We start from the raw sequence: 114,065 nt of genomic DNA, 5'->3' as shown, positions 1-114,065 counted from the left end.
GTCCACGAGTGCATCGCTCGTGTGGTGACCGCACCAGTGACTGTGCAAAAATAAAGTTACATTCAAGAAACACGCTTGATGTTTCACCAACTTCCTTTTTTTTTTTTTTTTTTTTGGCCCAAAGATAAATCCGAAGGTCCTCGCCAAGGACAGCGGCGGGGCTGCGAACCCTGAGTTCGGGAGGCCGTGCTGATGTGCAAAAATAGGAACAGAGCAAGGTCAGCGTTTTCCCAAAAACAACGTCTGCTTCCCCGTGCCCACCTGGAGCTGCTTGAAACTGCCCGCGCTTTGTCCTCAGAATAACCTTCTGAAAAAAGCGGCGTTTTGGGGCAGCCACGAGGAACGGTTGTTTTTTGGACTGCGGGAAGACAGACACACGGGGAGGCGAGGGGGCACGGGCCGGGAGGATGGAGCCTGACCGTGAACTGCAGATTTTTTCTCTTGGTTGCCACCTGGGATGCAGAAATCGCCCTGCCCGTGGCAAACACAGCACTCGTCTTAAATCCAACGCGCTACGTCAAACCGATGCGTGCGGGGCGCCTGGGTGGCAGCCATCTGTCCTGCTGCAGAGCGTCTGCTTCAGGACGGCCTGGGCTGCTCCCTGGTCCTTTTTCACGTCTCCAGCAGAACCTTGAGGAATGTTGTTCCAAGACGAAGAGTTCAAGCTGCGGCTTTTTTCCTTGGCTTGCCTCCCACAGTTTGTGCGCGTACCCTTCCAGCTCACTGCACAAACACTCCTTCATCTCCAACCGGCGCGGTGCAAGCTCCCCTGGCAGGACCACCCCTGTCCCCCACATTTGGTCCCCGTCTTGGCTATTGTCATGCAAATAAACATCTGTAGGCCCCCTCTCTCCCAAGTAAGCCAATATTTACAAAGGGGCTACACTGCCTGTCTTGGAAGCGAGCCTGAGGCGATGCTCTGGTTATTTTGATCATTAAAACTGATTTTTCCTGACATTCCAGCATCAGCTCCAGACCCTGAACCCTTGGTACAGGGAGCTGCTCATTTTGGATGATACTGCTCCATCCCTAGGGCTGGAGCACGGGCGTCGCTGGCTGCTTCCCACTTCGCTCCGGCCCTTTGGCGCTGGAGGAAGAGCTCCGGGGCGCATGGGAAGCGGCTGAGCCGTGGGTCATTCTCCTCTAAAACCCCACGGAGACCTGGCTGGGGAAGGCACCAGCTGCAGCCCACAGCGAGAGGGGCCACTCGCCTCCCTGCATCCCACCACCCGCTTCGAGGGAAGTTGGGCGCTTTACTTGGTGTGACGGGATTAAAGAAGGATTATTGCTGGTGGGAACAAGCATTTTTCGGGAGCGCAGCTCTCCTGAGGAGGGATGCAGGTGGAATCTCTCTCCATAAATCCTGGGGAATCCAGAGCATGGCTGAGGCTCGTGTCGGAACGGGGGATTTGTGGAGAGCCGGCTCTGTGAGGGAGAGGACGAGGTGCACCTCGCACACCTTGCTGCTGCCTTTTCCCCAGGGAAGCCCTCTCGCAGCCAGGACACAGGCGGTTTTGCCGCCTCAGCTTCAGGCTCCCTGCTCAGCCATGGGGGTTTCCACCCTCTCCAGAGGATGGAAAAACTTTGGAAAAGCCCTTGGAAGCCACTGGATGGAGAACTCCAGCTTATAGCTCATTGCCGCCGACATCAGTGGGATTTATCTGCTACGGTATCGCTCCGGCGCAGAAGTGAAAGCTGGGTGGACAGTCAAAGGCAGGGTGTCTGAACGTAGCAGGGTTAGAAAAAATCCCGAACAACAAGCAAACTCCTAGTTTATCAAAATGCCAGGGGTTGTGCAAACGTGGGGGAGAGACCGGGAGAGAGTGTTTGTACAAGAGCTGTCAACTTCCCAGCCTCCACAGTCTCAGAAGCGTACGCTGCCCTATTGAAATGCTGCCACTGGGAAAAAAAAAAAAAAGAGAGAGAAAAAAAAATAACATTCTTTATTGCCCAGTGCAAATTTGTCAGTGGGAGCTGGCTGGGTGGCTCAGAGGGGTGAGCAGCTCGGCAGGTTGGCTACAGAAAAGCGCCGGGCTGGAGGCTGGTGGGAAACAACGTGCGGATGAAAGGACCTTCAGCCGTAAATCTAGAGGTCAAGTCATTATGACGGGGGAATCAAAAAGCACCGCAAGCCATTTATGAGCACAATAGAGGTCAACCCAGGAGCAAACCATTTTGCTCGGAGCCATGGTGGAAAACATATTGTTGCTTTGAGAGCGACATCCATCCAGGGAGGTGGGAAGCTCTCTTTAAAAATCGCTGTAGCTCGAGCGCTTCAGCATTCATACCGCACTTGGTTCGTTTATTGTGGTTTCAAATGCACACATAACGAGCGTGGGTGCGTGCCTGCCTGTCTCCATTGCGTGTGCGACATTCATTCAACACCTGGCTTGGGAACCTCTCGTTGGAGACAGGAATATTCGAGAGACAGGGAAAACCCCAACAGGCAGAGAGCTGCTGCACGCACACGGCGTTTGCGGTGCGTGCGTAGCGTGTGCGCTGTGCGTGCACCGTGTACAGCGTGTGAACAGCGTGTGCACCGTGTACAGCGTGTAAATAGCGTGTGCACCGTGCACAACGCACGCACAGCGTGCACAACGCAAGCACAGCGCGTTTGCAGCACAGCTCCCAGCTCATCCCAGACCAGCCTGGGGGACACCCACCGCGATGGGACCCCCTGCCCCACCATCCCGTCAGGCACAACCTCATCCCCAGGGATGCCCTCGGCGCAACGCCGAGCCTCCAGCTAGACACGAAATCTCTGGGCGGCCGTTAGCTGCACATCTTTAACCGCCAAACCAGGATGGATCTGTAATCCAAGAGGTTTCGCAGCGAAGGTTACGCGGTAATGAACAGGGCCACCCCCCCTCAACCCCACAGTAATAGTTTAGCTTCTGTGAAGCTTGGCTGAGCGAAGCTGCCCATGATTTCCCCCAAACCTCTGCTTTTTGTGGTCTCCCTCGAGGATGCTCCCGCTGCCCGAACAGCCCCAGCTCCCCACGCTGCCCTCACAAGGGTGGCGCCTGCTCGGAGCATCATTAGCAGGGACCCAGCTTGTGTCCCGCCAGGAATGGGGCACCACCAACCGAGCCAAAATGTGGGTGCGTCAGCATTACCCTCAGCACCTCGGCGAAGCAGCTCCTCGTGCGCTGCCTCGGTAAAAGGTTGATACAGCCCCAGAGGGGACATTACAGCCACGCTAACCACAGCGGTTTCCACCGACCTGTGCGTGCTAAGATGAAATCTGCTGAGCTCAATGGTGACAAATGACAAGGAAGCTGGACCACCGTCCTGGCTGGCCCCTCACAGGCCGCCTCACATCCCATCATGTGCCCTCTCCCGTGCCGAAATCTGGAAATACCCAGCTGGGAGCACTGCTCGGGGGCTGCACTGCTGGATCCCACCACTCACATAGCTTGCACTTGAAGAGGGGAACAAAAAAAAATAATGCCTCAAGCCTCCCGAGCCCGGGGTCTGACACACAGAGACCTCGTGTCTGGCTGGCCGCCACCTCTGAGCTGGCTCCCAGCAGCGCATCCCACACCAGTCAGCTGCTTCCCATTGCAGCCCGGACAATGGAGATGTGGCAGAGAGGATTTAAAGCTCCTCAGCTGCACCTTGTGTTATTGGTGCTCCTGGCCAGGCTCAGGTTTTTGTGATAAATCCCTTGGATAAGAAAATGAAATAATAGCCGTGTTGGTTCTGGATGTTGGCTGAGCCAACAAATCTCAGAAGGGGAGCTGTCAGCAGCACATACAGCTCTGTTTGCCAAGCGCGAACCTGGTCTGGGAGCACTGGGCAAACCCTGGAAAGGTCGAGCTGGTTTATCACAGGAGGAGGATTTGTTCGGAGTGTGCTCCTCGGGGGTGTCAATCTGCTCAAGTCAGTACCCCCGGAACGATGGGCAGCAGGCACGGCTGTCCCCAGACATTTACCCTTCAGCACCATGGCCATTGCAGCTGCTGGTCCCTGAAATGAGATCTGGAATGCCGGGCGCATTCAGGGATGGGGAACCGGGCACTGAGAGCCAAGCACCACTTCCAAAATCCTAGGGGACCCTTGGCTCACTGATGGTCCTCAGCTCCCCAGCGCGCAGAGCCTGGAGCCGTCTGAGGGTATCTAAGCAGGGTTCTCTCTCTGAGATGAGCAGGAAGGCACAGCGGGTAGGGAGGTCTCGGATGGCATCAGTGGTGGGAAGGACGCACAGATGGGGTGGGAGAGAGAGGGGGACCATGGGGATGGCCACGCAGTGCAAGGCGGATGCTCGACCACTGCGGGAGGAGATGGTGGCAGGAGCAGGAGTAACCGAGAGGCTTAGACCCCCAGGCTCAGGGGGTCTCCATATGGAGAAGGGAAGCACAGTACGGAATAATTTAAGAATTTCTGCTCTGGAGGACATGTTTGTGGTAGAAATGTCCCTGGAGCGAATCTCAGGAGTCCCAGGTTCAGGGAGTTTGGCCCATTTACCAAATAAGACCAGCCTCCCGCTGAGCCTCATTGTTCAGGTGTGCAGGGGTGGGGGTCACACACTGAGGTGTCCCCCCAGCCGGTGGCGCAGGAGCTCCTGGTCGGCACCGGTGGCACAGAGAGCAGCGTCCGCACAGGGTCGGTGGGTCTGGTGCCTCTGAAATGCTCCGCACTCGCGGGACCAGGCAGGGTAGAGGCATGGAGAATGGCTTCTTGGAGTCACAGACATTTGCTTGAGACAGACTTTAAAGAAAAAAAAAAAACAAACCCCAAACCAGTTTGTTTTTACGTCCAGCCAACTCTGCAGCAGCAGGACAACTTACCAGCCAGGGGCCAGCCTCTGCGGCACTGTGACTCTGGGGAGGACAAGCTCTGGCCCTGGCTTTTGAAAACCCCTCCAAGGTCTGTCTGTTGAGAATTGTTGGAGCAAGGGCAGATCGGCTCGGGAGGGAGGGAAATCTCTACCCCGCTGGGACGCAGGGTCCGTCCAACACCGGCTGCGTGGGTTCTGAGGGCTCGGTGCCCAGCCGGGCTGGGGTCGGGGCAGCATCGCTGCAGCACCCGGATAACGTCCGCAGCATCTGCTTCTGCCTCTTGGCAAGGTCATTCCCGTGCTTCGGCTCCCCTGGCCACGCAAGTAACTGGGAAGAGGGAGGGGAGAGAAAATGAGAGAAGCTGCAGGATAAGCGCGCTAGAGCAGATTAACCAGCTTCCTCCGTGCTCTCCATCTCGCTGCTGCTATCGATGAGCAAAACCTTTGCCCAGCCCCAGGCTCCCCTTCCCCCCCCAAGCACCACAGCAGGCACATCGGCTTGGCCGAGTAGCCCCCAGCCCCCTGAGAGACCCCAGCACAGAACAGGCAGAGGGTGATGCTGGGGGGGAGCTGGTCCTTGGAGAGGGGAGAAGAAAGGAGGCAGCAAACGTGTCCCCCCCCCGGCAGTCCCGGCGTACCGAGGGGAAGGGGCCGGGGTCCCCAAATCACAGCTTGGTGAGGCACGCGCACGAGCCTGCTCCTCACACCGCCGTCTCCTGCTCCGCGCTGGGCTCTTCTTTCTTCCTCTTCATCTTGCAGAAGCCATGGAGCCCGCAGAAGCAAGCGAAGGTGAACTGGGGCATCACCTGGAGCGGGAGAGGCGTGGGAGCACCCCCGGGAGACCTGGATGGGGACAGGGAGAGGAGTCAGGGCAGCTCCTGCAGATGCACGGGGAAGGCACGGGCAGGACGGAGGGTGCAGGACAGATCCCCAAAATAACAAAACCGGAGCATCGCCCCACACCGGCACATTATCTCCCTTCCCCCTCCTTCCCCGCATCCAAGGCCCCCAGCCACGCGCTCCCCAATTCCCCACCCAGCAAAAGAGAGATTAAAACTCCCCCCACCCAGCCCCTCTCCTCCAAAGCAGCCAACAATCGGGACAGACGCCGGGACAGCTTGCGGCCCCCGCTGCAGATTCGGGGGCCCGGGAGGTGAGGCGCCCTGGGAGCGCCCCGGCGCGGAGGCAGCGCCAGCGGTTACGGCACAATGGAGGCACAGCTGAGAGCGGAGCTCGCCCTCTTTGTGTCCGTTTCCAACGGAGAAAATAATGCCCCGGAGCACAGCCCACGTTATGGCCCAACAGCTGCAAAATGTAATTATGCAAATCAATGCTGTTTTTTTTTTTTTTGAATATTCGCAGAATGCGATCTGAAATGAAACCTTCATTTTCCCCTACTTTAATTTTTAGCTTTCGTACGGTTTGCAGACGACCAGCTCTATCTCTGTCCCAGAAGAGGCGGTGCCGCTGCTCCAAGCGAGCCGTGCCCAAGCCGGGCAGCGTCGCACGGCCCCGCACGGCCCGGCTCGTCCTCATCCTCGCCACTACAACTGTGCCATCCCTCAGAGAGCAGAGGGACCGCAGCACCCACGGCACGGCACTGCCTGCGGCTCCCTGCAGAGCCCGGGCTCGGCGTTTGCTCCTCGGCAGCACCAGCGCAGACAGGGAACATCCCGGGGCCTCAGTTTACCCATCTGGCAAACGGGTGCGATGCTCAAGCTGTCGGAGGACCCAGTGGAAATCTCAGTGTAGGAGGCACTGTCACCTCCCGAGGCTCACGGCCACCAACAGTGGCAAGCAAAAAGTGACCCGCCCCCCCCCCCAACAGCCGGGTGCTGCTGAGAGCCTCCAGCCCACAGCCCCATCAGAGTCTGGAGCAGCCCTAATTCCCAGCAGGGATAGCTGGGAGAAAATTAACCGCGGGGGGAAAAAAGCCAAAGCAGGTGTGCCCCATGGCCCCCCATCTCCACAGGCTCTTCACCAGCAGTGATGTCGCAGGGGGGGTGATGCCACATCCCTGCCTTCCCCCTTTCCAAGGGGCCCAGCTGCGGCACAAAGTGAACGGCAGCAGCGAGAGGCATCCCATTTAATTCACTTCTGCCGCGGCCCCCCCCCCCCTCCCCAGCCATCTGGGTACCTGTCTAGTAGCTTCCAAATTAAATAAGGCTACCTCTGGGGCTCACAAATAACGACAACAGGCTCTTTAATGAGTCTCCGGTTCTGAATGGCTTCTCAGCGTAGCGGCAGGTCTCCGCGTCTCTCTTTGTGCTGCTGCTTTTTGTTACCAGCCTGAGAATGGGATTTTGGAAGGAACGGCTGGTGTAGAGGGGCTGCGTGGGGGCCAACCCCCCCGGGATGGGGGGCCGCTCATCTCCCGGCCCCTGCGCCCTCCCGACACAGTTTCAGCAGGGAAGGGACAATGGGAAGGGAAAAGAAGTCTCTGGGAGTTGGTACCCCAGTTTGGCACGCTGGGTCTGATCTGGCACCACCAAACCCAGATTTGGCAAACACCCTCCTCGCCCGTGCAGGACTCCCACCCAGCGTCGTCCCTATAAACCAGGCAAACGCTGTGCCAGACCCCCCAGGAAAACCGGGCTGAGCACCTCTCCATCCCCATGAGTGCCCGTCCCCATGCCGCCCCACGTCCCCGGCCCATCCGTCCCCCCCCATGGCAGACACAAAACCACCCCAAGAGCCTGGGCGGTCCGGCCGGGACCCCCGCGTCCATTAGGGAGCTATTGATATATTTAGAGGAGCTTGTAACGCCGGGGCTTTTCAGGTTGACCCTCTGCCTCCCATTCAGGCAGCAGACAAAGATGAATGAGCCCCGGAGAATGGAGGCAGCCCAGCTGAGGCTGACGCTCCTGTTCTTCGTGAAAAGGTAGAAAAAGGATCCTGAAGAAGCAAGGAATAATTAAAAAATAAATGAACTGGCTTGGGCAGTGATGACAGAAGCCCTGCCTGATTTGCAAGGGCTGGGCATGCTTCACAGACCCACGCTGCCCTTTCTATTCAAGGGAGAAGATCTTTTGGATAAAACTCTGCCGCAGCAGAGAAAACGCGAGGAGCATTAAAAATGTAAAGCTAGAGAATTCTCTTTAGTCAACTGCATAACCCCAGGCCGTGTTTGTCACTGTCACTGTGATGAATTGGGAGCTGTCTCGAATCAGCATGCTCACTTTAATAATGTCACTTTCCCTGAGCCCTAAAAAATGTCTTTCTGAACCAGCCGGACGGGGTTTATTGCTCAGCCCAGAGATTCCCCATTGCCCTGGGCTTCGCTGGGTGGCGGGGCAGCTCGCACCAGCACGGCCTGCAGCTGAAACGGGACAGCTTTGGGGGGAAGGTCCTGGGCAGGGGTGCGAGAACTGGAGATGCGCCCAGTGACAGCGGCGGCCGCCGGACCCGGGACGGTGACCTCAGGCACCGGGAGCTTTCGTTTCGGTTGGTTTTCCCGCTCTGGCCCAGCTGTTTTATTTCTGAGAAACGCTGTCGAATTAACTTTTAGCTGCTTGGTTGGAAAAAAAAAAAACAACATTAAGTTTTGCATTTTAAACCCTGAATTTCAAAGCTGCCTTTTGCCACCAGCGTGTCGATTTTTTTCCTGGGAAATGGGATCATTTGCAATGGAAATCGGTCCCGTATTTTGCAGGGAAACGAATGCAATTAAACCATTTGTAATGAAATGTAGAAAAGTTCCCAGAAATTTCGCTTCATTTGCCTTTCATGATAGCTAGTCTGTCCACCTCTTCGGCCAAGATTTTCAGGAGTGGCTGATGATTTGGGGATCACCAGCCTGGGTTTCTAAAACCCTCACCCTGGGAAGGGTCCCCGGAGAGGCACCTGCGGACCGTGGGACGTGCGGAGACTTTCTCCCGAAGCACGGCAGCTCCGTACGATGCGGAAGGAGGGAGCCCTGCCAGGGACTTTCAATCCCTTTTAATCATTTTTTTATGCAGGTCCCACATGCCCGGGGCATCCCATCCCTGAGAGGACACAACCCCTCTCCCACACCCCCCATCCTCCTCCTCACAGCCACAGGATCCATCCAATTTCGCTATTTTTCAGCCAAGCTTTCAAAACCATTATTTCCAAGGTTTCTTTTTTTTTCCCCGCCCCCAACAAATTTTGGACATCTGACTGCTTACAACCAGACCTAAGCCAAACCCGACTTCAAAGTGGTTTCTGTAATGAGCAGAGCTGCGTTAGAAACCCGACAACAGAGGCGACGAGGCCGGGATAAAACCAACCTGCAAAGAAGCACCATCCCTTTAAGGAGAGATAATGAACGAAGAAGCTGTTGCTTGGCATGTTTGCAGAGAATCGCTAATTAAAACATCGCTTCTGTAAAGTATGCTGATCCCATTGATTCTTTCCCCCCACACAGTTAATTTGCTGCGAGGAAGGCAAAGTCGCAAGGGTCCTCATTATAAAAATTTCACTGGCTGCAGCTAATGGTTGTAATTAATAGGTGCAATAAATTTCAAATGGGCAGCCAGGGTGTTCATTAGCCGTGGGCTGACTCAGCACCGGTGGCCTCACCAGTTACTAAATAACCCATTTCCAAGCAGACGGGAGGAGGAAGGTGCTCTGTGGCACAACCGACGCATCCGTAATTCCCCGCCGAAAGCAGCGCTGAGTAAATAATTCCCGGCAAATCCCGCATTTTGGTCCCGTTGGTGAATTGTCCGTGCAAACCTCCTCCAGCTCTCGGCCAGCTCGCCGGGGGCAGGATTTTTCCAAAAGTGCTGGTGCATGCCAAATGGCCTGGATTTCATGGGATCACCACTCGAGGAACCAAACCCTGTGATGCACAGGGCGGGTGAGCACCCGATGGTAACATCCCGTAGCCAGGCGCGGACCAAACCCCAGGGAAGCTGCTCGCGCGAAGCACAAAGCACGTGAGTGGGACTGCCATTGGGAATGTGGGCTGCAGCCTGATTTCTAATGCCCTGGTCCTTCTCTGGGCATCCTGCACAAGGGCTGAGCTTTAAAATCTCCCTGGGCTCCTGCTGAGCATCATCCCCTCCATAGGAGGTCACAGCGCCGCAGCCCTGGTGCTGCTGGCGAGGTGCTGGGCATCACGCCGTGTCCCGTTAGGGCCGAATGCCATCACAGCTTTTATTAAAAAACCCAGCTTTTCAGTTCATCATCATCTGTCTGTAATTAAAATATTACTAAAATTGGCCCTTTCTCCCCAAGTTATCTCCTGGGACCAGCATCCACGGGGCCAAGCGGCCCAGCGAGAAGCTGGTGCTGCTTCTGCTGCTCTCCCACCAGCCATGAGGGATGTCCGGGGGCCCACGCGGCCACGCAGGGCTCTGTGTCCGGGCACGCAGCTGCCATTTCCCCTCCCTGCGGGGCAGCATGGGACAAGCCCGTGCCTCACCCACGGGATACGGGAGCTCCGCACCCAGCTCCCGGAGGAAGCTGGGGATGGTGGATGCCTCACTCATAAATGGCAGTTATTATCTGTAATTAGCGGCTTGTCCTGCTTTCCTCCCGGGAGCTCAGGAAGGACCAGGGGCTGCTGGAGGAGGTCTGACTGCTCCAGCATCTTCCTTCGCCAGCCATTTTTGGAGACCGACCCAGGAGCACCCGTGCAGCGGCTTCTCCTCGAGCTCGCTTCTCCGGGCCATGGATTTTAGAAACAGGCATAAGCCTAAGTTCTCTAAGATGCTTTGAAAATCCCAACCTGACCTACTGTTTTATTTAACGCCATGAATGTTTTATAAGCACGGCAGCCACGGGTTTTTGCTTCTCCCGGCCCCGGCCACGGGCGGTAATCGCAGCCGCGCGGGGCGGCGGGCAGAGGCTGTGCTAATTGAGAGGTGACTGGAGCTGCTGCTGGGAGCTGGATGCCAGACAAGCCCGGAGCTCACCTGGCGCTGGCAGCACCTCCTCTGTGCTGTGGACCTTTTCCAGGGGTCTCTGCCAATGCCTTCTGCATGGCAGGGCTTTCATCGAAACGCTTGTCCCGTGCGCGGCTCTCCCCTCACCCCAGTCGGGTGTCCCCCTAAGGATCAGACTGGAAACCGCGAGTCAGATCTCGCCGATTTGACCCCTTGTGCCTTGTCACGGGGTGCTGGAGCTGGACAAACAAGGGCAATAAAGAGATTTGGCAGCAAGTCACCAGCCCTGGCTCCTGACCACCAGACCAAAAAGCCCACTCAGTTCCTCCCATCCCGGCTGCTCTTTGACACGGCACCGCAGAAACGCAGCAGCTCTGGTCCCTTGGTTTCTTCCCGGTTTAATGCCTGCCTTGCTAAAAGGAAAATCAATAGCATAAAGGGGAGTGAGAGCAGGTCTCAGGGGTGGAGCATCTCGCCGGCGTAGTGCAGACAGGCTGCCAATAATCCTGCTCTGAGCCGCTTTGCCCAACAGCCACCGAAATATTAATGGGCTCTGCTGCCGCTCCAGCGTCCCTTGGCCGTCTCTTGAGGATTACTGCTCAGAGACGAGGTCTATGCCCCAGCACCAGCATCCCTGCTCCCCGACAGCTCATTCCCCCGGTGCTCGCAGTGATGCCCGCGGCTCTGCCGGGGGGCTCAGGGCTGTGCCCCGCTTCGGGAGCCGCCACGGCGCGCACCCACTACCCCACCGGGACCATCCAGAGAGGATTCTCCTCATGACGTCCCCAACACAACATTTTGACTTGCAATAAGGCGAATGGCAAAAATGGGACCCTTGGTGTACTTTTGGTTAATTTGCTCTCCTCTCCCCTCCTTGGCGGCTAATGGCACCCTCGCTCCGGGCTCCCCATCCCCAGCCTTGCGTCGGGTCCAGAGCAGCCCCGGGGCGGGAGCAGCGGGGCCAAGCCATGCGTGTCCGCCGCAGGGACGGGCCCTGCTCGCCGTGAATGGCTCGGGGCGGCCATTGTCATGGGTGAATTTTCTGAATGAGCAAATCCTCATTAAAAAATAATTAAAACAGCCTGGTGAGATTGGCTTAATTCCTTTCATTTTGACTGATGGTGTTTAGTTTTGATGATTTATGTGCCACAGTCTTGCCAGCTCTCATGCTTTCATTGTTGGAACCAGGGGATTTCATGATTTTCTTCCTTCCACACCTCCTTGAGTCATGGGATTACAGCTGAATCTCAGCTTTCATTTTTTTCAATGACTATTATTTTTAAAATGCATTCCAGGCTGGTGAAATAAACTTGAAAGCCTGACACCTAATGACTCAAAGCTCAGGAAGTGAGAAAAAAAAAAAAAGAACAGAGAAAACGCTCGCTTCCTGCTTGGTGAGGGTGGTTTGTAACCCCCCGACGGAGGTGGTGGGGTCTGTGGTGGTGGGTCTGTGGTGGGGTCTGTGGTGATGGGTTCTGTGGTGATGGGTTCTGTGATGATGGGTCTGTGGTGGGGTCTGTGGTGATGGGTTATGTGGTGATGGGTCTGTGGTGATGGGTCTGTGGTGATGGGTTCTGTGGTGATGGGTCTGTGGTGATGGGTCTGTGGTGATGGGTTCTGTGGTGATGGGTTTTGTGGTGGGGTCTGTGGAGATGGGTTCTGTGGTGATGGGTCTGTGGTGATGGGTCTGTGGTGGGGTCTGTGGAGATGGGTTCTGTGGTGATGGGTCTGTGGTGATGGGTTATGTGGTGATGGGTCTGTGGTGATGGGTTATGTGGTGATGGGTCTGTGGTGGGGTCTGTGGAGATGGGTTCTGTGGTGATGGGTCTGTGGTGATGGGTTATGTGGTGATGGGTTCTGTGGTGATGGGTTATGTGGTGATGGGTCTGTGGTGGGTTCTGTGATGATGGGTCTGTGGTGGGGTCTGTGGTGATGAGGTCTGTGGTGATGGGGTCTGCCATGATGGGTTCTGCAGCGTTGGGGTCTGCAGCAGCACCCTCCTCTCCTGCCCCGTCCAGCCCAGCTCTGCCAGACTGCCGTGTTTGCAGACATTGCCTTTGCACATTTAAAAAGTGCAAATTAGCCAAGTCCCGCTGTATAATTAAACCCGTCCTTCTCCCGTGTTCCCAGCCACCGCCTCCCTTCCAGCGTCCTCGTGGCATGCGGCTGGCCGTGGCCTTGCGGGCGCTGCAGGGACAGATCCTGCCTGGTGCAAACTGGGCGGCTCCCAGCTCTGTGCAACCCGCTGGGTCTGCAGCATCCCTGGATGGGGCATGGGTGGCGGGGAGATGGGGCTGGAGGTGCCTGGGCTTTTCTCAGCCCCCTGTGAGCTCCTGCTCGAGGGGGCCAACAGCAGACAGGGCTCCTGCCATCACCTGGCAGCCCTTTCGGTGCTGGGTTAGGCAGCGGCTGTGGCCCTTGGAAATGGCCCTTGGTCTCCGCCTGATGCTTTTGTTCAGCGGGGCTGCAGGTGGGGATGCTTTGAACCGTGTGAGAAAAGCTCGCTGCCAAAGAAAAGCCGCTCCCGCCGCCCTCGCAGCCCCCTTCGCCGGCACCCGGCGCCGCCGAGCGCCCTTTCAGCTCTGAATGGGGACGACGGCGCCTGAAAGGCCGTGCCCCCCGCCATCCCCGTCCCCCTTTTGTCTCTCCCTCCGCTCGCCACCCCCTGCCCCATCCGTCTTGCTAAACCTCTAAGGCCCCGCAAGGCTTCAATGCCCCCTTTCACTTGTTATTTGTCACCAAATAAATATGGGCGATTAAAAAGGGCTCAGGAGTCCGTGCAGTTTGCAGAGGTGCCTGGAAGGTGGAGTCCCTCCTCTGTGTAGCCCATGGCTTTTCGCCCTACATGAGTTAGGAAAAGCAATCACATAGGAATAAAAAGCCATAGACCACAGCAGAGGGCTTACCCAGGATAAGCCAGCAGTCTTTGGGGAAAGAAAAGGAAAAAAGGCAAGGAAGGGGAAGAAAAAAAAAAGTAACTCCTCCATCTAAGTTGTCGTCCCTCCCCATACCCAGCTGGAGCACAACCCGCTCCATCCCCGCGCAGGGACCGCAGCCCCCCAGCTCGACCCTACAAATCCAGGGGAAACTCCCACCCAAAACACCCCTACGGCCTCTGCCCCGTGGCGTCGCAGGGTGGTTTATCCTGGGTTACCCCCGGGTTGGGAACCAGAGAGCCAAACCTGCCGTCCCTGTCCCCTCAGCGGTGACCTGCCAGCGCGGTGGGTGACCCCACGAGGAGGACCCAGCGCCCTGCCTTTTCTGCTCCGAATGCTGTGATGAGCGGAGATGGCAGGGACAGCCGTTCCTCGCGGCAGAGGTGATGCTTAAAGGACAACGTGCCGTGGCCTGAATCGATGGCAGCACGCCCGAGGAGCAGGCAGCAAAATGCTTTATTTTCACCCTCCTGGTGTTTTGGCCACCGCTAGACCTGATCTCCGTCAGTAAGATGGTGCTCCCCATCACATCCTTTTGTGCTGCTGTTAATCCTGGTAAACCTTGAGTTGCGAACCAGACAGGGGCTCTGGTTGCAAATTGACACTTGGAGGTTCAGTGTCACTTTCCACCGAGGACCACCTTGCTCTTCGGCAGCCCAGGAGTAAACCTTTACCACGGGGTAAACCCCTTTTGCAGGCAAGGTGGGGAAGATGCTCACCTTGGGCTACAGCTGTACCCTGTTCTGGAGCTATTTTGGAAATCTGACCCTTTGGGCCACCGCGGCACCAGCCCACAGTCGCAGAGAAGGTCAGCCACAACTGAACGCCTTCCCTCGGCCCCGCTGACCCGCCGGACGTGGACCTTACCCTTCAGCAAAAGCCTCTGCACCTCCCCGCACCTGGGGGAGCGACTCCGGTGGCACCCAAACCGCCCAGGTTGTCCCTGGGAAAGCGCTGGCCTCTGCCTTTATTCCCTTCCCCTGCCAGGACGCCAGCTCGTTCAGCAACAGTGACTGCTAATTGCCAGGAGCTGATGAGGTCAGCTCTGCTATTGAGTCTAGGAAACTCCCTTTCTTGTTGCCGGAGCAAGAATCCTTGGGAAATTCAATGTTTCTACAGCTATACAGCAACCAGGCTGGGAAGCAGGAAGGATTTCACACCCTGGGGTTCGTAATAGCAGTGAACATGACTTTGACCTACAAACCAAACTTCTGAAGCACACTGGCGTTTTTCCCAAGGTCTTTCCTCTTTTAACTCCCATATATGAACGGCGAGAAGAAAAAGGCTGCTGTGCGCCCCACCTTCTGACACCAGGACGGTGCCCCCGCGGGCCGCCCAACCGCACCGAGCACTGCGGGAGCATCGTTTGGCCCCCGCGTTGCGCCCTTGGGTGCAGGCGTTGAACCGGGGTGCCGGCAAATACCCCGACGCGTGTCCGTGGGCACTGCGTCCACGCTGGGAGCCCTGCGTGGGTCTCTGCCCCCCAGCTCCAGCACCAACCCATCCCCTCATCCCAGGGGTGCACTGAGGAGACAGCTCCCATTTCGAGGGAGTACATCTGTCGAGCCAGACTTAATGTTTTTTTTTGAGATACGGCCCCATGGCTCTGCTTTGGCACCCAAAACCTTCGCAAGGAGGTTGCACCCAACGCAGGGCAGCTCCAGTGCCAGGTCGTTCTCCCCAGCGTCGGAGCACGAGGGCGCGTGCCCATCCGAGACCCACCAGCCCCACACCGCACCGCGGGGACAGCCCGGAGCTGCCGACCGAGCGCGGCTGACCTCACCTTTGGCAGCGCAGCATCCTCTCCGCGGGAAGAGCACCACGGCAGCGGGCACGGGCCTTGGGATGGCAGCCGCTGTGGCATCGCCTGCGCTGTCCTCTCCTCCCCGCGCCGCCACGGCCCCCGCCAGCAAAACCCGGGTGCGGCAGGGACGCTGAGGGAAGTGAGTGCCCGGTGTTGCTTGGGGTGGCCGCTCCCACTGCCTCCAAGCCCCAGCCGACTATGGGGAGGGGGGGTCTCATTTTCAGACCCCTCCCCAGCACCCCATCGCCACATCCCCGCCGAGTCTTCTCGCTGCACGGTCGCATACTTGAAATGGTTGTGCACCGAGGGGCCGGGAGCGGAGGGAGGGAGAGGAGGGTCAGGTATTTCTCCATCCCCAGCTCCGGAGAGCCGGTAACAAAGGCGCTATTGAACTGCAGCCTCTCTGGTCTGTGAAGCAGAAACCTCTTGTATCTACTTCACTGCCTTTGATCTAACTCCCCCAGTGGGATGGATATTACTCATGTCCTGCTGCTCGGGTACTGCTGCCAGAGCGGGACGGGGGGGGACAAGCCCCCGCTCGTCACCCTGGGTTTGGGAAGCGTCCCGCTAGCACCGGGTAGGGGCACCCAGCGCCCGCCGTCACTGCTGTCCTTCCCTCTGGTCCCTCTGCCTTCTCCATCGGTCCCCCAGCCCCGCCACCCTCCCAGATCCCAAAAATCAGGGGATACGTGTGGGCGCCCAGCGCTCAGCCGAGCGTAGAGGCGGGAGGAGCAGGGCTCTGCGCCTCGCATTCCTCTTCTGTAATTAAAGCCGGTGCGCTGGGTGGAGGGGGAATTTCCCAAAGGGTTTTGCTGGCGTCTGGACAAGGGTCAGACAATGAGAACATTTGACAGGGTGCCCAAATCCGCTGTATCTTGGATACGCTCAGAGCCTCCCCCGTGCTGCTCGTCCCAGGCGCTGGTGCGCAGGAGGTGGGGGCCGTTTGGGCAGGTTGCGGAAGGCGAGGGGGGAGCCTGGGGACTCTCTCACAACCTCCCCGCAGCCTTCGCCTCAGCCAGGCTGCCCCAAAAAAACGCAAAAGCTTGAGCAGCACCGGCTTGCTCTGAAACCGCATCCCCACCGGGATCCCTCAGAAAATCCTGGCTGAAGGCATCAAACGCACCTTAGAGACTGGCACTACTCAGAGCGGTGCTTTAAAAAGTAATTTGTTGCCTTCAGCAAAGCTACCTGCCTGGCTCCCCGGGAAGCCAGGGACACTGGGGGCTCATCCCGGTTTTGCCAGTCCCAGGGAGGGCACTGGGATGCTGTGACAACCTGGCTGGAAGCCATCCCCGCTACCCAAAAGCACTTCAGTGCTTTTGGAAATCTTATTCTTCTGCCTTTCCAGCTGGTTTGCAGAAAACCCTGCACCTGGCACCCAGAGAGGCACGCGTGGGCATCTCCTTCGGAGCAGGCAGGCCCCTGGGGTGCCCATGTGACGGTACCAGAGTGAGAGTACCCAAAATTACAGCGCAAGAGGAAACCTCCAGGGAGCCGAGGGCTCCCAGCACTGCTTCGCCTTCTCCCAGGGCTCATCCGCTCCTTCCCCAGCTCCCTGCCTGGGTCCCAGGTGTGGGGAGAGTGGAGACAAGCACAGAGCCTCGCCAGGGCTGCCTCCATCCCCCCAATGAAAGAATACATCCCCAGCAACTGAAAGGGGAAGGATGGATGGACACATGGATGGATGGATGCATAGATACTGAAGAAGAGAGACCAGCCAAGCTGGGTACACCTAAAAGGTTTTGTTTTCCAGAGATCCATACAAGCTGCAGCCCAAGAAGATGCAACCCCCCTTTCTTTTAGGGGATCATCCACAGTGACCCCCACCCCGGCCCCTCTGTCCCTGGCTACGGGCTGGCTCGTGCCCCACGGCAGGGAGTGCAGGACACAACTTCTGTTTAGTTTTTAAAAACTGACTCTTAGAACTTGGGGGGCAGTTGGAGCCAGAGTTGGGCAGCGATCTGTTTTCAAGTCGTCTTGACAACTGGCTCCAGCACAGGGAGATTAGATCTGCTAATCACATTTATAAGGCGCCCGGGATCATGAGTTGGGTATTTGGAGAATATTTGTCACTGTAACAATGTCATTTCCCAGCCTTCAGCGTGTGTTTCCTTGTCCTCCAAGTCACTATAGTTGGAGTTTTTGGCTTTATAGAAACTTGGGGAAGGGGGGAGGCTCAAATGTATTTGTTGTACTGGTGCGCTGTGCAGCGTGGATGGGGTAACACTGGGGTTATGTATGGATTTCCATCAGCTTTCTCATCACCTGATTTCATATTGATAGCCTGCTTTAACAAAACAGACATAACCCAAATCTTTCCAGAATGCTAGATAAATCCCCCAACTCCTACAGGCACAGAGAGCCAGATCAGCCGAGCGACATCCCAGATCACGCAGCTCATCCTCAGGAAAGCGGCGCGGATGCGCTTCCCCGTCACCCCCCAAAGCCTGGTGACGAGACCACGCTGACTACGACACCCTCATCAAGACGTGCTGGGGAGACGCCTTCAGCAAATCCACGTTTGCAGCAGCAGCAGCGACCGCAGCATCGCGGGCCGGGCACAGCAGCCACTGCTGGGCTGCGGGCGCTGCGGCGTCGCGTTGGGGGGAGACAGGAAGGGAGCCCAGGCTCCCTTTGCGGGACGCTCTGGCAGCCACAGAAAATCCACAGGCCCAGGAGGGGCCAAAACGGTCCTAATTTTGCAGGTGCACATGCAATCACACGCTCCTTCCAAACCACGGAATAGAGCATAAAACTCATCTGATTTGTTTTAAGGAAAGACAATAAACTCTTTTAATTTTTTGGCTACATTTGCACTTCGCTTTATGCTCGCAGGGATGCTCAGCCCACCCCTCTCCAGGACAGCAGACCCTGCTTGTGCGTCCCCTCCCTGGCACCCTGCAGCCCTTGAGCTGTGGTTTCCCCTCCCAGTGGGTACCAGTGCTCCAGGACCTGGCTTCCTCCAACTCAGGGACGGGTGTAGGAAAACCAGGGCTGGCGAGGTGCCGAGGGGGACGGGGTGTGCGGAGCCGGACTGGCTTTTCCATGGGTGCCTGAGGTTGCTTTGGCAAGTGGAAGTGTTCTGGCTGGAACAGGCAAGTTGGAGCCAGGAGGAATATTTTGCAAATCCAGTTAGTTTGTACCGGTCGGCTTTGGGTGCAAAACCAGCTCTGAGAAGCAGTAACCGTTCCTTCCCACTTTTCTGCTTGGAACAGCATGCCCCTTCCAGCTCTCCTTTGCTCTTACCAAAAATATATATCTTAGGTGACTGGAAATTTCATGAAAGGTCCTTCTCCGAGTGAAACAAAATGTTCTCCAACCCTCGGTGGTTTTGTTTCTCAGCTTGCTGAAAAAATTCAGAATAAATTCATTTTGTTTTGACCCCTCGGTGCTTCTGTGCTCTGCAAACCAACAAATCCAACCTCAGCAGAGGGCCAGCACCTGAACCGGGCCACCCTTGGCGGGACACGTCTGGCCCCAGGACCCCAGGATCGTTAATTGTGTGTCTCAAGTCACAGTCCAAACGATCCTGCCGGACCCCAAACCCCTCCGTTCAGCCTCCGCTCAGCCCCGCGGCACTCTGCAAAGCGGTGCTGCTTCCTCCGGCTTTTTTTTCCGAAGTGGAGGGATGAGCAGGGCAGAGAGGGAAGGGACGAGATAATGACCCAGATCTGTTCTTCCAAACTAGCCATCAATTTGCCACGCAGCCTATTAAGAGAGGGCAAAACGCAACTCGGGACTCCAGGTAAGCTGCTCGCTAACAAGATCCTCCCGGGCCTTTTAGCACATTCCTGGTCACAGATATTTCAGCTCCCGCAGCCCCAGCTGTAATTAAGTCTGCGCTGCAAGGCGGGAGACGCTGCAGCAGCCGGGGGGGAATTTGTCGAGATTTTCCGGAGGAGCGTGCAGGGCTGATGAGCAGTGGTCTCTCTGAGGCAGGGGATGAGGCGAGGGCTGCAGCCCGGGCATCCTGCACGAGGCGCAGGGGCTGGTCCCTCGCTCGGAGGGGTGCGAGGGGGGCGAGCGCTGCTCCCCTCAGATCTCCGGCAGCTGGGATTTGGTAATGGAGGGAGCTGAAGGGGATGGTTCAGTGACCAGGAGTGACCAGAGCGGAGGGAACAAAGAGACGGAGGAATTGGAGGGGAAGGTCAGGAAAAAGCCCCGTGGGGGTACAAGGGCACTTTATCCAGAAGTAGAAAGTGAGGGTGGGATAACCATCACCTCCGCACCAGTGTGGCCCCTTCAACTTCCCAGTGGAGCCACTTGTCTGGGCTCAAACCTGCCTCGGGTGACTCCAGTGACTCAGGGACATCGCTCTGGGCACAAGCTTGGGAAGAAAAGAGATCAATCCGTCTCCCACCATCACAAACTGGGGCTGAATCCACTGAGAACGAGTGGTGGACCCACGAAGGTGCCCTTCCCCTCCCCTCCCCTCGCAGACCAGACCCCAGACCCATTTGCATGTGGTTCCACCATCACGTGCACAAGCTCAAACAGCTGCCGTAAAGCCACAGACCCGGTTCCCTCCTGGGACAGGAGCAGAGACAACCGCCATCGCTCAGCTGGAATTCGCACCGCAGCTTCGCACCACCTTTGAAGAAGGTTTCACCACCCACACCCACCCGGGCTCCTCTTCCTCGCTAGCACGTGTGCGAGGCAGAAGGAGAGGGAACAGCGGCATCCGTGCCCACAGGCAGGTTTGTACGGCTTGAGCGGCGGGGTTTGGGGAGCATCACGGCTGCATCCTCCGTGTCAGGTCCAAGGTGATGCAGACGTGAGATATTTGTGTTTCGTCTGCTGCTGGCCCTGTTGTTCGCTGTTGCCAGCGATTTGTCATGTTCTGCTGACAAGCCATCGGGGACTCGTGACACAATGTGACACCTATTAGCATGAGGAGAGATTCTGCTGGAGAAAGTCTCTCTTTTCTACTTTGGAGAGCTTTCCTCAGTCGCTCACCCTGCTGAACGGGGCACCCAGGGTCCCACTGCTCCCTCCTAGGGGACAGCCACACCTGGGGGGGACACAAACCCCACAAGCGCTGTGTGAAGGTGCCCGAAGCCCATACCCAAGCCTGTCCTCTCCGTCCGGAGCTGTCCCAGCCCCGGTCCCACCCAGCCTTGATGCTGAAGGTCTGCCACTGCTCCCCGGGGACACACAGACGTCTGCAAAAACCAGGAGGGGACATCCCTCGGGTCCCTCCGGGCACCCCCAGCCCCGCTCCTTGGAGCAGGGCTTGGGGGGCTCTGCTGCCCTTCCCTCTCCTTGCTATCACTGAAGCTTCCAGCTGAGAAAAATTATCAGTGTCCTCGATGGGCTATCACAGTCCAGACAGGCGAGTGCACACACCCCCGCAAATCACCCCGCAAGCCACTGGGAACCGTTTGGTCTCCCCCGACCCCGCCAGCCCTCAAGACCCCGTCACCAGAGTCCCTTTGGCTTCCGTACCCCAGCACGTCTGGATTAACGGCCGGAATCAAACGGCACCAAAATCCAGGCAATTCCTGTCTCAAGGTAATTAATTTCCCTTCCGCTGGCTGACATCACCGCTCAGGTTAATACATGCACCGCGTCCCTTATCTTTCCTCGGGATTACCTCATCGGAGAGGACCCGGAGAGCCTCCGAATACCAGCAGCGGTGCTGGGGCTGCAAGTTTGCAGCCGGAGGCAGGGTTGCTCAAACGCCGTTCCCCCAGCAATTCCCACCACACCGGCACGCCGTGCTGCTTCCTTACGGGATTCGCTGGTGTTCAGCGAGGCGCGAGCGCTGATCTGCTCTTTGCCCTTCGGTTCACGCTCGTCAGAAAGAAAAATGTGCTTCTGCAGCAGGCAGAGTTTCTCTTTGCCTGCAATCCGGGGCGGACGCGCGGGTTTTATACACGCTCCCAGCAATGCAAAAGTGTTTGCACGCACACAGACGTACCCAGTCCTGCACAAACACCCCGCTTCACATGTGCGGTACCTGAGTGAGACAGGAAACTTATCACACCTGTACGTGAACATATGAAGTGTGCACTTGCGTGAGTGTTCCTGGACGTGAACGTACGTTCACGTCCAGGAACACTCACGCAAGTGCACACTTCATCCTGAAATCCGACAATTAAAGAGCGTACGTGTAATTTAGCTGCTAAGCGCGTTAACATGTGTTGCATGTAATTGTGTGTCAACATAAGCAACGCAAATATATGTGAATATATACCCGCGCATCTTCACAAGCATTTATACTTTGATTAATTCTGACTATTTGATGATTATCTCAGACAAAGGGATTTTTTTTTTTTCAGCTAATCGCATCTATATTGATAGCACTGCAAGCAAATGCCGTGCATTAGCTACAACACAGCGTGGAGAGATGTAAAAAGATATATTCACATACACCGACACGTTTTCAACACACACAATAAACAGATAAAGGGCTTGCACGGCTCTGGGATGCTCACACGCAGGCATCCCCGCAGAGCTCAGGTCCCCGGGGGGAGCTGCCCGGGTGCCGCGCGCCCACGGGCGCCGGCGGACGCAGGTGCCTGCGTGGGGGGCATCCGAACGCCCCTCGGACACCCAGCGCGCACCCACTCCCGCTCACCGCCCCGCGCTCTCACACGCGCAACTCCTCCAGGCAAGACTTCAAACAAAGAAAGAAAGAGGAAAAAAAAAAAAAATGCCGGCTTACTTTTTTTTTTTTTTTTCCCTCCTGGTTTTATTTTTTTCCTCCGCTCTCCTCCCCGCCGCCTCGACCGCAGGACTCCAGCGGGACTGCAATTCCTCGGTGGCGATTACGGAAAGCAACTCAACAAACCGCCGAGCGCAGCGCGCGGGCGAAGAAGAGCTCTGCCAGCGGAGACGAGGGAAGGAACAAAAGCCCAGCGATGGCAGAGCGGTACTGAATAGGTGTCTTCCTAATTGCGAGGGGATCGCGCGGCTGTGCGCGGTGGCGGGGCGGGAGGAGGAGGGTGGAAGGGGCGATGGGAAGAGGCCTCCCTCCCACGCTGGCTGGGGACGGCCGCCCGCAACCCCAGGCTGAGGTTAGTGCATAAATTATCTCCCGTCTCTCGCGCTTTCCCCATTGGGTCGTGGAGCCGCGCACACGGCTGCATCCCCGCTGCTCCGCTCCGCCGACAGCTTCCCGTTCCCCGTCGCGGTGAGCCGGTACCCATGAGGCACGGGCCCCCGTGTGCCCCCCGGCCGGGGGCAAGGATGCTGGCTCTCCCCATCTCGCTTCTCTCCTGTTTTCTCCCTTTTTGCTTTGTCTTTGGCCCCGTCTCCCAGCCAGGCAGACACAAAAGAGCCTCTGACCTGGGAGGAGAAATACCCGTTTCCACAAAAAAAAAAAAAAAACAACAAACCCACCCAAGTGCTCCGGTGTGCGCTTTCAGCAGGCAGGGAAATTAAAAATAGCTGGTATAGCTCGAAATCGGAGGCAGCATTCCTTCCCTAATGAGTGTAATTAGCAGAGTGAGGATGGAAGCGTGTTTCCCCGGCTGTTCCCTGCATCTTCCCGTGTCTCCGATCACCAGCCTGCCTGTGCTCTTCCACAGGCTTTTGGGAAACGGCGATTTTCCACCCCCAGGAGCTGCCGGGGCAGGAGCTGTGCTTGGATGCAGCTATCGACTGGCACTCCAGCTGCCTTAAGCTCTCCCTCCACCTCCATCCCAAAATAGCGGGGTTCAGACAGGATTAAATCCCCAGTCACACATCCCAAGTCATCTGGGGTTTGCAGAAGCAAGGACAAGTCAGATCTGGGACCTTTTTTTTTTCCCCCGCTCCTTGCTATCCCTCTCGCAAATCCCAGGCTGCCAAATGGGTGATTCCGTGGGGATTTAGCCGGGCTCCAGACCCATGGAGCGAACCAGATCCTCCTCCCACAGCAGCACCCAACCCAACGCGAGCACGGCGTCACCTCACCCCGCGCCAGGTCCCCTCGTGCTGGGACGCGGGGCGTTGGGCTGCTCTCCCGAGGGGAGCCGGGAGGTTTCTTGCAGGGCGCAAGGACCCTCTCTGCTCTCTGCCCCATGGGTACCATCCCTCAGCCACCCCGTAAATCCAAATTCTGCCTGGCGTTAGTCCAACCACTGGTTTTGGATGCTTGAGTCCAGGTGAGAGCAGCAAGCACCTGCGATGGGGTGAGGACGCAGCAGGGTCCACCCCGCGCATCCTTCCCCCAACCAGGGAAGGGGCAGCAGACGGAGTCCCATGGGAGGCAAACACACTGGAGATGTGGTGGGCAACTCATCAACTGATGGGCCTAATGACCTGCTCGCCTGGGTGGTCTGCAGGAGCATCCGGACGGGGCGACCCGTTGGATCGGGGCACGGGGCTGCCAGTCCAGTTGTGCCGTGCTGCCGGGCTGCGGCAGCCCAGGAGCGGCCGGGGAGGGCTGCGCCGTCTCTCAGCATCTGCTCGGCTCTGACATCCTGCTCACTTGGGCTTTTTTTTAATTGCCTTGATGTCCCTCATTTGCATAATCCCCATAATGCAGCGCAGCAGGACTTTTGCTCTGAGCTAATAAATAGACGACAAAAATAAATGTGTCATGTAAGATTTGCTTCCATTCCTTTCCTTTGTGAGCGAGCTATCACCAAGAAATGATGCTCGCGGGGTTGATCTCACAGGAACTGTCAGCCCGGCCTGCCGTAAGCGGCGATGTTCGCTTTGCCCGTGGTGCGCGACTTGGCCAGATGTTAGGCAGAAGCTGGGAGCCGGGAGCAGGAGGGAAAGGCGGCGGCGAAACGCGAGGATGTGCTGCGAAAGGCGAGGATGTGCTCCGCACCGCCTGGGGTTTGCTCCTTCGGAAGCTCTTCCCCAAACGTGACCCCAAAAGGGGGCTGCCAAAGGGCTGACAGAAGGGCTGCGGGCCATTAAAACGTTCACTGTTGTCTTCGTAGCGTGGCTGCATCCACAGCCAGGCAGGTACCTGCAGTGCCTTATTTTTAGATGCATTCTCTTCCAAAATTGCGGGGCACTGTGGTTTCCTCTCCTCCCTACCGCTGCCGCCAGCACTCTGCTAGCGGTGGAGTTGCACCATTTATGAAACGAGTTCCCTCAGCTGAGAAAAAGAGCGATCGCTCTGCCGTCAATATCCAAGGGGACTCATGGGGCTGGAAAGGTGCCCCGTGTTTGCTACAGGACGATTTCCCCCTCGGTTTTACAAGAATTTACTTATGGCCTCAGAGAATCTGGCTGGAATGTGCACGGGGCATCGATGGGAACACCAGATTACAGGCTCAGCAGGCTCAAAGTTTTAAAACACAGGCTGCAGTTATCACTGCGGCTCTGCATCCCTGGAAATCTTCGCTCCAGGACTGGGGGTTTTCCCAGGATGGAGCTCAGCTGGAAGCGAGGGAGCTGCTGGGCATCACCGCCCACATAGGGTCAGGCCAGGAGATCCCTTCCGAACGTCAGGTCTGTGGAGCGAGGAGGTTTGGGTCTGATGGAAGATAGCAACGAGACTCCTCGAGTTTCTGAAGCTGTAGCAGGAGATGGTTACTTTGCAGAGGGTGCTGGCAGCTCTGGAGATCCTATCTCGTGCATTACAGCAGTTGATATTTTTTTGCCTTCCCGCAGCCCTGTGATTCTGGAGGATTCTCAGCTCTTATATAAAAACGCTTTAGCATTTCCAACTGTGTTGTTTGTTGAGAAAAGCCTGAAAACACGAATCCTAAAGGGTAAAAGCTAGAAGAGAAATAAAGACTTGATAATATATGAGCTTTCTTTTTTTTTTTTTTTTCTGTTAAAACCCTGATCAATTTTAAATCATTTTTATGACTGTACATAACTGCCTTCTGGCATGCGAATGCTACAGCCTGGTGTTACCGTAAAGATAGATTCACAACTGCTGGTCAGTGGAGGATTCGAAAACACTCAGATCAGGCTGTGGAAGGAGCTCGTCCACCTCAGAGCTGCATCTAATTGACATTTAACAGGTCCTGGGATGAGGCTTTCTGCTCACGCATGGGCTTTCCCAGTGGGGCTGCTCGGCGGAGGTCTCCCCCCGCGTCGGAGGTGGGATGTGTTTGCAGCAAGCTGGGCTGGCAGCCGGGATGCTGGGGGCTGCTGGGCCGCCTCGTCCACGGCAGCAGCCCCGAGGAGGAGACGCACGCGCAGACAGGCGCTCGCAGGGGAAGCAAAGGCAGGGGATGAAGAACAGGAGACAGGGAATGAAAGCACAGGAGGAGGGAGAGGTGAGCTGTGGCTGTGGTGAGCCCCAGCGGGAGAGCTTTCCACCGCAGGTAGCCAAGACCTGCAACAAGTCCTCTCCCAGCTCGTCCCAGTTGTGAGGTCTGCATCCCTGATGGTTTGGACCAGGTTCAGCTGCCTCCCAGCCTGAGCACCACATCCACCTCCCGGTGCCCACTGAGTTGCTGGAACAAGGGAAGGCAGGGAGCCATAAGCATGGAAAGAAGAAATAAACAGCGAGCGAGGTGGAAATTAGATGAGGTACAGCAGCGAGGCATGGAGGACTGCGGCACATCCCTCCAGGATGTAGCGAATAATTTTCCCCTTCCCCAAAGCACCTCGGCGAGGGGACAGGATCATCCGTCTTCATTACATCACCAGAATGGGCTCTGTCAGGTTACACTGTAAAACCAATCAATATCCCCCGTGGCCTCTCTGGCCGCAGCTCCCGCCATGCCGGCAGGCAGCCGCACAGCCGGGGTGGGCACCGGGGCACGCCGACATGCCAGGGCACGCCGACACGCCGGGGCACGCCGACACGCCGGGGCACGCCGACACACCGGGGCATGCTGACACGCCGGGGCACACCGACACACCGGGGCACGCCGACACACCGGGGCATGCTGACACGCCGGGGCACGCCGACACGCCGGGGCACACCGACACACCAGGGTACACCGACATGCTGGGGCACGCCGGCACACCGGGGCACACACCGACACACCGGGGCACGCTGACACGCCGGGGCACGCCGGCACACCGGGTTGTGTGCCACACACCCAGGCACTGCTCCCTGGGCCACTGACTATCTACACAAGCTTGATGATGTTTTTAAACGAGTTCACATTCTTTCCTATCTGGCTCCCCAGGTATTTTATTTGCCCCTTGCTTTCCATCCTGCCCCACCTCATCAGTTGCTGCTGAGAGCAGAGAGAAGATGCTAAGGCTTTCGATTGCCTGTGGTTCAAAAATGATGGAGAGGCGCAGGGGACACGCACATGCGAGCAGAGCCGTCGGAGAGTGAGGTGATGTGCGATGCAGAGGGGTCAGCCGGACTGATGCTGCCTGGACCGGCTTCAGGGATGGGGTGGCGGGTGCCCTTCCCATGGGAATGCCTGGCTGCACCCAGAGCCGGGGCTCAGCGGCATTCCTGCTGTCCGATTGCTCCTGAGGAAGAGCGGGGCAAAGACAGATCCCCAGGATGGGAGACCCTCAGGGCAGAAGAGACCCTGACCACCACACAGCTCTTTGGATTTTACCAGGGGATGCTGAGAGTGAACTGTATCGGCGGTCGCTCTTTTGAGGTAGCTGCCCAGCAGCAGCCATCCCACACCAACTTATACCAGCCTCGCATCCGGCATGGCCCAGTCCGTGCCCACCCTGCTGACCGTTCCCGGGGCAGGAGCGGGGGTCCTGGCTGTTTTCAAAGCAGCTTTCAAAGCGGTGTCTCCCACTGCACGCCCAGGCTCCTGTCACAAGCAAAAGTCTCACACAAGACAAGACTCATTCATCTTACTCCCAGCCCGGCCGCGCGGCTAAAAATAAGCCAATAAAGCAGCAATCACCTTGGAGCAGCAGCAGCTCTATTAAAGCGGAGCGAGCTGCGGCACCTGCGCCCCGGCTCCGTGGCGTGCGCCAGCCAGATCCCCCCCAGCCCCGCTGCCGTGGCGTGACTCGTGTTGCCCTGCATCCCCGCGCTCCTGCCAGGCCACGGCTGGGCTTCTCTGGAGATTTTCCTTGCTGCCCCACGGCACAGCCGCAGTTGCACGTGCCGGCATAGGATGCAGGCGGCTCCGCGCCTCGGGCACCTCTCCTGCCTGCTGGGACGAGGGGAGAAGAGGGGCTTATCGCAGCTGAGCAGCAGCGATTCCTTCCCACCTCGCCCCTGTCCCAGCAGCTCTCATGGCCCAAATTCCACCACGTGCCCCGGCCGTGGGTGACCCATATTGACTGGAGCCGCTCATGTGCCTCTTCCCATGCAGATGCCGGCCAAGGGGCAGATCCATCCCGATCTGACGTGCTGGATGTTTGCATCAGCTTCCATTGCGAACGCTCATTTGTCATGTAGATCTCCTGGCATTTTTTTTAAAGGGTAGATTAATTTAGGGGAGCTCTCAGATCCAATTTCCTCTGGCAACGGCTCTATTAGGCTGTGCATAGCAGAGATACAGGCTCCCGTCCTCCTGCTGCTACTGATGGAATTTGATTCCGCGCTGCCAAATCTGCAGGGCTGCAAACACATTCTCACTCTTGATTAATGTGAGTAATTTCTGCTTGAAAGAAGGTTGAAATGAGCAGCCAAGGGGAAGCGAACGGTGAGGGTTCCCCCCAACTACCCCTCCTCCTTCCCCATCCCTCAGTGCTGTTTGCATTTTACCAGCTCTGGCATGGGCTAGCAGATAAACAGAATCGCTGGCCCCGTTTCAAGAGCAGCAGAAGGTGCGGGAGGCAGGGGGCACCTCGGCGTGGGCAGGGTGCTGCTGTGCTACAGCTCGTGCAACGCGAGGGGCGAGGGACAGGCGAGGGGTCGTCCCCCCAGCCCCGGAGCCGGGGTGAGGAAGGGACCGTGAGGGGTCCAGCCATGAGGGGCAGGTGGGTGGGAACGTAACGGGAAGGGGGTCTCGCCTGGGGGGCAGGCGGATCTGTAGGTGGGGAGAGGGGTCCCCCACGCCTGGCTGCACACACACCAGGGCACAGTGGTCCTGTCCTCAGCCTGGGCTTGGTCACCTCCGCTTTGAGGAGCAATGCAGCCGAGGTGCTGAGCATCTCCCTGGCTTTTCCATCCATGGGTCCCCGTGGGTCCCACCTGCTCCCAACAGCCCAGACACTGCAGGGAGTTCCTTTCCTTGCAGAGCATTCACACCGTCTGCTTTTGCTTCCTTCAGACACATCACTTGGGGCTGATGCGGGGACGTGAGATCCCTGCACGGCTCTCTGTGTGGTTTTGGAGAGGAAAATCAGTTGCCTTACACCGACACGGTGAGTACCCCCTGCCTCAGCATCCCCGCAACGCCTACCACACAACAACCTGCCCCGCAGTCAGGGTCTTTGTAGGACAGCATCGTAGCGCCAGTAATAATGGGAGGTTCCTCGTCCCCTACATCCTCTCCCTCAGGAGAAGCGGTGGCTTTGCATCTCCTTTTCAATTTATTTTTATAAGGAAAGAAGGAGAAAGAGAGTCACATCCTAATCTGGCAAAATGTCAGGGAGTGATTCAGAGAAGAGGCAGAGAGAGGCAGCCCACACAGGAGAGTTGTTTCTGATTTCCAAATGTCAGCATGTCCTTTAATTAAATGCTGATTAACAGGGGACGTGCTCCCTTGTGCTGGAACCAGGGTAACATCGCACTCCGCAGAGAGCCCGGGCGATGCCTCCCGCCCGCTCGCGCCCATGGGATGAGCTGCCTGGAGCGTCGGAGAGCTGGGAGAGGCGGGAGAGCTGGCCCTGCCTGCGCCAGGCAGCCTGGCCCCGTGGTTCGCACCACGCTGAGGGCAGCGAAAGGTTCGGCTGCTGCGCGGCTCAATGACGGTGGGCAAGCCTCTTGCGCCCGGGTCTGCACTGCCTGGCCTCCGAGCTGGGGTTGTGGCCGTGATTTTTTGTCTCCAAGTGGAAGCGGCATTGGATCTAGTTTGGTGAAACTGGATGCAAACACTGGTTGGATGCTCTTACTTTAGCTTGAGCAGCTCTTTTCTTCCTCAGCTTCTGTCTCTTCTCTGTTCACCTAAGCTACACTGCAGAAATGCTGCTGCATTTGGGATCTCCGAAAACAACTTATGCACCTAATAATGTCCCAGAGCATTATGACTGACAATGCTTCTCTTTGTTCTCTCAAGCATGCCTTGACTTTGAACTCAGCAGGAGGGTTATCCTCAAGGCTGGGAGGGCTGGGCTGTGCTCTGGGCGGTGTCTGCCTCAGGGAGGTGGCAAACCCTCTCTGACCCTGGAAGTGCAGAGCAGCACCCTACAGAGAGAGATGGGCTGGGAGGTGGCCAGCTGCTTGGGTCCCAGCTGCCACCCAGCTGCCTCTGCCCAATACTGTTCCCAAGTGCCAGGGCTGATTCTCTCCCATGGTGGCATGTGGGATGGAGCACAAAGTCCAGGTAGCTGGTCCCGGCGTGAGGAGCCTTGCGATGGGACCTCGCGATGTGTGGACCCTCCTGGTGAACTTCGCTGTGTGCCCTGGGATAAAAGAAGTACATCCTGCTCTACACCGCATGCACCCGGCTGACCACAAAAGTGCTCTTGAGCCTACAAAAGCTCTCTAGACTGCACAGAAACCTTTCCCCTGTGCAGCCTCCTTCAGAGACCCGTGTCCCACTGCGTGCACGGAGCCGCTTGCCCCAGCAAAGCCTGCCAAGGAGGTTACCGAGCTGGAGTCGCACACCAGACACAGCCAAACCTGAAGAAACAGTCTATAATTAAAATAATGCTTTTCAGCACCAGGAAAAAAAAAGCTTTTCGCGCTTATCCTCCCATCTCTGCAGCCACGGCTGCTCTGCACATCCCTCCCAGCGCCCGTGGAAAGTCTTCCCTCCCTTTCTGTGTCACCTCCCAGCAGCTGGTGGGGCTGGAGGCTGGGTCCCAGCGGCTCCGAGTGCCACCTTGCCCCGCGGCCCCGCGCGATGTGCAGCTCACAGCAACAAGTGTTCGCTCTCCGGACTCCCGCAGCGATGCTGCCTATTCCCAAGCGCCACCTGACGGCATCGTCTCCAGAAAATAGACAATATTTATACCGGCACAGCCACGGGAAGCAGCTCCGGCACCAGGGAGGGGGGAAATGGAAAACAGGGCCACTGGCTGCGAGCAGCCCTGGTCTCAGCACCCTGCCCCGTGCCCAGGCCTGGGATGCGGCAGACCAAAGCCTGCGTTCAGCGAAGGCACGTGCTGGCTGCTCTTTTCTTCTCAAGAGCACAGAAGTTCTTCCACACTACTCAGGAGGCAGGCAGATGCTGCTAGCCCTGCTCGGGGGATGCCCACCACTCCCCCCCTTTTTAATTCTCCTTGCCATGCCTGAGAAAACAGCCCTGTGTTTGGGAACGTGAGACTGAATTATACAGAAATCCTGGGGGCAGCAAGCCCGGAACACCTCCCACATGGCAAGGGGAGAAAAATCACTTTCTTCTACCACCAGACGAGGGATTTTTGCCACGCCGGTGGCATCCCCATCTCCATCTGCCTCCCTGCAGAGATGCCACCCAGCTGCTTGTTGAGGGTCCTTCAGCTGCAGTAGCCAAGCAGCAGGTCGGACATGCTCCCAGCCTAAAGGAGAGGGTGTCCCCCAACGCCTCCACCAAAGAGGCATCCTTCAGTCAGGCCGCTCTTCCTCCCCTCTCCCCAAACCGGTGCCTGCTCAGGGCAGGCACCTCGGGTGAGATGAACACAGCGCTGGCTCAGGGTCCTCCTTGGGTGTAAAGCGGCGGGAGGGGGGACCCTCACTCTGCCGATGTCCCTGCTTCCCTGGCAGCGCCCGGCTCCCCAGGGTCGGCTCTCACCAGCCGGCATCCCTGCCCCGCGCCTGGCACAAACCAACCTGCCAGTGCCCCTGGTCCAGAGCCCATCAGCCCCGCGGGTACCACCTGCCCTCCCCAGGTCTCGCTCAGCCTCCGCTCCCGATTTTGGCACATCGTGGGAACGCCGAGACACCCAACACGAAGGCACCCGGACGGAGAGACTGCAGTGAAGTGTTTTGCGCTGGGAGGGATGGGGAGAGGACGCGGGGGGAGGTGGTGATGGTGGGAAGGGGGGATGAATCATTTTGAGGGAGCCAGATTTTCATGTTCCCCCTGCTGGAAAATCAAAGTCTGCTCTGAGTTTTGCATCCCAAATGTGATTGCTTTGGGATCCCTGCCTTGGAAGGCACGTACCTCTCTCAGCAGCTGGCCGTGCCGGGATCAGTGTCCATGCTGTCTACCTGTCAGCAGGCTCTTCCTTCTGTTCACGCTGAGCATCATATTTTCTGCGAACGGCGAGGTAGTTAAAAGCTGCAACTTAAGGACTGGAGGGGGGGTGGAGGTGGACGGATTCACTAAGCATGAAAAGCAGCTATTGGCTCTGCCTCCCCGGCTGCTCTGCCGCTGGGCTGGGCTGAACATGTGTCATCCTTCGCCTCGGTTCCCCTTATTTTCCCGTCACTGTCCTTCCCCGCTCGGTGCCGGGAAGGCGGGGGGATTATTGCCGGGTTACGGACCCCGCGGCGGCAGCACGCGTCGCTCCCAGCCCCTCACCGGGCCGCTCGGGCAGATGCAAACGCTGCTCGAGATGCCCCGCTCCCTCCCCGTGCCGTGCGGCATATGGCGCGTGATTTTTAATTTCCTCGGGACGGCGCTTCGTATGGCGACTGGCAGGTTTCTCACCGCGCTTTAGCAGGCCTCTGATTAACCCCCGGGAGATCCTTACGTGCCAACTGTCCGTATGGGCCGAACAAAGCACTTCCCGCTTCCACCGCTCCCTATTTCCTTCTCATTAACGGGGAGCTCTTCGCTTGATCCCCAGCCAGGGCGGCGAGATCACCATCCTGCCGTTAAAGCCGCCTCTCCCGTGTTACGGCAGGTGAGATCTGTTGCTGGGAAGAGAAGCTCAGCTATAATCCTTTTACAAACCCTGCCTGCCTGTCACACGTCAGCCCCGCGCAGGACCGATCTTGCCAAGTGAAGCAGCCGAACGGTTAAATCAGTGGCAGCGCGAGAACCCAGCTTTTCTGCAGGGCTGCCATCTCAGGCTCTCTGCAAACACAGGCAGAGTTTCACTCAGCTCCTGCTGGGAAAGCTTCCTCTGCCACCTCAGCCACTGTCCGTGCAAAATCTGAGATCCTTAATAGCACGAGAAATCAGTCCCCCCCCCGGCTTTGACAACTCCCTGCGTGGCGACAAAGAGCTGCGCTACGTCTTTTGGGTGACAGACACCATTTCCAACGACGTATCGTGCGCTTGCAGACCACCCGCTGGTTTGTCCGCTCCTCTGCATTAATTCCTTATTCCTCACGGGAATAGCTCTCACTCTGCAGACTGCTCAAACCAGGACTGGGTCGGGAGCACACACCTGGTTTTCTCCTTCTGTAGGAAGGTTTCTCACACGTGCAGCGCTGGAATGTCACTGCTTTAACTCCGTCTCGCACCAGCCAGGCCCTGCCGCGTGTGGTCCTCGGTGAGGAGCGCAGGGAGCCCCTCGCCCGGTGGCTTTGCGGGCCATGCGTGATTGCGGAGAAGCAGCTGCCGCCCCAGCGAGGACGTGTGCTTGCGCTTCCCACCTCTAAATCCCGCTCCACCGCCTCGCTGCAGCATCGCCATGGCGCTCTGGTCCTCTCGCTGGCGTTAGAGGGAACAATCGCATTGCGGCTTGCGCATCAGGAGCATGGCGAATGGATTTGCCGTTTTCATGGGCTTTGTTTTTTAACAAAAGCAAAAACTACTAAAAATGTAATCACTTTACGCCGCCGCTGTTACAAAACAAAGCTGAGGCTCGTTCATGCCTAGCAAACACTGAATCATTCAACTTTGCTCAAAGAGAGGATGGTTAGGGCAGCAGATGCATCGGGGAAAGCCGCCTATTTATTTTGTTCTTCAGTAGCGCCCAAGATTGCAAGAGCATCCCATTAGCTGTGCGAGAACTAAAGGCTTTGCTGTTTGTTTGATGCACAGAATGAAGATTTTGGAAGCACCTCTGGACCAGGGACGCTGCTTCCCGGAGTCAAAGACCTCGATGCCCTGGCTTGGAGGCAAATCTCCAAGAACAGGTAAAGCCGCTGGCAAACGGGCGTTTCTGATGCTGCCCGTGAGGGGCAGATCCTGTCACCTGGATGAACAGCGTGGTGAAAAATTGCAGTGTAGTGCAAGAAATCTGACAGTCAGGCGATCGGTAACGGCTGTTTGCTGCTGGCCAGGCGCGGCCGAGCTGAGCGTCCCGAGCTGCAGCAGTTCTACAGCCTTGCAAGCGGCAGGAGAGCTGCCGTTAATGTTGGGAAAGGTGTTTCGGAGTGGTTGCATCCTCTAGAATACCCACCTTGAGCTGGATTTCTATAGCACTTGCTGAGCTCCGCAGAGGGCAGAAATGAGGGGCAGTTGCCCAGCCTTGGGGATATTTCAGATATTTCAGTGCTTTTCCACCTGGTTCCTGTAGCAGCACGTGGGGGGAAGCGCTGCCAGGTTTTTAAGTGTTTTTCCAAAATCCACCCGCTAGCGGGCAGCAGGACGAGAGGCTGTTGATGGGAGAAATGAGGACTGCAAGAGAGGGATCGTTGGGCTCTACAAGATTTAATGAGAAGTGTGACAGTCGAAGAAAAAAAACTGCGGATGTTTCATCCTGATCCTGGACAGCAACCAGCCAAAAAACTCTGAATCTCAACGAGGGATCCCTGTGCAAGCTGATGGTTTTTTCCCAGAGCACTAAAGCCCAGGCACCTCCCGTAGCGGAGCAGAAGCGACTTTGCCCGGCGTTTCAGAGGATGTCGCTGGCAGAAGCGGGATGGGGACCCGCACGGGGCCGTGATCCCTGCTCCCTGCAGCGCTTCCCATGGGCCGGGGAAGATTGCGTGGTGAAACCCCGAATGTTGCGAGGTGCCCAGTGAGGCTTTTCCACTCCTTCCCACTGCACCTGCCCGCGCAGGTGGATTTTGGCGGGGCAGCAGGAGCGGGGATGCTGCCCCCTGGCATAATGGGTTCAGCAGCTCCAGCACCCTAAACTTGAGCTTTTGCAAGCGCTGGTGTGTGTGCACACATGGGCTGGTGGGACAGTGTTTTAACAGCCCGTGGGCTGCTCTAACTCCTCCTCAGGCCTGGAGAAGTCTGTGCCTGTCCCATAGGATGCACCAGTGCTGCATGCATCACTCCAAGGTGCTGGCACCCAGGCTGAGCAGAGGGACTGGGTACCCCAGTTCGGATTGGGTGAAGGTGGTGGAGGACGCGGAGAGGGTGGCATGGCCTTGTTTCTGTCTGAGCTGGGTGGCATGGGTGCAGCCTGGCATTTCCCAGCCAGTCAGTTCTCCAGAGGGCCACGAGGTGGAAGCATTTTCCAAAAACTCCTGCCATGCCCTCCCTCTTGGACAGCCAAGTTGCTGAGGGGTGGCTGTGTCATGGAGAAAAGAGCTGGGAAGGGATGAAATAGGCACACAAGTCACAAAGGATAAAAGCCCCCTCTCCAGGAAAAGGCTCCTGCAGCTCTCCATGATGTTAACTTCCTACTACCCCAGGGAAAACGCCTGGTGTCCTGCACCTCCAAGGCAGAAATGCGGGAGCACGCACTGCACTTGTGTGTCACCTCTGCACCCCAGATGCTGAGCCCAGACATCCCAGAGAGATGACCGGGTTCTTCTTTTTTCCTCCCCTAAACTCCTGGACACCTGCATTTGTGGCAGCTCTGTGCAGCCCACTCCCATCTATCCGCCTCCCCATGCACCCCGTCCCGTTGTGGAGGGTTCCTGCCTGCTGCTGTGCTCTGCCACACGATCCCATTGACGTCAGCCAAGTCCCTTCACCTCTTCTCCGCTTGTGACACCGGAGCCGGACATTTCCTCATCAGCTGCGAGTGTGGAAGGGTTAAATAGCATGAAAACCTGGGAGGAGATCATATATACAGCCAGCTAAATGGGTACCGCACTCCTTCAGCAAATCATCTCAGTCAGGAGGTGCTTGGCTTCCAGATGTTTGGGAGGGGTGCTAGGAGCAGCCCCAGCTCCTTGGCAGGACCCACGTTCCTTGGCTGGCCCCGCTCCACCCGCAGCTCCAGAGCGGAGGAGCAGTTTGGTCCAGCATCCCCATATGTGACAGAACAAATGCGCAGAGTCCAGCTCGGTATGCAAAAATGCCTTGACATTTAGCCTTCCCTCGTGTTTGTTTAATAAGTAAACAGCTAAAAATAAGTTGGTTATACCCAAGGGGCTTTTCAGTAGCACTAAACCAAGAGAGTGAAGGCTGTATGCTGGGTAACAGAACTGGTATTTTCCTTACTCTCAGTTCTACATCAAAGTAGTTTTTGGACTGAATTCCTGACTTGAATCAGCATGAGAACAAGGAGAATCAGCCTCAGCATCTGCAAATGCAGATCTCTTCTGTGGTGCTAATTGATTTAATCTGTGAGATGACAACAAGAGAGCAGCTTTTTCCAGAACAGTCCTGCCTTAAACATCTATTTCACTACCCCCCCCCCTGCAAGAAGCACCCTGCTTAGCCAAAAGTAAGTGGCATCGGTGGCTGCCTACAGGAACGTGGGTGCAGATGGTGGGTCAGTGCCGGACCTCTCCAAGCCACAGCACAGGGAGGGGAGAGCAAAGTACAGCCCGGGGGTTGCTCTGATCTCTGAAAGCCCCCGAGAGCTGCGCTGGCAGCGTGCCCTTATGGGGTCCCGTGTGTAGCATCCCACCCACCGCTCCCAGCCCACTCCATCTGGCAGAGGAGCTGTGGGGCCCTTTGAAGTCCTGCTGCGAGGCGCTCGGATGCTGCCAGGGCGCGGGGAGAGGTGGTGTTTTCGCCTATATTGCAGGGCTTGAAATATCCAAGGGCAGAATCCAGTCCGTGGGCATCCTTCTCTGGTTCAGAGCATCTGGATTGTACGAAGCACCGTGACAGGATGAGCCTGCAGAGTCATTTTTCTGAGCTTCAGGATTTGGAAAGGGTTCCAGTCAAGTTACGTGGTAAACAGGGATAGTGCGCAATGGAGCGAGAAATGACTGCAAAGATTATATTTCCATACAGCTATGAGCGGAGCATCCGCGCTCCCGGGAGCCCCATGGTGATGCTGCGGGTGGGATGCTGAGGTGAGGAGCCCTGGCTCCCAGCCGTGCTGTGTAGGCACCAGGGATTTCACTCCGCTGTGGATGCTCAGCGCTCAGAAAACGACACCAACCGAGGGCAGGATCAGGCTGAGACCCACGGAGCGTGCTGGGCTGTGGCCGCCACGTCCACGGAGCGCTCGGCGTCTGTCAGGATGAATCTTGAGCCTCTTCCAGCCAGAAGAAGCCAGCGGGAAAGTTTCTCTGCAGCCTGTCAGGGAAGATGATTTCAGGCGGTGTTTATAGCAGGTGTGCAGCCTGTGTGCAGGAGAGGAGACTCAACACGCCGTGAGAGCACTTATTGGCTGGGGAATTGCAGCACTAACGAAATAACAGGCGCGTTCGGCTAGGAAGAGGCTTGTGCTGCAGATTCTCCCCAGAGACTGCCTGGCAGGGAGCTGCCTGCCGCCAGCCCACGGGTGGTTTTCTCCCGGGCAGGTGCCTCGGCACCAGTTAAAGCAAGTTCTGGGGCCACACCCTGAGAGCCCTTCCCAGGTGGGGGAGGGCAGCCCATCTCGCCCATCTGCCCTCCCTTGCACAGTGCTGGGTGCTACCCCTGGGGTGCCCAGGGTTCTCCCTGGGGTGCAGGCTGCCCTGCAAGGCTCACCCCCAGGAGTAACTGCCCATCGTAACCTTTGCTGCCGATGCGCCTGTGTTTGCTAGCTGGGAAGGAGGGGGCAAGGTCCTCGCCCGCCCTTCCTGCGCCAGCCCATTTTGTTTTCGCCCAGGGGAGAGGCAGCGCGGAGCAGCGTGCAAACGGAGGCAGAAGACTGGAGCGGTGCTGGACTCAAGTGCGGGTTTCCATAAAGCCTGCTGGGACGAAGCAGGAGCTGACCTGAGGCGTAGGGACGCGCGGGAGCTCCCGCAGCCCCACAGGGCCAAAAGGGAGAGGGAGCGCAGGGCCTCTTGGTGCCACCGCTGCCTTGTCACTGCCCAGGCAGCAGTTCACACCGCGTGCCCGTGGTTTTCGTGGCCGCCCTCCCAGCAGCCCCCAGCACCCAAACAGGAGCCTTTGGGGGATGTTGTCGCTGCGCCACTCTGCGCCAGCAGCTGCCCCCGGATCACAGGAGCTGCCATCCTCCTGACTGGCCGAAGAGGGAAGGACTTGCTCACGGCAAGCAGCAGCGGTGTATAAGATTCTCCTCTTTTCAGCTAACTCTGCTGCCATCTGCTCCCATTTCCTAATTCTAACAGCGGAGGTGGGGGACGTCAGGCTGATGAGCAGGCGGCGTGGGGTGAACATCGGCTCCAGTGGCCTCGACAGACCCGTGTGGGCCAGAGCGGCTCCCAGACGCCGCAGGCTTGGCTGGCACAAGCGCCAGCACGCGCGTGAAGGTGGGACCGCGCCCACTCCAATCCCAGCTAAGCCAAGCATCCTTCTTGGGCGTATCCCTGCCATTGCTGCCCTCCCAGGGATGCTTTGCTCTGTCCCTCACCGTACACATGTCCAGCACTGCGGTTCAAGCCCTTCCTTTGGGTCTCTTTTTAGGAAATGTTCTCGTGTTTATCATCCCTCTAACGCCCGCTGAAGTTTCTGCCTGCATCAATGTTTTGGGAAGGCAAGGCTGGGTTGGATTCCTCATTCGGGCTGAAAATAGCTAACAGACTGTGAGGCAGGCAGCAAATCCTGGCTGAGCATCCTGAGGCTGTCACAGTCAGCAGTGAGGGAGTCCCTTTTTGGTGCCACCCAAGCTGTTCTTGCTGAGTAGTGCCAGCCTGCTGCCATGGCTCCTCCCTTTCCATCCATCCGTCCATCCCTGTGGCCAAAGGCTGGGAAAAGTCCTTATTAATCTCCAGCCAGACCTCCTGCCCTGCCCAGGCCAAAGGATTGCATCCTGCTAATGGAGGTCTTACTGGTTTAGGCTGGAAAACCCCATCTGATGCTCTGGTCTTAATCCCTGGATATTTCTTGGTCTCAGTCCAAGTAGGGACTCCCACTTTCTGCTGGCAGGAAAGCACCAGACACTTTGCTGGTGTTTCTGGTGCGTGCTGGTGAAAAGCAGCAGTGGGTCTGTTAGCTTTGCCCAGGCACGTTCCCCTGCAGTACTTTAACCCCGGTGCTCCTTGCTCCCGAGAGGAAGCTGAGATTTAAGCCCTTGGTGCACTTACTCACCTCTTTCCAGCAGAGAGGACAGACCGTTCAGCCCACGGCTCACCTCGTGAACTGCCTTGGAAAGGGGAAGCTTGTCAGTGAGTCAGTGGGAGAGAGATGGATTGTTCCTTCAAAAAAAAATAACTTATCTCCTCCCCGCGCTTGCTTCACAGCGGGTGATGAGGGACAAGGTCCACTCACAGGAGCAAACCCCTTCAGGAATAGCATCCGGTTACTTTGGAACTGCAGAACTGGGCTCCTCTCTGCAGAGCCGGGATGCTTTAACCCCTGTGAAGCAACTGTTAAACCCCGCTGGAAATCTTCAAGCCGAGCAGTCTTGCTCGGTTTCTCCAGGTCTCATGGCTGGATGAAGGTCAGTGTTGGGGAGCGTCAGCCCTGGTCCTGCGTGCCAGCCTTACCTGTGCATTGAGGCTTCCACGGGGAGCACGGTGCACGCAGCCCTAAGTGAAATGCCAGAGCCAAAGGCCAAACTCACCTCGCAGTGACACCACAGGCAGGGCAACGGATGCTTTTGTGCCAGTGTTACTTGTTGGGGGAGAAGTTGTGGTATCCGTCGTACTCTGTGTCCTTTTCTGGCTTTGCCCATCGTGCCGCTGGAGTTTTGCACACTTAGAGTAGGATAGTGGAGGAAATACTTTATGCATAATTTAAACTTTTTTTTTATATATAATTTGGCAGCATCTGGTTGCTAAGTGCATGAATCTCTGGTGTGGATTGGTGGATCCGTTGTTATGGTGATGCTCCATGGGCAAAATTAAGAGAAGACGCTGCTGGATTCGCCAGTTTGCAATTGGCCTGATGGTTGCCACGGTCAGCCGTGGTTTGGCCAACTGTACGTTGTGGAAGGTGACTTTATTTTGCGTGCGGCATGTTGACATGCAGTGATTTACAGTGAGTTTAGGTTCAGGGTGACTGGTGTGCACAGGGACTCAGTTCTGGTGTGGGACGAGGGTAGCCTGCAGTTCATCTGGGCTCAGTTACGAATGTTGTTGGAGATCTGCAGCGGGACCTTGAGGAACTCCCTCAGCTCCGGGAACAATCACGGCTCTGCGCTAACAAGGATATCTGAACTTGTCTCCACTTCTCCTGCTCCCCAGTTCACCCGCCGGTAAGGCAGGAATAACAATATTCCCTTTGGCTTGGCCATTTACGTTTGCAGAGCCAGAGGAGTTGCAGATGCCCAACTGAGATGTAACTGGGGGGGGTGCTGTCAAATGGGGGTGGCCACCACACCCCTCGTTAGCAGCGTGCACAGTCACAGGCACACGCTGAGCCTTGCCCGGCGGCAGCAGCCGCCCTCCCGACGACAGCAGTGGGTTCGTTTGGCCTCTCCAGCACCCGGGGTGAGCTGATCCTGGCACGCCAGTTAAGCACAGGGCCCATTTTACTGGTTTTCCCTGACTTAGCCACCGGCCTTTAAACGAAAGCGCACCGATGGTTACGGAAACGCAGCGCTGGTCTCCAGGCAATGATTTCCGCATGCCTGCGTGTGCACAAGGGAGAGCCATCCGCGGGCAGGGGAGGCATTGAACACATTTTCTTTCCATGACTCGGTGCCCGCGTTACTATTGAATGTCGGGGGCGGCGGGGAAGGGAACGGCTGCCTGGATGCAGCCACTGTGAAATATTCCCTGCAGACCCACACGCGGCCGCTTGCCTCGGAGCAGCACACATGCGTGCCCATGTGAGTTTAGTAGCGGAGAAAACGTGCCTGCGAGCTGCCGGGGATCCGGAGGGATCTGCGACTCCGACACTGCTGCGTACGGCTGGGGAGTGAGGGCGGAGGAGCTGGAGGAGAAGAGGTGAAACCCCCCTGGAGCCGACCTGCGTTTCCTCAAGAAGTCGTACGCATTCTTGTTGCTGCCCTTTCTCTAACGCTCCAGTCTAAGCTGTCAGGTTTAATACAATTCATGTATTTACTGGGATGGCCAGGGCTCTCATGTGAGAGTGCTGGGTGGCAGATTGGCTCCCTGGACCTCTCTCTAGGGAGACGGTGATGCCTACTGGGTACAGCACTGTTCGGTGGCCCTATCTTAACTGGTTCTTACTGGGCCTGGCCCATCGTTGCTTAGTGCGTCCTGACGTCTTCGCTCCATTCCGCTCCCCGCTAAGCACATCCAAATGACTTCCACTTCGGATTTGACTCCAGCCCCCTCAGCCCGGAGAGGGCACAGGCAGTGGGGCAGGCAGGCAGGGCTGCCCCCCACTCTGGGGAGGGGTATTAAACGGGGGCTAGCAGCGTACAGCAAAAATTACCTGTTCTCACACCTGTCTGCAAAGGACAAGCTGCTCCCTTCTGTATTTTTTGTGCATTTGGAGGCTGCTATCACCTCCACTCAGCTTTTTGCCCTCAAAACATCCTGAACTGCCCTGGTCCTGTCCTAAGGCAAATCTGCCATCCCTCTGGCTGTCCCCACTGCCGCCCTGGGCCCTCTCCCTCCTCTCTCCCAAAGCTGATGCCTGGGACTGGATGCGGTGTCCCCGCCGGGGCCTCACCACGTGAGGGAGAAACGGGAGGATTTAATGAGTCTGGCCAGGAGCCACGCAGGGAGCACGGCTGGGGCAGTTTTACAAGGCAGGCCCTGCCCGGGCTCCAGCTGCGCATCAGTCCCACAGCCCCGTCCTCGGCTTTGCACGGGGACAAGGGGTGCACAGCGGAGCCTCGCACCCCGTGTTTGCCCTTGCATCGGCCGTGGGGCCGAGGCTGCGCTGACCCCTCGGCATCCCGTGGTCCCCTCTCGCGCATCTCTGCAGTGGTGTTTGCTGATAGGGATGGTTCTGGGGAGGAGCAGCCCTCGCAAACCCCTTGGGTCTGTGATTAAAATGCTGCTCAGGATGCTGCTGCCGTCCCTGCTGCTCCTGTAAATCACTCCAGCCCACATGGCTCTTGCAGGCTGTGAGACACAGGCAGCATTTTCCCCTGGCCGAGAGAAGGAACCCGGCTCGGCATCTCTGGCTGGTGTGTTTCTGGGGATGGCTTTTCAGGAGGGGTGAGGAGGGCGCGTGATCTCCTGGTACGGCAGGAACAGGATTGCTTCTACCTGGAGGAAGTCCTAGGACTGTGCCGATGGCATGAACAGCGCAGAACCATCATGCCGCGTGACGGCACGCGAGGCACGGGCGTGCAAGTCCCTGTCAGGCCTGACCTGCGCTTGCCGCAACCTCCTCTCCTTCACACCTCCCTCTTCTCTCCCCTCCCCAGCCAAACGCGCAGCTGTGCTGAGGTGCTGTTTGCAGGGAGGTGACAGCAGATGGGCGAGGGGTGAGGAAGCACAGCCTGTGTTATCTTCAAAAGATGCGATTTACATCAAAAGGGAGAGCAGCTGCGGGCTGCAACCCAGCGCTCCCCTGGCCGCACCAGACCAGGGAATTGCACAACCCCAGGAACTGCACGACTGGAGGAGGAGGAGAAGGATTTGCCGAGCAAAGTCTCCCTCAGCTTGAGCTGAGGTGATCACACAAAGTCCTGTAGCTTCCCAGCCAGACCCATTTTTAAATAAAGTACTCCTGACTACATTTTCACACCTGATTTCCCCTGGAACTCCACGAGGCTATGTGATTTCACTGTCACAATACGAAAGGAAAGAAAAACCAATCCCAGAACTCAAGGTAATTTCAGAAAAAAAAAAACTCACAAAAAGCAAGCATGCCTGCCTTTTGCTCAGCCATTAAGTTGGCAGGTTTGAAAAACGCCCTGCAGGCACTGCCTTGCAAACGCGCTGCTCCGTATTGCAGAGGCATGGGCTGGTGGGTGCCAAGTCCAACACCAGCGACCTCAGCCCGTATTGCCCTTCACAGAGTACACAGGAAGGGACAGTTTGCTTTGGGCTGTTATTGGTGGAACGGACCCAGCCCCATTACACAGTGCAGAGTCTCGTTAGGACCGTGTCAGTCTGACGGGTGGGTTCTCATCCCTTGTGCTGGTGAGCATCCGTTGCTCCTCTCCCATCCGGCCTCCGAACACGCACGTCTAGGAATGCTGGCTGCAGCAGCTGGGTGCTCTCCCTCTCCACACCCTCCTCCCAAAGCCATCCCTGTCAGGCCCTCAGGAATCCCTTCCCTGGCACGCTGATCACTGCAGTTCATGTTTACGGGGAACGTTTCACACCAGTAAGCAGCTCGCGTGATGCAGCCACTGACCTCGTGTCTCTGCCCACTAATCGCTTGTAACGTTCCTGTCCCTCGCACGTCGCCCTGTCTCTGAGAGCTGGTTTCTCTGGCCATCTCCGGTTTGGGGGCTTCCTCTCCTCAATTACCCAGAGCTTTTGCTGGGGATCTCTGCTGCTTTCTGTTTTAAAATAGACTCAGAGTGCCAGGTGGTCTCATAGCTGTGGTATGGAGTGTGCGGCAGCAGTTGTTGTGCCGAGGGCTGAGCTGTGCTGGGAATGGCACAGAAGTGTTCGAGACATCTCCCCCTCCCCGGAGATATCTCCCCTTTAAAGAGAGGGGACGGGGCAGGGTGGAAATCAGAGGCATGCCAGAGCCTGGCTGGACTGCTGGGCTGCAGAAAATGTGCCAGTTTCTGCAGCCAGTGGCATAAAGGGAGCGTGATGGCTAACGTCAGATGGAGGCACCGCTGACTTTGCAGCCCACATGACCAGGTAGTCATTGACCAGGGCTTAGGGGAGGGCAGCCGTTCGCACGAGCTGAGAGCCAGCCTGCACATCGTTCCTCTGGGTCTTATCCCTTGCCGCTCTTCCCCGAGCCCTGCAGAGCAAAGGATGCAAATCCCCACGATGATGGTGAGAAACGAGCTGCTCAGGGCCGCGAGAAGCAAGCTGCTCGCCCCGTTTTGCAGAGGACCAGGTCTGACCCCTGCTGCAAAGTCATCGCGCCCCAACCGGGGCAATGTGCTTCAAGCTTGAGCTCCACGTCTGGTTCTGGAGGGGCAGTTCCAGTTCTGAGCCCGTTGGTTCAGCCCTGTGTGCTCAGGCCAGCCTCAGCTCCCGTGCTCACGAAGGTGATTGGAGAGCTGGTGTCGAATGTTTTACCCCACTCAGAGAGCAGACAAGCATTACTAAGGGCTTGGGCGTTGCCATGGGACAGGCTAAAGTGAACAAACAAAGTGGATCCTGGTAAAACATCCCTTTCCCCCATGGGGGCTCAGCTTTCATGCTTCAGCAATGCCATCTGTGAACCACTTCCCTGTTCCTCGAAGTGTCTCCCAGGAAGTGTGGTGGTTCTAATATAAGAAACGAGAGTCAGCAAGTCCCCCCAAGACTCCCACATTCAGAAGGGAAAAGGGAAAAAGGAGTTCTGTCAGCAGCAGAACTAAGGAAGCCCGAATTTGTGTCTTCTGGACAGTGTTCCTTGTGGAATCTCAGATGTCTGGAAAGGAGAAGATGCTTCCCCGTGATAGGCTTTGTCCCCAGACAGCTTGTGCTCCCTTTCCTCCCCCTCACCACCTCTGCTGCGTCTCTGGGTTCCCGCTCTCCGTACTCTGCGTGGCCGGATTTCGTTCCTTCCCCGCCCAGGTGTCCCGCTGGCATCCCTCCGCCTGCCCCCGCCACGTTAAACCCCCTGCACGTCCCCCAGATTTAGGCATAATACCCACTAATTACAAAAACTCCGCTGACAGACAGGATGGTGTGTGGAGGGAAGGCGAGGATTAATATAGCCGGGGATATAAGAAATTAATTAGTTTCAGACAGACAACGTTGGCACCTCCAGTCAGCCTGATTTATTTCCATGGCCGGTCTATTTTTGGCAAACTGAGAATGTTTGGCTAAATATAAGCGAATAAATAGCTGGGACGGAGGGTGAAGCTGCAGCTAAATACGTAACCCACCGGAGTGACAGAGGCTGGCATTTCCACGGCTGCCCACGCTCCCAGCCGTGTCCCCGATTTCCCGGGCTGCCCCCGCAGGGATCGCTGCGGGAGGGAACCCCCCTGTCTTGCGTGGGTCCGGCCGCGCGGTCCCCAGCCCGCGGAGCAGCTCGGCTCCCGGCCACGCAACCCGAGCGGGGCCGGCTCCTGCCTGCACTGCTCCTGGCCGTCCCGGGGCCGGTTGCTGAGGGCAGCGGGAGCCGAGCGGGATCCCTTATCCCGGGGCTGCGGCGGGGAGGAGCCAGCGCCGGGTCCCGCACCCGCACCGCCTCCCGCACCGGCACCGGCACCGCTCCGACCCCTTCCGGCACCGGTACCGGCACCGCTTCAGCTACAGCACCGGCACCGCGCCGGGTCCCGCATCGCCTCCCGCACCGACACCGCTCCGACCCGTTCCGGCACCGGTACCGATACCGGCACCACTCCAGCTCCAGCACCGGCACCGCTCCGGCTCCGGCACCGGCACCGGCACCGGCCCCGCTCCGATCCCTTCCGGCTCCGCTACCGGCACCGCTCCCCATCCAACACCGGCACAGCGCCAGGTCCCGCACCGGCACCGCACCGCCTCCCGCACCGGCCCCGCTCCAACCCCTTCCGGCTCCGCCACCGGCCCCGCTCCGGCTCCAGCCCCGCCGCGGCCCCGCTCCCACCCCGTCCCCGGCGCCGCCCCTGCTCTGCCCCGGCTCCCGGCGCGGCGGGCGGAGGAAGGAGGAAGGAGGGAGATCGACCCGCTCGGGCGGCCGGTGAGTAAACACGGCGGTGGGCTGCGGGCCGACCCCTGCCCTGCCGGGACCGCCGGCTGCCTTTGGGGCAGAAAGTGCTGGGGGAGGGGATGGCTGAAGTTGGAGATGCGGTGAGGGAGGGTTCAGCTCCATACCAAGCGCAGGAAGAATTTATACCCGTCTGTTCCCTGAGCCTGTTTTGGTCCTAAACGTGGTTTGGGGAGCCCTGGTCAACCCCTTCACTCGCTATCGACTTCTCCAACATGTGCTGTTTGGTAGGCACCCCTGGCATGGGTCCCTCTGTGCAGGACCCTTCTGTGTCCAGTGTGGAAGTTTCCAGGGGGACTGACACCCGCGGTCTGTCCGGCGCGTTCCCCTGCTCAGGCTGGCCGGCAGCATGCCATTCTCCTTGCACTGCATTTTTTATGTTATTTATTTTTTTTTTTTGTGGCTGTTGGTATCAGCTGCATCTCTCTGACGTGCCTGTTGCTCTGAGAAGTTCCCAGGGATGTGAAGTCCCCAGAAAGCCAGTCTTTAATCAACCGGCTCTTCTCTCCATGAAAACAAACTGGAACAAGCGTGCTGGCTGGTGGGCACAATGGTGGCATTAGCTCTGAAGCGGTGAAAGGATCGGGGTCAGGCCTGGGGGCTGCTGGCACTGGGGTTTTTGTGCTCTGCATCAACCAAACAAATGGTGCGATGTGTGTGTGCTGGGGCTTGGAGAAGGCACCTGAAGGGGAAGCACTTGGAAGGAGAAGCAGGCAGAAAGTTAGTGGCTCCAGAGGAGATTCGTGAAAGGATAAGTGCCTTCGGACAGGACCCTCTTCCTGCAAGGAAACTGGATTAATTTCCTCAAGTGGTAATGGGGCGTGCAACGTGTGCGAACACACAGAGCTGAAATGTGGTAAATGCAAGCAGAGTCTTGTTTTCCAGCCTCACGAGGTGTTGACAGGGCAGCTGGGTCACCCCATCTGTGGAGAGGTCATGAAAAGCAGTTCCCATGATCCTGAAAAGATTCCCCTGATGCCAGCAGCAGGCCGTTAGATGACTGGTCAGTGCGTGTCGGCAGTGACACATCGGTGGTGGCACGCTGAGATCTCAAAGCGCATTTGTAGTCTAGAGCATCCTTTCCTCCCTGGAGAAGACAGAAGGACATCGATGGGACGTGACACGTCCAAGAGCCTGACGCAAAGAAGGAACAGAGGCAGGAATAGAAGGTGGGAGCCTGGTTCACAGCTGGCACCTCATCCATGAAACTTTGTGTCTGTCTGTGAGGTATCCAGCTCAGAGTTTGCTGATTTTAGACTCTCTTTGTCGTGCCAGAAGATTTCTGTGCAGGTTTTGATGCCTGTTCTCCGGGCGGGACCACTTCTGATGGGAGGTTTTGCAGATTTCACAGGTTTGTTTCCAGGAGCCCAGACTCATGCACCAATGCAGGAAACCATTGGTACCATGTCGGAATGAGGGCAATTAATAAATGAATGGGGGAACAGCCTCCCTAGCGATGGGTGGGAATTCCTCCTCTCCTCTCCTGCTTGGAAATTTTGTAGCTGAAGAACAGGACTCTGGAGATCTGCCCCTGTCCCTGGCCTTGCCATGGATTCTGTCTGACCTTGGGCGCGTCCCTGTAGCCCCATGTCTGAGTCCCCCCATCTGTTAACACTTGACCTTGTTTGTTCTCAGCGCTTTGCTCCCTGAGGTCTATAGAGCGTCGGGATGCTGGCAGAGAGAGGCGTGGAAGCCCTAAACCGCTTGTCTCGGTGCTGTGAAGGCCCCTTTCACTGCACAAGCACTCTTTGTGGTCCCTTGAATGGACCCTTCAGCCAGGCTTCGCTGGCAGGCGTGTGACAGAGAGCGAAGTGATGGTGTCACATACAGGTGACTGAAATGCAGCTGATGTGCCCGGCTGCTTTTTCACTGCCTTCCGAACTCGCTGCTCTAAATCCTTCGCTGCCGCCTTTCGCATGTGTTTGTTGCCGTTGTTGCCGTGTTCCTCACAGTTTGGCAGGGGCTGGGGTACGGCCCTGCTGTGCCGAGAGCACGGGTGCAGGAGGGGACGGTTTTTGCCGTCTGTTGCTGGCACAGTGACCAGACAAAGTAGATGAAGGCAGCTTCTTTTTGCATCTGAGAAAGTGGAGAGAAAAAACGGCTTGCTCAAGGTGCCACTGGGAGCCCGTGGTAATGCTGGGAATTGGATTTTGATCTCTGAAGTCCATGAGGATCGCTCCATCCCCTCTGTCCTTTGTGCTTGGTGAGACAGGAACCCATGTATGTACTTTCCATATGTCGTGTGTGCATTAAAATATCCACGTTGCAGTTTCCACCGAGACCATCCCCTTGGTCTGGCCTTCTGGAGAGAAACCAATGTTTGGTCAATCCTTGTAAACCCTGAGACATTCCTCTGGCTTCCTTACAGACCTGAGGTTTGGGCCAGGAGGTCTGAGAATCTCCAGAAAACCTGGGACACATGTTTGGAGTCATGTCCAAATAATAGTAAGAGTTTCCAGGAGGGTTTATACTCGCTAAGAGCTTCTCCTTCCGTGCTCAGGGAAATTGAGGCAAAGTTAAAACAGCTTCTCCGGGCAACAGGACAGGGGATCTTGACTCTGTGTCAGCGACAGAGTTCAGAAAAGATCCCAGCCCAGCCTGGGGTGAGTTTTGCTCTGGGTAATTAGTGTCCTGAAACCCTGAAAGGTCAGCTCTGCTTGATGGCATGGTCTGGGTTTGCAACTTGACAGGTAGAAAAACAGCGAAAGGTCTCTGTTTAAAAAGGCTCTCAGCAAACTCTGAAATCCAGAGGTTCGACCTGCTGGGTTTGCTTTTCTCTGAATTAACTTGCTTCTGCTGTTTGTAGAGGGAGAACTGACAGCAGAAAGCAACCTGTTGATTAATGTAGATGCGAAAGCCCAGATTGCAATCTGGTGAACAATTAACTTTGCAGAGTCGATCTGTAATCAGACCGGAGCATCTCTTGCTCTCTCTTTACATTTCTAATCAAGGTTTCTTTTCAGGTAGCGTTTTGCCTGCAGCCAGCGTTGCTCATCCACTGCTTGTTTGCTCAGTCGCGCACAATCTCAGCTCCTATCTTTGTCTAGGCAGCCTGGCTGGCAGAGAAGCTGGTGTGAAATTATTTTCAAGCCACGGAGCAGAGCCAGCCTTTGGAGACGGCTGAGGTCCTCTGTGCTTCTGACACCGCTGCAATCTCTCATCTCTCCTGTTGTCTCTTTGCCCCCCTCCTTTCATGCAGCTTATTCTTGCTCTATCTCCCAATTTGAGATCTGTATTCCCTTGCCTTCTGGGTTTCCTCGCTGTTTTAGGGATGAGCTCCAAGCCACCACAATTACGGCTCGATTTTTGCAGGCAGGCTAGGCACGCCGCGTTCCCGCTGAGAGATGTCCACATGTCTTCAGCACGGCGTGGCTGCCCGTTGGGCTGATCTCTTCTGAAAAGCTGGCCATTTCTTTTCACACCTGAGCAGCGGCCGGGCTCTTGTTAGAATTCTCACTCGCGTGCTGCATGCGTAATGCGCCGCAGTTTCCAGCGTAGCCAGGACCCGCGGGAATACAGCTCACAAAGCTCAAGGATGCTCCAGGCTTTGGGCCACTCGCTGCAGGGGGTTGGGTTCAGACGCCAGCACCAGCTCTTTTGGTTTTGTTTGTGGCTTTTCCGTGCTCCCAGCTCACATCAGGCGCCGTCCCTGCCTCACCAGGGTGCTGGGAGGATGAATGACTTTGCCAGCGTTCATGCTGCGGAACGGAGGGATGCTTGTCCTGCTGCTTTCAAAGACGGATGCTTGTTGCTTTTTGGGAAGCAGGTCTCTCAGAACAGCTCAGGTGGGGACATTTCAGAGCATCTCGGGCTGTGTGCAGACAGCCTGGGTCCGACGCTGACACGCTGTGAGCCTGGCCCTGAGCTCTGCTTCCCTTTTATCTTCCTGTGTGGATGTAAATCAGGGATGCTTTGACACAGGGATGATTTCTCATCCCTGCCTTTTGCACAGCGAGTTGTCAATCTCTGGGGCCAGCAGGCACTACCCTACCAAAAATAATAAATTATTGGAGTAGCAAATGTCTGATACAGAGCTGTCAGTGCCTGGTACCAGTCACCTCTGCCAGCGTTGCAGGGACACAGGGCATCATCAAAGCCGTCACTGCTTGCGATGCTGAGAGGGCACCCTTTCAGTTTTCCCTCCTGACCTGCCATGCAGTGATGCTTTTATTAGTGAGGACTTCTGCATGAACCCCCTCCCTGTCTTTTGTCCCCAGCCTCTGAAATGCTCAGCTATTTCCTTTAAAACAACCCAAATTTCCCCCCCTGGGAACTTTGGAGTGGGATGGGGGGCTGGATTTGACCAGTTTCACAGGGTGCTGCTGTTGTTGTGATGATTTTTAATTGAATTGCTAAATTAAAAGGAGGCAGTTGAGGCTGACCATCAGCACTGAAACCTCTGAAGAAATCAAAATGTGCCTTTTTTGGGAAGCAGAGACATTCCAAACGTTCTGTTTATTTCTGCTACTTCTCTATTTTGATTTAAATGGTTTATTTTTACTCAGTCTAGTTAATTATTTGGTAAGTGTTAATATGCTGGTCGCTCAGGGGTTGTGATCCGTCATCCCAGCCTCTTAGGCTGGCAGCTTGTGCACTGAGGCTGTGCTGGAGCAAATGCTGCTGGTCCATAGGTACCCAAAGATGCAGCCAGGGACCTACGGGGTCTTCAGTAGCACCTGGGGTTCGGGGTTTTTTTGTATTTTACACTTTAAAAATCTGTTTTGAAGGTTATAATAGCAGCTGAAGTGATCTCTTTTCACCCAGAAAATGCATCCTCCTATTGCCATCTGCCCATGCTGGAAGGTTAAATTCCACTTTTCTGCCTTACTTCACCGGATGCTCAAATGGTTTATATCGGCATTGCTCTGCTGAAGTCAGTAGACCCACAGCAGCACAGGATATGGCAATTTTGCCACCAGCCAAGGCTGTGAGTTCACAAGTCCTCTCTAGTTTTGTAGTAGGATCTCTTCTGGAAGAGATGTCAGCCAGATGACACGGAGAACTAGAAGCTACCACTCATTTCTGCAGCGTCAGCATCGCCAGTGACCTGGCAGAGAGTGTGCTTCAGAAATTCAGGATCCAGTCCCGATACGGGAGATCTGGGCAGCGGCAATCTCCAAACAACAGACCGACCAAGGAGATGGTGCAGCAGGAGTGGTTTGGGGGTTAGGGCTAGATCTCCTGGACTCTTTTCCTGGCTGTGCTGTTGACTTGTTATTTGACCTTGGGTGAATCCCATTCCATCTCTGCACTTCTATTTTTCCCATTTTGGTGGGGGAACAATAGCCAAATTCACAGGCTAAGGTACCGTTAGTATTAGTGAAATGCTTGGCCATCCTTGAACGAACAGCGATGGCAGAAGGGTGAGGAACCGCTCCAGTGTTACTGTTGACATAATAACCTTTCCGGCATCTGTTCTCCATCCCTCAAACTGGGGCAGTGATTTAAGCGCAAGGGAGAAGCAGTAAGGAAAATCTGCATTCAGCCTAAAGCATGTATTGCTCCTTCTGCTACAGATATTCCTGAGGGCTGGTCAGAGTGTAATTATTAACTAATTACTGCACAGTAATTACTGTGCCTCAGGATACAGGAAGTATAGGCAGTTGGGAACAAGCTGTGTCTCACAAATCCCAGCCTTTCCTTATCTCTCCTTTGTATTTTGCCCATCGTGGTGGTGTCTGACTTACAGCCCTGCCCGTCAGGCTCTTGGAAGGGACCGAACACGTCAGCCCGTGGCTGGATGCCTCTGCGCGCTGTTTGCTTTTCCCGTTTGCAATTAGGGGACTGAAGGCCAGTGTTAGTCCGGAGCAGGGAGCAGCTCCGTCCCGGACTGTGGCTGGGAGGAGGACCTCTTTTGCAGGTCTGCCAACGTTCCCTGTCCTGCTTGAAGAAGACCACATCTAGGGGCGAGCCTTTGCGGCCCTCGCGCTCTGCCCCTACAATAAAGGCATTGATGCCCGGTGTTTCCTGCGCACGGCGCTGGCCAGAGGAGGTGAATTAGCAACCCCGGAGGCTGAAAGCCTCTGTTTATCCCCGGAGCAGGTTCGGCACAGAGCGGGATGTGCTCTGCCAGCGGCGCCGCAGCAGAGCACCGCGGGGACCGGATGCGATGGAGTCGGTCCCCATGGCCCGCGCGGGATGGGCTGGGGGTCAGTGGGAGCTGGGGGACAGCGCAGAGCCCACCTCACCCCTCGCAGTGGCCTCAGAGAGAGCAGGGGCAGAACCTGCGCTGCGCTTTAGTCTGTCTGCTGGCATATTTCCTTTTTTGAGGAAGAACTGGAGCCTGAAACGCTGTCCAGTGCAGAGGAAACCTCTGCAGGGCCAAGTCTCGCTGTAGGCTTGTGTGGTCAAGGCAAGAAACCTCTACGGGATACCTCCTGGGCAGCCTTCCTAGTACCTGGGTTTCAGGCAGGAATTTGCAAACACCGTTTGCAATGTAAATTGGTGTGTGTGGAACGGAGGAGCGACATGACCTGCCTGGGAGTCCGAGGAGGAGGCAGAACTAGTGGGTTTAATGCTCTTTTTGGTCGTGCTTAGGGGTGGTTTTGTGTCTGGTCCAAAAGACAACTAAAAATGCAAAGAGTGCCTCTGTGCCCCCCAGACTGCTCTCTCCATTAAATGAACCATCACAACACCCCAGCACGCAGCTCCCAGTACCACCTTCACATCCCTCCCTTCCACCCTGACCCTGCTTTAGCAATACATCTCAAAGCCCCTGGAAAAAGCAGTAGCCCTGAGGAGTTTTCCCAGCACTCTTTCTTGCTGTCCCGTCCCTGGAGAGCCGCGGCCGGGATGTGCGGAGGTGCCATCGCGCTGTTAATTCCTCTCAGACCCCAGTTGCAGCGATGGACGCAGGTATTTCCTCTGTGTGGGAGGTGCAGAGAAAAGGTCTGATTGAGTCATTCCAGGAAAAAACACGACACGGTATCTGAGGGAGAAGGCGTGTTTTCATAAATTACCATTAGCAGCATGTGTTCTATTTAAGTCCTTAATCCCTTTCAATCCCTTCTTATTAACAATTAATTGTGCAACTAATCGCACTATGATAGCAGCACTGCAAGTGCAGGTAGTTGCAGTGTTTACAAGCAACCCCACCAGTGTTAAACCAGTTAGGGATTCGGTGTGGTGGTGGGAGGAGGGCACCCCTGCTCATCTGATGCTCTGCTGTGTGAACATAGCCAAATCCCTTGTCTCTTTGGGTCTCAGGATTATAATCCTTTCTTATCGGGAGTGTTTCGTGTGAGGCATACAGCTTATCAGCTTGCGAGGCAGGAGAGGAGTGGAGTTGAACACAACGAAGCGAGCTCTGGCCAGCCCTGCTCCATGTATTCCCTCTTTCTGAGCTTTGAGTCTCTTTGACTCTCATGGCCTGGTACCAAAAAAACACGTGGAATATGTCCGTGTTGTGATTTGGGAGGTGGGGGAGAGTATATTTGAAATAAATTCCAGACATGTTTCTGACGCAAAAGGGCGGTGGGCTGCAGGCACCAGGTCAAGGCGCGTTGCAGCCCAGCACTTCTCTCTTCCTAACGGTGTCCGGGGACTGGTGAGTCCAGCCACGTGTTTTCCTGCCAGACATCTCTCTCCCTCGCTCTTTCGCTCTGTTTATCTCATGCTGGGCTCTGTTATCTCCCCCGGTTTCCAAGGCTCAAAACCCATCTCGCTCATCAAGGACGCCAGAGCTGCGGGCAGCTGCGTGAGGGTCTCAGCCAGCCTGCAGTGAGAGCTGCGAAAGTTTTTAAAGCGCATGGAGGAGATGTGTTGGGGGCGAAGAGAGAGGTGGAAAAAAGGAGCTTAAAAAAAAAAAATCAATTCTTTATTTTGAAAACCACCAAATATGCTTGCTTTGTCTGCCGTTCCCATGACTGGCATTGCAGCTTTCAGGACCCCGAGCGGCGAGCTGGGGCTTGGCTTGGCTGGGAGAAGCAGATGTTATTTACAGTTTAACGAGGAACAAGGTTTATCTCGGCAGTGTGCGCTCGCCGAGTTCCCGGATACGCATGAAACGTTGCCCTCCATAGGGAAGTGAGCAGAGGTCTGCAGGCACTGAGGCGTGCTTAACCTGTTTGTACACGTTTCATCCGGGATGGCTCACGTTTGGTTTAACATGAAAATGTCGTCGCCGTGGTGGTGATTAGCTGCGGCGGGGTGGGGGTGTCAGGGAGGGGGGTGTCTGCAGGCAGGGCAGGAGAATGGCTGAGGATGCCCTGTATCCCTATGTGTGCTGCTCTCTCAGGGTGAGAGGTTTCCTGGAAGGCAGCATCTCACCAGGTTCGGGATCCCGGAGAGCTTGCACCAGCTCTTGGGCAATCCCACAGCCTCCTTGTAGCATCCCTGCATTTAAGGGAAATGGTGCTGCTGGTGCAAAATAACCTGATAAGGAGCTTGCTGAGCAGAGGAGGTACAGCACGGACGCAGCGGGGCAGCCTGACCTGCCAGAACAGCCCTGTCCTGGGCTGCCCAGGGGAGCGAGGTATGCCAGAGGACCGCAGAGGGGAGAGAACGTCTCTGCATGTCAGACCAGCATCCTGTCTTTCTGTGCTCCCAGCTCTTTCTAAGGAAGCTGGTGGAGGCGGCAAGACAGTTACTAAGAAGGTTTTTGCCGCATGGGCACATGTCCAAACTGGTTGGCAACCCCCAAGATCTCAGGAGCTGCCGTACATTTTGGGGAGCCCCTCGTTTAACGTCGATCGTGCTAGTCAGGTCCTGAGGGGAGCAGGACTGTTTGGGGATCTGCTTCATTTGCTTTCACTAGTTGTTCCCTGAGATACCTGCTACTGTGAAAATGTCTTCTGGGGTTTATTTCTGCATTATTCCTTACCTGTGTGTGGCCCAGACAATGTCTGGTTTTCTCTGTGTTGCCCAACCCCTGTGTCCTGGCTCCAGCTAGGATGGAGTTAATTTTCACCTGAGCTGGGCGAGGAGCTGGAGCTGATGGCACCCTTGGCTGTGGGACACAGCTAGAATGGTTTAGTAATTACCCAACAGCTGGGACAGCTTCCCGAAATGAGCCCCAGGGCTCTTCCATCCCGTGGGATCATGCTCAGGGTATAAAGTGGGGATGTGGGAAGGGGCAGGTTTGGCTGCAGGTTTTGCTGCATGGGAGGGAGCAGAGCACCAGAATCCATGGTGAGCTATTGTACTGGAAATGAGGTGCTTAAGTATGTTCTGGTTTTGTTTTCCATCTCTGTTTTCTCTTCCTCTGCTGTTCTGTTAAATGGCTTTAATCCCAACCTGTGATTTTTGCCTCTCTTTCCCAATTCTCCTCCCCATCCTGCTGCTGGCTGGTGAGGGGGGAGTGAGCGAGCGACTGTGTGGTATTTTAGCTGCTGGGTGGGGCCAAACCATGACACCCTGGCTCTTTGCAAAGTGGAAGTGCTTCATGTGCAGGAAGAAAAAGGAGTGTAGTGTTATTGGTGGCAATGTCAGCACTGAGATCTGAGAAGCCAGAGAAGGAGAGGCAGGGACACTTGGCTGCCTTCAGATTGTGAAGGAAAACCTGAACATTGAAAAGGGGAGGGGGGAGGGAGCGTGGGGGACAGGAGAGCAGGTGAACTCCTTCTGTACTGGAGCAGCTTTAGGAGTTTGCAGCAGCAGGGCACAAGCACAAGCACAGGTGATGCGCTGTCAGCTTTTGAAGTGACGGGGGCCAGGGAGAACAATCCTGGGAGGCTGTTGGTGCTGATGCAGGTGTGTCTCGAAGCCTGGCATCCCGGCAGCAACACAGAGCTCTTGCCAAGTTCGCTGCCTCAAAATGGTGCTCTTATGGCGCTGGGATCCTGGGCAGCCACCTCTTGCTTCAGGAGCCTTACGAAATCTGCCTTCCTCCACCTTGACAGCAGCTTAGCAGAGCGGAAGGCTTGAGCAATTCCCTCATTGTGAGGATGCGGTGTGGGCTCTGGGTCTGGGGAGCAAAGCCAAGCCAGAACCATCACCCGGACGCCCACCTGCTCATCTCACCCCCGGCTGAGGCTCTGAGCACTGCTGCGCGATCGTGGTGAGGAAGAGTCTGGAGAAAAGATGTCAAAGCATTGCTCTTCCCGTGATGGGGGAGACGGGGATGCCAGAAGTAATTACAGTTTGTGCTGTGCTCTGAAACCTCCGGTTCCTCAAGCGTTGGCTCGCTGTGCTCCCAACCTGCGTGGGTGCGTTTCCTTCACATCTGAGGGAGAAATACATACACGTGCGCAAAGCCCTCCGAGGATGGGCGTGCAACTGGTTTAAGATTAAATACCAGATTAGCGCAATCCTTGGCAGGGGAGCAGACTCGCAGTGTTTGCTCGCTGCCTTCCTACCATGTGACTGTGCCAGAGCTTTAAATAAAACAGATTTGAAACCCTGCTACAAAGAGTTTTATGTGCCTAATGCCAAGCGGTGGTACCACTGCTCCAGAGCATGGTCCTGGGGAGAAACCCAGTCCGTAACTGGTACTGTAAACTGTGCCGGAGTGGGGAGCGGCGGGTCGGGAACACCGTCCCCTTTCATTCATTTCTTTTCCTGTTGCCGCAGAAAGATCGGTCGGAGGGGGCTGGTTTATGAGTGGTGTTGGCTCCAGGGAGCTGCTGGATCTGAACTGGGAGCTTGCTGGGGGAGAGGAAGGAGTGTTAATCCCACGTGAAGCTGTTTGTACAGCCTCTCCTCCTCTTGCCAGGTATTCACTGATTGCGGAGCGTAGCTGGCAGAAGTCTCGGCGCTGTTGTGAGCGCGGTTTATCAGGGTGGAGCCAGGCAAGCCGGGCTCTGCGCGTCTCGGTTCTCCCAGAAAACGCGTGGCGAGGTGCCGAGCTCTCCATGGCTTTGAGTGCTTGTGGTGGTGCTGCTTCTTGTAAACGTTGTGCTTCTGTTTGTATTAAAACGGTTTTCTGTTTTTCTGGGAAATTAGGTCCTGTCAAGATCCTTTGATAGTAGGTTCCCTCTGTAAGACTTTTCGCAGTGCTCTGGCTTTCATTTCTTCTCTTTGCTGTTCCATGCTGGTTGCTGTCCCCCTCCTTTTTTTTTTTTTTTTTTTTTTTCTCAGAGGTAGCTGCATTTCACAAATTCCACTTGACTATTGGGCGTACAGGATGTAATTTCTGTTCCTTTAAATACCCTCCCTAGGAATGCTTTCAAACGGGGGACCTGGGCACTGCATGGTCCCTCTGCGCAGCTGTCCCCGCGGGGCTGAGGCAGCGTGATGCCCACTGAGCTGCGATCGCATCCCTGGGCGGCGGGTCCAGGCTGGCTCCTGCATCTGCCTGCCACGCTGCAGCTGGAGAAATGAGTTTCCCTCAGTCCTCGTGTCACACTGACACTATATTTCCAGCCTTCTCACGTGCTGGAAAGAGAGCTTAGGTGGAAGATGAGGAGGAAAATTCCAGTATTTTCTGTTAAATGGAGAAGGAGACAAGGTATCCTGGCTCCTCCTGAGCACTGCAGGGAAGGTGAATCCTGGCTTTCCATGAGCTCTTGTCTGCATGGCAATCTCAGACAAGCTTGCAGCTGTAGGAGCTCTGTGTGGGCTGGGGAAAGAACAAAAGCTCTAATTAAAAAAAAAAAAAGGAAAAGGAGGAAAGAAAATAGCAATTAAGAAGCCAGCAGACCCTACGTACCCCACGCTGTGTGAATGTGTGGATAACAGCATTGCATTTCCAGCAGGACGGAGCTGCAGGTGTGCTGGGAATGTCGGTGGGACTTGCTCTCTCCTGCACCAGGGATCTTCTCCCATAGCGTGGATCCTCCTTCCCATCTAGCAATAAAGGAAAGGCAGGTGGTGACAGCCTCAGCCACAGGATAAGCACTCCTGGGAGAGAAAATAAGATGCTTTGTGTTACTGAGAATGATTTTGTGGCAGCTGGAAGCTGGCACCCCCTTTGCTGTCTCTCCCAGCCACCTGGGAACGCTGGCTGCCAGCTGTGGCTGTGTTTCTGGAGCATCTTTCATTCAGCAGCATCCATGAATGCTTTTGCGATTGTGCTCGTATATTCAGGAGCCTCTGTCACTTTTGGGGCGCGATGTGACAGCCAGGTGACGGGGAAGTGATGCTGGGAGAGGGCAGTGGAGGACAGCAGGTCTCCAAGGGGATTGTGAAGAGCAGGCAGGCTTCCCAGCAAGGTCCCTGCGCTGTGGCAGGGAGAGCCTTGGATGCAGCTCGGATTGCGTTAGTTTATTGTCAGACGGTAATCAGTGGAGTGTCATAACAGGCAGGAACCAGGCTGGCCTTTGCTGGTAATGTTCCTCTTCAGTAATTACTTGTGTTGATATTGCGGTAGCTGCGCGCTGTGCTAGGAGCCTGGTATACACATCGCATGATGCTTGTTGTGAAGGACGTGCCTGCTGTGTAGTAAAAGGAGGAAAGGTGAGAGTGAGTCACGGAAAAGGGGAGAGAACGGCTAAATCATGAGCTAATCGTAGCTGAGCTGCTGCCCCAGCAATCCCAGCACAGCTCTTTGCTCCCGAGCGTCATGGTCTCCCAGGTCGTGGTCCAGCACCATGAGACAGTGCTGCCGGTGGGATGCACACCGTGAACTCCTGAGCGACTGTAAATTAAGTCTCAATAACTTGATAGCTGTTGTGGCAAAACTGAGTATCAAAGGGAGCATCTTTCTCTCAAAGCCAAACGTAGTTGGGTTGGATTCCAGGGGGAAAAGTCGTGCAGTTTTTTCTGAGACTCATTCCCCCGCTGCCTGCTCTCCTGGTGCAAACCAGCGGTGATGGATGGGTTGGAGCAGGGGATCCGCTGGTCTACAGCGGTGGCGAGTCTGGATCGCTCATGCCCTGCAGACGACGCACGTACCATGGAAACGCTGACACGACCACCTTCGGAGCAGCTCTGCACGGCTCCCAGACAATGTGGGCACTGAGCTCCCACCCGTGACTGGGGTGTCTGGTGCACAAACTGGCTATTAGCAGTCTATTGTTGTTCCAGCCGAACACTGGACAGTTTTCTCAGGTTAGCCTCGGCTGAGGAATAAGTGCCTAGTGTTTCGGGGCCGCGGAATAATGACCGTCATTTTAATGCCTTCCTCGGAGCTGCCCTGATCTCACCAAGAGCTGGGAAGGGAAGAGCCAAGGGAGAACTGCTGACTGCACCGCGCCGGGCTGCGGACGCAGAAAGGCAAAATACACAAAGGCAGAACAAACCTCCTTTGTGTGCTCTTGTTACTGGGCTCATTGTCAGGAGTGGGGCAAATGGGAGTGGAAATGCGCATCTAGCGAAACGGCTTTCCTTCCCGCTCACCCGCGCATCAAGGACAGGTGATAAAGTCTCCAGAGGCTGGGCTTGCTGGAAGTTTTCCGTGGCGTTCACCCTTCCCAGGGTGTCTGTGTGAGTCTGAGGTCTGTACGTGGCTCACGTGGCTTGTGCTTTGCCTGCGTCCGTTCTCTCTTAGCAGCAAGTTAGCAAGAAGTAATTGCGGTGCTGGAATGAGGGATGGAAACCCTGCTCTGCTGGGCACTGTGCAGCCAAAAACCAGGCATCCTCCTGCCAGGGTCTCACAACCAAGGAAGATGCAGGCAAACTGGAAGGGAGGAAGGATGCGTCGTCATTCCTGATTTATAGCTGAGGAAACTGAGGCATGCTGAGAGGCTCAGGGTGGAAGCCAGTCTTGGGCATTTGTGACAGGATCATTTTTCCTCCCAAGCCTCCTCCGAAGTGCAGACGTGAGCAGGGGCGACAGCGATCTCTTGGCTGCGTTAATCACATTCCTGCTGCACTGCACTTGTTGTAATCATGGAAGCTGGTAGTACAGGCGGGGGAAAAAAGTTGCAGTATGAGGATGGACTGACTCCCTGGAGACCCAAAGCTCGCTTTTCAGTCGTGCCCAGCGTGGGTGCTGCCCTGGAATGATGGCCTTGCTGTTTGCTACAGGGCTCCTGTGGATTCATGTGAATTGATGGCGCTGCCGTCCCCGCAGGACCTTGACCTCCTGGCAGGGGCTTTGCTCCCCGGGGAGGAGGGAAATGTCAGGCCCACTGAGTAGCGGAGCTGAGCAGAGGGAGGAGAGCTGGCTGCGGAAAACTCAGCGTGGCCCTGGTGTGTGTTGGAGTCATCCTCAGCGTGCTGCTGTTTCCCTCTGAGCAGCCCCAGATCTCTCCCCGTGCACTTCCCGAGGGTCCAGCTCTGGCTCTGTTGAGGAAACTCGGAGCGGAGGAGGAACTGGGGTTGTGCTGAGCTCCTGTGTGCAGAGATGCGTGCCATGGAGGGGCCAAAAATCTCTCCCATCGCCTGTGCGCAGTGCGTGCTGCTTCTCCCCGCCCCTCTGCGCTGGAGCTGGGGAGGGAGCACAACATCGACCAAACTGGAGACCGGCCGGTGGAGAGGGCTGCCTGGCACCTGGGCTGCGCTGGGAGCTTTTGGCGGGTCCAACTTTGGTCTCCACGCCTTGCGATGCGAGGGGGGGCACGTATTCAGCTGGTGCCAGGGTTCATTGTGTGTTCGGCCGCGTGCGGCGTTGCGCGATAACTGTGTTTGCAGAGCAAATAAGGCTCTGCGGGCAGAATTCACCGTTTGTGATGCCTGCAGGAGTGAATCAATGCTACCTAATAGCTGGAAGCGTGAGCCGTAACTGCTGAATAGGACTGTTCATTTTGCCTTGTAAACACAACTGTTAATCTCTCTGGGGATTAAAAAAAAGCTTTTAAAAAAAAAAGCGTACTATTCCCTTGCAGCCTTTCCCCTGGGGAGATGGGGGCAGGAGTCTGCTAAAATGGTAAGGAAAAAAAAATGGAGCGGCACCATTTGTGAAAAGCAATGAAGCGGTTATGGCTTGAAAGCCTTGCGTCCCAGCCCCTGCAACGTGCTGATGGAGAACGGGGACACTTTCATACTCGGATGATGGCTTGCCTGCGCCGAAAATACCTGTCTGTTGAATTCCACAGCGGAGCGCCGGCGGGTTTTGCTGTACAAATGCAAGGGAGATGCATGTGGGTAGTCACAGCCCGCATGCCTGGGGGAATAGTTTGCTGAAAAATAGCGAGCAGGGTTGTTGCTAGCGCAGCGAATATGGCCTTGAATGCAGTGTTTAAAGAATCATTAACATCTTCTCTTGATCATGTGGTGAGCTTTCCTGACGGGATTCGGCTTTGGGCTCTTTGAAGTGTTTTAGCCAAGTCTTTCCTATCTGACTGTATTACAGTAAATGCAGATCACTCACTGCTGGCTCTGCTCCCTGTTTCTTGGCCAAATTCCAGCCTGAGGGATTTCATTTTTTGCCTGTTGATGCCTAAATTCTTTATTGCCAGTTTAGACTGCTGCTCCCCTTCGTGTCCTACCATGCACCATCATGTTTCTGCGTGTTGTTAACCAGCCGGCTTCTTCTGTCCCGGAGACGCCCGCGGTTTGGGGGTTGCTCTGATTCCCTTCGAGATCCTTCAGGCTGTAAAACAAGTGATGTCATTGCTTTGCCTAGCAAGCGGCGCTTTCTGAGAGAAAGTCAATAAATGCCTATGCTTCCTTTAGTACATGAAAGGTGGTGGAAAACAAGAGGCAGTTGCTAGCAGTTCTCCCTTTGAAATCTGTGCTGGGGGAGAGGGCTGGCTGCTGGGTTTAGCTGTGAAGGGAGGTGTTTTCTCTCAAAAGAAATGCAGCGGGAGGGTGGACGAAGCCCTTTGCAGCTCAGGGTGCTGTGTGTGGAGGGGTGCCCGCTGGGGACCCCGCACTGCCTGCCCCATGCCATCTGCCGCAGCCTTCTAGCACACGGTTTGCGGGATGTTCTGCTTGCAGGAGGGGAGCAAATCCCAGCTTTGGGGCACCTGGATCCAAATGGCCCCTCAGGATGGGACAACTTCCTCTCTGGTAGGAGTGGAGGGCTGGGAACAAAATTCCAGCTGACAAACACTTCAATGTGAACTCCATCACCAGATGCTGAGTAGGTCCAGGTCTAGCTGGAGGAAACAGCCACAATTGCAGAGCCATAAAGATAACGAGTGCAGTGCTTGTGCCTAGCAGGAGAGGCAGCTAGCGATGTCGGTGCTATTTTTACCCCCGCTCCACTTCCTTTCCAAGGAGGTTTATATTTAGCAGCCTGTAGCTGCTGGCATTCCAGTAGGTAGCAAGGGGGGGAAGGATTTGGACTTCAATTTGTGGAGCAGGAATTTTTGTCAGTGTTTGCTTTCTAAACCGCTTGCACAGTTTTGAGGGAGGGAGATGGAAAGACCCTTTCCCCTCATCCACCTCTTCATTCACCTGGAGATGGGCTATCTTTTGTATTCCTGGTATCTTTTATATTCCCTGCATCTTTCCTGGTCCTGGAGTTGGAGGCCATTCTGGAGGTGATGGGTTGGCTTGGTGGGGAACTGTCAGAGCAGGAATTGCTCAGCAGCTCTGTGACCTTCTGGTCCTGCGCTGTGGCTTTGCTCTCTTGACTGTCCCGTGCCGCTCCCTGCCAGAGTGGGACTTTGTCCCCAGCGTGGCAGGGTGACTGCTGTCCTTCGGGCATGGCAGCTGTGGGGTGGGTTGAGCGGCCCCAATCCCTCCCGGTCCCAGCCTGGGTGCCCTTTCCAAAAGGGAATGGTACTCAGAGTTGGGATCTGTCCTCCTTGCTCCCGCAAGTGAGTTGTCCAGGATTGGGATGCTCTTCTTTCATCTACTGGTAGGGATGCACAGCGTTGCTAAATCTCTCTTGAAACACAGAGCCTTCCTCTCCAAGCTGTGATTTAAGCATCTGGTGAGGGGCAATCTCCTGCAACTCTCTCTTCCTTGCCAGTGAAGACAGCCTGGTACTTTCAGGTGGATGTGAAGTCAGGCGATTGCAGCACTGGGTGCTGTGAGGGTGTCCTTGCACTTGCTGTGTTATGCACACGTGCAAGGGTGGCTCAGGATGCTACTGGAGCGCAGTTCGTCAGCGTAACCTTCACCAGAGATGTGTGGAAACCTACTTATGCCCTAATTTGAAAGACACTGATCTGAACATTGATGTTGAAAGACTGTTTTGAGTTTGAGCCTCTGTACCTGCTGGGAGCATTGTGAATTTTCTCTGAGCTCCTGTTTCCTGTTTGGGAGTAAAACAGAGCCGAGCACAGGAGCTCTGTAGCTTTTGCCGGTGCCACTTTAGCGGTGTCAGCATGCACAGCAGGAGCAAAACATTTCAGGTCACTTTAGTTCCTTGGGTGCCTGCAGCACCAGCGGCGTTTCCACACACCACCCAAGCCTCCGTTAAAACTTGCTTCGCTTGCAAGGTAGGAGCCAGATCAGAGCCACGGGCTGGGGATGTGGTCTCCAAAGCAAGTGTCAAGCGTTATCTTCCCTTCAGAAGGAACAGCACTGCTTGGAGACTTTATTCCTGCCCACGAGGAAAGCAGCAGCAGGGAGACTTTGTTAATGCAGCATTCGCCAGTGCCAGCATCTTTATTGGCAAGTGTGTTTCTGTGATGCTGAGAAAACATGGAAATGTTTGAAGCCTGAAGTGGATGTGTCTAGCAGCATCCCGCCTCTCTTTGCAACACCAAGCAGCCTCCAGCCTCCCTTCCCACCCCCAGCCAAATACCCCAGCCCTGATTCCAGGCACGCGAGATGCAAGCATCGTGTCCAGCCTTCGGCTTTAGCTTTTTGCAGCTTTGAAGGTGGGAGATGAGTGGGGATGGTTGAAGGGCGTGAGTCCCCAGGATTGAGGTGAACCCTAGGGATTTTCTAGGTGCCATGCCTCGCAGCAGAGCATGGCAGGCACGCAGACAGAGTGGTGATATTGCTGACGGATAATCTTTTAAGCTTTCAGATGCAGGCATGTCAACCCAAGTGTTCCGGTTGCCCTGGTGATGCGATGCCTTAGCTCCCGGATGCTGTGTCTGATCGCATCAGTCTGGAATGTGATCACCGTTTGTTTGGGCTGATAAGTCCTGGAGGGGGCTGGGAGGGAGTGGGAAGAGGGCTGCTCAGCTGCAGTGGGGACACCCAGGAGTGGGAGGGGGGGCCCACCCGGGAGGCCCACCCACCCTCTCCAGGAGTGCCGGAGAAGTTGTTGGATGTGTGTATCAGTATGGGAAAGAACTGCTCTATGTAGCTTGTGATGTCCGTTTGGTACGGAGGGATGGTTTTCCCCTTAAGATCCTCCCTTGGGCTGGTGGATGAGAGCAGCGTTAAAGCGTTAAAGAAGTCCAGTGCTGTTAAATGGAAATCCCCTGCCAGACAGGTTCGAGGGTTGGGACGATGAAGGCTGGTGGAGGAGCTGCCCTACACTCATCAGCTTGGGCAGGGGAGAGGGGCAGACCCAAACCTCCTCAGGCCTGGGGCTGAAGGGGCAGAGTTGTGGCTGGCTGGGGGTGAGACACTGATGCTTGCAGGTCCGGGGAGCAGGGAGCGTTGGCTGTTGATGGAGTCTGTGCTCGGCAGGAGGAATAACGCCCGAGTGCAGCAGGGCTGGTGCTACAGACCAAACCGTGCACAGAGAGCTCTTGCAGCCCGTGGCTGCTCAGACTCAGCGCGCTTCACCATGTGCCCCTTGAGCGTTTTCTTCCTTTAAGGGTTTTACTGCTTTAATCGGATCCCTGGCTAAGGCGATTCGAATGCCTATCCAGCCTGAGTCACTCCAGAGCTTGTGAGCAAGCTGTGGGCTGGAAGCATCTCCCCTTGCCATGCTCTGGGGGATCCCCCTGGCCGGCGCTGCCTCCGCTCAGCTTTTGCTGCTGGCTCAGGAAGCCTTTCTTGCAAGGACGAAGCAGAGACCAAGCTGCCTCCTTGTATGGGGAGGAGTGCAGTGTAGAATCTTTTCCGTCACTGTTTACTCTTTCTTGCTTTCCTTCTATTTCTACCCTGCTTTCCCTGTCCCAAGCATCCCTGGTGTTTCCAAGGATGCTGTAAGGCATGGCCTGTGTTGATGCTCGTGATTCGGTGTCCACAGCTGCGCCCTGGGCTTGTCTGGTAATGAGCTCAGAAAACCCCTCTGCACCTCTTAACCACGCTCAGCTCCTAAAGACACCAGGACCCCAATTCCCCCGGTCACCACTCTTTGGTGGCCCCTCTTTTGCTCTGACGCAGCAGCGGTGCCTGGGAGAAGAGGATTTTCCCGGGGACCCCTGCAGATCCCAGCATGGGAAATTCAGATCGGGGTGCTGCCAGCCCCAAAAGGAGCTGTGGGGCTGGGGGGCTGTCCCGTGCATCACCCACCCCTCTCAGCCTGCTCTCTCCCCTTCCCCACAGGGGTCTGCCATCCCTCGCAGCACAGGGTATAAAATGAACAAGATGAAAAATTTCAAACGGAGGTTTTCCCTCTCGGTTCCGCGGACGGAGACCATCGAGGAGTCGCTGACGGAGTTCACGGAGCAGTTCAATCAGCTCAACAACCGGAGGAATGAAGGTAAGGAGCCCCCCGGGACGGTGCTGGGGGGGGGAGCACCTGGGGTCAGCGCTGCCCGCGAGGGTCTCCGCTCCAGCCCCCTGGCCTTTCTCTGGGTGCGTTGGCATGCGGGAAGTTCCTGCCCCTGCGTCTGTGTTGCTTTCCCCATCTATCCAGCAGGATTAATAACACTGTGTCGTTAAATGTGATGTGAAGAGAGATTTATGCTTGCATAAGGAAAGCCTTATAGGAGGGAAAGGTATTTGCACAAAAGGGAGGGGAATGACACGTCTGTGGTTAAGGCAGAGAGTGGGAAAGCGTGGATTTCTCCTCCTGCCTGCCCAAAAATGACAGTGGTGTCTGAGCCCCATGCAGGGCTACGGGCTGGCCCTTCCAGAGCCTCCGTTCAGGGGAGAATCTAGTGTTCCATCCTTTGCTCCTGGACCCGCAGCCTTCTCAAGGTCCCAGGGAGGCTCAGGGTTAACACCTCTCTGACCTGGATGGGGCACAGCCCTTCTGCAAACGGGGCAGCCGCTCGCTGCAGGCTGGGGCAGGCTCCTGTCTCCGGCTCTGGGCACATCATGGGAGAGGCGATGCTGGGGGCAGAAACTGGGAGCGGATCAGGCCGAGGTGGCTGTGCACAGACAAGCAGGCAGAGCTGCTGACAGGCAGGCGGCTGGAAACCTTGATGAAGTTAGACTTGATTCATCCAGGGGTAAATCTGCTGCTGCGGGCGCGAGGCTGAAGCGCTCCCGGCAATCGCGTCCTGCGCTTGCTGCTGCCTCCTGCCAAAACAACTCGCTTTGCCGTGGGCCAGCCCGTTCCTGTGTCAGTGCCCTCAGCTCCACTCAGATCACGTTCAAGCTCTTTTTTTTTTTTTTTCCCCTCACCCTGCAGCCACAATTGCTAGAAACTTTTGCTGCAAGCAGGGGCTGAGGCCATGATGTAATTGCCTGGCACTCGCGTCTGCCCCGGCAGGAAGGGATGGTCGCTCTGCCAGCTAACCTGCTCGAAAGAGATGCGGTAACCTAATTTAGAGCTGACTTTCCTCACTCCTCCAGCTCCTGATGCTCTTCTTTATCCCTCCGGACAGCCAGGCTGCTCTGACAGCATCCCTTCACGGCCTCCTTCCCTGCTCCTGCACACACACCTCCCCTCACACCCTAGCAAGCAGCGAGGGCTATAATTAGACTTGAGCCCTTAATTAGATGTGCAGAAGCCGTGGGGATAAAACGGTGCAAGGCTAAGAAAGTCCCAGGCACTGACAGCTGCTGCTGCTGTTGCCTTCCTTGGGGGACCTCTGCTCTGGGATGTCTGAACCCGTGCTCGTTATCTCCGCCGTGCAAACCCAGGCTTTGTCGGAGAGGAGACTTCCTCGTTCTTCTGCTTTAATGAAGCCTTGGTCACGGTTCTTCCTTTGCCCTTGAATGGTAAACCAGTGCAAGCAGCATCTGCCTATCCCACCCTCTCCCTTGCTTTTGGTCTGGCTCCTGAGGTCACCGGGAAAGGATAAGAGCAAAGTCAGAGCAGACTGAGCCTGGGGCCAGGACCCGAGGGTGTTCCTGACCCCGTGGGTAGAGGCTGGACCAGTGTGATGTGGTATGGTTAGAAGATCCTCCTGCCTGGACCCGGGGATGCTGGGGGTCTGCCCATGCTGCCCTGGGGTACAGCTCCTTGCATGCCGCTGCAGTTTGCTCCCGGCGGTCGATGGCCTCCCTTCCTGCCTGGATGCCGCACGTCCTGGCCCCCAGCCACAGCTCTCCCTCCCTGGTGCCCTCAGCTCCCGATTTGCACCCGAGCCCTCTCCCACGCAGCACAGGCCAAACCCGCTGCCGTACCCAGCACCCCGAGCCTGCTTCCTCCTGCCTGAGATCTCTTGATTAAGTTTCCCTTGGGGATTGTAAACAACCCCGAGAAGTCACCTCCGCGGTGCCCTTAATCCCCGTCTCCTGCGGGCTGCGGCTGTTGTTTATGAGGAGCCCTCACAGTGGTGTTTGGCTGAAGCATCTCCTTGGCTGTTTCCTAAACCCCTCCTGGGTGGGGGCTCTGCCCCCAGCCCCGTGCCGGGAGGGCTTGGCGGGGGGAAGCTGGGGGCATCGGTACCAGGGGGCAGAGCTGGGGGACAAGCCCTGGCACCCTGGGCTGAGGCAACATGCGGGTATGGCGTGGGAGGGCGATGCTCTGGTGGTTTAGGGGGACAGGATCATTTTGGGGGTGCTGGAGGGGGTGAGAAGGGGGTTTATGTGCAAGTGGTTCTTGCAGGGTGTGGTGGTGAGGTTTGGGAGCTGCCCGGTCCAGAGAGGGCTCTGACTTTAGTTCTCTTTGAGGTGTTGGTCTCCTCCTTTTTACAGATGGAGGAATCGAGATGCAAAGAGGCAAAATGACTTTGCTACTGTCGTGCAGAAAACTGGTAGCAGAGCTGAGACTAGAGCCGCGGCAGTCACTCTTGTGCTGCTTCCCTTCCCCATGAAACAGGGAAAAGCTTTGCTTCAGACTTCACCTTCCTTGCCGGGGGTCTCTGAAGGTGCCCCTGTCTCTGTCAGCGTGGTGGGCAGGCTCGCCTGCCTCCTCTCTCTCCTGGTGAGCAGATGACCCATGACAGGTCAGGCACTGTGATCCCTTGCTCCAGAAAAGAGTGCTAATCACAGCAGAGATCAGCACGTAATTTTTTTTTTTTTCTTTCATCACCTCATTCAGCTCCTCAGGGAATTGTTTGTAGTTTGCTTGGGTTTTTTTTCCCCCTCCAGCATCAGAAATCACAGGTTATCAGCATTCACAGGTCATGGCAGGCTGCAAATCCTGCCCTTTGGTGGCTGTGAGTGCCTCCGCCTGTCCTTGGGGAGGAGGGTGATGCAGAGGCCAGGAGATCTTCCCATGAGATGCTCCAAGAGCATGTGCAGAGCTGCTCTGACTCTGGCAACGGGACAAGGCAGGGCCTTCTTGTGGGTGGGAACCTGCCTTGTTTGTTGGTGGTGCGGTGGAAAATCTGCCGCTGCATCCCCTCCATCCCGTAATCCTCATGACCTCACCCACAGAGGGTGATAAAATGAGGCCTGAGAGAAGCGGAGCTGACAAATGGAAAAGCAAACAGCTTTCCAGCCTGGGTACATCCCATCCCAGGCAACGTCACCTTGATGGAGTCTGGCAATGCGGAGAGGCAAAGGCGGTGCCTGTGGTCACAGCCCTGCTTGCTCACAGCTCCGCTGCCCCTGCATCCCTTCCCTGGGCAGCACAACCTTTCCTCACCCACGGCAGCTGCTCAGCTGTGGAAGAAAGCCCCTGGGTTATGGAGAGCCCAGGCTGGGCTCTGTGCGGGACCTGATCTCCTTGACAAAGGCCAGCACCATCTCCACATCCTTGGAGATGGGGAACCTTCTCCGTGGCTGCTCCAGCTGCACATTAAGGAGCTCTTTCCCCTCTTTGTCAGCTTTCCCAGTCACATGTTCTTCTCCATACTCCGGATTTTCAGAGGCATCAGGTTTTGGTGGCTCCTATTTCTCTTATCCTTTTTGATAAGAGCTGGTGGCATCCAGCAATACCTCATATCTACACCAAGGCTTTGCCCCAAAAGAGTTACTGTGCTGGTCTGTCCTCCGAGGCCAAATAAGGTCTCGGTGCTCCGGCTGCAAAGCCTGTGTAACTCCCAGTTTGCAAGGGCATAAATCAGAGCCAGATCTGGCCTTTGGAGGGCAAGGCCACAAAGACGTGATGGTGAGGGGGAGGAAGGAGGATGAATAATCGGAGATCTGCGTGCAGCCCTGCCTCGTGAGTGTGACAGAGCTTTGAGAGGAGAGTTGACACTTAGCAAAGTAATTAAAAGTTTTAAGTCAGGCAAGCAATGAAGGGTTCTGGCCCCTTTCCTTGGGAGATCAAAGCTTCTTTTGGCAGAGACAGTGTTTAAATATATTTATAAAAAAAAAAAAAGCTGGAGGCTTGTCAAAGGCAGCCTCCGCGTCTGCGGTCTCACTTTAATTTGCTTTCATATCCCATGCAGCCTCATTATTTGCAGAGTGTCGGGGCTCACCGTAATCCACGTGAAATGCCGAGCAGAATCAAACAGGCCCTCATGTTTGCACGCCCACGGCTTCACGTCTCCTCTCGCGAGGTCCTCCAAGCCCAGGGGCAACCCCAGCCCTGCGAGAGCATCTCTGGACTGGGCATCCCGGGTGCTGTGGGTACCTCGTGGTGATGCAGGAAAGACTGGGCTGGCACATCCCTCCTGCCCCTCCTGGCCCCAGGGTGGCCAAAACACCATTCCCCTCATCTCTTCGAGTCTTCTCTGTCTCTTTACCTGCTTTTCCCATCCTGGGGCAGTTTGCATCTTTTGTGTATCCTGTTCCCCTTTAAAGCGGATTAGTTGAGCTCTGTTCGGTCAAATTTTAAATGGCCTTTGTTGTTTTTTTTCAGATAATTTGCTTAGGAAGTGAGCAAGTGAAAAAGATTTGATTCAGTTTAATTGATCCACGTTAATTTCATCCTGGTGGTTAATTCAGGGTAAGCTTCCTGACTGTTCCTGCGCAGACAGATGGCCAGAAAGGGACAAGAGCCAGCATCCTGACTGGATATCCTGGGAGAAGGGGTGACCCTGTGCCGCCTCCTTGCCTGTCTGCCCAAATCTCCTGGCACTGTTTTGGATGCTTCCGAGCCCAGTGGTGGGGGCTGAACGCATCCCTTGGGTGCGGGCTATCTATTGAGGATGCCCTGCATCCCTCAGCCTGCAGGTCCCCTGCTCCCCCGCTGACCGTGGCATGAAACCACATCTTTTCGCAGGTCACTTGCCTGCCACCTCTCATCCGTCAGATGAGCAAGCTGCAGCCAGGTCCCAGCCCTGCTCACCGCCCCGTGAAAGCCAGCCCTCCCTCTCCCGGTCTTCGGCAATGAGATCATCGCTGGCTGCCGGAGCGCTGTGGGGTCGGCGCTGAGATCTGCGCTGGGTATCGCAGGGAATTGTCTCCGTGCAGCTTGGGGAAAGGGCTTGGCCCGGGGCAGGGCTCGGTGGCCCAGCCTGGGACATGGCAGGTCCTCCCTGGGGAGTTTCCCTGCTGCGATATTCCTCTGTGCTCTGGAGAAATCACCGCGGGGTGGTGGATGCACCTCCTCCATCCCAGCACACCCAGTTAGCCCTGCCTCTTCCATTCCAGTGCACCCAGTTAGCCCTGCATCCTCCATTCCAGTGCACCCAGTTATCCCTGCCTCCTTCCAAGCAGCCCCTTGGAAACAGCATCCCTGTGAGTCAGGGGAGTCCACTCCAGCGGGGTCCAGACGACCTGCGTTGAACTCCTCGGTGTTTTGCCGTGCCGCTGTCTGGGTCTACGCCTGCCAGAATATTCCTACCAACCAACTGTTAATTACAGAGTGAGGAGGCTTAAGTGCAGACCTCAAACTGGAGACCAGAGGGAGCTCAATGGCTTATTTTGTTCCGATTTCTTGCTCCTTTCAGGGTTTCTTGGGCTCAGTGAGGCTTCACACCTGGAATCCCAAGAGAAGAGTTATTTTTTCTGAGCTACTTTGGTTTTCAAGAGAGCTTTTGTGCTTCTGGGGGCTGTGTGTCTGGCTAAGTGCAGTGGGTTGGGGCAGGAAAGCCTGGAGTGTTTTGTTTTGCTCTAAGTGACTCTGCAGCTGTTAATCCCAAACCTCATCTGCTGAGAAATGGTCACATCCTTAGAGGAGAGGCCCCAATGTCTGTTGGTTTTGGTGGTTCCCCGGGCAGATTTAGGTAGGTGTAAGCTCCCTGGAGGCAGGGCTCGCTCTCTGTTTTGCTTTTGTCAGACCTAGCACAGAGGAATCCAGAGCCATGGTCAGGTGCCTACATGTTCCTAAAGTGCAAACCGTGCTTTGTCCAACGTGACGTTAGTGGAGATAAGGCTGGGACGTTAAGGTGAATGCTCACCCTGGCAAAACCCCGTGGTGCAGCCGCAGAGGGATGAGCTGCTGGGCAGGGCTGCCTGGGGCGCAGAGCACTGGACTGGGGCGTGGGAGATCTGGGTGGCCTTGGGGGTGAAGCAGATCCCCTCTCTGCATCCCCCTCCCCATCTGTCAGGGACCTTCATTGCGGGGGGGGCTGCAGAGCAGAGCTGTGGGGTGTGATGCACCAGCAGCCGGGAGCAAAACCGCAGGAATTCCCTCTGTCCCCAGGATGAAGAGAAGGAAGAAGATTGCTGTGGCTCCAGAGCATCTCTGCACCTCCCTGCCCTGCTCTCACTCCTTTCTCCAAAGCAAGGGCCTTGGCACTTCTGCTGCCACTCCAGCAGCTCGCTCTCCTTTCTCTTTGTCCCCAGACCTGGCTCAAGGGCACCTGCAGCTGGGACACCTGGGCAGGGACTTCCGAGCAGACACCAGCCCCATCTCCCCTTCCGAGGTGGAAGGCCAGTCCCCCGTGGCCGTGCGGTACCGCAGCAACAACCAGCGCCGCTTCTCCATGGAGGCAAGTACTGCTGCGGGCAGAGGGGACACGGCCAGTTGTGGTTGTCACCTGCCTGCTGCCTGGAAGAGCTGGTGTTTGATTCATGGGGACCTGGCAGGCTCAGACACCAGCCCTGACATCCTCTCAGGTTCACTCACTGTGACTCCTGTGGTACTTGGCAAAGTCCACTGCACATCCCCAAGCACAGGCACTTTCCCTTTTGCTTTGACTAAGGGTCCCACAGACGCTGAGCCTGTTGCTTCAGCATTAATACCAGCTCTGGTTAGAGAGCACTTCCCCTTGAATGTCTCTGTGCAGTCCTCTTTCCTCAGATGCCTTCATCACCTCTCTCCTGGCCCTCTCTGCAGGATGTCAGCAAGCGTCTCTCCCTGCCCATGGACATCCGCCTGCCCCCCGAGTTCCTGCAGAAGCTGCAGATGGAGAGCCCGGAGTACCCCAAGCCCCTCAGCAGGATGTCCCGACGGGCTTCCCTCGTAAGTCTCGCCGCACGGAGCCAGCGGCGCGGGGCACGGCATCTTGCTTCACACATACAAGTGTCAGCCAGCACATGCGTGTGCTGATTGCCACGTTGTCATGCCCCGCTGTGCAAGATCCCTTGTACCCATGCTGTGTCATGAAGGTACATGTGTCCCTGCCCATATGGATCCCTGCACGCTCCCAGCAGCACACGTCCTTCCTCCATGCACATCTGCATCTCTTCCCCGTGTCGCTCCCACACGCGCACATCCGCACACTGCTGTGCAAATCCCCACGCTTGCACACTCCTTTGCTCACCTGTGCATGTACCTGACTTTCCTCTTGGCCTGGCTCCTTCCACACTGGAGGAGGTGGAAAGCTTCCTGTGGTTTAGCAAGTGCCGGAGCCTCTGCTCGTTGAAATGCAAATGCTGATAAATAATGAATTAGCCTTTGCATTAATGTTGGCGTTTCAGTTTCTTTACTGCAGAGCATCAGCCTCTGTAGAAGCAAAAACACGGTGCCCTCTTTACAAATGCGTGTGCCGCTGCCCGGGAGCGCTCGGCGCTGTACGGATACGACAGCGAGGTCCCGGCGGGCATCCTCAGATCTGGCGTGCCTGTTCAGGGGAGGGAGGAGGGAAGGAGAGCTTGCACTACCTGCCTGCTCTGTCCGATCAATAAAACAGACACAGCCAGAGCACTGCGCCGTTAATGCTCACGGCCCCCTCCGTGAACGAGGCACCCTCCTGCAAAACTCAGTGTGGCTCTGAGGGGTGGACGGCACCTCGGATTGCAGCAGCCACCTCATTTCCCTGCTCTGTTCCAGGGTAAAGAGAGGGTTTGGGAAAGCCAAAACAGGGTAAAAACAACCCGCTATCTTCCCCTGGGATTTGCTGCTCCAAATCCAGCCTGCGTGAGCGAGAAAGCAGCTTCCCTGCTGCGTGGGGCAGCTTGGGAGAGGTCGGTGGTCTGGTCAGTGCCTGTGGCAAGGAAAAACCCTTCCCGTGGGGCAGATGTGGTGAGCGGGGCGGGGGGCTGCGAGAGCACCCCAGGCCTGGGGCTGCCAGCTCTCCAGGCAGAGCCCTGGGCACAGCTCAGGGGGCTCCTTCAGTGCCTCTCCCAGGGGCACAGCCCCTGTCCTTGCTGATTGATAGCTGTCCATCCCGCTCCAGCTGATTGACAGCTGTCCATCCTGCTCTGTCTGCTGATGGAGCATAAACCCTTGGCTCAGGGAGGGCAGCGCTGCTGGGCTGGGGGGGCTTTAGCTGGGCTGGGGTCAGAGCTGACTGCTGACCTGGGGCTGCACCGATGCAAACGTTTTGTGGGACAATGACACAGGTTCATTAGTCTTCAGGAGCAATGATTTGCCCAGGGTCCTGTTGTATTGGGAACCATCCCCTTCCCTGGCACGTGGATAATCCAAGCTAACTGAGGAGGTGGCTCTGTCCCCCCAGAAATGTGGAATTTCGGGGGGCTGTTAGGAGTGACACGGAAATCTTACGGTAGTTGGCCTTCTTTCACTGGGTTCGCCAGAGCAGGGCGCAGCGATATGTTACGGAGTGACTGTTCCAAACAGGAAAATGTCCCTTTCACGCTTGATTTGAACAGCACACAGAGAAATGAACGGAGTCGCAGTAAAGAGCAGGACGTAGGAGAGCGCTCAAGAAAAGAGCTGGGCGCGGGCAGCAGGATCTCACCAGGCTTCTCCCACAGAAAGGGCATCGGCTTTTTGCAAATTGCAGCTCCTGTGCGACTCGGCCGCTGCGGGTGTTGTGTCAGGGTAGGGGGGTGAGAGGAGGGAATCGCAGTGAGAAGGGGAAGACCCAGCTGCCCCGGGGTACGGGGTGCAGGCGCCATCCGTTTCCCTTCAGCAGCCAGTGGAGTGTGAAGGTTTTGTGGTTGATTGCTCTGCTTCTCCAGGAGAGTAATGGACTTCACATGCGTAGGTCAGCTGGGCTGCTGTGTGCCAGCTCCTGCCTTGACTGATCTGCCCCCAAAGCTGCTAGGGTCCAGCATCCTTGGTCTTCCTCCCAGGAGGTGAAGCCATCGCTGGACAAGATCTCTCCCAGTGATGTTTTCCTTTCTTTCTTGCAGTCAGATATCGGGTTCGGGAAGCTGGAAACTTACGTTAAACTGGACAAACTGGGAGAGGTGAGTAGACTACGAAACCTCTGTAAGGGTTTAAATTAAATTAGAAAGGTAGAATGAAGTGCAAAGGAAAGACTGTAGCCAAATTTCTTCAATATCTAGCAATTTTTAGACCAAAACTTTCTGTGGACTTCAGGCTTGGCCCTGTAGTTTCAAAGCATCCTTCCTGCAGCCATTATGGAGCATCAGTGTTGTGCTACCCTGACAAATGGTCTGCATGGCTTGGATTTTCTCTCTTTCCCCCCACCCAGGGCACCTATGCCACTGTCTTCAAGGGACGCAGCAAGCTGACGGAAAACCTGGTTGCCCTGAAGGAAATCCGCCTGGAGCACGAGGAAGGAGCACCTTGCACGGCCATACGGGAAGGTGAGAGCAGGCGGGGCTTTTCTCCATCGCAGTCCCCTGTGAGCAGTGCCGGGTCACGGATAGATTTGGGATGGGCGGTGCTTGCGGGTGGGTGTTTATACCCCCAGTCCCACCAGCGTGCCGCTGCGCGGTGCCCGTGTCCTGCTGCCCCAACCGGCCGTCTCCTCTCCTTGTAGTGTCGCTGCTGAAAAACCTGAAGCACGCCAACATCGTGACCCTGCACGACATCATCCACACAGAGCGCTCCCTCACCCTCGTCTTTGAGTACCTGGTGGGTTTGGAGGGGGGGAGCTTTCTGTGGGAACTGGGGAGCGGCTGCCTTTCTGCGTGTGGAGGAAGGAGAGGCTGACCTCTGCTTCCCATTGCAGGACAACGACCTCAAACAGTACCTCGAAAACTGCGGGAACCTGATGAGCGTGCACAACGTGAAGGTAAGACAGTGCCGCCTGTATCCCTGCCTCTCCCTGCATGTGGGATGCTCGCCCGGAATGCAGTCCAGCGTGTTGCAGGGCTGGGTGAGGCTGGACACCCCTTCTCTCTTCAGCTGAGCTTTCTTACCCTTCTCTGGCCTTTTTCAGCCTGCTCTGATACTCCACCAGCTTTTCCTCCAGTCACTGCCACCCTAAATAAAATTACTCTGCACAGAGACTTTGGTCCTCCCCTTTTCTGGATTGCTGGTGATGGGCCCAAATGCTTGTCTACAGTGCGTCCAGCTTTGAGGGGACTTTCCTGGCCATAAGTTTGAGGCAGACTCACTTCTGGTGCCCGTGTTGCCATGCTAAATGCAAACCCCTTCACCTCCCCACAGATCTTCATGTTCCAGCTGCTGCGCGGTCTGGCTTACTGTCACGGGAGAAAGATCCTGCACCGAGACCTCAAACCCCAGAACCTCCTCATCAACGAGAGAGGAGAGCTCAAGCTGGCTGACTTCGGTAGGTTGGACCTCTTTGGGAAAGATGCAGCTTTGCAAGGAGGTGCAGCTCCTTGATGCCCATCCCCTTCATCCTTAGGACTAGCCAGAGCCAAATCGGTCCCCACGAAAACATATTCCAATGAGGTGGTCACGCTGTGGTACCGGCCCCCTGATGTCCTGCTGGGATCTACCGAATATTCCACACCCATTGACATGTGGTGAGTCACAGCTCTAAACTTGAGCTTCCTGGGCTCTCTGACATGGTGGGTCGGGCATTTCCACCCATCTGCCAGTGCAGCGCCATCCGTGCCCACAGCGCCGGTTACGCCGGAGGGTGGTGGGCTCGCCCAGCGATTTCCGTGTCCCCTGGGGCTCAGGGTCTCTGGAGCATGCTCTCCACCTCAGGGGTGAACGATGACACATAGCAGAGAAGGAACACAGCTCCTGGAGCTGATTTCCCTGTCCAGGAACCTCAGCCCTGGCCGAGGGGTGGTGGGGTGCCCACGGGGCTTCTCCCCGAGTGATCCCAGGGCTTCTGCTGCTCCAGGGGCGTTGGGTGCATCCACTACGAGATGGTCACCGGCCGGCCCATGTTCCCCGGCTCCACGGTGAAGGAAGAGCTGCATTTGATCTTCAGGCTGCTGGGTGAGTCTTCTGCTGTCTCCCAAATCCCCACGCGAGGGCAGTGGCTGACCACGGGAGCGGTGGCGAGGCGCAGCCTCGGGAGTCTGGATGGAGCCCGGGGCCGTGGGCGGGGGCTGCCCACAGCCCCCTCTCCGGGCTCGCAGAGGGGTGAGGGCGAGGGGCTCCTCTCCCACTGCCCCGTGGGATGCGCGGGCGCGATGCTGGGGGCTCGCGTGGGTCAGGCTGTTCTCTCTGCACCAAATGTTCCCCATCCCTGGAAACATTCCAGGCCAGGTTGGCCGGGGCTCTGAGCAACCTGATCTGGTTGGAGATGTCCCTGCTCCTGGCAGGGGGGTTGGACTGGGTGGGCTTTGAAAGTCCCTTCCAACCCAAACCATTCCGTGATTCTATGATTCTAAATGAGTGTGACAGGCTTCCCTCTTTTCCCCTCCCAGGAACCCCAACAGAAGACATCTGGCCTGGAATAACATCCAACGAGGAGTTTAAGGCGTACAATTTCACGCAGTACCGAGCTCAGCCGTTGATAAATCACGCCCCGAGGTACCTCCTTGAGCAGGGACATGTGAGGCACGGGGGGCTTGCGCTGGTTGTGAACGGGAGCCTGGGGAGACCAGTTCTGAATGCATCCATGTGCTGGATGTCCCAGCTGGCGCTTCTCCCTTGTGTTGATAATTGCAATGTCGCCTGGGTGCAATAATGCTTCATTTTTTATTTTTATTTTTTTTTAATTTCTTTTTTTATTTCCTCCTTCTCTCAGGCTGGACTCCGAAGGCATCGACTTGCTGATGAACCTCCTCCTGGTGAGTCTAAAGCAGTTCTGGCTGGATGGTGAAGGGATTTCCCAAAGTGAAGGTGCTCTGGGTGCCCTCACGCTGATTGAGGAGCGGTGGCTGCAGAATAAACCATGGACCTACAGCTATGGCTTTGTAGATGCTATCCCAAACCGCCTCCCAGTAAGGCTGGTGAAACATCCTTTACCCTGTGTCATCTCACAAGCGGGAGGACACAAACCTGATGATCCACGTCCTGTGGTCACGCAGCGCGTGCCGTCCCTTGTGCACACGCAAACGGCACTGGTAGTTGCTTGCACACCCCCGTCGCGTGCGCGGTGTTTGGACATGCTGTCACCCATGCAGCGTGTGAAATTGCTTGGGCACTTACACGTGCACGGGTGCCCCGCACAGGGCCTCTATGCCGTCTCGCGCGTGCGGACTGTGTGTAATTCCCTTTCTCTGGGGCTCTGTGCAGTACGAAGCCAAAAGCCGGATTTCGGCGGAGGCAGCCCTGCGGCACGCTTACTTCAAGAGCCTGGGTGAGCGGGTGCATCTCCTGCCTGACAGTAAGTGTGCGCTGTCCTCTTGCCTGGCGGACGCGGAGCAAAGAGCTGCCGCGCAGCCCGAGGGCGGTGTGTTTGCAGCCAGGTCTCTTCGGATGCCTCTTGTCTTTGCTCGATCAGAGGTGCTCCTGCAGCAGGGTGGGGTGGAGGTTTGGCGGTTGTGAGAGTAAGAAATAATTTGGGTAGGGCAATGTAGAGTAGGAGTGCAAGAGAGAAGCTCTGATGGGGTGCGGTGCTGCGCTTGGGTGCTGCTGGCTCAGCCAGTGGGACTGACCCCTCTCTCTCTGCCCCCTCTGCCTAGATGTCTCCATCTTCTCCCTGAAGGAGATCCAGCTCCAAAAGGACCCTGGCTACCGAGGCTCAGCCTTTCAGCAGTCAGGTAGGACAGGGGAAAATCATGCTGACCTCTCCCAATGGTGCTGTGACTGAGCCAGCACTGGGGTTACTCCCAGTGGGTCCCACATAGGAAAAAGCCAAACCTGATCCCTGCTTTAGTCCACAAATTATTACCCATGGGGCATCCGTGTCGCCTACTGTGGTACCAAGTCACATCTGGGCACCCTAAGCTGCAGGTCCCTCCTCTATGAATGCAGTGGGCTTGTAACCTAACACGGAGCGGGGCTCGGCTCCGCTGTGGCGTGCCGCTCGCCATCCCACCTCTCTGACCCATCTCTCTCTTTCTCTTCCTCAGCCCGAGGGAAGAACAGGAGGCAGAGTATATTTTAAACCTGGATCTCGTGTTCCCCCTGTCACCATGGAGATGGAGGCACTGAGGAAGGAGGCGGCAGCACGCTCCCACCTGACCCACTGCAGATTTACTGACTTGAGCAGGACGATGCCGAAGCGCCCTCGGCTGCAGGCTCTCCCTTGCCCGTCCCCACAACCACAGCCCCTAGCAGCTGCCGCTGATGGACCTGTGGCCTTTCCCCCCCCCCCCCCTCTTATTTTCACGTTGCCCCCCGTCAGACGTGAGCTGCCGCCCTCTGTGCCGGTGCTGTAGTAAGGAGCTGCCCCGGGCATGGCCCGGAGCGCGGGATCGTGTGCTGCCCCGGGGAACCGGGCACGGGGAGGTTTTGTGAGCAGAGGGTGGTTTCTCCAGAGCTGGGCTGTGGGTCGTAGCGTTCGGCCCAGGGAGGCGTTTCTGAAAAACACACCTTTGCTCAGACAACCTGCTCTGCACCCCCTGTTTCTCGGGGGGACGCTTTGCAGCCACGTGATGAGTCAGGGGCATGACCCACCCTGGCACTGGAGAGACTGCACCTGGAGCACGGGACTGCGGGCAGCCCTCCCTTCTTTGCCCTTGCCGCTGCCTGCATAACCCCTTTTTCTCTCCCCATTTTTGGCACCTGATTCCTGACCAGGATGGAGCAGCTGGGAGGAGGGGGTTTCCCATTGCTTCCCCCAGCATCTCGCCCTCCTTGCCGCCATTGTGTTTCCAAATTCGATCAGCTGGCTGCTCCCCAGGGATGTCCTGAGTGGAGAGCAAGGGTTGGCTTAGCCCACCCAGGGTGCAGGTACCTACTGGTAGAGCCGTGCAGAAGCGCGGGGCCAAAGGAGCATCGTCAGCTCCGTGCTGCGTCCCGCTCGGCCAGCCTTTCCCAGGCACTGATGGAGCGGCCCCTTGCCCGTCACCCACCCTCTCTGCCATCATCACCAGGGGCAGGATGTGGTTCAGGATGCTCCATCTCAGGAGCGCTGAGCCCCGCGGGACGTGGCAGAGCCCGAGCCGCGCAGCTCTCCGTACCAAAGTGTTGCACACACCCACCTCAGTGCGTTTCTACCCGGAGGAAGGGGGAGAGGTGCCAAACCTCCCACAGCTCAGCTGGGGGGACCAGAAATAGACCTGGAGAGAAGCAAATCATCCCTCAAACCTTGTCGCCTGGTCTCTACATTTGTAGCCAACGCCAGATCGTACCGGCCCCGGCTCAGATCGATGCCGTGGGACCAAGGTGCGTGCTTAGATCTGAGCGTGCTTTGCTGGCTGAGGACTGCTTCTGGTGTGTTTTCCTCTCCGTGCACTTCAGGAACGTGCCAAATCCATCCCGAGCAAAGAGGCCCTGCTGCACCTCTGCCCCACAGCCTGCAAACAGCCTGAAATGTCTTCAAGCGTGCGAGCATTGCAGGACATCTCTACTGTATGATATTCGCATCCTTTTCTTGGCTGTCCCGGATGACTAGTCCTCTCACCCACCGGTCCTCCAGCCCGTGGATGCGGCAAGGAGACTCTGGGTGCTGGGACTGTCCACTGGCACTGGGACTGGCAGGACATGCTGGTGTCTTAACCCGTGCTCCCAGCGTGGGAGACGTTGCTCAGGGGACGGTAACTCTCCACACCGCTGTTTCCCCATCGAGCTGGGAGCGCGGGCTCTGTTTTCTGCTTTGCTGTGCAGCGTTTCTTCTGGCATCCTCAGAAAATGCAAAGCATGAGGATAAATGTGGAGACTCTGGAGCTCCCCAAAGCTTCTGGGGCGGCTGCTCCCTGCACCAGTGCTCGACGCGATGCGCTCTCTGAGATTCCCCCATCAGACCGGGGCCGTTAATTCGGGTTTGTCCTAGACAAGCATCCAGACGTCTGCATTGTTTGAGGTTTGCCCATCCCTGCTCCGTTCCCTCCTCGGTATGTCCAGCGTACAGCAGGCTGAATAGTTCATTAATTGTTTCCATTTGATAGGGAAGAGCATGAATAGCCATCAGCCACCAGTGACGCATTTCGCCCTGATCTCAGGGTGTTTTGCCTACTTTTTCAGCCGGCTCCTGCTGCCGTGGGGCTTTTCAGTAGGGAGCTTCGCAAAGGGAGACGTGGGCTGGAGGAAGCCTCAACTCTCACGCTGTCACCTTTTCTTTCGCAAAGGCATTTTGTACAGGCATTTCCCTGGCATGGCAGGGATCTGTGGTGCTGACTTACACTTCCCAGGGCAGCCAGCTCCCGTTGGGAATTAGCAGCTGGGCAGGCAGGCCGGCTCACGGACGCAGCGTGCCCCTGCAGCAGCGCCTTCGGGTACATGGGGTGGAGAGTGCTGCTGTGCCCGGGGGAGCAGAGCCCTCCCTGCGGTCTGCGAGCACTGGTGGGACCAGGAACCCCCTCCACCCGCTCTTGGGAAGCCCCTTCAGGATGTGTTTGACCTGGCTGTGTGCTGTTTTCTTACTTGGCATCACCATCCCCATCACCATCCCTGTGATGGAGCTTGCTGGGGCGTGGGGTGCCCAGCTGAGCCGTCCCGCGTTCGTGCTGGGAGGAGGGCGGCAGACCACACCAGGGCACCAGATCAGTGTGTTCTCAGCTCGCTGCCCCATGAGAGAGGTGTTCCTGCTGAAGGACAAGGTCACCTACGGAAACTGCTGGGGAGAAAAGACCTGGCAGTGGCCGCGTAGACAGGACTGCTTCACCCGGGATCAGATAGCGAAGACAAAGGGCCTGTTAGCCGCTGTTTGCTCTTTCGTAGCCTTTGCCTTTCCTCCTGCAAGTTCTCCCGGAAGGAGACATTATTATTTATTAGCCCTGTGTGCTACTAACAGCCTGAATTTAAGATAACCCCGTTTGTTCCACCGCATTTAGTGGATATTTGATTTTTATTTGGGAGGGCGATAGGTCTGATTTCGAAGCGCCCGTCGCTGCTGCGCTTGCACGTGTCGGCTGGCAGAGCCGCGAGCGCCTGATCTCCCACGGCGTGCTCCGGGTGGAGAAAAAAAAGGAGATGCAGATTGGCTCTAAGCCCGGGGCCAAATCCCCCTTCTCCATCTCTTGGATGGTCTAACTCTCAGGACTGCTGGGTCTGGGAGGACCAAGATCCCTCAGATGCTCCAGTTCATAAAAGCCCGGAGCAGAGCGGTGCCCCGCTCCTCCCTGCACGCAAGGGGAGGAAATCTGCGGCGAGGCTCCCGCTGCCGATGGCATCGCTCCCTGCCTGCTCCGGCAGCTCGTCCTGGGCAGGCTTTCCCCAGCTTTTGGAGCACCGCTTGGATTTTTAAAGTTGGGCTAATGAGAATGCTGGGAATGTCTGTGGCTCTCCGGCATTTTTGCCATTTTGTGGGTTCTCCCATCCACTGCTTTGTGGAGTAGCTGGCACTCCTCACAGATGGAGAGTTTTGACAAAAGGAAACTGTTGCTTTGTCTTCCAGATGTTTTTCTTGCCTTTTTTTTTTTTTTTTTTTTTTTTTTTTTTTTTTACCAGTTCTGATGGAAAATGGAGTTTTAGCTGTGCCCTCCGGAAAGGCTGTGTTCTTTAATCTTCCCAGCTGATAGCTAGTTAAAGAAATGTAAGTAAGCTGATGTATAAAGCAAGGTCTGTGTGATGGGACAATAATAAAACTTACAAGCAGAGCTATTTAATTTCACCCTCTCCATACACATATGCACACGCCTTTCCTGGCCCAAGCCAGTGCCAGATCTATGTTGATTTTAAATAACAAAACTACATTGTCTCTTGGAGACTAAGGACAAAATAAGTGGATTTTTTTTCCTCTCCCTTACACATGGTGGAGAAAAAAAAAAAAAAAAAAAAGGCCATTTTCCCAAGCTTCTCAAATGTTTTGTTTGGTTTTCTTCCCATGACTTATCTTCAGGCTGGCATAAAATGGGAGCCCAGAGCTCCAGCAACAGGCTAGGAACAGGCAGGCAGGAAAACATTAGGTAAAGAGTCTGACCTGCTTGATGAAACACAAAAGCTCTTAGTGTCTGTCCTGGGGCACGGGGAAGGGACCGGACCCGGAGGTGGGAGCCTGCCTGGCCATACGTGGCCAAATTCTGCTTTCACCAGTGGGAATCTGGCGTCTCACCACCACGCAAGCCGGGGTTTGCTCGGAGCACGGAGCCGGCGATGGCTGAGCGGGTGCTGCAAGGGCGTTGAGTGTTGATCCTGAAATACCTGGGGTCAGAAGTGATGCGGTCTCACCTGCCAAAAGCCATGCCGTGGTCTTGCCTCTGTACGCTCCGGTCTTGTAAGAAACAGCTTTGGGTGTCCCCTCAGCACTCCCTGCTAGCGATGTCCGGGCACAAACACGATGAAACCCACCTTCGGTTTCTTCATTGCCTTGCATCCTCAGCATCGCGCTTGTCCTGCAGCAGGAAAAACAGATCCAAGCGGCCTGGATACACATGCTGTGAATGTTCTCTGGTGTGATTCGTTTGCAGAATACCGGTAATATATTTAACTAGTGTTGTACAACTGAAAGATGCATTTTAAAATAAATGATTTTAAAGATTTATTCCAAAAGAAGCAATGATTTTTTTATAGGAAGTTTTTCTGGAATAAACGGAAAGGTACAAATAATAAAATAAAAGACTATATCCATCTATCAATCTTGTGTCTGAATGTTTTATAAAAGTATTTCCATTTTTGTATTTCAGGTGTGACATGGGCTATTTTGTGGATGTGCTCATTTTCTTGCTAAGGCTTCTACTACAGTTGCGTTGTGAATGCTCCAAAACCAAGACTGGACAATAAACTTTATTGAGTACAGGATAGTTTTGTACAGGATGTAACTGATCTCTTTTCTTCTCCTTCACACGGAGCCGTTCCCCACAGCTGCTTTCTGTGCAGCTCCAGCACACCGTTCGTTTTCGCACCCGCTAGCAGGGCATTTTTTGGCTGGCCGTAGTGAATGCCCAGACACAAACTTAGTGCAGAAGGAGTTTCCTCCTACCTGACCTTTGCAGGGGGTTGAAACACAAGACCTCAGAGGCTCGTGTGCAATAGGAAAACGTTCCCCTTCCGTGGATCCTGAGGCCTTAAACAAATATTGCCGTAAGCCTATCAGGCAAATAAAGCCGAGAGCTGACGTGCCCAGCCCATGGTTGCAAAGCAACTGAAGGGCAGAGCTGGGGAAGGGAGAGGGGAGCCCTGTTTTCCAGTGCCCTAGGAGCTAAAACCCCCCTGAGATCTGAGCTATTCACACGGCGAGCCCTGTTACGCGTCCCTGCTTTCTGGCCCATCAGTGCTGAGGGGAAGCTACGGCCACCCGGGTCCAGGGAAGAGCCAGAGATGGGGTACGAGGGGACCTGCAGGGTATTTAGGGCCAGACCCGCAGTGTGAGCTGGTTTAGGGAAGGGGGCAATGCCCTTCATCCCCCTCCCCGGGCTGCACCTCCAGCCAGCGCCCAGCCTGCCTGAGTCACGTTCAGGCAGCGGCGTGGGCAGATCCCCAGTAACAAGCTGTTTGCCAAACCAGTTCCTCCATCTGCCGCTCTCATTCCTCCAGTCTCGCAGCTGGTGCTGGGTCTGGGGGAATCCCACGAGCAGTCGCAGCCCGCATCCTCCACTCTGGATGTTCCCAGCTGCCCAAATAGCCATCACCTCCCTGCTCCGTGTCCCTCGGGGGGTCCTCCCGCCCCGTGAGGATGCTCAAGCCACCAACTGCTCCCGGTATCTCTTGGCGCATCTGCCAAGCAGGTATGATACCTGCTGATAATACCTCAGATCGTTTGTGTGTCATTAAATTACAGGTGCGTTTCGGGGGGCTCAGCCAGGCCATTTCATCACAGCCCGCCCTCCCCTGCTGCAGTTTTAATGCAGTAAAGGAGGAAGCGCGTGGATTCCAGCTAAACAGGAGTGGCTGTGCAAATTATTTCTGTTGGATGTAGGAAAACATCTAGGTGAGCGCTTCCTCCTTTCAAACGAGTGTTACAGGATCTGTCATAACCGGGCCGAGATCTCAAGCTAGTGCTTGACCCAGAAGCGGAGCCAAGCTTGCCAAATCACACGGCGTGTTTTGAAACTCTTGACCCCAAAATACACGAGGTGAACACCTCTCTCGTGCGCTGCCGTTCCGGCTGCCCGGCCCATTCCTGCTGGCTTGCTGAGCGTCTTTACATACAGCCTAGAATAATTCATCCAGCGCAGGGAGAGTTTACCCTGTGTTGTAAAAAGCATCACGTGTTTTCTCAGCAAATTTCGGTGATTCTGGGTGGTTTTCTTACCTGCTCAAGCTTGCTCAGTCATGGGTTTTTGGGGCTGTTACAGCTGTTCGAGGGCATCGGTGCTCCCGTCTCCAAACACACGTGCAACTCTTTGGCCCATCACACCGGCACGCGTGGTAACTGGGGTAACGTGTCGGGGTTTCTGAGGGTGTCAGCCCAGATTTGCCTTTTGTGGTCCCTTGGCAAAACAGGGATGGAGAGGAAAGCTCTTTGACAGGACCTCCGGCCACAGCTGCCGACACAAACACTGGCAAAAGCCTCGAAGGAGCCGATCCTCAGGCCCACCCATGGTTCCACCCTGAGGAAATGTTTAGAAAACCTATAACTAGAATTTAGTTTCCCCACAGTGTTGAGACTGGGCTAAGGGAAGTGATGCCAGCATTACAGTGGCAAATCCAAACAAAATTTGGCTTCTGGGTTGAAGCTCCATGGAGCAGTCGCTGCAAAGCAGGACCGGTTATGTTAAAGAAGGAATTGCTCCACCAGCTGAAAAGATTAACTGATATAATGTGAAAAAACCTGCTGTGCCTCTTGCTGCTCCTGAAAGAATGTGCGAGGGCACAGGAAGCAAAAGGAAGGTGTTTCTCGAACGCTTGCGGGATCTTTTTGAGCAGCAATGGCGTGCACGGACTGACGCTGCCACCTGTCATCGCGCGGCTCCGCTATTCCTTCATTCATGATTTCACTTTGCAGTTTGCAGCAAGCGCAAAAATGTGGGTGTTTAATTCATTGCAAGTACAACATTGACTTCGGTTTGGAAGGCAGCCCGAAGTGCCTCCTCGTGAAGCTAATTCTGGTATCGCACATCCTGATGGTCCTGTGGCTTTGCATTTTTATGAGCTACATCCGAGGAGCCGGGTTTCACTGCGTGGAGCCAGAAACGATCTGGTGTTCTTGTGCTGACTAACCCACCTACGCTTCGTTCCTTATTTGCAAGCATATCTTGCATGATTTGTGTTATCCCCCATAAACTGGCCTGGTATTCCAGCAAGTACACTGGCATTTAGGCCACTGCTTGGCAAAGCGGGGTCAGCTGTTGTGGCTGGTGTAGGGGTTGTACCAGCATTTCCAACCTCTGGCGCCTGGATGCCGCCTTTTCATCCGGCAGTGGATGCAGTGAAGCTGCAAAGGTGGGGAAAGCATTGCTCAGCCATTTTATAGTTGAGGAAGATCAAGAACGTGGTCTGGGGGAACCACGGGTAAAGCCGTGTCAGCCCGTTTCCCGGGGCGTGGCACCCGCTGTGTGGAAGATACGGATCTGCTTTTTCTCCAGGGAACTCTAGCTCTGCGCACAAGGAGATGTATGGGCAGAGCGGGGCAGGAGATGACGTCCCCAGCAGTGGCCTTTACTGTCACAATCCATCCTCACCTGTGCTGTTTTGTCCCCACTCGTGGGCAGTCTGCAGTGGTGTGGCCCCTCAAAGCCAGTTACTGCCTGGCAGGGAGACCCTGAGCCTGTGGCTCACAGCCTCCCGCTCCCCTCCATCCTGCCATCCAGGCTGCTAAGGCAATAAACCACGATGGTTTATTTATCATGTCGTGATAGAACCCAATTTCTGGCCACGCTGTTGACTCCGTGTCTGTAAGCAAAGCGCTTCGTTCCTTTCTGGCCCTCGGTTTCCTCACCAGTAAAACAGGACTCAACATCACTCCATCCCTCCAGGCAGCTGAGCTGTTCCTGTGATTGCTGAATGGTTTCAGGTGCCTGGCAGCCCGGGGGTTTTGTTGCCCACCTGTTCTGGGCTGTTGCCTAATCACTTTGTTCACCTTGGTGGTGGAGAGGACATGATCCTGCTCTCCTTCCTCTGGGAAGACTGCAGGGGATGCCACAAACAGGGAAGAACAAGGACTGGGATGCAATTTGGATTAGCTAAACATTAAGCTATGTCCAGGTGGAAATGAGCACGTACAGCCCTGGAGCAGCATTCCTGAGGCACGGGTCACAGGACGTGTGAGTACACGCGTGGGGTCTGCCGGCGTGGGAAGGGACCTGGGATGTGTGTGTGTGCCCGGGGCCAGCCCTCTGCCATGGCTGAGCTCCATCCACTCTGGTTTGCCTGGAAAGCGTGTTCTAAAAATTGCTAGCCTTTCCTAGCTGAAGTAGGTGAAATATTTATAAATCCATCCTCCTGAGGAGACCTTTTGCGTAAGCATCCACCACTCCGGCTTTAACACACGCACCCCCCTCCCCCAGCCATCTTGTGCTGCTCGTCCAGAGAAGGGGCAACTTTAATTGCATTTGTCTGGAACGGTTGCACCTATTTTCGGGTGTGGGAGACCGCAGGGACGGTCAGCAGCAGGGAAAAAAAAAGGGGGGGGGGCGGATTTCTGGGCTTCCTTGCTTGGCTGTGCTCGCGGCTCAGCGCCATTCGTCCCCCACGCAGCGGGGTCCCGCCCGGGGGCTGCCCCACTTTTGGCAAGATGATGCAAACCCCGCGGGGATGCTGGGGATGGATGGGTGCGGGGGGGCTCGGGCTCCTTCGGGCGGGATGCGCTGGAGCGGGGTCCCTCGGGGCGGCTTTTTGGGGGGATGGAGAGGGGGCCCCGCCCCGCGCAGCCCCGGCGGTTCCCGGCTCCCGGAGGCGGAGCCAGCGCCCGGCGCGGTGCCGCGGGCTCCGGAGCCACATCCTGCACAGGAGGAGGGGACCGGGACCGGGACCAGGAATAGGACCGGCAGCGGGGCCGGGCGGCGCGGGAGCCGCATCGCCGTGGCCGCCCCCCGCCCACGATGTGGTGGGACGAGCGGGTGTCGGTGCGGTTCCGGAGGAACCTGCAGCCCACCCTTACCTACTGGAGCGTCTTCTTCAGCTTCGGCCTCTGCATCGGCTTCCTGGGGCCCACGCTGCTGGACCTGCGCTGCCAGACCCAGAGCTCCCTCTCCCAAATCACCTGGGTCTTCTTCTCCCAGCAGTTCTGCCTCCTGCTCGGCAGCTGCCTCGGAGGGGTCTTCAAGAGGACGTAAGGCGCCTGGCAAACTCATCGCACCTCCCGCGGGTGGGCTTGGCTCTCTCCGCAGCCTCCTACCCCCATCCCAGCTTTTTCTCCCGGGCTGGGAGCGGGTTGCTTTTATCCCAGCGGGTTTTGCATGGCTGAGCTGGGATGCTGCCATCCGCGTGGGAAAAACCTGCTGGAGTGGAGCTTTCCGTGCGTGTCCTGGAGGGTCTGCAGCCCTCTGGCCGGAGAGGTGTGGAGGGACAGGGGCTTCCCGGGAGGTGTGGGGTGGAAGCCGCTCTGGGGCTGCTTCCCTCTTCTGCGCAGATCCGTACCCACGGAGCTCGGGACAGAGATCGCCTCAGCGTGAAGTTCCAGCCAGAACTTCCCGGAGGGTGTTTGCCTTAACCTGATTGTTGGTTGCAAAACTATTGTTGGAAGCCTGTTTTAATAACCTCGGTGTCAGAAACTGAAGTATTGTCGCGCTCCCCCAGGAGTTTGGGCAAACGAAGGCGAGATGCTGGCGGTCCTCGTGGTCCTGCTGCTGCGGGGGACGAGGGCAGAGGCAGTGCCTCGGCTGTGTCCCTCGTGTGCCAGCAAGGAACCAAACAGGGATTTGCGCTGAGCTGTCTGTCCAGGGTGTGTTTAAAATAATACCTGATGGCTCAACTCGCAGGAGAGCCACACAGGCGTTTGATCTGAGGCTTGGTGACAGCTCTGCTCTGCTGAGAATCAGCTGATTATTTACATTGTCACTAGTTCTTCGGGCAGTGATGTAACGTGTGTCTCTGACACACACGTCATCTATTTATGTGTATGTTTAACGTGTGCCTGAGAGAATTTGGCGTGAACCCTTCGCTGCTTTAAAATGGGCTTTTAAATATTTTGTTAAACTCTTGTCTCGTGAACAGTGGAGTGTAGGCTAGTGAAGGCGGCATTAGGGCACCTGTTAAATTACGGTCCTGCTGCGTTGAACTGTCCCGGTCCCCCTGCCTGGATGGAGCCCAAAGGCTTTGTGGAGCAGCTGTGCCGGGCGAGGAAGGTGGATGGGAATGGGGGTGGCACGTGGGAGCCTTGCCCTGGGTCTGCTGTGGCTCGCGGACCGCTGGGTCAGTGGGCAGTGCCTTTGCCAGCCCCCGGTCTGCTTCACATGTGTTTGAAAGAGCAGCGGAGGAAAACACAGAATTGTTTCCTGCTGCCAGCTTCCTACCCGGAGCTCCTGCCCTCGGCCGGCCGGTGACTCTGACCCGTTTGGGGTTTTGCGCTCCGAGACTCCCAAACTTGGAACTCTGCAGCAGCACGCCGGGGAAAAGAGCGCGTTTGCTGCTCGCTGTGGGTAGGAAGCAGGATGTGTTTGTGATCGCAGCCTCTCGGAGCGATGGGCTTTTGCGACATGTCTGTGAGCCCCGTGAGGAGGCTGCAGGAGGGCGTGTTTCGGATAGTTGCAGCTCGCGAGCGTTGTGGGGGGTTTCTCGGAGCGGTGCCCCGTACAGACTGTGGGTTTGGATGAGAATATTAACTGTTCCGGCTCTGCGAGCTCCTGTACCGTCCCCTCTTCATCGAGCTGTCCTGCTAAGGATTTCTACCTCTGGGCCATGCTGTGGGTTTACAAATGAAATTATGCTGGTCCCAGTGCTGGGCAGGGAGGAGCACTGGGCAGGTCGTCTTTTCCAGTTAGGAGGTGGAAGGCTGCTGGTAGAGGATCCCAAAGCATTGCCTGCCTGGAAGCCAGCTGAGGCAAGGTCTGGCTGCGAGCTGTGTTTAATTTCTAGTGCCGGAGGAACGTAGTCTTTATTGCTTGCTTTTAACTAAAATAAGTATTTGAGCTGTCTGCTCTGAGTGATGGACTTGCGGAGGGAAAGCAGTGTTGTTACTGGATTCTGTGGTAGAAAGGGATGGTGGGACCTAAATAACAGCTTGGTTCCTCTCACTGGAGAAGCTGCTGAATGCTGGGTTGTTGTCTCTGCTCCCTTGGCCCCGCTGGAGTCCTGGAGCACTGGGAGGACAGAGCATAATGGTGGCACCCGTCCCTCCTGTAACAGCGCGAGCCTGGACTGCCAGAACTAGCTCCAGAATTCCCTCTTGTGCAAGATTTCAAGGAAGAGGAAAGTTTGCCGTTGCGAGTTTCCCCGAGTGATGTGGAAATGCGGTTGTTGCCCATGGTGCTCTGCACTGGACACCCGGCTTCGCCGTGCGGTCCCTTCCCTGGGTTGCAGGGAGGCGCGGAGCCGGAGCTGTGGGAAGAGCAGCTCCCCCGTAGCTGCTGGGCACGGCGTTTAGGCTCACGCTCGGGTTCAGGACGGGCTGCTGCTCTCTGGTAACTGGTGCTGGGGGTTCTCTGGGTTGTGATTACAAGCCCTTCTGCAGCAGAATACAGCTTTTCACAGGGTATTTGCAGGAGTGGGGTCAGGGTTTGGGTGGAGTGGATGCCCTGGCTCAAACCCAGGTGCTGCTGTTGTGTTGGTAGAGGGTCCTCGAGTGAAGCAGCTGGTGCCCTCCGGAAGGAGGCAGGTGAAGAACACTGAAGGCTCTTGATTCCTGGTGTTACCCGGGCTAGGTTCTCTGAAGTGCCTGACATGTTGTGAGACCGCAAATCCAGCCAGCGGTGCTGGGGTGGGGGTGCTGAGAGGGCTTGAGCCCTGCCTGGGCTCAGAAACCCAAGCGGGATGCGAGCTCTTCGGTAAATCCACCCCGGCGCCTGGCACTGCGTGAGCTCTGTGCTCCTGCATCCCCTCCGCTCTCCCTCCGGCTTCCCTTGCCTTCCCCTTCTCCTTTTGCATTTTGTTGGATTTTAAACTTGTACTGTGAAGTTAAAGTCCCGCTCTCTCTGTGCCACGCGCGTTTGTGACAATAGCTCCAGAGTAACTGAGCACCCATGCCCCAGTTTATTTATTTATTTATTTTAATTAAGAAACTGCATTTTTGTGTTCTCCTGGTTTTTTTTTTTTTTTTGTTTGCCTTCCGGTGTTTTTTTGCTTTTGCTCCCAGCGTTCAGGTCAGCCCTGAGCCTGTCCCACTGGTGTTAGCGGGGGAGAGGAGGGGGCTGGTGGGTCTGTGGCTGTGCCGGAGCCCTGAGCAGGCTCTGCTCGAAGGGCTGACCCACACCGGGACCTGGGGGTGCTGGTGATGGGACCTTTTTACCTTTCTTTCATCTTCACCCCGGGCACCTGTGCACGTCGCAGCACGTCAGCTGAGAGCGGGTGACCCTGTTCTCTCCCTGCCCTTCAGACTCCTGTCTTCTGAGGGTTTCTGTGGTGTGGCTGGTGCACACAGGACACTTAAAATAAAGCCTTTTGTGGCTGAAGAGAGCACAGTGACTGGAGCAGGAGCTGCTCGGGGGAGGTGATGCTCCCCAAGCCTGGCTGCTGCTTGCTGCTGGAGACAAGGGCGCCTGAAGGTGGATGTGGGATGATCCATGCTTCCTCTTTTCTCCGTGTCCTCGCCTCGTCCCCTCAGGGGTTTTAGTTATCAGGTTTGCAAGTCTCTGAATTAGCCTTGTTATCATTTTTCTTCTTGATGTGAGGGACTTGGAAAATGCTCCCTGGGGTGGGGAAAAATACTTGAAGAGTGCCTGCTACTGCTGGAACACCGAGGTGGGGGTTTGGATGCATTGGGTGGGAAGGGGAGGGGAAGCTTTGCTCTGACCCTCCCAATTTGTGATAGGAGACTGGCCTAAACCTTCCGGGGGGAGCTGCAGCCCTTCCCTCAAGCCTTATGATGGAGCCAGGACATGCTCTGGGTGCTCCTGAAACAGAGCCCGCTGTGCATCCGCTCAGCCGGGGACACGGGGATCAGTTAGTGGTGGGGAGGGCAGCGATGTCCGCAACCGGACCATGGCATAACATCAGGGTTGCTTTTCAAGCCCTTTGGAGGGGTGCATTGGTTTCGCATCATGAAGACCCCTCTGAAAGTCGTGGGGTACCTATTTAAGGATGCTTTCAGAGAAGGTTGTTTCTAAAGAAATCCCCCAGCTGGTGGTTTGGTGCTGAGCAGCATCCTTCGACTCCGTCCTGGGGATCTGGCGTGGGAAGCCAGTGATTTCTTGGTCCCCCCTAAGGCCAGAGCCAGGGAAGGGGGCAGCAGGGCTGTGGGTGCTGGTGTTAGCGGGGGGTGTGATTGTGTTATGAACATCTTATGGCTGGAGGCAGGAATTTTTGCTCGCTGGGGAGAAGTGAGGCGATCTTTTCGATGCTTTTTAAGGACGTAACACCATCTGCAATTAATGTTTAACCCTAGTGATGAACGTGCTCCCCAGCCAAGCGTGAGCAGCGCCGTGGCTGTTTTGCCAGGGCTGCGGAGGAGAAGAGGCGTTTCTGGGATGTCTTGGTGCGCGTCTCCCCGTCGCTCCCGGCCTCGCGTTCACCAGCTGCTGCTGCCTCTGCCTCTCCCTCCCGTCGTACCCTGGAGAGTCCTGCCTTGTCTCTCCAGGCTCCAAACAGCTCCTCGCTCGCTGGCTGTTTTTCCTGCCGTGACTGTGCACATCTCGCCGTGCTGCCTCCCTCCCCCAGAAATCCCACGCTGGCTCACCATTTTGCTGTCGGAGGAAGACGGGTAGTTACGGCTTTGCAAAACATCGCCTCCCCCAGCGCGGGCTGGCCGATGGGCGAGCGAGGCCGTGCTGGGAGACGGGAGCACGCCGAGGAGCTGGTCCCACCGGGTCTGTGCCACCAGGCAGGAGGATAAAGGAGACGTGCCCTCGGCCAGTTTTTGTCCCTGGTGCCGTTGAAGTGTAAGCACGAGGGGTTTGCAGGTGAATGAGGGCCACGCAGGAGCGCAGTGACACGGCCGAGGCTGTTCTGGACGAGCGGGCAGGGCGGGAGGGCTGGCAGCATGGTGCCCGGCAGCCACGCTCCAGCCTCTGCCTCCTCCCAGCCTTCCCCTCCCCCTTGGGCAGAGCACGAAGGTGTTTTGCTTGCTGGTTACGTGCCTGTGCTGGGGACGCACCCGTGCACCACCAGTCCCTTGCTGGGGTCAGACAGCTGTGCCCCACATCCCCCAGCAGCAGACCCCAGTTGCATCTCATTGCAGCGAGCTGCTGGCCTTGGGAAGGGGCTCCTGCCAGGGTTTGGGAGCCCAGGGCGGGGAGGGGGACCTGCCTGTGCTACTTGCTCTCTGCTGTGGCTTTAGAGTCCCATCTTTCTGCTGGTTTCAGTGCTTCGTTGTCTGGTCCCTGTTTCCTTCCTTCCTTCCTGCCTCTCCACTTGGCAGCTCCGGAGCAGCACGGTGCCAGCCCGGGCGCCGTTCTCCAGCGAGAGCTTGGCTCGCACCGAGAGCAGCCTGCCCGCGCCGCCGCCAGGCTCGGGATGTCGCGCACCGGCTTTACCCTCTACCGTGCACATCCCACGGGCTGCTCCGGCGGAAAGTGGCTGCCTGCACTGGGAATGGAAGTGGTGCTGCATCCTGCCCCATCGTGCTGGGGAAAAGGGACGATGCTGCAGGCACAGAGACGGCACAGAGGGGGAACAGCAGCGGCTCCCTGGTGCTCCAGGGAGGACAGGACGTGCAGACAGGTCCAGGATGACACAGGGATGCGGATGCCAGCAGCTCTCTCCCTGCTGAGAACTGGGGTTGCCCAGCAGCTCTCGTGCCTGCTCCTGCGATACAGCCCTGTGGGAAAAACGCCCCGGAGCTGCTCAAAAGTCACGATGTGGCCTCGCTTGCACATACCCGTGTCCCTCTCCGTTCCCAGATTGGCCCAGTTGACAAGGGGAGGTTCTTGGGCCTTATTTTGCCTTGAAATTTGCAGAACATGCATTTGAAGGGATGGTTACTCTTCCCCACAAAAGCTGGGTGGAAGATCTGCCTCTTGGAGACCTCACCCTGTGGCGGTTTAGCCTCTTACACCTGTAGCATCTCCCTCACCTTGTGAGAAGAGCATGTGCTGGAGCTACACCCATGGGCGCGTCTCCCGCTGATGCCTATGCCACTGACTGAGCTGGGGCTGGAAATGGGAGGCAGGGCTGTGGTGTGGATGCTGCTCTCATGGTGGTAATTCTGTCCCGTCTTTCCTTTTTCCCTGTCTCAGGTTGGCTCAGTCCTTGTTTGCGCTCTTCGCCTCATCGCTGGCCATCTCCTTGGTCTTTGCCATCATCCCTCTGTGCCACAATGTGGTGGTCCTGGCAGTGGTCATGGCTGTGGCAGGACTGGCCATGGGTTGCATCGACACCATCTCCAACATGCAGCTGGTGAAGATCTACCAGAAGGACTCGGCCATCTTCCTGCAGGTGAGCACGGAGCCCACATCTCCCCTCTGGCCATGCTTCCTCCTCTGAGGAAGAGGAGTGAGGGGCTTGGCCAGCCTCTGTGCAGACAAAAGCAGTAAACCCCCCTGCTCAACTTGCGTGTCTCATCTTTTGCAGGCCCTCCATTTCTTCGTGGGCTTCGGGGCGCTGCTAAGCCCACTGATAGCTGATCCCTTCCTCTCGGACACCAACTGCATCCTCTCAAACTCCACGGCCAACGCCTCCAGCAACCTCCCTCACATCCGCAAGTCCCTGGTCCCTCACCATCCAGGCAACCTGTCTCACTACGACCTGCCGATGAAAGGCATGGTGGTCACACGCGTCTCCTACGCCTTCTGGATCATGGCACTCATCAACGTAAGTGCTGCAGCCAGAGCGGTCCAGGCTGTTCCTGGGGACATCCCTGCTTCTTGGCTTTGCAGACGGCTGTGGTGTTTGGGGGGTGTTGGTACCTGTTAGGTGGTCCTGGGGATGGAAGGAGGTGTGAGGATGGTTGTGCTGGTGCACAGCGAAGGCTTGGTTTTTGTCCAGTGTCTTAGCCAGGAGCAGATGCTTAGGGCAGGACTCTGCAAAGCTGAGCCAGTGATCGCTGCACCGTCAGAGGCAATAGGGCTGGCGTACCGTCCTGTGGGAATTGTCTGATCTCTCTGGAAGCAGGTTGTACCTCCAGGAGTTATACCAGCTAACTACGCTCAGAGCCGTGAGGTTTTCCTCCCTGTGCGGCCGCTCTGGGGAGGAGCTCAGTGGCACAGGGATGGCTTGGCGGGAGGGCGAGTCGCAGCATCTTTATTCGTGGCGAGGTGCCCGCTGACGAACCGAGTTACTGGTGCTGAAAGCTTGATTGGGGCGTCTCTGCCTGTTTGTTATGTTTCCCTGGAGACTGGCAGCCGATGTGAAAGCTCTGTGGCCCTTCCTTTGTGAGAGAGAAGGGGTTTAGTGCCCTTCCACCTTCTCCGCTGAGTCCCAAAGCGGATCTCCAGCATCTGCTCTTGCCTGCAGGCTGTGGGGTGTCTTTGCCTCACACCCCAGTTAATACCTGAATCCCAGCATAACTAAATATAACTGGTCCTGGCACAGCCTTGCTGGGCTGCAGCCGTCGTCGTGCCCGTCCTGAGCTCGCTGAGCTGCCGCTGGCCTTTCCCTGCGGCACGAGCCCTGCGAGCGTGCGTGTAATTGTCTGTGGCGATCCGGAGCGATAAGAGCAGAGCGCGTTGTCGCAGTGAGCGTTGGCCTGACGAATGATGCTGTTTGTGCCGGGACTGATGCCCAGGGCAGCTCTGCCCAAAACCTGTAGCGTGCTCGCTTGTGCTTCGTGCGTGGGAATTCCTGCTGGCAGGGGTCCTGGGGTCCCCTCTGTGGCAGAGCAGAGCCTGGCACGCGTGGCTCGTGCCATAAGTCTGGTGCCTGCTCATAAAGAGCACCCGTTATAAACGGGCTGCCAGCTGGTGTTTCGCTCACCCGAAGGGTGATCCCGGATCTCTCCCTGCCTGCTGCCCCTCCCCTGTGCCGGTTTGGCCGTTGCCCTCTTGCCAGAGCCTAAGGATGCGCTGATGCTCCTCCCTGTCCCAGGCCAAGGAGCAGCCCTTGGTCTTCCACCGCTCCGTCTGCGCCGGGCAAGGGGAACAGGTTTCTTTGTGCTCTCGGTCTGCCATTTGCTGAATAACTGAAACATAGCTCCTAGTGCAGGGGCTTTCATTAGGCAGTGGCTCGCTGTTTTGCTGATGTGAGGAGAAGAAAAGGCAAGCGAAACAGCTGGGCAGGTGCCGTAATGAGTTTCTTTGCAGAAAGGATGCGCTCTGCCTAGGAGGAGAAGCCGGTTTTAATTACCTCTGACTCTGCGCATGCCGTGGGAAATGTGCTTTTAATTACACCGGAGCGTTATCTGCTTTGCCAGTCAATCCTCAGCAAACTAATTTAGTTTTGAAGGCAGTGTTTAATAGCTGCTTTGAATACAATGGTGCGTCTGCTATCCGAAGCACGAAGGGGAGGGTGGTTGCTGGACCCCCTAGCAGCATCCCACAGACGTTTTGGGACCAGGGTGGGACCCCCTCTGTGCCCGCAGCTCTCCAGCGTGTCCCGTTGCCAAAGCCTCGCGGAGGGAGCTGACTTGGTTCCTTGTTTAAACTAAATAACCCGGACACTGGCTGGAGGCACGGAGAGCAGCTCAGCCCCAAAGCTGCTGACCCTTCTTTGAGGTGTCAGCGGCGGAGAAAGACGATGATAATTGGTATTTAAGACCCCAGGGGAGTGGATGAAATGAGGAAGCTGCAGAAATGGAAGCTGGGACCAGCGGCTTTGTTATAAAATGGTCAAAAACACATTTCCATACCGGTTTTCCCAGGGCTGTGTGTATTCTGACAAGGCACAAGCTGAAATGATTAATTTTGATTTCTTGCTTTGTTTAAAGTGGAAATGTCTCGATTTGACTTTGGTACGAACGCGACGTGTAAAGCTGACAGTTGTTTTGATGTTACTGAAGCAAAATGTTTTTGCTTTAGTGAAATGAAATGGTTCAACATCAGGAAAATGAAGTGCTTGGGTGACTCCCAGCCAAAATTTTTCATTCTAAGAGAAAATTTTGGCTTTTCATCCAGATTTGGAACAAAAACATATTTTAAAATTCAGTTTCCCACAGAACGGAAATGTCATCACCCAGCCCGTTCCAAGGGGCTGGAAATGAGGAAAATGTTCCTCCGAGAGGGATGTGTTTGTCCGGAAGGTGGCTTCCCAGGGGAAGCGCGGGACGCTCCATTGTGCTTAGGTTGCTTAAAAGTAGCCTGGATACAATGGGAGGGAACAATCCCGTGCTGCTGCGGGGAGAGACCGAAATAGAAGCTGGAGGGAAGGAGCCCGGATTATACCCACGCTTAACTGCGTGATGCAGGGACTTGTTGGGTTTGTAACAGCGGTTGAAAGCTGCCAGGGGGAGGAGAGCATCCCGGAGCCGGAGCAGCGGGGCTGCCTTTGCCCTTCAGCCCGCGCGGGCTCCCCGCAGGGTGCTCGGGTGCCCCTCTCCTCCCCAGAAAAACAAAAAACCTCCCGCTGGAAAAGGCAAAGTGGAGTTGTCCCGGGAAGGAATCTCCTGAGCAACTGGTTACGGCACCAAAATTCCTGCCTGCTCAGGAGGGCTGGGGGGAGATGGGGGCTGGGTGATGCTCTGAGGAGCGGTGTCCTTATTTGAGGGGCCGTGGCTCCTCTCTGGTTCTCGCCGTTTGGGCTCCCCGCGGGGTGGGAAGGCTTTGATGGCTCTTTGCCTTGTGCCGGGCAGCGGGTGCGTCAGCCCCAAGAAAGCCGAAGCTGCTGTAGGGCAGAGCAGCGCCATCCCGTCGTAAGCGCGGTGGCCGTGCCCCTGTGAGTCCTGGCACGTGCCCTGGCTCCAGGGGCCAGCGAGGCTCGTCGTCATCACCCAACCTCTCCCGTTGGGGCGTGTGGGAGCTGCGGACGGGGAAAGAGGGGCTCAGCGCCCACCTGGATGCTGGTGACAGCGGCCGTGCTCGTGTGGGCAGCAGAAGGGCCAGTCCTCGAGCTGTCCCTGTCCTGTGCTCGGGGCAGGCTGCTCCTCTGGGACGGATTTGTCCCTTGGCGTGGTGCAATGTGCCCCGGCTGGGCTCTCGTGTTGATTGTGGATGCCCCGTCCCCTCTGCGCACCCCAGATTTGTGGCTGGCCTCCCCTGTGGCCGGGTGGCCACGAGTGACTGTCCCCAAGGCCATTTGCCAGCTGGTGTGCAGGACACGGGGCTGGCTCAGGACGGGGCCCTTGAGCCCGATCCTTTGCTTCTCCCTGCTTTCCTGAGCTGGCCTTGGCGCGGTGGCACCCATGGGGGAGGGCTGCGCTTGATTTTGGGTGACCCTAAGGTTTTTGGGCATTTCCTATGAGAAACGGCCAGCGCTGGCGAGCAGCTCATGGCTGATAAAGCAAAAGGGACCTGCTTGCTTTGGAGATGAGGGTCTGAGGAGCAGGGACGTGGCTATGGTTTGACTGGGAGTCAGGGGAGTCCGGAGCTGGGGCCCTTTTCTGTGTAGGCACCGAGCACTCCTTAAGGCTGGAAGTGCCCGGAGACGTTATCTGCACGGCCAGCCGCTCTGCGTGGGTTTGTTTTGTTTTGTTTTGTTTTTGCAAAATCTGCAATTTAGAAGAATAAAATCTAGTCCTGACCTCCGGAAGGATTAGAACTATCAAGCAAATGCGTTTTTCTTCCATGGGACTGATCTAACTGTTCCTATTCCCATTGTTCCCAGAACAATGAAGTTCTCATAAACGAATTCAGGCAAGAGAGGTGGGGCGGGGGGGGGGGGGGAGGTGGAATTCTCCATACATTTAAATCATGCCACGAGCCAACAAAAGGCAGGAAATTTGGAGCGAGGGCTCACACTTGCTCACAGACATGGAGCAAACAAGCGTTCGGCAGCTGGAGATTGAGCTGTCACCTAGGATTTCCTGGCTTTCTCCCCCAGTTTGTTGCAGAATAAACACCGCTCCATTGTGGTGGGAGGCTGGTGAGAGGCAGACCCAGCTTCATTTGCTTCCCTCTGTTTTATTTCCTCCAAAATAAAAAAGAGCAAGTCCCTCCGGGCTTGGAGGCACCACCGAGCCGTGGGTGTGCGCGGGGAGCGGGCCCGTCCCCCGGCGCGTGGCAGCGAGGGAGGACGGTGCCGGGGAAGCCGATGCTGCGGCTGCTGCGCGATGGATCCGGTGGGCAGCTACCAGCCCACTGGTCCCCATCTGCGTCGGCACTGGGCGGCGAGCCCTGACCGCGGGGAACCGTGCCGGCGGGACCGTCGCGCGCCGGGAGCCTGTGTGACAGCATCCTGGGGTGCACGGGGGTCTCTGAGACAGTGGGGCAGGCGATGGCTGGACGCTCGCTGCTCTTCAGCCCTCCATCCCTCAGCAGGGGCCGTGCTGCGGGGCTGGTTGAAGGCGCCCAGCACCGTTGGCCGGGGAACCGTGAGCTCGTCTCTTCTGAGATGCTGAGCAACCTCTGCTAATGGCTGGAGGGGGGCAACGCGGATTTTAGAGCAGCTCGCTCTTCCCTCACAGAGTTCCAGCCGCAGAAGGGCTCCCGTTAAAACCGTTCTGCCCTCCGCAGGCAAAAGCTACTTTTTAAAAATTATTATCCTTTGTGCAGAAGTGGCCAAATGCTCGGAAGCCAGAATATTTTGGTTTTGAAGGGCCAGTACAGGGCTTCGTGAGGTTTGTATTTAGGTGCCTGCTGTTCCAGCGCCCCTGTCCCCGTCCCAGGTGAATGAAAGGTCCCCAGCCCACAGGGACTGTCGGGCGATGCCCCAGCCGCGCTCTGGATTGGCAGTGTTTGCTCTCAGCCTTTTTTATTCCCTGCTAGCTCTCCTAAAAAGCCTCCATCCCTCCTGCCGTGGCTCCTTACCCCGTTGCCCATCTGGGAGGTTAATTCGGGCACATCCGCTACGGATGCCGTGTGCGGCTTCTGAAAAGGCCCCCGCGCCCGGGGAACTGGGCCGTGCTCTGTGCGAGGCTCGTCGTGCTGACCTGCCCCTCTCTGTTCCTCCCCAGCTGCCGGTGCCCATCGCGGTGTTTTTCTTGCTCTACAAGGAGCGGATGGTGCCGTGCTTCAACAGCAGCAGCCACCCGCTGCTGCCGGCTGACGAGCTGGCCATGGAGGCGAGGCCCGCGGAGAAGGACGATCTCTCCGCCGCCGTGCGGAGACCCCACGCAGCAGGAGGTGAGCTGGGGGCACCTCTCGGATGGGTTTGGAGGAGCGGGAGGTGAGCAGGGGGAGGAAAAGCCGTGTTTCTGAGCATCTCTGGGTTTAATCCCTCGCTATTGTCTAAGGAGGAAACTTTCCGAAGCGTACCCGTGACCCAGAAGCACCCAAACAATCCAAACGGACAATCTGGTGCCCAGTTGCCATGGAATTAGATGGGGCTGTAACCCCTGAGCAGCGATCAGTATCCCGCCGTTGGGGCTCCAGGCTGCTTTGCTCCAAGCTGTCCTAAAACTCAACCCAGGCTACCGACTTGTTCAAGCACACGTGAAAGCTGTGCCCCTTCATTTCTGTCTGGTTTTCAGTCAGGTTTTGAGCTGGCTTTGCTGACCGCTCGGTTTAAAAGCAGCCATCACGCTGCAGAACGCTGGTTTTTACAGATCTGAAGGGAGTAAGGATGGCGCCCTTGTTTGAGGGGAGAAGTTAAACTCCAGCAATAGTTTGCTCTTGAACCCGTGACTACAGCTTGGTTTGGGGACGATAGTGACATTGTTCTCTGCTGCCCAAGAGAAACCTATCAGAGTGAGCTCTTCAGCTAAATGGTGACTCTCAGAAGTGACCGTATCTGAGGGTTATCGGAGAAGCATTCAGTGTTATTACAGAAGAGGTGGCTTCACCTGAACAATAAAAGGAAATTTTAGGGAATACTTGAAGGCGGAGGCAGTTAGAGATGTGGTGAGGTGCTGCAGGGAAGGATCACGGGTGTCCCTAACAGAGTGGGTTCTCTGGTGCCTGGTAAGGCTGTGCTCATCTGATAGCGTCTCCCTCAGCTGAGACACGGATGGTTTCTTTCCTTGACCCAGCTGCCCATTTTCATACAACCCACTGGAGCTTTGGGTTCTTCAGATCTCCATCTTCCTCTTAAATGCAGTTGGGATTAATCCTTAGAGGAGCAGGAAGACTGTCCGCTGCCTGCTGTGATCTTTGACAGACAGGTCTGTGCTGGCAAAATCCCTCCTTCCCCGTGGAAGCGGTCAGAATCCCATCTTTGCCGTGCGGGAGCAGCTGTCTCGCCTGCACGGGGCTCCGGGTGCTGTTACCTCAACGCCAGCCCTTTGCTGCGTGTTTATCACCCTCTTTCCCAAAGTTGGCTCATTTGGTTAAATACCATTGATCTGAGGAATGGGAGCCATCCTGGGCAGGGCTCTCCTGCGTGGTGGGACCAAGGATGAGGAGCTCTGAGCACCATGAGGGTCTCTGAGTGCTATGGGCTTGTTCCTATTGACCACAAGAGCAGGGCCAGCGATGCGGAGCTCCTAAATGGGAAGAGGAGCACAAGCACCCTTAGTATGAGCAGTAGCAGCTCTCCCAGAGAGCTACAATCCCAGTCCGTGTACAGCAGCCCATGAGCATGTTTGTCTTCCTTCTGAAGGTTTATAGGAAGGTGCAGGAGGAGGTTGTGCCAGCAGAGGTTAGCCGTGCTCCGCGTTGTCCACCGTCCTCTGTGAATCTCTGTCTTGCAGCCTGAGCCCAAAACAAATCCCCATGGCGGGCTGGCACCCACCCAGCCCCAGGGGGACGTTCCAGCTAAGATTGCTTTGCATTGTTTTTCACCAGGTCATGATGACTTATTTAGCTGCTGCCAAAGCAAAAACTTCAGAGGGGCTTCTTACACCTACTTCGCAGTCCACATCACTGGGGCTCTTGTTCTCTTCATGACTGATGGGATTGTGGTGAGTTCAGCTGATAGAGGGATCTTGTCTGAGCAAAGCTGTACGGCTTTCTTCCTTCCAAATCCCTTGTAACGGCCCAAACCCAGCACGTGTCCTCTGCTTGCGGCAGGCGGGACCTGAGGGTCTGCCGGCGCAGTCTGGTTCCCAAGGTAGCTCGTTCAAAGCCAATCCTGGTCAGGCTGATACGTGCCCCGCTTCTTGGGAGGGTTTTGTGGCTTCTCCTCGGCTCTGTGGTGTTGCAGCTAGATTGCTACTGCTAGTAACCTAGCCAGTTTAGAGCTGGAGTTGTGACGTTGTCTAAGTGTACGCAGTGGAGGTCTCTTCTCACTTCAGCCAAGAGGCAAGAACAGCTTGGTTTTATGCCGTAAGAAATGATGACTCTGTGTTTGACGGGTCTCCCGAGCCCACAAAATCCAAGGCGAGAGCATGCGGGGATGGCGCAGTCTCTGTAGCGGCCTGGCAGCATGTCCCTGGCCGGCACGGTCACACGGGGTTCGCCGTGTGTAGTGTGTCTGTCTGGGCGAGGGAGGCTTGCTCTTGGCTGGCAAGCTGCTGGTCTTTTTCTTTCAACGGTTTTTGTCTCAGTCCCCTCCTGGGAAAATACTGCTGGGTCTTACGAGGGCGTTGCAGAGGGTCCTGGGGGTTACACAAAGCAGCTGCCAGGTACAGGAGCTTTCCAGGGCCTCCATCTTCAAGGATGATCAACTCTGGGTTCTTAATGTGGTGTGGTATCACTATGCAATTCCAAAAGGACAAGACAGTCCCTAGCGAAGAGAGCACCTCTACAGTAACAGCCTAGCATGCATTTTACCTAGCAATGCTGTTGAGTCTTGCCCTTTTAGGAGAGCTTAAGCCCTTCTGGTGGAAGCCTGTCTCCAGCTGCAAACCCTTGGGAACGAGGTTCATGGATTTGGTAGCAAAGCCATAGGTGGGCTCTCCAGCGCTATCACGATATTGTGAATGTTTGAGGGGCAGGTTGAAGTTAAAGTTGCGAAGCCTGTGCGTTGTGACAGCACTGTGACGCGCTCCTTCGCTTTCCCTGCAGGGAGAGTACTCGGGCTTCGTTTACAGCTACGCGGTGGAAGAGCCCCTCTCCGTCGTCCACAAAGTGGCCGGCTACCTGCCCAGCCTCTTCTGGGGATTCATCACGCTGGGCAGGCTCATCTCCATCCCCGTGTCCTACCGAGTGAAGCCGGCCACTATGGTCTTCATCAATGTGGTAAGGCTGTTTTTTGCTGTGTTTTTCTTCTGCTCGCCTCCCAGGTGCTGTCCAGTTTGGGCTCTGACGGGCAGAACTGGTAGATCTGCACCGCTGTCGCTGACTCCGATGCACGACACTTACAATCCGATTGCGCTGCTTTTCTGAGCTTGCTCCTCAGTTAATCTAATGTTAAAATTTGTGAAAAGCACCTAGTGAATGTCTGCCAACTTTATTTACTTGGCATGCTGTCTTCCCTGGCATTTACAGGGAATTTAATGCCCGTGCTAGCCCTGGGAAAGGGAAGGCAGAGAGTTCGGTACGTTCTCTGCTTAGGCTGTGGCAGCTGTCAAAGAAACCGATGTGCTGTGAGGTGGCTCACGTTAATAAAACAGCCGCTGGAAGAAAGAGGAAGGAGCCCGTTAAGGATATATGAGGAAGATGGATGTGAGGATGTGGCAGACAACAGAGAGGGAGTTGTTCCTGTTCATGTTTACAAAAAAAAAAAAGAGAAAAGAAATGAGTGAGAAGGGAGTTAATTTACAATTTATTTAAGCCAGAAGTAATTTTGTTAGCAAGTTTTACAGTTAATATTGCGAGGCCAAGAATACATAACAGGATGGTGAGGGAACAGGAGTGACAGTTTGCGCTGGGATGTTTTGAAGATTTGGGCCAATGTCTCTTGCTGCTGATCACTTTAAAAACAGAACTTGGGTACCAATAGCTACGGTCAGATGAAATATGATGTGGCCGTTCCCACGCGTCTCCCCGACGCACGCTACTGGCTCTATCTCCTGTCTGAACTGCACGATTGCTCTGCTAACAAACCTGGGGCCAGGGCGACTTTAGCTGCTGCTAATGTTTGGAGAGAAGAGGGAGTAGCCTCCAGCCTTGAGTGGAAGCCTCGCTTCCCCTTAAAGGCAACGATAGTGCTATCATCCAAGGACAAAATTTAATTTGACTGATATTGAACCCTTTGTGCGATGCCGGCTCGTTGCTGTGCGTAGTAAGACAGCCCAGCTCTCGGCAGTCGTGCCAGCGTTACAGCAAACCGCAGCTTGAGTTCAGTTCCTTTAGAATCCACGCTGCTCTTGCGTACACGCACGCAGCCGTGACCAGGGCCTAAGCAATTAAAAATGGACTGGAGCTGGTATTGCAGAGCTCCCTCTGCTGACTCCGTGCCGCGGCTGGCGCGGAGCATCGCGGCCGGTTTCGCCGTTCCTTGCACGCCGCAGCAAACCGGCGGCCAGAACCCTTGTTCAAATGGGGTTGGCTCTTTGGCTTTACTCCTGTCACTGGTTTCTGGGCAGTTACTGAGAGGGAGTTAATTATTTAACGTGCTGAATGAGACTTATTAGCAATTAAGACATGTAAATAGCAGTACTATTGGATTTAAAGCTGCAAAGTATTTTTTGAGATACTCTCTTAAGTGTCTACCTAATAAAGTTGAGAGTTAAGTACCAAGTTATGTTATAAAAAGTACCAAATTCTTTACAGCAAAGGTAGATGGATTTTATTTGGCTAGTTCAGTTTTTCAGACTGTGATTTTTTTTTTTATTTTTTTTTTAGTATAGTTTATTTTCCAGGCTATTTTCTACAACATTAAAATCTAGAGTCTCCTGCATCTCAGCATTTACCTGCTGCTTCTGTTTGCTGTTCACAGGTTGGAGTCCTGCTAACCTTCCTCCTGCTCCTGATTTTCTCCTACAGCGTCGTCTTCTTGTTTGTGGGGACGGCCTCCCTGGGGCTGTTTCTCAGCAGCACCTTCCCCAGCATGCTGGCCTACACCGAGGACATCCTGCAGTACAAAGGTGAGCGGGGACCTGGGGACGCCTGGCAGACACTGAGACCCACTGAAAGGTGGGTGCTCAAGATACCACCTAGCAACTCCTTCCCTCTCCAGGGATGCCTCGGAGACCTGGGAGAAAGATCTGCTTTTGAATGCAACGTTTGGTCAAGCGTGTAGTCGGAAAACCAGACTGCACAAACCCCGGCTTCGTGGTGCTGATAACTTTTACAGGCAGGATCCAGACTGGTTCTTCGTTTCCCGCAGCTTTAGGGCTCTGGGGGACTGACAGGAACGTCCGCTTTGGAGGCTTACGGGGCGCTAGTTCTGAAAACATCATCCAGATTACCAGTGAACTGGAGCTCCTAGCGTTTGGCCAGCTCTTACAGGAGGTCTCAGCCTCAGAGGTTCTCTCTGTTTGGAGAAATTTTTTGGCTTAAACTTTTACCTTTCCGCACTACCACAGGTTAGAAGAGGCGTTCTCAGCGCTAGATGGGGACATACATTAAGTAGTTGTAAATCTCGTACGGGAAGGGCCGCGTGAAGCAGCTACAGGCTGACCCCGCTGCTCTGTACCTGTTCCCTGCCAACGCCCCTTGCACCGTTTCTTTGCAGGCTGTGCCACAACCGTGTTGGTGACCGGAGCTGGAATCGGAGAGATGGTACTGCAGCTGCTGGTGGGCTCGGTAAGTGCAGACAAGGCACGCGGAAACCTGGCTGGAACTTCTAAGTAAACCTTCGTCCTGGTTTTGGACAGCTACAGGGAAAAGCACTGCATGAGCCTTGAGCCATCAAACAGTCAAGCTCTTACTGCATGCTGATGAGGTATTTGAGTGCTATGATGACATGTCTGCTCTTTTTTTTTTTTTTTTTTTTTTTTTTTTTTTTTTTTTTTTTTCCCTCCAATTTCAGATTATACATGATCAGGGCAGCTACAGTTTCCTGGTCTGTGGGATGATCTTTGGAGGCCTGGCCTTTACCTTCTATGCTTTCCTCTTGTTTTTCCACAGGATGTACCCCAAGCCCTCATCAGGTAAGAAAGCATCAGCGCTCAGCCCTGCTTTGTAATGAGAGGAAGAGTAGCCTGTGCATCACTACATAACCAGGGCGCAGCACTTCAGCAAAGTGCAAGGAAATGTTTATTTTACCGCTGCTTCCTGTCCCCTCTTCCTGCTTTGACTTGCCCACAAAGCCTTGGCAGGCGCAACTCAGGGTTTGCTTTCTTTTCTGTTGGAGAAGCAAGGGGAAAAGTAGGAATGGGCTGTGGATCACATAGGATGCTAGGCGTGACAGCAGTGCCATGCTACCGCAGAGCTAAAGTCTTCCTAGTACGGACCGCACGAGCTTCCCTGCGCTTCCCTGGCTAAAATCCAGGGAACAAGTGGGTCTGCCATCCAAAGGCAGCTGTCAGGCTCTTGAGAAAAGCCTCACTGATAAAAGATTTCTATTTACATGTTGCCTCAGTCTGCATATGCTGTTTGCTTTTACCTTTTGTAAAAGGAGCACTGTGTGACTGGGAAAAGCCTTGTCCCGGTGACTGGAAAGGGCGGCTCTCTTTCATGACCAGCCAAGTAAACAAGGTGGTGTGGTGGGTGCCAGAACAGCAACATCATGTTTGGGAGAGCTCACGCACATCCCCTTAAAGCGCGATAGGATTGGTACTGTCAGCTGAAGTGTCTCGTGTCAACTTTGCAGATCTGGATGCTGCCTCGCCTGACAAACCAGCAGTAGTGGATGACACGGGACAGTACCAGCGCTAAAGAAGCGGCCAAGCCCTAGACGAGCAATAAACCACCACGCAATTAAGCATTACTGCTAAGGATGATTTCACATTTAATGACTGAATCATGCAAGTTCTCTGCAATCAAAAGCACACTAGATTGGGTAAGTCAGAACCGAGAAAACATCCTAGAACACTGCGCTGCCTGTGTCACGTGTACCAAAAAGAGGAGTGTAAGCATCGGACGGAGCCGGTGTCTGGAAGGCTGCAGTAGATGGTGGGGATGATGGAAGAACAGTTACTCCTGCAAACAAACTTTCTTACCATTTCAGGACGGAGGGTGGGAAGGAAGAGGTTCCCTCTGTTCCGTGTGGAAGACCGAATATCTCCCGGCTTAGTCATTGAACTTAAGACTTGTCTTTTGGCCTGTAACGTACAGAAGCCCCTACAATTTGCAGCACAATGCTGGAATGGAATTAATTTTTGTGCAACACTGACCTGAGTATGTGTCACCTCCGTGTATACTTCCAAAGGGGAAAAACTGCACAGTTGTAGACCCCACCAAGTGCACAGTGGTAGCAGGACCTGTGTTTGCACAGTTGATTCCTGTACATTACACAGTATCAGACACGTTCACTAAGACAGTGTCTTATTCAGCATGCTAGGGCCTCTTGATTACTAAAATCATTAGCTTATTTTTTTTTTTTTAATAGAGTCAAGAATGAGTTGTGATGAGTTTGCTTTAAGCTACAGCTGCAGTGTCTTTTCAGGGTGTTTTTATTTCTAGCTTCCAGTTGAAGCTTAAAGAGAGGTATTTGGGAGCCAGTCTCCAGCTGCTTAACCTGTGCAATACTTACTATACAGGTGCCTTCTGTAAGGTACTCACAGCCCACGCATGACCTATTCCAGGCTCTGAAGAAAGGACTGCCTTTTTTTTTTTTTTGGAGTGCTAAGCTACATCCATCTATTTCTTCAGCGAGTGATTGGACATGTCCTTTTTGCTTTAACTGCTGTATGTGGATGTACATATGTACGTGTGTATATAAAGCAGTGTTTAATTAAAGGTGATTGATTGCTAGATTCTCACCACGACTGGACTCGGGTAACTGAAGCTGCTTCTAGCCAAGACTATCAGCTACTCCCTTCACCGGTTCTAGCTTTCAACCTTCAATTGAATCTAATTAAAGTGTTTTTAGCATTTCTGTTTTTCAGTACGTCTTACCCTCTACAGGAGCGTTAGATTCTGGGCTTAACTCAGCCACGGATGTCAGGAGCCCTCCTGGCTCACGTCTGGTGCAGTATGTGCTGTAATTCTTCTCTAGCACCACCCGATGCCACTGTTCCTCTCCTTGAGATACCCAGAATTCAGAAAGTGTGGACTGCAAAACCCCTTTTGCAGTAAAAACCCCACTCTGTCATTAATAGAGCCCTCCCACCACACCAGCATTGTCTCTATCCCTGTACAGAGGAAACGAGCACAAAACAATACAATGAGGGAGTATTTTGAAAGAAGCCTACTCAGATTACATATCTATCAATCCAGGGACTGCTAGCTATTAAAGAAAAATACCTTATGTCCTTGCTGATTGATAATATGTAATAAATGCTGTTGCTAGAATAACATCGGTGCTTTTGTGAGAGGTGTGCTTGACCATTCAGCTCTCCACCTTGCTGCCAGCACTGTAGCTAGCAGGGAGCTGCTCACCAAAGGCGTTGCTCACCAGAAGAGAACAGTACCTGATTTGGCAGAAGGACTGTGCAGGACCAGAGCCAGCACCAGCACCTCCACCACTGTCTCCGTTCAGCCAAGGCAGGAGAACCCTACTCCAGTGACAGACCGCTTACCTCAGGGTCCAGTGACCTCCCGTGTTATCACAGCACAGGCTGCCCTGCAGCTGGAACTTTCAGTTTCCTCTACTGCTACAAACAGTCAAAAGATCAGAAACTTTGTTAAAAATATTTATTTAAAAAAAACACAATTGTTTTGCATGTCTGGTTGCACATAACTATTAACATATGATTGACTTGAATAATTTGCTACAATGCCTTTTTAAAGCCAGCTTGCATTATACAAAGCAAATCCCTCTGTCAGTTCTTACATAAAATAGTTTTCTTTAACTATTCCCACCCCATTTTTAAAAAAGATTGCAATACATTGATTTATTTTTTTTTTATTCTTTTTCTGCACAAAAATTGAAGCAATAGAAAAGTCACCTGATTTCTCAGGAAAGACCTTCGTTATGTGTGAATAACAACTGCCAACACGCCACCCTGAAACGCAGCGTTTGGTACTCCGAAGTGTCGTTACAGTGCGCTTCCTCCAAAGTAAGGTTTGCAGCTTAGGGCTTTGCCTCTGTAAATTGTATTCAAACCTGAAATGTGTTCAAATAACTGCATATCTCCTATCATCAAGTTGATCAGACTTCTCTTCAATATGATTATCAACACGCTGAAGGTCTTCTTAATATGTTACCTTAGAAGGTTAAATAAAAGCAAAGTTAGTAACACTGAACAATTACTGAAAACTTTGGCTATTTATGTACTTGCATTACATACCAGCGTGTTTTTTTTTTTTAACGCAATGGCATTAAGATACTCTTATTGTAAGGTATTATTTTCAAAAAAAAGTCAGACTGAGAAGCTATTCTCTCCCAGGCAAATTTATCCAACTGTAACGAGAGCACCAAAGCGGTGTGAGGTTGCAGCTGTCTCTAAAAGACCGTGTCTAGAAAAAGTCTCCAGTGTAGGAAGTTAAGACACGCACTACAACAGAACTTGCTTTGTCTCCTGACTTGGTGTTTATATATATATATATTTATATAAGAATATATTTTAAATGCAGTTCTGTTCTGGAAAGAGTAACTGAAAAGGTTACTGGTGCTGCTTTCAATGTCATATTTACCAATGATGGTTCTCCTAAAAATTACAGGAAAGTAAAATGCAATTCATTCCAGAGAGTTAAAGAGTAAGTTAATTGACAGGAATGCTGCTGTAGATGCGCTGTGAATGTCCGGTGAGGAGCAGCAAGAGCTTGAGTTGCTGGCACTTTCGGTGTGGGAGCAATCGTCCGATGTTCGTTATTTTTCGGGGTTTTTTTTCAGTGGGCGCCCAGGTGCAGCTGGTGGTAAACGTCGAAGCCCTGTTGGTCAGGGAAAGCCCGGAGCCGCGATGTCTGTGGTGATGTAGATGCGCTGCCAATGGCCGCTGAGGAGCAGCAAGAGCTTGAGTTGCTGGTACTTTTGGTGTGGGAGCAATTGTCCGACGTTCGTTATTTTTCGGGATTTTCTCAGTGTCCGCCCATGTGCAATTGATGGTAAACGTCTTCATCAGCGCAAGCCCGGAGCCCCAGTGTCTGTGGTGCTGTAGATGCGGCGTCAACAGCCGGTGAGGAGTAGCAAGAGCTTGAGTTGCTGGCACTTTTGGTGTGGGAGCAATCGTCGGACGTTCGTGATTTACATCCCCGCTGACTGGAAGAGAAGGAACATAACCCCAATTTTTAAAAAAGGGAATAAGGAAGACCTGGGTAACCACAGGCCGGTCAGCCTCACCTCTGTGCCTGGCAAGGTCATGGAGCAGATTCTCCTGGAAACCATGCCAAGGCACATGGAGAGCAAGGAGGTGGTTGGTGACAGCCAACATGGCTTCACCAAGGGCAGATCGTGCTTGAGCAATTTGGTGGCCTTCTATGACGGGGTGACAGCATTGGTGGACAAGGGACGAGCAACCGACATCATCTACCTGGACTTGTGCAAAGCTTTTGACACTGTCCCGCATGACATCCTTCTCTCTAAACTAGAGAGACATGGGTTTGATGGACGGACCAGTCGGTGGATAAGGAGTTGGCTGGATGGCTGCACTCAGAGAGTGGTGGTTAACGGCTCAATGTCCACATGGAGACTGGTCACGAGTGGCGTCCCTCAGGGGTCCGTGTTGGGCCCGGCCCTGTTCAACATCTTTGTCGGCAACATGGACAGTGGGATAGAGTGCACCCTCAGCAAGTTCGCCGACGACACCAAGTTGTGTGGTGCTGTCGACACGCTGGAAGGGAGGGATGCCATCCAGAGGGACCCGTGCCAACCTCGTGGAGTTCAACCAGGCCAAGTGCAAGGTCCTGCACCTGGGTCATGGCAATCCCAGGCACAAATACAGGCTGGGTGGGGAATGGATTGAGAGCAGCCCTGAGGAGAAGGACTTGGGGGTGCTGGTGGACGAGAAGCTCAACATGAGCCGGCAATGCGCCTTTGCGGCCCAGAAGGCCAACCGCATCCTGGGCTTCATCAAGAGAAGCGTGGCCAGCAGGTCCAGGGAGGTGATTCTCCCCCTCTACTCTGCCCTGGTGAGACCCCACCTGGAGTACTGTGTCCAGTTCTGGAGCACCCAACACAAGAAGGACATGGACCAGTTGGAAAAGGTCCAGAGGAGGCGACGAAGATGATAAAAGGGCTGGAGCACCTCTCTTATGAGGCCAGGCTGAGAGAGTTGGGGCTGTTCAGCCTGGAGAAGAGGAGGCTCCGGGGAGACCTGATAGCGGTCTTCCAGTACCTCAAGGGGGCCTACAAGAAAGATGGGGAAAGGCTGTTTAATAGGGTCTGTTGCAATAGGACAAGGAGTAATGGTTTTAAAATGGGGGGGGTAGATTTAGATTGGAAATTAGGAAAAAATTTTTTACAATGCGAGTTATAGAACACTGGAACAGGTTGCCCAGAAAGGTGGTGGAAGCCCCATCCCTGGAAACATTCCAGGCCAGGTTGGATGAGGCTGTGAGCAACCTGATCTGGTTGGAGATGTCCCTGCTCCTTGCAGGGGGGTTGGACTAGATGACCTTTGAAGGTCCCTTCCAACCCTAACCATTCTATGATTCTATGAATTGTCCTGTAAGATAAAATGGCTAGTTTGGTGGCTGAAGGGAAAGCAGTGCTTATGTACCTTCCCCCTTCATAGGGCTTCCAACACAACATCCTGGATGACAAACTCAGGTTATAAGGGCAGGACAGATGAACTGCAAGGTGGGTGAAAACAAGATGAACCTCCAAGTGTAGTGGTTGATGATTCTAAGTTTTCGTGGTGGTCACATTAAAGTAATTTTCCTCAGGGGTTGACACTGGAGCTAATACTGCTTGCATGTTCATGAGCAGAAAGGAGACTGGACAGAGTGCATCTTCAGTTAGTTTGCAGAGAAAAAACAAATTGAGGGGTGAATGGTTAAAATACTGGAGGCATGGTGGCCGTTTAGAGGGACAAGCTGCTACAAGCTGCTAGTTACTTGGCGGAAACTGTCAAAAACTCATGAAATACAGCAAAAGCTTTTTTTTCCTGGTACAGAATAGCCTCATGCAGCAAGTCAGGCTGAGGACTGACCGCCCAAGAAGCAGCTCTGCGGAAAGGGAGCTGGACATCCTGATGAACAAAAAGTTGAGCATGAATTAGCACGTGCACTTGTAGTAATGAACCTCAGTGTGGGCTTCACTAATACAGGGTGGCCAGCTGATTGAGGGAAGTGATGGTCCTGCTCTACTGGCCACCTGTGTTGCTGCATCTGGATACTATAACCCATGCTGAGTCACCCAGGGAAAGCAAGATGCCAACAAACTCTAGAGAGTTCAACAGCACGCGTCCACAATGGTCAGAGAAACGGAGCCCAAGCATTTGTGAAGAGGCTGCAGGAACCGTGCTTATTTAGCCTAAAGAAAAGACATTGAAGAGAGCATCTAAGAGCAGATTTTGAAACCCTGAAGTGCGGTGGCAGAGAAGATGGAGCCAGACTGTTCTCAGAGGTGCACAGTGAAAGGCCAAGAGAGAACAGGCACAAGCTGCAAATAGAGGAATACCAGCAGAACATAATGAAAAAATTCTTCTCTTCGAGAATGGCGCAGGCCTGAAATAGTCTCAGGAAGGACGTGTAATCTTCATCTTCAGAGATTTTCAGGCTTCATCAGACAAGATACTGAGTTACCTGGTCTCATTTTGAAGGTAGTGTTGTCCCAAAACAGGGGTTCTTTTACCGACTGTGCAGGAGACAATCAATACATCGAGTCAAGACATTTGTATTTCAGTTCCGCAGAAGCGGGTGCTAGGCATCTAACACAGCCAGCACACCTCTTAGAAATGCAAAGGGTCTTTTAGACAAAATAATAGCAGGGAAGAAATCACAATAAAACAATTAATTGGTTACCCATACTTTTCCCACTGATCATGATTATATACGGCCATGTTTTAAACTTCCAGGGAGGTCCTCTTCATTAGCATATTAATAATCCGTAAGGAGGTGTAATTTTTAGCATTATAATCACCTAAGGGGAGTTCAGGACACAAAGTTTGTTTAGGCTTATGTAACAAACCACAGATCACCTGCACACAATGTACGCTGGACAGGTCTATGAATACACTATTGTCCTTGACCAGGATGCATATCCTGGTTAGGAGGAGGAGTTTCCATTTCCCTCTCCAAGGATACCTGGCCTTTGTAACCTTTATTTTGTTCCTATGTATGACAGTAGTGAAACTTAAAACAGATTAGATGAGATCTTCAGGGGTCCTTCCCAATGGCAATGATTCTGCTAATACTGTTTTTAGATAGAATTAAATGTTATGGGAATGTTCCTCATAGCAGGAGGAGAATGGAATCTATTACAGAAGCAAGTGGGTATTGTCGCCCCTTGTGAGAGCACTTGGCTTTGTTGGGCTAAGCAGCATATTGGATTTACATGGCAAGGTGCTGGCAGCTCCAAATTGGACCCAAAGTAATGGGCTGGCCAGAGCTGATCCCATCAGCAAAGCTGGTGGCACCTCTGTGACAACATATTTGAGAAAAGGCAGAAAATACCACACAAGGAGAGGAAAAAAAAAAAAAAGACTGCGGAAAAGAAGGGGAAATATCAAGGTCAGAGAAGAAAGGGGAGGAGGACATGCCTCATGGTGTAGCAGATACTCTTGCAGCCTGAGTACAACCCACACCAGAGCAGAGGAAAAGTGTGAGGAGGAAGGAGCAGCACGGAGAAGCTATGTACCAAGCGTAATCCCCCTGTCCCTCATGTGCAGAGGTATTGGCAGTGAAGGAATGAAGTTCATCTTGGGAAAGGGCAGAGGAGACAGATAAATAAAGCTATTTTTTTCCTTAGTTGTTTGTTCTGCCCACAATGATGATGGGTAAGCAACCTCCCTGTCTTTATCTCAAACCATGAGCTTTCTTGTTCCCCGTTCCATTGAGGCCAGTGAGCGAGCAGCTGGGTGAGAGTCTGGCATTAGCCAAGGTTAACCTACCGCAGGCAGAACTAAACACTGGATTTCCCAGGTCTGGAGCAGAAGTGGGATGTTAGAGACTAGACTAACAGGCCCTCGGAGGCAGGACATCTAGGCAAGGTTCCTTACCTACAGACTGACATCTAGTGCCATTCGAGACAGCTCAGGATATCCGAAACATCGGCGTGGATCTGTCAGGTATGAAACAATACTTAAAAGAATCCCATATGATCTGAATCAGTGACTGGAGGCCACTTTCAGATACCTAGGACATCTCAAAAGACACTTGGCACGTGCATTTTGGTAACTGAATCCTACCTTGACTCTCCCCATATCTCCAGCTCAATGGGAAGTTTGCTTTTCAATGCAGATGGCACTGAGTCCCACAGAAGTGACTGCAATGGGATCTTTGGATCCCTGCCTTGGTGGTCAAAAGCTCAGGATGTGAAGACCATTGGAACTCTACTTTCTGATCACCTTCTCACACGCAGAAATAAACAGAATTGTAACCTGCCAAACCCTGCAATGCATTATCCTTCCTTCTCAGCTTTTGCTGGAGACCTAAACACAATCAGTGTTTCACAGCTGCTCATATGAAGGAGATGTTCTGTTGCGTTTATCCTAATAATCATGTTAATTGTTGTACACTCATTCCCTGGCACAATTGAATTCCCAGTACCTAAACAAATTATTATCCGACACAGTCCTGGCACCTCCCTGTCTGCAAGGGAGGTGCTCTGGGATGCACAGACTCATCTTTTGGTAGTTTCCTCCTCTCTGTGCCATCTTTGGACTTCTTTAGGTCCAGATGAGCCATGGCCCAGTACCAGTCAGAAACTGACCTGAAGGCCATCCCCAGTCAGATTTGTCCTCTTCCCTTCCACATTTACCAGGAATGTCTGTGGGACTGGGATTCTCTCCAAAAAAAGAGGAAGCAAATAGGCAATGCAATTATGGCGCAGGAGGAAGCTGCTTTGTCACCGTGAGAATGAGTCTTGCACCCCATGACAGCTGCTTTTGACAGAAGCATGACTCTGGGTTAAGCTTGGCCAGAGGTATTGTGTCCTTCACGAAGAAACTGAAAGGGGATTGGTTTTCAGACTTATATATTTAGCCCTTTTCGATAATTAGTGCTGCATAAAAAGTTAGGCAAGACACCTCCAGAATGAGGCATCCACAGTCACTAGCCACTCTGGAAAGTGTCTCATGTATCATTTTATAACAGACACCACTGGCAGTGTGAGATTTCAGTAAAAATTACAGTTTCTTTTGAGGCATCTGCAAATAGAGGTGTTCTGGCACTCTCACATTTTGTTACGTCTGCCAATGGATATGCAAATAGTGTGTGAGCCAGAGTGCTAATGTTTTAAAAACTTGTATATGACTAATTAAGTAAGCATCTGAAAGCCAGAACCATGGGCTGTAAACTGCTGCTTCCCACAGTGGGAACAAACATGGGCCAGAATGGCTCCCAGTCTTGCCTTCTAGACCACTTGTGTGCCCTTCCTTAAGCTCGCTACGCAAACATTAAGTAGTCCTTGAAATGTGGCCCTTGAGAAGCCTCCGTCCTAGCCTAGCCTCTAGGACAACATCATTCCCAGCCCCAGGGGAACAATAAGCCACTGTACTGGTTTTGGCTGGGATAAAGTTAAATTTCTTCACAGGAGCTTGTATGGGGCTGGTTTGGATTTGTGCCGAAAACAGCGTTGATAGCGCAGGGATGTTTTAGTTATTGCCGAGCAGCGTCAGGGCCTTTCCTGCTCCTCACACCACCCCGCCAGCGGGTGGGCTGGGGGTGCACAAGAAGCTGGGAGGGGACACAGCTGGGACAGCCGAGCCCCACTGACCCAAGGGATGTCCCACACCATATGAGGTCATGCTCAGCAATAGAACTGGAGGAAGAAGAAGGATGAGGAGGATGTTTGGAGTGGTGGCATTTGCCTGCCCAAGTAACCGTTGAGTGTGATGAAGCCCTGCTTTCCTGGAGGTGGCTAAACATCTTCCTGCCAATGGGAAGTAGTGCATTAATTCTTTATTTTGCTTTGCTTGTGAGCACAGCTTTTGATTTACCTAT

The 114,065-nt window shown here is 55.2% G+C and overlaps 3 protein-coding genes and 1 long non-coding RNA gene across 7 annotated transcripts; 2 read left to right on the top strand and 2 right to left on the bottom strand.

The window, feature by feature from the left end:
• Positions 1-4,662: 4,662 nt before the first annotated feature.
• Positions 4,663-22,809, bottom strand: BLACAT1 (BLACAT1 overlapping LEMD1 locus). 2 transcript variants are annotated; one of them, XM_086765753.1, is made up of 3 exons: positions 22,040-22,809; positions 5,419-5,623; positions 4,663-5,108 (listed from the first exon to the last, which is right to left on the bottom strand). In XM_086765753.1, exon 2 carries the CDS (start codon positions 5,581-5,583, stop codon positions 5,482-5,484), a length of 102 nt encoding a protein of 33 aa, XP_086621879.1. In that variant the 5' UTR covers positions 5,584-5,623; positions 22,040-22,809; the 3' UTR covers positions 4,663-5,108; positions 5,419-5,481. The 2 variants fall into 2 exon arrangements, with proteins under 2 accessions (XP_086621879.1, XP_086621877.1); XM_086765751.1 differs by lacking the exon at positions 22,040-22,809 and adding an exon at positions 15,352-15,633.
• A 12,773-nt stretch (positions 22,810-35,582) lies between these two features.
• On the bottom strand, positions 35,583-38,491 carry LOC147597969 (uncharacterized). Its single transcript, XR_015261006.1, has 2 exons — positions 38,418-38,491; positions 35,583-36,515 (listed from the first exon to the last, which is right to left on the bottom strand). It is a non-coding gene; the product is annotated as an uncharacterized LOC147597969 (long non-coding RNA).
• A 5,637-nt stretch (positions 38,492-44,128) lies between these two features.
• Positions 44,129-78,410, top strand: CDK18 (cyclin dependent kinase 18). Its single transcript, XM_086765731.1, has 16 exons — positions 44,129-44,987; positions 64,125-64,281; positions 70,539-70,684; positions 71,032-71,157; positions 73,236-73,292; positions 73,541-73,655; positions 73,832-73,926; positions 74,024-74,086; positions 74,464-74,587; positions 74,666-74,786; positions 75,116-75,213; positions 75,648-75,753; positions 75,971-76,013; positions 76,462-76,552; positions 76,851-76,928; positions 77,241-78,410. The coding sequence occupies exons 2-16, from the start codon at positions 64,158-64,160 to the stop codon at positions 77,273-77,275; spliced, it is 1,422 nt and encodes a 473-aa protein (XP_086621857.1). The 5' UTR covers positions 44,129-44,987; positions 64,125-64,157; the 3' UTR covers positions 77,276-78,410.
• Positions 78,411-86,055: 7,645 nt separating this feature from the next.
• Positions 86,056-105,838, top strand: SLC60A1 (solute carrier family 60 member 1). 3 transcript variants are annotated; one of them, XR_015261009.1, is made up of 11 exons: positions 86,057-86,422; positions 92,421-92,619; positions 92,755-92,994; positions 98,165-98,333; positions 99,933-100,048; positions 101,094-101,267; positions 102,910-103,057; positions 103,648-103,718; positions 103,945-104,065; positions 104,728-104,916; positions 105,085-105,838. XR_015261009.1 is itself a non-coding variant. In XM_086765895.1 (10 exons), the coding sequence occupies exons 1-10, from the start codon at positions 86,193-86,195 to the stop codon at positions 104,790-104,792; spliced, it is 1,533 nt and encodes a 510-aa protein (XP_086622021.1). In that variant the 5' UTR covers positions 86,057-86,192; the 3' UTR covers positions 104,793-105,838. The 3 variants fall into 3 exon arrangements, 2 of the variants coding, with proteins under 2 accessions (XP_086622022.1, XP_086622021.1); XM_086765895.1 differs by having other exon boundaries at positions 104,728-105,838; XM_086765896.1 differs by lacking the exons at positions 99,933-100,048; positions 104,728-104,916; positions 105,085-105,838 and having other exon boundaries at positions 86,056-86,422.
• The last annotated feature ends 8,227 nt before the right edge of the window (positions 105,839-114,065 follow it).

This window comes from Chlamydotis macqueenii, chromosome 23 (genome assembly GCF_036417535.1).
Source record: "Chlamydotis macqueenii isolate bChlMac1 chromosome 23, bChlMac1.mat, whole genome shotgun sequence".
NCBI lineage: Eukaryota > Metazoa > Chordata > Aves > Otidiformes > Otididae > Chlamydotis > Chlamydotis macqueenii.
Note: the sequence above shows the minus strand (reverse complement) of the source record. Positions and strands in the feature narration are given on the sequence as shown.

Coding starts and splice junctions, on each gene's coding strand:
- BLACAT1 (XM_086765751.1), bottom strand. CDS start 15,590: ATGAGACCCCCCCTCCCCATAGTCGGCTGGGGCTTGGAGGCAGTGGGA. Junction 5,624..15,351: donor AGGATGCTGCGCTGCCAAAG/GTGAGGTCAGCC, acceptor GTCCCCATCCAG/GTCTCCCGGGGGTGCTCCCA.
- CDK18 (XM_086765731.1), top strand. CDS start 64,158: ATGAACAAGATGAAAAATTTCAAACGGAGGTTTTCCCTCTCGGTTCCG. Junction 73,656..73,831: donor TTGCACGGCCATACGGGAAG/GTGAGAGCAGGC, acceptor CTCTCCTTGTAG/TGTCGCTGCTGAAAAACCTG. Junction 73,927..74,023: donor CCCTCGTCTTTGAGTACCTG/GTGGGTTTGGAG, acceptor TTCCCATTGCAG/GACAACGACCTCAAACAGTA.
- SLC60A1 (XM_086765895.1), top strand. CDS start 86,193: ATGTGGTGGGACGAGCGGGTGTCGGTGCGGTTCCGGAGGAACCTGCAG. Junction 86,423..92,420: donor GGAGGGGTCTTCAAGAGGAC/GTAAGGCGCCTG, acceptor TCCCTGTCTCAG/GTTGGCTCAGTCCTTGTTTG. Junction 104,066..104,727: donor GTACCCCAAGCCCTCATCAG/GTAAGAAAGCAT, acceptor TCAACTTTGCAG/ATCTGGATGCTGCCTCGCCT.